We start from the raw sequence: 144,179 nt of genomic DNA on the forward strand, positions 1-144,179 counted from the left end.
CTGCTTCCTGGTCTTTGGTATGGGAGTCTCCAAAGTGTTGTGTGGCCTTAATAAATAAGATGGTAGGTAAATGGTGTTTGAGACTTTCAAAGTTGAAGTGAAAAATTCTAGGTATTCCTTTTGATTTGCCTTTGTCTGAATAGTAAAATACCATTTTTTTTTTTTTCAAGCAGTGAAAAGATTTCCTTTTCCCTGGGGCACAAATGTCCATTTCTAAGTGGAGGTACTGCAGGACCTGTGGAGGAATCTCTTTTTCTCACCTGAGCATAAGCAGCAGACCTGGAGGCAGCTTTCTCAATGCAGACCTGATCATGTGTCAGAGGGTGAGAGGCTTGAAGCCCTTTACCTTTCTCAGGCTTTGAGGTGAGTTTGTATAGGTGGAAAACCATTTCTTTCCATGTGCTTACACCACCTCCTCATCAAACCCCCTCTGAGCCTCTTGCTCCAGCTGTATTAAAGGGACCAGGAAGCCCCATGGGCTGGGTTCTGCCTTCCCTGGGAGATGGTGGTGGGACACACATATCTCACAAATCCACTCTGTGACTGTGGAGGTGAAATATGTGGGGCATGCAGTGCTGATCTGTCTGCTAAGGACTCTTTACTTTGAGCTGGTAATGGTCAGGAGACCTTGTTTTGACACTGACCTTGTTTAGGTGGAATGGAAAGTGCTCTGGGGTTTGATTATTTATTTTGTGGATTATACATAACATGAATGGGAAAGCAGTGAGGTCCCAGGAAAACCCTCTTTCATGATGAATAAAGCAAAATAGACAAAATTTGAGGTGCTCTGTTACTTTTTTTTTCCTTTCAGCTACCTAAGTATATCTGCATTTGAAAGGATTGTGCGATATGAAGGCAAACAATTAATTCTTCCTTTCAGAAATGGGGGGAGATACTTCTTTATTTATATAATTGGGGCCAGATTCATTCCTTTGATCATGAATTGCAGCTTGTCTGTTACCAGCATTATTTCATACTTCATCTTTTCTCATGTAGTTTCTTTTCCTTTTGATCTCACTCTGTTACTTCTGCCAGTTGCGCTATGTGAGAAGAATAAGCAAACTTAAGACCTGATTTTGCACCGGAAAAACACATCCCTCTAGCTGGTAAATTGCTCTTGTTGGATGCCTTGCAATTTTGACCAGGAAGCAAAAGCTTAGTGGCTGTCCTGGACAGTAAAATGAAGAGTTTGTCTGGCATCCATCTTGCACCATCTGTAGAGCATGACGCTTGCACGTGACTCCTTGTCGTGTAGTGCAAACCAGGCACAAAACCCTACAGTTTCCAAGCTCTCAGGAGCAAATCCCACAGAAGACTGGCAAACTCAGTGGCCTTTTTTTTCCATCAGGATCTCTGGAAGGCTGGAGGCTGCAGTGTAGATTTTCTTTTAACTTAGAGGTTAGGGCAAAAAGATTAAATATACTCTTTATGAAACCCCAGGGGCCAAGAAGCTACAGAGACTTCTCTTCCTCCAGGCTGCTGTGGCAGGTAAACCAAAATACACTGATGTTCCATTGTTTTCCTATTTTTTACATCTGTGGCTGTCTGCATTGCTGATTCAGATCCCATCTTTTAGCTGTAAAAATCTCCTTTTTAATTTTTTCCAATATAGATGAATTCCAGGACACAGAGATACAAAGCCTTCCCAGCTGTATATGTAAGTATACTGAACACATTGATTTTTAGAATTTTAAACCTCTTTTTTGCCTTCCCCTTTCTTTTAACCTGAAAACCACTGAAAATCCTGTCTGGAGAGGAGTTCTTTCCTTCCTACCAATTGTATTTTACCTCTGTTCGTGACATCAGTAATTGCATTCTAAAAAAGAGTCTTTGTTTTGGTCAGCTCATTGAAATGCAGCAGTTACCCTGTGTCTGCTGTGAACTTCTGTCCCCTGTCTGTGTCCCTTTGCTTCTACAGCTGTGTGATGCCCCATGGCTGCTGGTAATCCTGTGTGACAATATTTTGTAACAGAACACTGGGAAAACACTGACCGTCATTGCAGCTGCAGGTGACGCCAAGGAGGCACCAGACTGTGACCAAAGTGGTCCAAGGGCCCTTGAGGGAAGCCTTCAAGAAATTTTCTCACTGGCATTTGGCCCTTTTTTGTCTTCAAACTTCAGGTTAGGCTTAGCTTCCAAGCAACTTATTCCCAGCTTCATAGTTTTGCACCTTTGAGAAAAATTCTGTATAGCTTGCCCATTCTCGTATATGTTTCAGCTTCATGGCTGTCTCTTCTCTCTGTGATAGTGACTTTCAAGAGGCATCTCCCCTCCATAATGAGAATTGATGGACAGCACCAGGTCTGGGCAGCACAGTGGGGATATGAGGAGTGGAGAGCTGTTGGGAATAGTAGAGCAGGTTGGCAGAGACAGCATCAGCCACCTGCAAACACAAATGGGTTTTCTGAAAATAGCAGGGCATTTGAATTGAGGCTCCTCTTTAATGTGAATTTATACTTTAGACAAAACCAGTATGGGATGACATTTCCCAACCATTCCATTGATTATTTGGCTTGGCACAGATATTGTTTGGTGTCTGCTGGGGGAAATTTCCATCCCCTATGCTGAACATTTCCCTCCTGTTTGGTGAATGGCTGATAAACATGGATGGGTGGGTGGATTCTCTGCACCTGGGCAGAGGGATTAAGTGATGTGGAAAGATGGGATGTGGCAGGATTTCACTTCTTGAAAAGCGAGTCCTGGGTGGTGGCCGCTCAGTGATGCTTAGAAGCTGTTTAGTGAGACTACATAAAGAGCCAGTGTTAGATATGTAATATCTAATATATGTAGACTACTGTTCTCTTTTTTTCTGTATAAGCCTTGTGAACATCCTGAGTGAAAACACAACCAGTTCCTTGATGGTGAGGTGTCAGGCAGTGGGATTGTATCATCCCCAAAAAAACGGAGTAAGTTAGCCTCCCAGGTACAGAGCTGGGCAGTGGAAAATTATGTTCTGAAGAATCTCACAGGCTCTAAAGAACATCCCTGGGCAGTGTGTGCTGGACTGGGGGAGCATAGGAGTAGCTGCCCTTGGGAGATAGAGGCTTCTCCCTGGCTGGGGTTTGGTCTGTATGGGTCAGGGCAGTCTATTGGGCTGGCCTGGTCCAGTTGTGTGCCCTGGGTGTAGATTAGGTGACCCACCAAGATTCCTGCCATCACTGTGGCTCTGGAACTGCCTGCATTTACCCTTCAACTTGTCTGCTGCATGGGAAGTATTTCAGTCCAAGGCATTGGCTTTATCTGTTCTGATTTTCTTTCTGTACACTGGTGGAAAACTGTTTGTAAGAAGGGCTTTTTTTTTGTTTGTTTACTTTTTTGTTCTTGTATTTATTTCCCTTTGGAAGTGAAATGCTGTTTAAAGGTGATGTGCTGCTTTCCACAAGTACTATACTTGCATTAAATTTTGGAAAGTACAGGCAGAAGCGTGTTTGACTTTGAGCTGGATTTAATAAATTCCTTCATAGCCCTCATGAAATTATGCTATCTCAGCAAGTCCTGAGCTGACAACTCACTAATGCTCCAGGTAATCTGGGTATGCATAGTGGATGGACAGAGGGACTGAGCAGAGGGTTTTGTCTGTGGCCCTTTGGGTACACAAGCTTGTTGGGCTCTGTGTTACAGTGGAAGCAGAAGAAAGCAAGCAGGCCACAATGGGCACAAGAAATTCTCCTTTAATGCTGGTAGAGGAAAACCCATTCTTTTTTGGGAAATGTTTTAGAAGCTGCAGCTGATCTGTATTTTACTGTTATCATGAGGCAACAGTAATTGATATATCTTTAGCCTGCTGCCTTGCTTTTCTTTATATATGTAATTTAATCTTTAAGGAGCTTTAAGTATTGATGCAGTTACAGAGTTGAGAAAAGAAGGCAATAAAAGGAAGAAGAAAAAGACTAAGTGAAAATAAACCAAAGTAAGTGAAAAATGCAGTGGGTAGCAAATAGAGATTAACATTTCCTAATACTGTCAGCAATCTGGTATGAAAAGATGAAGAAGCTAATAAGGTGGCCATGATAATGAGTCTGCCTCAAATGGAAATCCTGGAGCCATCGGAAGCATGCTGGACAGCAGCAGACTGCAAGGCATGTCTGCATCTTTCCCAGGTTTTGGGAATCCCGTTGTTTGGGGGTGCTGCTTCCCACCCAAGTGATTCCAGTGTACTTCCATGCCACAGTAACCCCTTAGTGGATAGACATGATGGAACCATACCCTGTCAGCTCTGAAGACGTGGACAGTCTCAACCCCTTGCTTGCTTGCCCGCATCTCATTTCATGATTTGTTGTTTTAACTGTGCAAGTGAGCCACAGAAGGCTCTGTATGTTGCTGGGAAAAAAGCCTGATAAAATGAGACAGATGCTGTCAAAAATAATAAAGCAAGAAGTCTGTTCAATAGAATTTCCCTTGAAGAAAAGGCGTGTATCTCATGCAGCATATATTGAATTTTCTGTGGTTTATTGTGTTTATTTTGACCTGTGAAGCTGCTGGAGCCTCATCTGGGTGTGCGTGTTGCTATGAGGTCACATGTGCACCCAACACTGAAAAACAGCAGAAGCTGAATTTTTGAAGCAGTACCTCAACATCTGCACTCTGGCTTTTCAGAGGAGCCAGTTATTGAGTTTTCCATGCAAAGAAAAACAGTTGAGGAGTATTTGTTTGAACTCAAAGGACCCCAACTATTTTTTTTACATGCATGTGTTTTAGGAGAACAAGTCTAGTTCTTGCAGTCTGCTTCTTTGCAGAAAACCTGCCAAGACAAAATTGCTAGAAGATGTTGTGAGGAGTAGGCCAGTTGCAGGGGAGGGTGCTGCAGTGGAAATCCCACAGCTTCAGAGTAGGCTCAGATTTCTGGAAGTAAGAAAAGATGAACCATCAGCCTGGAATCCTTCCTGAGGATAAATTTCACAGCGCTTCAGAGGGTGCAGAAGAGCCTTGACAGATTTGGGAGCAGTGTCTTGAGGGAGTCTAGAAGATCATGAATACCCATTTTTTTAGTGGTCTTCTGATACTTGGCCAGACTTTGGCATTACTGAGAGGACATTCAGTGATTTAATCCATATGAAACCCTCAGGTTTTTGGATACACGTCAGATGTGTCTGATACGTTTCTGAATTGCTGCACTCTCAAGCAAAAGCAACAGCAACTATTAAAAGCAGCAAAGGGAGAAGTAGAAGTGGTATTGTAGCAGTGATCCAGGAATAGCACCAATATCTGAGCCTCTTCAACCTGGGTGTCTGTGAGAAAGGGCTTTTTTATGTTTGCTTTTTGGTTCTTGTATTTACTTCCCTTTAGAAGTGAAATGCTATTTAGAGGTGACTTGCTGCTTTCCACGTGCACTGTACCTTCATTGAAATTCAAACAATAACATGTCATTACTAGTTTTAACTATATTGTCATGTTATTTTGTTATTTTGTCCAAGACATTTACATTTTAAAGTCCTTTACTCTATTGTTGGGTTTTGGGTTTTTTTTTGTTTTTTTTTTTTGTTTTTTTTTTTTTTTTAATTGGATTTTTTGGTATAGTCTAAAACACATCTGTTATCACTTAGCCCTGGTACCTTTACCAGGCCATTTGGAGGTGCTTGGATATTGCAGTGCCCTGTCACATTTGGGAATGTTTCCCTACCATTTTTCAATTGTTCCTTAGGGCTGGTTGGTTTGGATTTGGCAAGGCTTGTGCTTTCACAGGAAAACACCACCAGGCCCTCAAAGTAAAGAGATTCATATTTTAGGGTTCCTCTTATAACTGTTTTTACACAGTAGGGGAATATTTCCACAGCTTCTATGAAGTTTGAATTTCCTGTTCCTTGTCAGCCTTTACACGTCTTTAGAACTGACCATCCTGAAGAATTTTGCTTGTAAGTTGATGTCGAAAAAAAAAACCCAATCTTTATCTAGAAAAAACACTAGTAAAAGTTTTGTGTGTGATAACATTTAAGACTGATCTTTTTACAGCTCCACAAAGGAAGGTGGTGGAAAGCACTCATTCATCCTGGTTCTTGCACTAGCTGCTGACATGAGGAACACCCAGCCTGAAAACTAGAGCTTCTTCAGCTCCAATTAAACTTCCCTTTTGCTGTAACAGACGCACATTTTCTGTGGATCACCAAAGACAAGGAGGTGAGTAGTATCTAAAGTTATATATCCTCTTTCAGTGCTGATCAGAGAACAGCTTGGTTTAATCTGAAAAATAGCTGAGATCTGGGGAGAGCTCCTGCTCCTCACACCAAGTTCAGTATTTGCAGAGACTGACTGTGTGCAAGAATCTATTTTATTTCCATTTTAAGCTCTAGAGGAAAATTTAATGTGCTGCATGCAGCCTGAAAGATTCGAGGCTTTTTTAAAAAAATCCATTTTGGAATGTGTCTTTCTGAAACATTTGTGATAGAACAAGGCTCAGTTTCATTTTCATGAGATTTTTTTACTTCCAATTTTGGTAGAATTGGAGCAGTATTTTTCTCTGAAAAAACTCAGTTAAAAAGTTTCATTCCCTTTTGTCCCTATGGGCTTGACCTTATCCCTACTACTCAGGCTGGCCAGCATTTCTGCACAGCCTTCATTTAACCTCTCACCACATCACAGACTTTCTCCACTATTCTGTGGTGCTCTTCTGGAAAGTTAACCTTGCCTCTGGTTGTTTTTTTTCCAAAGAGTTGGAAACGAGTCCTTCATAATCTCAGAAAGAAAAACATCCCAGGGCCTCTCAGAAAGAAAAACATCCCAGGTGGTTAATTAAACATGGAGCAACAATAAAGGTGCTTTAAAAAGCACAGTATTATTTTTTTGTTGTTGTTGTTGTTTGGTTTGGTTTGGTTTTTTGGGGTTTTTTTGTTTGTTTTTTGTTTTGTTTTTTTAAGGAAGGGTAATAGTCACAGTGTCAGCTGTGAAATGACAAAATGACGGCAACTTAGCCCTGAATAAAATTCCATATGATGACTAAGTAAATGGAAGGCTACAAGTAAAAAATAGTAAGCCAAATACACACAGGCTGTATTTGACAGTGAATCAAGGAATCCAGCAGGACTTGAAAGATACCTTAAAAACTGGCATGTTGAGGCCAGATCAAGGTATGCTCATTGGTGCAGTCTTGGTCAGCTGTTTCTCTCTGCTCTGGTTACAGATGTTCATGCTGAACTTCTCAGCTTTGAAAGGTGCAGTTCCATGATGTTTTATTTTTTGTTCTGTGGTGTTTTGGTGAAGAAATTCTTTAGCAAAACTGGCTACTAAGGGGGTCATAATCCATCAAAGATTCCCAAAGCACCGCCAGACCGATTCCTGAGGCCTTGCAGCAGGAGACTGCACACGATGTAAAGTGATGCAACAGATCCAGAGTCTTGCAAGACAGTGTCAAACCTGACTCCCCAGGGGAGGTATCTGGGTGTTCCCACCTGGCCCAAATGTATATTAATCCATGAACTCTATGTTTTTTTGGGGGACCCACACCACTAAGAAGACAAGATGGAGAGGATCAATGGGATGCTGTTGGGATCCACAGAATGGTGATATTTTCTGCTTAATCTGTCTCTGTCACTATCTCTCTCTCCCCCTACTCTTTTCTATTTCTCTCTCTCAGGCTTACTGTTAAATAAAATCCATACTATTGACTTTGGAATATAGTCTTATTTGCACTAATTCAGGCAGAGGGATCTCTAAAAATTTTAATAACTGGATCTTAACAGCTACATGAGGGCAAACAGTTGCCTAATTAACATCCTATGCAGGAGAACAGGAATTGGCTGGGGCAACATGGAGTGATTGAGCACATTGCAGTGAAGGTTGTGTTCTCCTGCAGAAGGTTTTAAGGGGTTTGCTGGTATGAGTTGAAACCATTGCAGCATTGGTAGCCCCAGTTTTCCCACTGGCAATATCTCCACACGTACCATGCAGGCAACCAGCAATTTTATACTCCCAGCTCTTAAACCTTTTAATCTCCTTGTCTTCTGAGCAATGCTATAAATTAGCAGAGTACTTTTTTTCACCCCATCTCAATTTTTTTTTTCCTTTAGAAAACAAATTCAATTGGCTTTATTCTTCCAGAGTGAAGGGCAATGTTGTGGGAATTGTGTTTGAATTGGAATGTTCCTTTTTTTGCTAATATGTTATTGCCAATATTTGTTTGTTTGTTTGCTGTGTGTTAATTTTTGGATAGAACAGAAAAATCCAGAGACAGCTGGATATACATTAATCTTAGCTAAAAGCTTTTCAGCAGATTAACCCTGGAGGGCAAAAAGGATGTGAACACAGCTGAAATAAATAATTGTTTTCTATTTCAAAGAATAAAGCTCTTTATTTTGGGGATTCACACTGAGAATAACAAAATTATCTCCTCCTGCTTTTTTTCAGACTTGCCTTTATAAGTGTCATGAGAGTAACTTACTCTATACCTCTATTTCTGTCAAATTGATGAAATATATTGCCCAAATCCCTCCTGTCCCTCTCCTGGACTACCATTGATAGCTCTGATTTCTTAGGGATTTTACCTGTTTATGGCAAATGCACTGGGAATTCATTAGACCTAAGACAATCAAGGAGTGTGGGACGTTTGTATAGTTTGGTGTTTGTGCCACACAATGTTCTTGCTGTGTCCTGTAGATTCCATCTATTACTGTTTGATCCTGGTGCGCAGCCAAAGCCCTCATAGAGGTATGAGGGGTAACTACTGAAAATCCAGCACCTAAAGAATGAGAAATAAAGAGTCAGAGTTTCATTTTTGAGGCAGAAACTGAAAACTTGAAGAGTAAAATGTGTAAAAAAACCTTTTCGTTTTGGACTCAAAACGGTCTTTTGCTCTCATGGTGTTGTGCCTATGTGCCAGTAGTTCCTCTGCCACAGAGGAGCTACTTTGGGCACAAATCCTTCGAGCATTTCACACTGCTGACTCTGGCACAGAAACTTGCAGCATGGCCAGGGCTAATAATAAGCAGAGCCCTGTGTGGGACAGGTGAACAACTTGCTTGAGTAAAATCCATGGGCAAAAGGGAGTTTGCAGCTTTGCCATGACTGCCCCATGCTCTCACCTCCCCCTCTCCTGGCACTTTGGACCTTTGCCAACTCTTTTGCCTTTGAACCACGTTGGACAGACCCCACTGTCCCTGTGCTGCTCAAAAACCACAGCAAAACAAAGCAAAACCCCAAGGACACCCCCAACTCTGAACTTCAAAGCAAACAACCTCCCTCCGCCCATTGCTTTGATCCAGAGTGTTTCCACCTCCTCTTTTATATATTTGTGACTTCTACATTTCAGACAGCCTCGTTGCAGAAGAGGCTGCTACAGCAATTCCAGCTGTCTAGAAAAGGCAGTTTTCACATGCCAGCTGAGGATTCCATGTTCCAGCTGCTGTGGTGCAAGCAAGGAGCAGTGTCCACAGTGACTGATGGATGCAGCACAGGAATGTCGCAGCTGGGCTTGGGGGATTTTGCCTGTGGAAAGGAAGCTGACACTCAAAAAGGACACATCAAATACAGAGATGACTTAATGACTCCTCTCAAAACTTCCTGATGTGGTGCAGGGGGGAGATTTGTATCCATAGTGTGTGGAAGAGAGGTCTGGACAAACATATTTAAATTACTGCAATATTTTTGTTTGTTTTTAAACCAGTGTCTGACTGCAAATCCATACGGACTCTGTCTTTGTCATCTTCATCAGAGCACTTGAAAACTTCATAAAGGTTTCCAGGTTGTTTCCTTGCAATGTCAGACTTGGACGTATGCATCTTTTTAGGGACCAGTTAGTTTCCTTCCCAGGGGCTAGAATGGGGCTGTGGTTTGGATCTGTGCTGCACACAGGGCTGATAACACAGAGGTGTTGTTGTTATTGCTGAGCAGGGATTGCACAGGGCCAAGGCCTTTCCTGCCCCTCCAAGGCCACACTGGGGAGGAGCTGGGGTGCCTGGGAGTTTGGGAGGGACACAGCCAGGACGGGTGACCCTGACTGACCCAAGGGATGCTCCAGACCCCGTGACATCATGCTCAGTATGTAAAGGGGGAAGAAGGAGGAAGGGCAGGGATATTTGGGGTGATGGTGTTTGTCTTCCCAAGTCACTATTCCACGGGGCAGGGCCCTGCTTTCCTGTAGGTGCTGAACACCTGCCTGCCCATGGGAAGCAGGGAATTAACCCCTTGTTTTGCTTTGGGTTTGTGTGTGGCTTTTACTTTCCCTATTAAACTGCCTTTATTTCCACCCACGAGTATCCTGGCTTTTATCCTTCCTATTCTCTCCCTGATCCCACTGGTGGGAGTGACTCTGTGGTGTTTGGTTGCTGTCTGGGGCTAGACCATAACAAGACCTGAGATGGTGAGAGCTGAACTGTGCAGCCCAAGGGCTCAGAGAAAGCTTCTGGCAGCCAAAAACCCACATGACCTCCAGTTGTGGTCTGGTGTTGAGGTCATAACGTGTCTGGCACATTCTCGATGAGAGATTGATTCCTCAGAATATATTACCAGGCAGATTTGGAGAGAGGATATTTTAGATAAAAGAAGAATTCCAAGATGAACATCCAGGAGTCTTCTGTAGCTTGTTTTCCAACCGTTTATTGAAACACAAAGGATAATGAAAAGAAATTAAACTTTTACTGCCTGTATGACATTGTATTTCCTGTTGAGCTAAATGTTTTGGGGAGAAATATTACAATTGAATTTTAGCACATTCTTTAGCATGTTTTGGTAGGGACTAACTGCTGCTGCTAACTGAGGCTGCATGTGCCTGAGCTCCCACTGCTTTCTGCTGGAGCTGCAGCCACAGAGACCAGCAGGGGAGGAAATCTTCCTCTGCTTGACAGACAGTTTATAAAAACTGGATAAGTCTCCACTGGTTTAGAAGTCTTCCCCATTGTTCCTCTATCACCATTATAAGAAATCACTTGAGCTCCTTGGGGAGGGGCATCTCAAGACATTCCTGTAATAACATAAGTTCACAGCAAAATTTTGGCTTTGGTTTCACCATAGGCATTTATTTCCTTTGTGTTTTTCAGTTTATGGGAAACAGGGAAGAAAAATTTAGACCATCCATTTTATTCTTTCCTGGGGTTTATTAATCACCAGACAGCAAGCAATACTTCCTGTAGAGTGTGGTTGTTATTGCTTTGTTCTTGCTTCTAATATAAATATTTTTGAGATGTCCTTCTAACTGAATATGTTTGCGTTAAATCAGCAGTTCTCTTCTGTTTATTAAAACCAAACTTTTCCTTATTGAGTATTGTTGCAGAATTAATTACCAGCCTGTTGCTGAGCTCCTTTCTTTTCCAACAAGAGAGGATTAAAGCAGCAGATGCTGGGAATACATCAGCCGCAGCAGTTTTCATAAAGCTTTCCTCAAGGACTTGAACTTACTGTTCTGTTATGTACGTGTCTTGACATGGAGATCAAATAAGACATTAGAAGAAACTCCTCGTATTTACACCCAAGAAGTCCCTACTAGGAGGACCTGAAGGGAAGACTGCAATTTTCTGCAGGCAGGGCAATTTTCTTGGTGTCCTCTCTTTGATACAGTCTGTGGTGAGAAATAGCCCCAACTTTTTGCTTCATACCCTGTTCTCTGAATGCCCTACAAGCTCCAGGTGTGATGGTGAACTGCTAAGACCTGGCTGCCACCAAATGTATCCCACTCAACCTCTCTGATCTGTACCTTGGAGCTACAAAGCACATGGAAACCCATGAGTAGTTCAGCTAAAACCAATGGCTTTGGGTATGCCAAGGTAGGTTTTCTTAATAAGAAACTTTTGGCTGAAATGGGAAGAAAAAAACACTAAAAAAATCCTGCAGTTGCTTTGGCAAAAGCTTCGTGTTTTTGCAGAGGTCCTCTGCCACCCAGTTTTATATTTTCCTGTTAGTTCTGAAGTTTTCTGTGTGTCTTCCAAGTAGCCATTTTGTAGTGTTCGTTTTCCTGTAGCACCACTGGAGGAATTAATGATGTAATTGGACAGGCTTGAAGGGGATGGCCAAGCCAGTGGCTCGAGATGGGACACAGCACAGAGGAGGAGAGAGTCTCTCAGCCAAGCAGGCTGAAACTTTCTGGGTCAGACCATTCTTCATGCTTGCAGACACATCCTTGGTATGTGCTCACATGCCCTGGGCAAGTGGCGGCTCCCTTTGATCGGGGGTGATCTCTGCGTGTTTGACTTAGTCTGGGAAAGGAGCCTGGCTGAGGTATGAGCCCTCTGCTTGGGTATGTGCAAACAGGGGGGCGGGGGTTCCCTCTGGCTCAGGGGCTCACAGTAACCAGGCACACAGCTTGGCCTTCTTCGGACCCCGCTGGTTTTACCCTACTCTGCTCCAAATTTATTTGCTGCTTGCCAGCTCCCCGAGGTTTGTCTCCTCAATTCACCTCAGCAGCAAAGCCAAAGCCCAACCCCGTGGTGCAAACTGGGTAGCACTAGGGCAGCAGTGTGGGTGTGAATCACAGATGAAAAGCTCACACTTAAAAGTGTTTTTAAAAACTGCTTCCTTCCCTTAGGGCATGCAGATGTTCCTGGCTCCCTGAAAAACAGAAGGAAGTGCCTCATTGCCTGGTGATGGAGTGAGGCAGAGAGTGATGGGGCTGGAAAACCACTCCTGCGACATGGGGAGACCTGGCAAAGGGAAGGGCAGTGTTTCAGGGATTGTGCCCACTAGGAGAGGATAGCAAAAGGGACCCTGGGTCAAACCTTGGGAAGTGGCCATGTAACAATCTGCCCATAGCATCAGGTTGCAAGTTTTACACAGTTCTGACAGAGTCTCTTTCAGGAACAAGACTTGGTCCAGAGCACGCTGGACCTCCAGTGTGGGCTGGTGTTGGAATTGCATTGGGAGCCTCTAGTCACTACACAGGTTTGGGCTGCAGCAGGCAGAGAAGGGCTCCAGCAGGCATTTTGCAGCTGGTTAGGAAAGAGCACAGTCCAGCCAAAATATTCTTTCTTTAAGTGTTGAGAAGAAGAAGTGAAACAGAAAACTGGATTTGCCCAAACTGTCCATTCCTGCCAGCAAGGAATGTGTGTCTCTGCAAAAGGCTGTTGGAAGCCTTAGTGCCTACAATCCTACAGCTGAGAAGAAAGAAAATTTCTTAATAGCAGTGGTTCTCCCATGGCCTGCTTTCCTGTTGTCTGAACACTGGAGATTGGGAGCAGAAGTTGAAAGTGTGTTCAAGTAGTCCAAGTATTCCTGTTTTATTTCTGTCCTCAATCAGTTCCACTGCTGGGCGCTTTTTCCAAACACTTGTGGTTCCCTTTTTGTCGGTGCAATGCTGAACGACCTGAGGCAGAGGAGCAGATCCCCAGCCAAAGGCAGCAGTCAGAGATGCCTTGGGTGAGCAGAGACCTCCCTGCACAGACTGGGAGGGACAATGCTTTAGAAGGTGAAGCTGTTGGTCCTTGCAGAGAAGTCTTTGCTTGCTGAGGGCCGTGTGTGGCTGCAGCTCTCCTCACAGACAGCAGTAGGCACAACACTCTCCCAAGATTTTTCCTGGGGAAGGCAGTGAGAAGCTTAGAGAAGAAGAGAAAACAAGTCTTATGTCTATTCACTGCTCCTGTTGTTTTGCAGATGTGGAATGTCTTATGGAGATTGTTTACTCAAAGTGATTTGTTAATTGGACACCTGTGAAGTTTGTTTTGATTCCTTGACCAATTGGGTCAAAGCTGTGTCCTGGCTGTCTCCAGACAGTCATGGGTTTTTCTTTTATATTCTTTACTATAGTATCTTTTTTGTATGTAATTTAGTATAGTAATAGTGTAATATAGTATAGCTTAATAAAGCAGCTGTTCAGCCCCCTGAAGCATGGAGTCAGAGCACATTATTCCCCGGCTGGGGGATCGCCTGTTTCTACTACAGGCCGTGAGGCATGGCTGGGTCTCAGGGAGGGTGGGAGCACCTCCAGTAGTGCAAAAGCATTGCCTGTCATGCTTAGAGTGCTCCTTGTTTATGGGCAGCGTGGGGAGAAGATGTGAAAGGAGAAATGATGAGTGCAGAGCACTAACAGAAGTCACATCCTGTGCCACTGAGCTACAGCCTAGAAGCTCCATAAAAATACAACTGGGGCTTAAGCAGTGCCTTTTATTTATGTGGCATTTCTGTGGGTATTATAAAAAAACCCCAAATTTGTGAGACACACGGTATTGCATGATTTCTTTCCTTAGGGTTTAGGGCTTTTAAGGTTTTTTATTAACTGGAGATGATTTCTTTAACAAAAATCCATGTAGCTAGCAAAGAAAAGAGGGAGAGGTTGTGAAATTACTTGAGCTCCTCTATCTGCATAATAATAGCAGATCCAGCACAAGGATGCTGTGTCTCCTTGCTAGATAAATTCCCAACTGGCTTTTTCTGGTGGCTGCTGAGAGCACAATCACTCAGGGAAATAGGAGGTGGACTGTGTGGTTAAAATGATAATGGACAGCAAACCCCAGCTATCACAAGCTCACTTCCTACTGTGCTCCCACCCACCCCAGCGGCATTTTGCAACATAAATTCTTCCAACAAAAGCCAGGAATGCTTGATGAAGGTGGCTTTGCAGGAACAGTTTGATACTGCATAGTAATAGTAGTAATGATGCAATATTCTTAATTCTCAGGATAGCAAATACTGGAGAGCAGAGGAGGTAGGCCTTATCCTGGGGAGCAAAAGCTTTGAGGTAAAATGGAACACAGCTTTTCAGATGTTTCAAAGGTTTCAACTGTTTTCAGTAGTTTCAACTGTTTACATACCTGAAAAAACAGCATTTTTAAGCAGCAACTATGAGGCAGTCAAAACAAACAAAACCCATGTAATTCCCAAAAATGCCTTAAATTAAATCTCTGTAGCTGGCTAAGGGGAGAGTATTCTCAAATGTTCCCTAGATCAAGCTTTTTTTAGTTTGTGTGTTGTCAACACCAAGGATTTAAACCTGATTTTCACTGCTAATTCTCATTACAGCAAAGCAGCAGCAGTAGCTACTCATACCTAATGTAGTGGTATGTTCCACCTCCCACCCCCCAAGTAACGTTTTTTCATTTTCCAAATTAAACTAATTGTTTGGAATAGCTTGGGTGAGTGACAGAGTTTTGTTTTCTTGGAAATAAAAATCAAATCTTAGCTCTCTTTTCTCTCCTTGTCCTTCTGTATGTGCGAACAACCAGCAAATCAATGAAGTCTCTGCTTTCTAGTAAGAATAAACAGTTTAAAGGAACTGGCTGTGATGCTCCTGTTTGTTTTGACTTGGTGATAATGGCAGTCTGCAAGTCAAAATCAGCATTTTAACATCTCCCATGGAAATTCCAGAGGTATTTATTTGCTCCTTGGTATATAAAAGCTGTTGCTGGTGAGCATAATGTGCTGAATATAACCCTTACTCAATTACTAGAAGCACATAATAAAAATTGTTGAAACTTGGTGAGGGAGCTATAACACACCCAATCCATTGATTTATGTCCTTTGTCTCATATTTAACTGTTTTCACAATTGCAGGTGCAGTTTGAGAAGGGGACTGGGTTGCAATTACATGTAATTTTACACATATATGTATTTTTAAAGCTGTTTTTTGTCCTCTCTCTTTCTACAATACCTTCCATAAATTTTAGCACAGTGGAGTGCAAATGTAGTCTCTTACAGTTGTAAAACCCCTAAGAATTACTGAAGTGTTGCTTTAATGAAAATGATCCTTTTCTACTATAGAGCTCATATGCTTTGTTATAGAAGCTCCAGAAATGCACTTTGGCACATGAAGTAAATGACATTACAAAGGATTTCTCATCCTTCCTTTAAAATTTGGCTATAAAATCTATTTTTGACGGTTTAGGTATATTTCCACAGCACAGTCTCTAGTCTGAGGCTAGTGATCTGATACTGAAAGGATAATTTCTAATGGGAAAAGGTACTGCTGTGTATAAATGCCAGGACTTCAGTCAGATACCAAGGATTTGGGATGGGCCAAGGAGGACAGCAAGTGCTGGACAGGAAAATAGCTGAGGAGAACTCAAGCTTGGGGGCAGCAGGACATAGGAAGAATTCTTTCTGTAAAAGGAAGCAATCTGTTCCAAGAGTTGATGTTGTCAAAAATACTCCCTTTTACTAATGGGAGAGTTGAAATTTCAGCCCAAAGCTCTCAGTATTTTGGGAACATTGGCAATGATGCCTCCTAAACAACAGGTGACAAAGAGACTTGAGAGAGTGTTTAAAAAAATCTAAAACTTCCTGGGGAAACTGTCCAAATCCTTCCGCCTGCAAGCAAAGAACAAATTAAATTTCTTTTCCCTGAGAGTTTTTGGTCCTGCCTTTTTGTACAAAGTAAACTAAACTGTGTTTGCCTCAGCAGAAGAGATGAGCCATGTGGGACAGAGTACTTTATGTGTCAAAGTCAAAATGTTTCTTTCTTTCTACTTGGTTGCAGTTTGGCCTTCTCAGCTTGCCTCGAGTAGCGGAAAGACTATTTCTTAGCAATCTCTCTTCAGTGTCCCACACTTCCCTCTTAAATACCTGGTATCAGCAGCTGCTGGAAATGTGAAGCAGACTAAATGGAATACGTATTGATTAATGCAATGGCCTTAATGGTTTTTTTTTTGTGGTGTGGTTTGGCTTCTTGGGGCCCCTTCCCCCCATCTCTAAGTCCATTCTTTGGGTTAAATACACTCTCTGCATTTTACCCTTGTACAGACTATGGGGTTCTGGTATCTGGGGATTTCCTGCAGAGGGAAAGGAAGCCACAAATTTTGAAGATATTGAAAAACTCAGAAGCTCAAATCTCTACAGCTATTCCAGACAGCCTTTGAAACACTAAAGCAAGTTTTATTACAGAGATTAGTTTACGTTACACTCATTTATTAAAACCTAAGGACATCTTTATAAAAACTACTGTATATAAAGACGAGAGCAGTGCAATAGCAGTGTAAAACACATTTTTGGTTTGCTTGGCAATCACTTTAGAAAGACAACATGATTCATAATATGAAGTTAGAGAATGCTGCAAAAAAATAGGACAGGATCAGACCAGAAACTAGATTAGCAAATCACTGGACCCTGGCATGTGTTGATTTCAAACACCAAGTGATATGGAAACAGTGTTATCATCAATGTATCAATAAAGAGAAATCACTGCAACCCTACAATTTCTAGTTAGCTTAATTAGCCTAAAATAGTCTGCTGACTATCAAAATAGACTATTGTACTGTATATATATTATTTTCTTAGTATTTTACTACTTTTGTAAAAGGAGGACTAGAAGAAATGCCTGTCTTACAGAAGAGAACTTTTGAAGCTGAGAAAAGGTGTTTCTTCCCAGCAGTGGTCGAGGTTTTGTTTTTGTTGCTTTACTTTTTATACACAGTCACAGGTGGTGGAATAGAACAGACTTTAAAAAATCATTTTGACATGTTAACTTTGCTGCTTCTTCAAGTGGGCAGTCCTCATACAGAAATTACAGCTGTAGTAAAACTACAAAAAATAGGTGTCTAAAATAGCTGCTACAATATGCTGAATTATACATTAAAAGGCCAGATTATTTTCAGTCTGTTTTTTGTAAAATCCATAACCAGGCATGAAAGATGGTTAAATTACAACACCAAGTCCTGTACAAGCTTTATAACTTAACTTTTTATGTCCTACATTATACACAGCAATTACTAAGAAGTTGGACACAGTTCTCAGTGAAACAGAAGAGAGGAAATTATTTGGGCAGGGGAAGGGGCTTCTGGAGCAGGAAGCTCCCTAACAGCCACTGAGATAGACAGCTGCCATTGTCACATGCGAGGTATAATGTATGCACTTTTTTAAGTGTTCATTTCAGAACCCTTATTTTTCCAAACATATCCGAATGGGCATAGAGAAAAATACAATAATTTTAGTCCAGATAATTTCTTTTAGAGAAGGGTTGCATTTGAACCAATATCTCTGCAGAAATAACTGAAAAATTCATTGCAGTTTATCTGGTCCACCATAGTTTTGATCAAGTAAATGCAGAGGGATATCAGAGCACAGCTACAGAGGTGGATGAGGTGTTCAGGTGGCTGTTTGTGTAGCCAGTGCTCTTTTCCAGTGTCCCAACAGCAAGGAAGAAGGGCTGATAGAAATGATGGTAGGGAAATATGTAGTGCACTATTTCCCTTTAATTTAAGGCCCAATTAGCATTAGTCTTATTCAGGATCTTTTATTCTGCTGAAGTAGAGAGACTATCAGGTGATTATAGCAACAGAATTGATGAAGAATTGTTCACCAGCTACAACATGGATTTATCCATAAATTAATTGGTAGGCAAAATCAGAATTTCAGCCAGAGAGTATCTACCTTATATTTACTGGCTCCGTATAGAGAATAAAAGAAAACAAACTAACAAAAAGCACATCCATTACAAGGTATACGTGTACTAGAAGTAAAGCATAAAACTGCTCATTAATAACGCACAATTCCCAAAGGGAAAAAAACCCTTACAAAATACAGTAAGTCACACAAACCAGTATCTAATACAAATTCCTCTATGAACATAAGCTTTTTCCAAAGCTCTCTGTGGCAGTCATCACCTCACAATGAAAGTAGGTGCTGGGAGAAGTAAAAGGACCAAGCAGTTACTGCAGAGTGCCAGACTGGTTACTGTGGATACTTTCTTGGGTGTCAGCAGGGATTATGGATCTTGGAACCAATAGGGAAGTGTGGAGGAGCATGATGTTGGCATGGATGGCATCACCTCCAGCCACTCAGTTTGCTTTTCTTTTCTTGGAGAGTTCCTAAGGTGTAACACAGGTGTAACACCCCAGGTGCACTGTGGCAGCTCCCTTAGGTCTCTCCAAGCTGGGGGGATGTGCAGGAGCTTCTGTGATGAGTGAGAGTGGGCCAGGCTTCAAGCTTTCCTTGGACAGGATGGAGTTTCATGCCTGCAGGGTAGCACTCCCACCTGTGAATTTGTTCTTTTAGGCAATGCCTGCCCCTACTCAGTGATACCTGGCATGTTTAGTTGCTGATTTACAGAGAAAAGGGGTATGTCCATGTTGGCATCCTACTCAGATTGGGCTTTATTTGAAGACTGGGCTTCCACTCCTGTGGTGTCCAGCCTTGTTGGGTCCTCCAACACTATTTATTCCTTCATGGTTTTAGTCGCATACCATCCTGAACTCCAGTAGCCATGAACTAACTCAAATCACTGAGAAGAGTGTCCCCATTGAGTTCAATAGAAAACTAAAATTAATTCAGCCAAAGGGGTACAAAAGGAGCACTTGATTATTCATTAACAAGTTGTTCCTCATGTTGTGGTTAAATGGTAAAATGTAAGGTTATTTTAAGGTTACTGAGATTTGCAGGACAAAATATTAGACATGAAGGATTAAACTGGCATTATCATGGCTTTGTGTTATGATTTCCAGATGAACTCCTCTGTTTGCTTGTCACTACCAGGTTCTCCATGCAAGTATCTTAAATAACTGAATTTCACAGGATTTGCTCATGTAATTGGTACTGTATGATTTTAAAATAACCCTGCCCTGTAGAAAGTTAAGTCAACCTACTGCAACCCAGTGATCAAGTGCTCCACATACCTCTGTGGCAAAGTCATTGCCTTTCTGGCTTACAAATGGATTCTGAGACTTGTGTGGGGTAAACTCTGCAGTCAGGCAGTGGCTGAGGGAATTTGACTATTGCCTTAGAAAGGAGGGGGACAATGGTATTATTGCTTTTGAAATATACAATTTGTTGGGTTTTTTTCTGTTTTGCTTTCAGCTTAAAGGAGTATGGGGGTAGAATGGTGTTACATCCTAATAAAGGATGCCCTCTTCAAGAACCTAAATTTAAGATGGGCTCGGATAGTCTTAGCAGAGTCATTGCCAGTGATCTAAAAATGTTCATTATGGTTGAAGTTAGCCTGCAGTCTGACTCAATGAAAGGGCTCTGCTTACCTTTGCAATGCATAGGACAATATGGTTAACAGTGATGTGGATTACCAGCATCTACCCTATTGTGACAAAATGTTCACCAGAGAACTTTGGAAAAACTCACATTCAGGATTCTGACACTTAGGCTGAGATTAGGCTCAAATGGCAATTGATGGATGGGGAGGCAAAGAAAAGTTATCTACCAAAGGTTTTTCTTGTGGTCATTTTCCACCTTTGTGTGGATTTGCCAGAGCAACATAATTTTCTTCCTACTGAGCATTTTCACAAATATGATGCTTCCTTTCAGAGATAACAGTGTCAGTCTAGAATTAAAATATTGCTTACAGACTACTTTCTCCTCGAGACTCTTTCTATATCATTTGCCTGTAGAAGTTGTTTGAATGGTGTCTGTCTTCAGGTGACTTGCTCAATCTTCCTCTTGTAGTCTTTCTCTCTCCTACTTATCCATAATTTTTTCAGCTCTTGAAATTTAGGTGATTTTCTTGAAAGCTGCTCCTTGAAGTCTGGTCTTACCTCTCCCATCTTGAGGCACATCAATATAATTTTCTGGAAGACATAAAGCACAAATGGTTTCCATCATGTTTCAGGAACACCCAACAAAAAAGTATTTCCTGTAAAGAAAAATTTATAGTATTCCCAGCTGCAGATTTAATTTCAGGAGGCAAGAAAGAAGAAGGAAAAGCATGAGGAAGAAAGAGGAGATGTTAAGAGGCTTCTACCTTCCTTTGTTAGTTCTGTTTGGTCTGGTATGACCTTGTGTGTGTATTGATGGCTGCATTCTCCTTCTCTTGTTTGATTCTGCATAGCCAGAGTGGGAGGCTAAGCTTGTTTCTCCCTGTTCATATTAAACTGGTCCTGGCTGCTTACTCTGATCCCTATTCCTTTCCTGTGATGAGAAAATGTACTTCTATTTCCCCACATATACGTGGGTAAATAATATATTTATGTGCTTTCCTTACAGAAGTGTTGTAAGTATTACTAAGCTTTTTGCTTGCAGCACTTTCTGGACATTACAGCTGCTTTAAATCTGCTACTTTAAATCTTGTGCAGAGTGTGCAGCTGGCTGTGGGGTCCATCCACAGACAACTATGGCAGGGTGCAGGGGGCTGGGCTGAAAGTCCAGCTAGGGTATGTTTTGAGGCAGACTAAGATCACTAATCATAGTAACAAATTAAAGAAATACATCTCTTTGCTCAAGCAGGTAACAAGTGCAAGATGCTGGACACTGCAGGGTTGGGTATGCAGCCACCAGAGCCATAGCACAACAGTGTTATCTTAATTCACATTGAGGCATTTTTCACAGTACTGTCATCCAGGGAGTAACTCCAGACAGAAATCTGAGATTTTCTTACAACTCTGAGGGTTTAAGCCTTCGCCCAAAACTCAGTCACATGAGACCTGCCAAGGTTTGACAGCTAATTCCTTTCTAATAATCAAATAGCCTACACAGCATTTTTCATGTTAGAAATACAAAAACAAAAAAAAAAATGTTTTGTTCTGTCACTTATCCTTTTTGATATAGGTAGAAATGCATATTAACATAACATGCAAACCTGCCTCTTGTAAGGTCTGCACACAGATAAAGTTTAAAATTAGTTGTTCATATCTAGGAGAGAGTCTCAGGAGACTTAGCTATAACTAATTAAAAAAAACACCTGGGGAGAAAGAAACTGCACACTATGAGTGCATATCATGGCTTGCAGGCACCTCTGTCCTTCCCAGCACCTTCAGTTGTTTCATCTCTTTTGTAGATCGCCACATGTGCTTCCCCTTCTGTGAAATGCTTTATTAATCTGCTATCTACATAATTTAAATCACTAGACTGTTTGACAGGATACAGTTTCTTTTACTTATCTATCTTTGTTTTTAAATAAATGTTTAGAGATGAAGGAGATAGAGCAGGCATTTGTGTGTCCCAGGACAGACTGTAATTTTAAACATGTCAGACCTATCAGCCAGTTATTCTTTTCCTCTACCTGAGTGTCCCCAAGTTGCTGCTTGGGGATATCACAGGTAGAGGAAATACACAATTTCAAAAAGAAACAATATCACAGGTCCTTCTTCAGGTTAAGGTAAAATCAAGAGTGTCACCAAAGTGAGAGTTACTGGAGTTCTTGGACCCAAAGACCATAGCAAAGTTCATGAATATTTGTCTGCAGCACAGAAGCAAAAATACCACTCCTGTGAGTAGCTCTGATTTCCTGCCAATTTTTCTCCTCTGTCTAAAGCCATGGGAGAATGAGTGGGAGGATGTGGACAGCAGAGCCAGACCCCACTCAGCTCTGGAAGCCTCTTACAGCAAGTAGGGAGTATTTACCCTGCATTTTCCAAGCTGGATGAGTCTGGGCCAAATCCACAGCTTCTCCATGAAACCAAACCCTGACAGCACAGTTGCTAAGCTAAAAGGTCCTCTTCCCTTACAATAAATGAAGTGGAGTGTGTGATTGATTCATTGATTGATTGATTGACTGGGGGCTGGACCAGTAAGGTTGAGAGGTACTGTTTCACATCATTTTGCAATAGCAGGATCCCATAAAAATACCTGCATTTTCCTAAGAGAGATGAATGCTAATTTCCATGTGCAAGAGTGTTATATTCCAGTCCCCCAACACAGTGTGCTTGGCAACAGAAACCCTGTGTTTGTCACTTTTGGTCACTTCTACAGGGTTTTAATGCACTTAGAGCTGAAGCCTGTGCTCTGGAGGTGGCTCAGGTTGCTCCTTTTCCCTGTCAGAGGTTATTATCACTGTACAGCACCCCAGACTGCTCAATGAAAAGCACCCAGGCAAGCCACATCAGCAGGGGAGACCTTCAGATCAGATATTGGGAAGAAATTCTTTACCATGAGGGTTGTGAGGCCCTGGCACAGGTTGCCCAGAGAAGCTGTAGCTTCCCCATCCCTGGAAGTGTCCAAGGCCAGGTTGGACAGGGCTTGGAGCAGCCTGGTCTAGTGGAAGGTGTCCCTGTCTGTGCAAGGGGTGGAACTGGATAAGCTCTAATGTCTCTTCCCACCCAAATCATTCTGTGATTCTGTGATTCTCATTGCTTGACAAGGCAGCAGACAACTAAAAGATTGCCTCCTCTTTGACAGCAGTAATTGCTTGGTAGCTCAGTTCTGCTGGAATGAAATGCCATCCGTTAGTAATGAAGGAATGATTCAGAGCCTCTGGAGGCAAGTTTTTCCAGAGATTTCTGCCATTTTTCTAACAAATGAAGTAAACAGTTGCCACATTCACCATTACAAGGCCTCTGGTTAAAAAGTGCCATGGATCACCACAGTCCCTTCAGGCCTCAGATATGCCCTGGATCCAAGACTTACATGAGTTGTGGCTCACACTTCACATGAAAGCAAACAGCCTCTGCAACTGTTCAGGTTTTACTCTGGCATAAAATGGCACTACACTGATCTGAGCAGGCCTGCTGTGGTATGCATCTGCCTTCCAGCATGCTCACTGTGACTGGGAGAAAAGCTTTTGCTGTCTCTGGCATAGGCAGAGCTGGGATGCCAGGCTAAAAAACAGCTTTCTGAAACAGGAAGCCCTTGGTGGCTACACCTATTGTTACAGGAAATAGGAATGTGCCCTCCTTGCCCAGAAATGGAAGGACAAGGGAGGACAAAGCATGATGCACAAGACTTTGTAAAAGCCTCACCAGATTGAAAGGGAGGACATGAGAAATTAATTGCAGGAAAAGCACTAAATTTCTAAATATATCTCAAACCAGAAAGAAATAGAAATAGAAATAGAATATAATCTAATCCCTCTGCCTGTGGATCTGCCAAAGAGCAGGGAAATAATTTTCATCATTTGGAATCTGTAGACTCCTATGGCTATATTATACAGAGCATGTAACATTATATCCAAAGTATATAGTGAAAGGTTCCTTGCATTACCAATACTAATTCTTGAAAGTTACAAAATTCCAGAGTGAATGCCGCTCGTTCAATCTCAATTTGGCCATCTTGTTCTCATGAAAGAAAGTGGAAAGTCTGAGACTTGACTTTTTAGGTGGGGCTCCTCATCCTTTTTTTGGGAGAACATCAAAATAGCTGAATGATTCAGGTTTTTCAATGCAGAGGAAACTTCAACAGAAAGAAAAATTTGCTTCAGGTTGGCTCAATACCAAAGAGATTGAATGTTCAGGAGTTTTAGAACTGACAAGGAACAACTCAGCATTAAGCAACAGTCCAGGGTGCTGCCATCTTGCCATAAAGGAGCATTGGATTTGCCTCTATTTTCATCCCCAGGCGGAATTACCTCACTTTTGATGGATCACAAATTCTCCTATGGTCTAGCTGTGAAATGCATCACAGCACCTGCATGAGGTTCAGATGGGAGGAGGACCTTAGGTGGTGGCAAATCAATTTTGTCACAGTCACTGCTAAAAATGACCGCCATCACTGACAGCCTCTGCTAATATTTCTAAATAATAGCTGGCTCAGGGAAGACAGACATCTGGTGCTGAAAAGTTTACACAAAAGTCAGGCACTGGATATGTTCAACTTGGAAAACAGCCTGAAATTTCAACTCAAGTGTTGTTCCTCTTGTAGCTGACAATTCTGCAAAAATGGAGAGAAATGTCAAAATATGTTTGAAAGCAAATACCTCAGGATGGTGTTAAGGTTTAAATGGAATAAATGTGCAATGCATGCGTGATTCACCGGAGTTAAACAATGTTGCTTTGCAGGTGGGAAGAAAGCATTTGGATTATTTAAATTTCCCTTTCATTATGCTTAGGGCAGTGTGTTTGCTCACGCTGCAAGGAGCTAACATCAGCACAGTGTCTGTGAGTTCAGACACAAGGTGTGAATGTCACCTGCCAGGCTGTTCTCCCTTCCACCTAGGAAATGCAGCTGGGGACCAGGCATGTGCTTACTTCCACTGCTCTTTCACAGCTGAATCGCTTGTCTGTGTAATGGGAGCTAATTATCACCTAAGGGCATCATGTGTAAAAAGGTGATTGCTGTCAGCTGTCTCAGACTTCCCAGCATTGACTGTTTACAATGGATTTCTAGAAAGACTTATTAGTAAAAAAAAAAACTTGTGAAGCAGTTTTAAAGAAGTTTCCATCTGAATAGTTTGATATGAGTGCATGTAAGTCTGCTTTTTAAATTGTTCACCACTATTATTATCGATGCCTTACTTGAAGGGATGGGACTACTGTCAGGCTAAAAACGATTTATTACTCAGATAAACATCAACCTCAAAGGCTGTGAGATTTTAGAGGCATAAGAAGTCGGCCATAGCTCAAGGTAGTCAAAAGCTTTTTCGTTACAAGGCAATATATAACATTCCAATCCAATAGAAAAGTTTATTTTGTTTTTGTAGCCTATCACCTGAACTTAATTCTGCTGCACTGCAAATACTTTTATCCAATAGGCTATTATTACATGTACACACATATATGTCTATGATAACATCTTAACTCAGCTTACTCTGTACAATTACATTGCTACACTATAAAGCCCTTCACCATCTTACCCAATACCATTTCTTACTTACTTAAGGTATATTCTTACTTACAACTAGAGAAACGGAAGTTTATAATTTTTCTGCTTAATGTCTATGTAATTTTTTTTACATCAATCCAAGCTTCTTCCAAGGCTGTAAATCAAACCCTTCAGTATTGGTGGAAGTTTCTAGCTTTCCATTTCCTAAAACCACATTTCTTAAGAATCTCACCTTTTATGGACCAGTCGACGCTTATGCAACTCCCATAAGGGCTCAGGGGATATAACCTGAACTGCACATAGCATCACATCACTTCTGTGAGCTGCTCCCTGGTTTTGGAGGAACTTTAGACCCTTTGGAAAGCTCTCGTGTTCCCAAGGGAGAGGCTGGCTTGGGCAGAGAGAGCTGCTGGCAGATGTCAGGCAGGTGCCTGCTGTCCTGCAGAGGAAGGCTGGTGGATCAGGGGAGGTATAGGGCTGCTCTCTGTGTCAGAGGGACAGACAAGGACTTGGCAGATTTGAACACCACTGCTGCTTATTTTCCAGATAAATCTGAAAACAATACTAAGACCTTCTAATTACCAATAGCTGTGTACCCCTCCACTGGAGTGCACTCATCCATGAGATTGGGATATCACATCAGTGGAGGGGCTTTCTTTGCCTCTTTAAATTACTTCTAAATTTGATTCCATGACTTTTTGCTGCTAATATTGAGTTCAGAGATGGTTTTCAAAGGAACACTTTACCTATATGATATGTTTGGGCTTCACACTGGTAGACTTACTGGTTTGCTCTTGAGTCTAGGGTAGTGCTGTGATCTGGAAGCCAGAGAGCTGGGAAACAAATTGCAACCAGTCAGGAACTGGTTTTGGTACAACACTATGGTCATGCTACCAAAGATCTGGCTGTCTTTTGGGAAGAGAGACTTAGGATCTGCTTGGATCCAAGGCCTGTCCTACAAATGGATGCAGGAGGAGATTTGGCACTTGCAGTGAGCCTGGAGAGCTGCAGCAGGCAAGGACTGGCCTCATCCAGCTCCTTCCCCTGAACTGCGGGTGCTAAAACAGCAGCTGGCTTAACTTCTGTCATTAATATGGCTGCCTGGCCAACAGAGCAAAGCTGGGAGGGAAAACCGGTTTCCTGTAGAGAGAGTCTCTGGAATATCTATAATTGTACAAATTAAATACATATTTTGTCCCATCAGCTGGGTTGGGTGGGAGAGGAATGAAACCACACAGGATACGATTTTCTCTATTTTTTTTACTAATGGCCATATTTTACCATACTCACTTGCAAAGAGCAGTGATTTGAAACCATTTGGGTTGCTAACGTAAATAAACATTACCTACTGTAAATAATGGTTTCTGACGTAATCCTATGCTCCTGAAAGTCAAGTATTTTTCAATTAGTAGCAGTGTTTTTCATTTGATAGTTCCTGAATTGGTTGATACTCCTGAACACTGTTCTGGAAAGTAAAAACATCCAGGAGAATTTCTGAGGTTTGTTTTTATTTTAAATGGAAATATGAAGCATTCAAAGTTTGATTTACAAGTTTTGAATGGAGGAACAGATGAAGGTTTGAGCACATAAACTGAAAGATGATCACTGAAAAGCTGTGGTTTTTCCTCACTGAAGAGCTGCAGTCTGACTTTTCATGATCTGAAATGTTTTCTTCCTCTTCTTAAGGTTATTTCAGAAAAATATTCAAAACACCCCAGGCCTTCCAAAATGTCTTAGAAGAGTAGATGGCCAATTACTAGTAAAACTGAAAATTAGTTTGGTTTACTAATTCTCCAGATATTAATGAAACTCTTGTGTCACTACCAGGCTGCCTGAAATAGATGTGTGGCTTGAGGCTGAAATTCATCTGGTTGATTGTTGATGAATTTTCATGCTAATATGTGGCAGTCCTTAAGCAGCTGATATGCCTGAACCAAAATTTCTTTGTATGATTCAAAAAAACCCACAACCCTGGTTTTGCTATGTAAACAGTTTGAACTGCTTTCAAGTTTTTTCAAGACCCCAAGGCATCACAATGCCAAGCTGAATGTGGGTATCATGTGAAGAACTCTAGACTTATTATTCCACTTGAGACTGTTCTCATTTTCACATCTTTTTCATGTAACTGGAGTGACCAAATAGCTTTAATTGCACTCCTATCATAGAGTAAGATATTTAAAAACAGAGGAACTATTGCTAGAGGCAAGAGAGTATTTTTGTCTGCTTCTTTAAGGTCCAAGTGTGTTGCTTTGGAAAGGAGACTTATTGCTGTGTGTAGTGTAATTTAATGGCATAGATACTCTAAGTGGGCTTACTCCCACCTAAATACAGACATCAGAATGCTAAAATGGTTAATTTCTAGAGAGTTACCTCAGGGTCCTTTATTGTCAACAGAAAACAACTCTGAAGAGCTACTCTACACCTGCAGAGCTACTCTATTCTTCCTCAGACGGGCTCCAAATGAAACTGATAGTGCAGGAACCTCAAAGTCCCAAGCCTAACTTAGGAAATGAGAAGCCCCACTGGCCCCAAAAATGGAATTACAAAAATGTGCAGCAGTAGTACAGATTTCTCTTAACATTATCTTCACTCTCACACTGCCACATGCAAATATACCAGTTTCTACGTAAATATATGAAACTCTGTTTTACAATCCAGTACCACTAAGTGGAAGGGTTTCTGTAGTCTCCATGTTCTGGTTAGAAAACTTCCCTCAAGTTTATTCATGACCAGATTTGATGAGCACATATAACAGACCCCTAACATCCTAAAAGATTCTGATGAAAAACCCAAGGCCTGTAGGTATTTCCTCAAACACAGCTACCTCTGGAAAAGGAAGCAGATTCTTATCCTACATCTGCATATGCAGTCCTAGATTTTTTTCCCCCTATCTCACAAACTCAGTTCCAGGAAAGGTGAATCCCTGAGGCTCATGACATGCCAAGAGGTGCAGCATGTTCCTGTGGGTGGGGTAATAGATGAGCACTCTCTGGAGCAGGGCTTGATCCTCAATTTGTTCTTGGTAGTGCTGTAAAAGCTCTTAAAAAAACTGTGAACTTGAACTATTTCTGCATCAATGGTAAGGACTGAGCTATCTCTGATTCCAGCTCTTCCCAATTTCCCAAAAGCTGATGTCACCAGCTTTCAAAATCTGTTCCTAGAGAGTGGCTCTGACATCCCTCAGACACTCAAATATTCTCCGTGTGTGCTGAGCTCTTATACAGCAGTGCCAAACCATTCCTCTTAGATGCAGGAGAGCACAGTGGAAATACAGGAGGCTTTACAAGAGCGTGCCCTTCTGTGTTAAAATTCAGGTAGATGATAGGAGAAAAAAGCCTCTTTTCGTGCTGACTGACAATCTGAATTTAACGGATCCTCTAGAAAGTGAGGTTTAAAAAAAAAAACAAAAACAGAAAAACTTGGCATGTGATTTATAATGTAGCTCATTAGGACACTGCCTTTCCCCACTTACATAGTCTCCTAATGCACTGAAAATATTGACAGGGATTTTTAAAAACCTACAAGCACCAAAACTTTGGTTCAACAGTATTGCTTGATTCAGAAAGAAGAGCATTAATAGAGCAATCTGGTAATTTTTAATTTTTAATATCTGTTTATTTATAAACGAAGGACAATTTAAAAGGCTGTCTGTGCAAGCTATACTCAGTATAGCTCACAGTATCTTTACCTATGGGGATGGTCAATTCTAAGTGTTGTAACAGGTTTTTGCAAGTTACAGGTGAGGGTAAATGCAGCTCAGTTATACAGGACAATGTGGTTTGTACCTTGGCATTAATTGAACAGAAACTTTAGTGACTAGAGGAAAAATGTGGCCAGATGTAAGGAAGGCATGTGTTTATTTATGTATCTATTTATCTGGCCTGCAATTCCTCTATATAATCATTGACATTTTTTATATAGGTACAGCTTTGTTTCTGTGTAAAATTAAAGAATAATCTACTGAGCTAAACAACAGCTCAGGCCAGCCTACATCAGGTGAATATCCTGCTCTTTTTGCCCTAATGTCTTGGCATCAGCAAAATTCAATCTCTTAAAATTGCTGCCTAGCATGTCTTGATGTCCAACAGAGGCTAAAACCCAACCACTTGCATGGAAATTGAACTGCTGAAACATGCTGCAAGGAAAAAGGCGTCAGCCAAACATTAGACTGGAATGTTCTGGTACCATTTGCAGAGCTTTGAGGAGCTGACTTCTTCGAAGACCACAGAAGTCAAGAAAACTGAAAGCCACTGAGATTTCAGGGGACTTATGTTAGAAGCAGGACAAGAGTTTGTCTCAGATTGAAAGAATGTGGCAGTGTTGGTTTACAAAGCAGATCAAATTGAGTATATTACTTGAACTGGATCCCAGCTGGATCACTAAGAAATACTCCAGGCTCTCATTCCCCTGCTAGGAGGGTGAGTGCTGCATAGAAAGCGGGCAGAACAGTGGAGGAGGAGGAAGGTGCCCAATTCCTGTGCTGGCCTCCAACAACCAGGGAGCCCCTCTGGGTGCTGGAACTGCTCCTCAGCCTCTGCACTTCATTTGGCTCAGGAAGCTACCTCCCCTTTCTTATTTCCATTTCCCTCTCCTGAGCATGAGCAATCTTCTGAGACAAGATGCATGTGCTGCTTCCCTCTGCCTTGCCAGAGGTTCAAATTGCTCCAGCTGCACAACCATCTATTTAGGAGGGAGGAATCTGTTTCAGCACTCAAGTTTTGAGCACCAAACCTGTGATTTAGCCCAGAGCTGCGTATTTAGTCCAAGTTAAATTAGCTTTTTTAGTTACCTCTGTACAATATAGGAGATTCTGTCATTTCTGGAAATAAAATACATATTAATGACATGTGAGAAATTTTTTTTAAATAGTCATTACTTTTACCAAGAGCTTTATTTTCTGCTCTCACTTTTCAGTATGAAGAGGGCTAGCCTTCTGAGTCAGAGCTCAAGAGAAAACATGGAGTAATTACTGTGTTGAGAGCTTTCATTGTAGGATGAAAACAGTCATGTTTCCTGCAACTGTTCTTTCTATGTATGTTTTTCTTTTCTTTTCACAACTGAATTTGTGTGGCTTTTCTAGCAGCAGGAAAACTTAAACTATTTATTTTAAAATAAGTTTCTGAAGATACTTCTATAAACAACACAGAACTGCTTTTTAACCTTAACAAAAGTATCAACAGCTAAAATCAATAGGAGTAATAGAGCCTTTGAAATTTAATATGGTTCCTGTTTGGCTTCCTGTTGTAGATCCAGTCAATGTTTACTTGCACATAATCATCCAAGCAATAAATAACTTTTAAGTTCATTTCTTTGCAGCTGGGAGCAGAAGGGCAACACCCACAACACCATCATTTGTTACAGCACTACACACTGGAAGCAATGTTAGAAAGGCAATTTTATGCAGAAATGCTTCTTCCCTCTTTCCTCTCCACCTTTCCCATGTAAAAAAGTGATAGGAGAAATTGAGGTGTGCTGTGATGTGGAAAGAGAAGAGGCCAAGGACCCTGGGCAATTTTAGCAGAGTACAAAAGGCAAGAAAACAATTTTTCTTCTGTGGTTATCTGAGCTGTATGGCTGGTTTTACACAGAAACATGTTTTGACGCCAGTGCTGGAACTGTGACTGGTTTATTATTTTTAAATTGTCTCACAGCTGCATCTAGATATGGGTGTGCTGGGGCATCGAATGTCCTTTGCCTGCAACAGGAACTTTGGGTATGGCTCAGTGGCAGTGTATGATCCCTGCAGAGCAGCCTTTCTTGAGCCACAGAGAAAGAAAAACAGTGCTTGGTTGGTGTCACAGAACTGAGGAATTACACTTGGTATGGCATGGTTTGAATGATAATTTACAACGTGTGGAAATTTTTTGTTGCATACCATTATGACTGCCAGTTGGTGGGTTATTCTTATTTTGTTCTAGGTTACTTTTCATTATTTGCCCCCCCTTTTTCTTTTTTTTTTTTTTTTTGCATCTGTATGCACATTTCATATTGTGGATCTATTATATGCTCTTTTTTTTATGACAGAAATTTAAGCTTCTTAGAGGTGCCCAGTGATAACTGCAGCTATCACGTGAGCACCTTAACATTAGAGGAGAAGCAGAAAGGCTGTAAGAATTCAGGATGATTAATTCCACAACAGCTTTTACATGCACACACTGTAACAGAGCCCATTGCTGGATGCTCTCTTGTCCGCTATAATCTCACAGCGCTTCCACACAAAAAGTTGGAAGCCTGTTACATACAAAAATAATTTTCACCTCTTCAGTGCTGCTACCAGCACTGGCTCTCTGAGCCCACAGAACCTGAGAGATGAGGACTGGGCAGGTGGTGCTGGGATGAGGCTTTGCCCAGAGATTCCCATTCTCTGGAGTGATTATGCAATCACTGCACAGTTCCACTGGCATCAGCAGCTATTATGCAGCAGCTGTATAATCAGGCATTTATTGGAAGAGGTAGGGAAGGAAGAAGGCCACATGTTTGTCCCCTGCAGTCCTGAATGGCAGAGGGTGATATAACTGGAGAAAAGCATCTTGTGAGTTTTGATGTGCAGCTGTTGGTTTGTGTTTTCTGACTGCTCAGTGAGCATGATCAGCTTGCCATGCTGGGATAATGTGATGCTTGCACCATGACAACCCTCTGCAGCTGCAGGCTGGGGCAGAGGGGCTGGAAAGCTGGGAAAGGCCCTGGGGGTGCTGGGGACAGCAGCTGGACAGGAGCCAGGTGTGCCCAGGGGGGCAGGAGGCCAATGGCACCTGGGCTGTGCCAGCCATGGTGTAGCAGCAGGGCCAGGGCAGTGACTGTCCCCTGGGCTGGCACTGCTGGGGCCACAACTTGAATCTTGTGTCCGGTTCTGGGCCCTCATAAGACAGACTTTGAGGGGCTGGAGCAGCAGGAGGGGTTGAGGGAGCTGGGGGGTACTCAGCCTGGAGTAAAAGAGGCTCGGGGGGACCTTGTTGCTCTTTATCTGTATCTGGAAAGAGACTGAAACCAGGTCAGGGTCGATTTCTCCTCCCAGATAATAAGCAATAGGGTAAGAGGAAGCAGCCTCAAATGGCACCAGGGGAGGTTAAGGTTGGATATTAGGAGAAATTTCTTCACTGAAAGAGCTGCCAAGCACTGGCAGAGGGTACCCAGGGCATCCCTGGAGGGATTTCAAAGCTGTGTGGATGTGGCACTTGGGGACATGGGTTGACAGTGCTAGTGGAATGATTGGACTCCATGACGTTAAGAGTTTGTTCCAGCCTAATGATTCTAAGAAAACTGATGTTGATGTAAATCTTCTGGGACTGCAGCCTAACCTGTTCCCCAGATAAATCACATTTTTGAAGATTTTTGTTCTCTTAGGGTCCTCAGTTTGGCCAGCTGTGCAGACCTAGCTTCCCATTCTTCCCACTGTTGCTTATGTTCCACCAGCTCCCTTGCCAATTTTAAAATCACAAGTAATGGGTGTTCTGCTGCATCTCAAGACATTTCCTTGATCAACTGCCAACTTTAAAAAAAAAGCACATTTGGAGGAGATAAATCCCACTGGCAAATTTCAGCTGGATAAACGACTTCTGTAAACTCATCTTCCAGCATAATGTCAAAAAAATTAATCAAGCCAGGCTTCCAAGCAATTTCATCCATCTTAAGATAGGTGGAATGAATAACCCCCTAGAAATGCCTCTTTCAATGTGTTAGTGAGGATAACTATTAGATACAGGATTTTTAGATAGCTAAATTGACTAAGTTTAATCCTGTTCTTTATCACCAGTAAGGATTTGTATAATTAGATCTTCCAGGTATTGGATATTTTTCTGTCTTTGTACAGTCCTCTATTATCTGAAATCTCTGGGCCATCAAGAATTTACAGACCAAGCTCAAATTGCCTTTTAATGTTCTTTTAGCCTTGAGCTTCTTTAACTCCACAGTGTGACAAACTTTCCAGAAGTCCAGTAAGTTCTGCAGCTCTCCCTGAATGCTTTCTCATCTGTCACAAGGATTTTTCCTGCTGCAGCTCTAGGGAAGGTGGTGTTTCCCTCTAGCAATCTCACACTACTCGTGAGACAACAGTTGCTTACTTCTAATTGGTATCTCCTCTCCATGAACTCCAGAATTCCAAATTTGCTTGTTTAGCCATCATCCCACAATACTCTCAAAAATGCATCCCCAATTTTGTCTTCTTTTTGTTGTTCGTACAAACACTGGAGCTCTTTTTAATTGGGATGCCTATTTTTGTTATCCTGTAAGAGATTTCAGTGAATATTTAAAAAAATAAATTGAGTCAACTGTCATTCCATCATGTAATTTTCTTTAAAATGCCTTAAAATGCAAATCAGGCTGATGTTCTTCTGGCTGCTGTTAACTTCAGCAGCATGAGAGAAGTTTGGGAGGTTTTTGGTGAGTGAAAGGCTGATGTCTGGCTGCCTTCCATTCCAGTCACAGTATCTTCAGAATGTTTTTAGTGAAGCTGTGCTGGGGATGAGCAGGTAACAGGTGCTGGCTTCAGCAGCTCCCTGTGACTCACCACTTTCCAAAGACTGTGAATGCAACTGAAAATTACTTTGCCTCCATCCTCTGTGTGAGTGACCAAAATCTGTAACAGTAATCAACACAGAATATACCTAGTGGCTGTTTAATTAATTTACTGTAATTCCTTATGAAGCTCCCTGCAGTTCCTTTTCCATGTGACAGCCAGCAGTGATTTCCAGCAGACAGGAGGCAGCCTGTGTGGTGTGTGCTCAGCAGAGCTCAGCTCAGAGATATGATCAGGTCATTAATACACACAATTCCTGTAACTAGGACAACTCCTTTGTGCATAAACTCCTCCCTGGTGTACCAGAGCACCAGTTCTTCAGGAAGGAAAATTGTGGGTGGAGCTTGCTCCCTTCCAGATTTAAGTCCCACAGTCACTTTTCTGCTGTGAGCTGCTGTGCAAACACCTTTCCATCTCTGCCTTTAACATTTACTGTCAATAGCTCTGTTTCCCAAGTCATTCCACCTCCAAGATTCTCTGGAGCCTAAGTAAAGGCTCCCACTATACAGAAACACCAGGAAACAGATATTGGAAAGTGAAGTGAGGTAGCTTATCTCCACACATAACCACCTTCTACACACCTTTTTTGCATTCCTGTATATTATGATGGGTGCCAAGTTCCAACCAATTATTCCTCTGCTGCTGCTCTGTGCAGGCTACATAGTGTTGTGCTGATTAAACTCATCTCCAAGTTGTTTGAAGCAATGTGTCTCACTTGTTCTGTTTTGGGATCATGTTGTCACCTGAGGTGGGACTAATATTAGCAGCATTTCTAATTGCTTTCCAGTGACATGTCATATTCCTGCCATTTCATGTCTTAAGCTGGTTTTATCTCCACAGCATTGCAAATTTCCAAGAAACTTTCTATGTGGATTTCAAACACTCCTCAGGGGTATGTTTTTTTCCTGCAGTGAATTGTAGGTGTCTGTGCATATTTATTTATGACAGTGTTGATCATGTAACTTTCCCAAAAGCTTTTAAGTGCCTGAAAATTGTTTGCTGATTGACATCAGTGTTCTCTCATGTCTCAATGAAGAGTATAATGACACAGACTTCAGTGCTTCTTGATCTATTTTGCTTTTGAGACCTAAACAGCCAAGATATGTCTGATACCTTGCTAATAATGAAAATCTGTGTCTAATTTCTGGTTCTTTTCTTTTAAGTTCTTTTTTTGAACTGTTCAGTGAAACATAATTACAAAAACAAGGTCATACAGACAAGTTTTAGCACTTCTCTGATGAAATGACTACTGCGGTTGTTTTCATTATGATCTCATCAGGGGACAGGGACAATAAAAGTAATGATATGGTAGATTCCTGACCTCAGCTCTCACTGAAAATAATTGTCTGACATTGTTACCATTTACAGTCCCGCCTTCAGCATTGTAAGTTTCTGATTATTCCATTAATGTCTGATATCCCATAATATGCCATTGTTTCACACAGAAATTTTAGCTTACTTAAAAGATCTTCTGCTACCCCATAGAACGATTATTTATTATATATAGGAAAATAATAAATAGGTCAGCACAAGATCTTCAGTACTCCTTGAGTTTAGGGAGTTACTTGTTTTTTGACATTCAAAATATACTTTGGGAGTTCCTTTTCCAAGGTGAAAGCAGTGGCATCTTACTTCAGAGACTCTTACCTTGTTTGTTCTTCCTTCTCACTTCTGTTAAAAGGACCAAGTGTATACATAGATAGTTGTTCTGGAGGTATTTTAAGTAGTTTCTGCAGCATAAACTACTGAAGATGGGCAATATCCCATCTATATTTTTTTTTCTGTTTTATTTTTGAAATGTGTTTTTTTTTCAGTTCAGAACAATGAATTAGACTAAATCTCCTACTTAGAAATCCTGTTGCCCCTTTGCATAAAGTAAGGATTGTCTGTTTAAATCATTAACTCCAGCTTCTCAACATCTCCCCTTTTATTCTTTCTATCCCTCGAAAGATCTTTGGCTGATGTTAAAGTTTCTCTGTTGTATTTCAGAACCCAAGTGAGGATGTTATTTTATTTTTCTGTGCATATTTAAAATGTGTAAAACATTACTCAATTACTGTTGAGCATCTAGCACCTAAGAGGATGCTAGGGGTAGGACTTCTGTAACTATCAAAATATTTATAGAGTCTTTTAAAGTTTACTGGTTCCTATTGTGACAGAGGAGATGGAATTGGTTGATACAGTTTGGGATGTCAAACTCCTTCCTGTGTGATGCTACAGTGTTGTGACATTACACAGTAAAACTGTGGGCTTGAATGGAGTGTTCTGATTTCACATAAATTTTATGCTGCTATCTGCTACTTCAGTAGTGTCATTCCATAACTGTATCATGGGGATGAGGTAATGATCGCACTGCAAAAAATTCTATCCAGAAAAAGATGAGAAATAGATGATGAAATTTAAATATGGAAGATTTTCAGCTCTGGTTTCCAATAATTTTACTAGATGTCATTTCTCAGTATGAAGAGTTCATTCAGCAATAGTACTCAGATAACCTTTTAATCACTCACTTTTGAGTGAGTTACTAATTACTATTTTCTCACACTTCATTATCATATTTAAGTTAAACTGCTTCAAATGTACAGTCCCTTTAAAAGAAAGATTTTCTTGAAGCTGATAAATGCAACAATCCCAACTCAATGAAAAGGCTGAGAAACAGATGTAACAGGGAATATCAATAAGCCCACATGTCACCAATTTGAAGTTAAGGATGTAGAGAAATCAGGATGGGGTCTATAATTTACAGAGCCAGAGGAAAAGGAGAATATGGAATGAAATTAACAATGTGTACTACATATGTATCAACAAAAGATGCAGTTTGTGCATATCTAGGTACACAAAGACTTAGATTGAACTGGACAAAAACCTTGCACATTGGCTTAACTTCACATGCTAACAGTGACTTTCTGAACACAAGGAAGAAAGGAAGCAGGCACTCAGTAACTTGAATTATTTAAATGGAAATGATAAAATGAAAATCTCCCAATTTTCACATGTTGTATCGAGGCAAGCAAATAAGACCTGGAGCACTGCAGATTTTGAGGTGTATGGTTCCAAGCCCACTGTGTCTTTGTGCTGTTGGCTTCCTGCCCTGATGTGCTGGTTTGGGTTGGGGTAGAGCTAATTTCTATTTTAGCAGTTATGCAGTTCTCAGCAAGCAAGGTAAGAATATTTAGAAGAAAATACATTCAGCATTATCTGTTATTCTAACCCAATATATTCCAAACACATTGGCGGCCCACAGATAATGGCAGATGTAGCCTTACACACTTACCTAATCTTTGTAACCAAACAGATTTTCTAGGTGATGTCAATTCCCAGAGAGTTCTTTCAAAAAAGCACAATATAAGTTTTAAATTTTTTTTTCATCATTTAAAAAAACCCAAATTACTCATGCTCTGACTTGCCAAATTTAGTCTAACATAAAAGTTTACGTAGGGGCTCTAAATAAAAAACTATGCTTGGTCCTATGATGCAAAATTCTGCATCTTTAAAACAGCATCATCCTATTGCTGTTCAGTGAAGTAATTCTGCAAATGCGAGGCTGAGATCTTATTTACCTAAAATCGAAGGAGCCAGCTTTTTTCCCTTGTTACTGTAAATAATTATATCAAGAGCAGCCTCTGCACTAACTCCTCTCACCACAATGGCTCATGATTTTGGTGGACTGTGTGCACAGTGATCTACTGCAGCACCAATATCTCATCACACAGGCAAGATTGTAGCTCCTACAAGTCACTGAAGGAAGCACTGCAGTGATAGCCTACATCCTGTTTCAAAATCTGCTATCAAAGCAAATTCTTTCACAAGATCTTTTTAGCCACTAGGAAAATATTCATGCGGTTTTGTATAGTTGCTGAGGACATGCTCAGTTACCTGCTGGCTCCCAAACTCTGCCAGTATTTTTATAGGCTTTATTCTCTCTGGTGCTTTGGTAGTCATCTGAAGAGGTGTCAAGTAGCAGGTGAATAGCAGCAGGCTAGAAACTATTCTATTTGTTGTCCGAAAGACAAAGTGCCCCAGAGGAATTCACAGCAAAAGCAGATTCCAGCATTTAATAAGGGAAAGTAAAATAGACTTGCCTTTGCCTAATCCATTCCAGCTGTGTGAAGGAAATAACAGGGGCTAACCCTGCTGGGCTGCTTCTTTCCTGATTCTAGCCAAGCAGCAGGTTTCTGAAACTGAGAGTCACGGAGCACGTGTGTGATCACAGGCAGTGCCTCTGCCTGCTGTTGTGCAGAAAGGCAAAGAACACAGAAGCAAATGTTGGACTTCAGGACAGTATTTATTCCCTGTAATTTGCATCCTTGATGGAGGTGAGGAGGAGTTTAACATCAGCAGAGCAAGGCTGAGGGATCAGGTCTTCCTCTCACATCCAGAACAAAACACAGCCACAGAGGACCTGGAGGAATTCTGCCAGGCTGCCCTGGCCCACGCTTCTTAATGTGATCTTCCTCTTTAGTCTGTTTTAATTATTATTAATTAACAATATTCCCACAGTTGTGAGACCAAGTTGTTTCAGCAGTCAGGATTTCGATTCCCCAACTGGCAATATTCCATTTTATTGCCTCCCTGGCTTTTACTTTGCTGAGCAGTAAAAATAATTTGCCTGCTGCTTGCTGCAGTTCCATTTGCAGGTGTAAAAGCTTGCTCAGGTAACCAGACTGCAGGTTCTCCCTCGGGCCAGGGAATGTGGAGGGCCCAGCTCATGCTCTGAAGGATCACCACAAGAGAAGGCACGGCTGTATGAGCTGTGTGAGCTCAGTCACTGCGGGCTGTGCCGGCGCTGGGGTTGCAGAAGGTGCATCCACCATGACCTTCCGCCCACACAGGCCTTGGGCAGCCCTCAGGTGGTTTTCATACTAAAGAAGAAATCAGCATTAGTTAGGCTGCAAAATCCACACACTACAGGATGAAGCAAATCCATTTAGTCCGAATGGGGTTGGATGCTCCTGAGATCAATGATTTTCCTTCCTATCCTGGCATGACACTGCAAGAGCAGCCAGAAGCTTGCCTAATGGATTCCAGACCTCTTTACTTATAATAATATTATGGCTATACATGGTTCTCTTTGTCTCAAGTAAACAATGAAGTGATCCACTGTGACAAATGTTTAAACATCATAGGGATGGTTCTACCCAGTCTATATTATAACTTGCTTGATTTTTCCTTCTGACATACCCAATTCATTGCCAATTCATAGCACTTAAACTAGGGCAAGGAAAGAAATGCTGAAATAAAAACCAATTACATAATTTTTTTGAGCCAGGAAGATCCAAAAACTACTTTACAAGCTGTAGGTTAATCCTGACATCCTTCTTGGGACAGTTCCTTACACTGTCAGTTCTCTGCAGTACTGGGATTTGCATGTCATCATGTAGTGTCTTCTAGAATGGGCATATTTTTAGCTGTGCTCAGATGAATGTAGTACAGGAAGTTAACAACTTGAACAACATCTGTCATCACAAAAACTTGAAAACTTGTTTGGAAATGTTTTTAACTGTATTTAAGTTTTTTATGCCTGGGGGTATATCCATACCTGTCAGGATTCAAAGATCTATTCTGATCTATTCTGCATCTTTAAAATGCTCATCTGTACACAGGAACCATTCTTACGGTAGGATATCACACACACATATATATATATATACACACACACACACACACAGTGTGTTTGTGAAGTGCTAAATAAAAACACTTGTTTTCCCTGCAGACAGAAGAGCTGGGATAAGTTTAGGACACATTAAAATGGCAACATAAACTGAAAAGTTGATTTTTTTAGACTGGAAACCTGGTGTGTTACCAAAGCAGGTGTCATAATCTAGAATAATGGAAATTCAGGTAGAAAATGTACAACAGGTCTTTTAATAGACTCAGTGATTTTAAAAATGGGGATGGAAATTATAAATCCAGTAAGTGTTCACTTCTTCACTGATAGTATGGTTACATTTTGAGAAGACAGTACTGAGGTCATTCATCAAATATAGACTGCAGCAGAAAATCAGACTCTGAAACTAAGCTTAACTTCTGTAGGTCAAAATTATCATATTTTCATCTATATAACCTGCAGATTATCTAAAAGAGAAATAAATAGCCAGGCAACCCACTCCCCACTGTTTTAGCAATTGCTATAGTACACAAATCTGTCATTTTCTGAGGGAGCTGTTTACTCAAAGTCCTCTTTTGCATGCTAAACATCTTGCCTGTGATCACCAGTGCCTATTGCTATTTTTTCTGTATCCAACTCACACTGAATCATCTGTGCTCTTGGTTCAGAGGCTCTAAGTTCCAAAAGCTGCAGGTTACAAGAATGAAAATATAGAAGCTAGTGTAGTGTTTTACATGCTGAAATACAGGGGATAAATAGGGTTTTGATAAGGAAGCATCTACTTATTTCTTCCACTGAGCAAGGAAAGGACTAGGGGAAAAGAACAATTTTGTGGAAGCGCAATTTTGAGGGGAGCACAAACAGCTCACTGGGGAAGAAGTGAGTGTTACTGGAGTGGCTTATCAATGCTCATCTCCTGCCAACACAGGACAAGGAGCATATGGGATGTGCTCACCTGATCCTAACATACACGGCCTGCTTAACGCTTTGGGAAAAGCAAAGAAACAGAACAGGAGTCAGTCATGAGAGGTGACCAGGAATCAAGCCTTCAAGAATATTGAATAGTTTCAATTTATAATGTTAGAGCAAACTAATAGTACATCAATTAGCAGATGCAGTCATTTTTGTACATGGACACACACATGTTAAGCCAGGATACCATTACTGTACTACAAATGTAGTTCTTAAATTATGTGGCAATTTTAACTGGAGACTGGAAAATCAATGTGCAAAAAAGCTGGAAGAATTAGAGCAAGGAAAAAGGAAAGAGGAAGTGAAAAGGAGAAGGCTCACAACAAAGCACAAGGAATTCTCTCAAGCAGCCTCAGCCTCTTCTGTTTGAGCAAGTGCTGCTGGAATGGTCCTTCAGTCTGATCTGCACTGGATACATCCAAGACTGGCGCCAGTGCCAAGCAACCTCCTCTATCACTGAATTAACCATCACTTCTTTCCCTATTGCAACAAATCTTTAGCTCTATGTGCTCTCTATTTACACTTGAAGGGCAATTGATGAAAGCAAAGGACCATTACTGTTACCATCCCATCTGCAACCCAGCGATACCCAAAGGTTTCAGACTGACATCAGTGCTGAGGCTTCATGTGCTCCACAGCTCCGGGAACTGCTGTCATCTTTTTCACCCTGCACATTCTTAGATCACTTAATTTCGCCAAAACTCAACACTCAGCCTTCTGGAACTCTTCTAAAACACAGTGGTGACTCGGTACTCACTCTGCATCCTTCCAAGTACTAATGCTTTCTTGGTAAGAAGAAAAGTCCCTGCCTTTCTTGACACCTTTTTCAGAGAAATGTTTTACTCAGCTCTCTCCCTTTGCTTTCATCTTCCTTGCAAAAAAAGTCCATAATAATTCAACGTCATTTTGTATGTGGCTGTGTTTAATTTTTTCTATTTATACTGCAAGCTCTGCTTGCTCCCTTAGATCTGCCTCCCTTTTGGTCTGAGGGGTTTTGTTGGAGGTTTTGTCTTCCTTTCACAGCATTTAACCTTACAGTAGCCTACTTGTGTCACTCTGTCAAATGAGATCAAGCAAAGCTTTTTTGGCTGTGCATATAAAAAACTAACCTGGTTTTAATGTTGTTTCTGTGTCTCATGCCACAAATAGAGAGGATTTGTGACATCTCACATGGAAGCTATCCCAACGTCACTATAAATAAAGTCTTTTAAAACCAGAGCAACAGATACACATAGCAATTAGTCTTTGAGACCAGAACTACTTTTATAGTTGATGCAGATTTGTAGTTTGTTTGCATGACATAGTAGTAAAACTGTTCAGCACAGAAAGATGGCAGCACCTGTTTCTCCAAGAAAAGGATTAAAAGATGACTTAATATATTTCAGAGTAAGACATTACTCCTAAGCAGTAATTCAATAAGACAGGTCACGATGTAAATAATTATGCGCTAGAAGTGGTGCTGTTCAGCCTGAATTCACAGGCACTTCCAAACACAGGGGACTATTCACACTTCAAAACAGCAAAAGAATATATCTCAGTATGGCTTTGCTTACTTACCAGGCAGATGTACTCTGAAAAGACACCAGGGGTGGGCTTAAAGCATCTCCTTTTAAGGTGTGTACTGTCTGTGATGTTCGAGGCTGGGGCTGAGTTTGAGGCTGTGTCTCTGGCTGAGGCTGTGTCTGTCTTGGGTCCTGAGCTGGATTAATCCATCGACTCTGGCCCGGTGTCATCCACTTTCCATGGATTCCCCAGCGGGCCAGGTAAAATTTGCAAATATCATAGTTCATTGAAGAGTAATATAAAAGGTCCAGTATCAGTAAGATCACCACAAAAAAGCCATAGATCCACACTCCCAACAGTGCACTGTAGTTGCTGTGAAAGGAAGAAAAGGGACAACAACTATCTCTCAGTAGTGGTCACTGCGTTAGTTCATCAAGGTTGTTTGTTTCATTAATTATTTATAGACGTCTGAAACAAAATATTGTTCCAAAGCGTGTGTCTTTAAAATTAAGCTATTTTTTCAATATGAATACTGCTATAAGCATGGTTTTTAGAAACTAAATCTGGCTGTCTTAAAAAACTTTTTGTCCTTCTCATCTGTCCATAGGCTTTCCAGAATGGCTGCTAAAGAGACCTCTTAATATGGCTAGCAATAAATTTTAGGAAGGAAGAACATTGGCAAAATAATGTTAGACAATGCACTTCACAGGAAGGAAAATATGTACAACACTGAGATGTATATATTGGTATATTTATAATGTGTATATATAGATAAAGGCCATGGCAATTATATGGTGCAGAGAGCTGTAAATCTGTAACAGATGACTAATGGTATTAAAAGAAAGGAGGGAAAAACAGGAGGAAAAAGTGTAAGGGGTCAAAAATGTGGAGATCAAAAAGGGGAAGAAGTGCTAATGCCCTGCTGGAGATGAAGTATTATTAAAAGAAAAATGACTGTCAGGTGTAAATGCAGTTTGGATTGGAAACTGTGTGAGTGGGGAGAATGAGATCAAAACGGAGATGGAAAGAAATGTATAAAAATGAGATTGTTAAGTAGAAAGAAAAAGAAAGGCTGATCTAGACCCATGAGCGAATGTGGAAGTACATATACTGGAGACTATAAAACCAAGAGGAAGTTGAAGGGATGTTAGTAAAAAATGTCATTAGGAAGGCAGTCTCAGATTTATATCCAAATTATATCCAAGTCATAGGTGGGCAGCCCACATCTGCATGGAGCTGAACGCAAAGCTGAACACACACTCAACTGTGCTCTCCTTTCACAGCCAGTCAGAAAAACTTGGCGGAAATCATATTTTTTTAGGACATTGGTCAAAATGGAAGAGCTTCAAGAATTAAAAAAAGGATGAGAAGACATGCAAAGCAGGTATTTTGGTATTTTAAAAACATGTCCTCCAGCCTTTCTAGATCAAAATATTTCAAGTCTCTGCTTTGAACTTTCATTTCTATTTAAACTATTGTATGACTCTTCCATTTTATACTTTTAAAAAATCAGGATTTGAAACAAGAAATCAGAATTTTACTGTCTGTGTTGCTGTCTGTCAGCACTTCAAGAGAGTGATTCTTCCTTTCAGGGAATGATTTTTCCACTACACAGCTATAATGCCCTTAGATTAAATGAAGTTCCATTTTAAATAACTAAGTAACAAAAGGAAGGTCCAAGCTGTTAATGGCTCACTTCCTGTATAACTTTAGGACTACACAAGCCTAGAATTAAAATTAAAAAAAAAAGAAAGAAATCAGAACATTTCCAGAAGGATTAGAAGTAGGCAAATTTTAATGTTCTGAAAACCCTTAACTCCAGAGTCTTTAACTCTGCTAAACTTACACATGCAAGCCTAACTTCACACAACAGAGGGTAGATCTTAGTAATGCACTAAAATCTGCAGTTCAGGCCCTTAAGAGTAAAACAGGACCTGGTTAATCCAGGCTTCTCACCAGTGCTGTTCTTGACTTCCAGTAGATTTAGTCCTACTGGGGGTAAATTCTTCTATTTTCTGTTAACATAAATAAAATGCAAGCAAAAGCTGGAAAAGTCAGGAAGAAATGCATTTGGATAAATCCCATTCTTGCTCATCATTACTTCCAATAGGACCCATTTTGCTTACAGATGAGCTGTATTTGACCCACACTTAGAAAACATATTTGTTTTGGCAACAATGTGAGAAGCAAAAACATTCCTTCTAGTTAACTCAAAAGATTTTTTTTTTTTTTGTATTTTGGGTATTTAATTTTATCCACCAAAATTTTGACTAGTGAAAATTAGAGCTATTTTGAGTGTTTCAATTTAAAGCAGTACTTTAACAATCATGCCAATATGTAAGCTATTCATCTGCTCCTCCTAAAAAACATCTGTTTCTCACAAGTACAAAAAATGAAAGGCTGCTTTATATTAATTAACAGGCAATGGGACAACAGCACTATCAAGAGCCTTGTGAAAAATCACAAGTAAAAATAGTAAGTAGTATGTTTAGTATGCAGAAGGATATTCCATACATTGATACCTTCTGTTTCTCCAACTATTAAGGTGGAAGAAAATGGCAGTTTTTCTGATGGCTACTAATAAAAATGAAAACTGACCTGCAAATCAAGATGTCCTCATTAGAAAATAAACAATCTTATTTACAGGGATTAACAGTAAGGCCAGAAACACAGAAGAGAACTCAGAATCCAAAAACTTCTAGGACTTGCTCTCATTTCACTGACCTGAATGATTTAATTGTCAGTTTATTCTTGCAATCTGGTTTTCCTGGTCTTTCTTTTAATTTTTACTAAAACTGAAGTGTGAACAGATTCTAAATGTGCTGAGATTGAAATTATAGAGTTTGTTCCATTACAGGGTGTATGAAGTTGCATCCATCTCATTCATTCACTTTTTGAGACAGATAACAAGCTGGTTATGACTAGCCTATATCTTTTTAGTAGATTTTCTTGAGTTTTATGTGCAGAACAGAAACAAAAAATAACTCATTTGGGAATTCAGGTTTGAAAAAGCCAACAAATCTGAACAATTGCAGGCTGAATTCTACAGCTGCAGAGTTTAAATGTGGGCAGATGGTCATGGAAATAGTTCTCTCCTGTTCTACTGAAAAGGCGCAGTTCCTTGGATTAGTAACAATAAGGGCTGCCCCTAGGAAATGCAAGGTTACAGCTTTGGTGCTGAGGAAGCCAGTGCAGTTTTTGCATCTACACTTTAAATGAGATTTCACCCCATTTTTCTTTTATAATTATCTCCAGGCCTTTGTCCAATCCTGGGTTTTCCAGAGGAATCTGTTCCTGCCGTACATGAAAGGTCTTCCCTGCCAAATTACATATTTTTGCAACAGCTGGTAGTGGGATTGATGATTTCTTTTTTCTTTCTTGTAAAGATGACTCTCTGAGTGCTATTTAAGCAAATACCATTTCTGCAGGGGACACTCAGTACCTGGAGAAAGATGGTGCTGATCTGTTCTCACAGTGCTTTGGGTGCCAGTGTTGGAATGAGGTGTGCAAAAGCGATTCCACACTGACAAAACAAACTAAGAGATAAGCAAAACCATGGATACACTACAGACTGCCAGACTATTGCTGCAGTAGCAGATTAAGGACCTCTATCATAGTGGTACAACTGATAATCTACCAAAATATGCACAACAAAAACCTGACTATGAAAACTAGACAAACTAGGTTCAAGTGAATACTATTTTTAAGAATAGCTGAACAATTTTTTAGATGGTTTTAAGGGAAAATACTTTGGATTAAAGAGCTTTTCCTGTCTGTTAGACATAATTTTTATTTCTATATTTAATACTAAATGAGTTATTTACTATATTTAATACTAAATAAGTTTAGTAATTCTATATTTAATACTAAATGAATTATTCAAAAATATTATAGACCGATTAATTTGCATGATTGCAAAGATCAATACTCCCATATTTTCCTTTTATAAAAAACATATAAATATCGTGTTACAGTAATGGAAAAATGTAAATAAATGTGGCTATAGTTGCATTGTGGGACTGGTGAAGACAAATGTGCCTTTTGAGCTAGCTGTGCCACATCAAAGAAGTCTCAAGTCACTTCATTAACGTTTTCCCTCAACTGTATTATAAAACAAGAAATTTGTTTTGGTGATCACAAGAATGGCTAAGGGGGAAAATAAACCAAATAATAATATTGAAATAAATCAAGCAATAATGTTGAATCACTCTTCCCTGAAAACTATATTCCATTTTTTTAAAGTTCATTGCCTTTCCCATATCTTAAATTATTCTCCCTTGCCACAGTCCAATAGGTTTCATTAGATTTTTTTCAGTGGTGTGTGAAATTAGATCTAAACAAAGAGCTGACTTTGTCACTGTAAACTGAAGCCTGGAAGCATTAGAATCCAAATTATTGTGTACAATAGATAAAGTCAGAGTATTACTTAAGAAGCTTTTTGCAATGTTTTTAATGTAGGCACATATGGTTTTCTTCTTTCTGCTCCTTCTAAAAATACCAGGGAGCTTTCTACCAAAATCACTGAGCTCAGGGTGAGGAGATCTCTCCTGTCTGTCTTACTCCATGGATGGAGTTTTACATGGGAAGCAGCATTTCTTCATTTTCCTGCTCCTGAGAGATTAATCAGAAGTGATGTTTGAGGAACAAGGCAACACCAGTTCCATTCCTGCACTTATCTACACTACAGCTCCAGAGGCTTTTTACTGTATCCAGTAGGATGTCACATACCTTTGCAAAAGTTCACACACAGTTGATGCCCCTAGGAAGTCCTGGACTGGATGGTAAATAGTCTGCAGGTGGTTCTCAACTACAAGTCTTACCAACAAAAACTACACGGGTACCTCTTTCTCCATCACAATTGAACAAGTTGACTTTTAAAAAATAGTTCTATATGAAAACTAATATAATGCTTTTGCTCTAAATATTTTTATCAAAATAAATGCTGTAGTTCACAGAATACCAAACTAATTTTTTTTTCCAAACTGCTTGCATACACAACAGCCCTGTGATGTGAAGACCCCTGGATTTATTTTTCCGGGAGTGTGTGCACATGCGCAGATGTGAGCAGGCAAACAACACTGGAGGCAGAGAAATGCTCTGCGTCCCAGGGAATCTTTTGCAATCAGCCTGGACCTGTTCCTCTGCCTTGGAAAGGCTGGTTGCCCTCTACATTCCAGGTTGCTGGTGAAAGAAGGGCAGAAGAGCCTTCCCTGAGTAAGCTCTGGCCATGACTACACAGAGGAGCTGCTGAGACACTGGGAAAAGCCTGAAGCATTGGCTTAGTGCTTGTCAGAACTGCCTTTGATGGTAACATCCCGACCTCTGTGAGACAGGGTGGTCAGCAGTGCTGATGCAGGGTTTGCAGAACAACACAGCAGGAATAAAACAAATTTGCTGTATGCAGGACAAAGACCTGGAAAAGCATGGGGGCAACAGCCTCATGAGCCCATTCTTGAGGCTCATTTTACCACTCTAAGTGTGCAGCAGATTCTAGCTCTGTCTGTGACTGCCTGCAGAGCCCTTCTGTTCTGAGAGTCTCGTGAGGACCTCTCTGATATCCAGGGCTGCTGAGGGAGCAGGGCCACCCCAGTACACAGAGGGGCAGCACACCCTGGTTTTTTAGCATATGTAGAGCACACACTGTGTATGAGCACTGGGGCTATAAACCCCACCTAGTTGCCTGGAACTATTTATGTTGCCAGATTTGGGGAGCTCCAGGTGAAAGCTGCTGGATTGTCTGGGCTGCACAAAAGGTGGAGAAAGTGGATGGTCTTTAAAAGGCTTGGTATTACAGTATCTTCCCAGCATTCTGTGTAATCTGTTCTCATGATCCCAGATGCACTACAAAGCCAAGGCAAGAAAATTTCACCTGAAGGATGTAACTGCACATAAAGTAATACAACAGTATAGATCCACATTGATTTAAAGATATCTTATATGGGTAGAGTCTATTTTTGTCTGTCTTTGCAGGTGATTGACACATTAACAACCAGTAAATTTAGAGAATGCAACTTTATGTCTATGCAAGACTGAAATTTCTCTGGGCAGCTCTGTGTGAGGAGTGGGTGTTGAGGAAGGCAATGCTTTGCTGACTCCTCAAGCTGAGCACAGCTGCACACAATGAATTAGACCAGCCAGCATCTCCTAACAGCCCTCCACCTGCTCCCATTGGGGTGAATACAACAGACCAATTGACTGGCACCACAGAAAACACCAAAATCCTCTTGTGAACAACAATCCATACACTGGGATTCCACCTGTCTTTAATCTGCTCCTTCCTTGTCCTGCAGAGGCTGAATACCAGAATAAAATGGCAGAGAAAGCAGATTGATCAGAATTCGATCTTTGGGATTACACCAAGGGAAATCACAGCTGATCAGTGTGGCCAGAATGTCAACACTAAATAGCAAACTGACCACAAGGGAAGATTTTGTTCCTGTAAATAGATATTCAGTAACAAAGATCTATTTGCTACTTCCTACTTCTTTATAAATAAAAACTTACAGACATTCATTCTGGGGGACAGCAGAACATGGAAGTACCCCAGGTAACAGGCAAGGAGACCACACAATGTTGCTCTAAAAGCAAATACATTCCGTTCCCCAAGGCTAGTGATTTGTTACAAGAGATCAAGATTCAAAAACATCAGGGATTCCAAAAAGGGCATTTGGGTTGATACGGAAAATGTCAGCTCACTTCCCCTCTCACCTATGAACAGCTTTGGGGTTTATTTTTACCGATGCACATTTAAACATAGTTTGGATCAAATTAGGGTCAGGGAAAAGACTTTTCAAACTTTTATATGTAACTTTTTATTTGTCACATTTATATGGAACTTTTACTCTCCTTGCAATGTTTATAGCCCATGTCAAAGCAAAGAAAGCAAAGCTGAAATATTCTTTCTTTTAGGAGCTCTGCAACAACAAAAAACCTTTCAGTAATGGTTTTCTGTATATGCAATTATTCTAATTGCTTCCATCATTAAGTGCACCTCAGACTCTGTTATTAGACCAGGAACAGTTTGGTGAGGAGTACTTTAGAACTCATTTACTTACTTATGCATATATCCATCTGCATTCCCTGTTAAGTTCATCTGCATAACAGTCTGAAATTCTGTCTCATTGCAGCAATATTTAAACACTGTGTTGTTATGGTGACAGCAAAAGATGTAAGATTTATTGTCAGAAAGACGGGGGCAGTGAAAACCAAAGTGGTAGCGACCTTTGTAGTCCGTGTATGGCTCGCAGACCCGAAAATGTGCGGACAACACTGGAAAACAAAAACAACATTGGCTTTGTCAGTCACTTCTGTTATCTCCATCTTATCAACTCTCATTTTTCAAGGCTAAACAACTGTTGCTTGATTTCTGAAAAACATCAGTAATAAAGAACTTTCAATGTTTTAACATTTAGTACTTAAAGGTAACAATGTTCAGACTTCTGTTGTATTTTGAGTTTTGTTGCTTCTATGTTTGATTACCATTGTTTGTTTTAAGGGAAGGGAGTAATACCCTCTATGTTAAGAGGCACAAAAGTATTTAGGGAAATTTTTTCATACTACTGTTCTAGTTATAGTGATATCCATAACCCACAACAATGTTCATGCTTGATACTCCTGGGACGACTTAATAAAAACAAAACATCTGTGTAGAAACTGCAATGAAAGTTTGATGGCACTTGGTTTACTGTTGCTGATTTCTTCTTCTCTAAAGGTCAGTCTTTGATAAGGAAAAGTCTATAAGAAACAGTCATTACAAACAGTATAACAAATCTGAGCAACTTTGAATTTGCAAACAGACAGAACTAATAAAATCCAGGTGTTCCTGGGAGTTCTTACATTTCTTCTTTAACAAGTTCTCATGTAAAGTGTTTATTACAGCTCTGAGAATATTTTTCTTTTTTGCAGTCCTGTATCACACTGATTTCACCATCACTTTTACTGGGGTAAAAAAAGAAGCTGTCCACTGATACCCTTTTCTCATCTTGGTTTCCCTGAGTTTCTGAGTTTTTCAGTTGTGCAGAGGGACAGGGTAGAAATCCCTTCCAAAATGGTTGTAAGCAAACATATGCAGGTTCCTGAAAGACTTTTATATTGTATTTGCAGGGAATGCCCCAACAAAGGCAGGGATGATAAATCTGAATCTATGTTCTCAGAAGGCTAATTTATTACTTTATGATACTATCTTATATTAAAGAATACTATACTATACTAAAGAATACAGAATGGATACTTACCCAAGGCTAAAAAGATAATAATGGAAACTTGTGACTTTTTCCAGAGTCTCAACACAGCTTGGCCCTGATTAGCCAATGTGTCAAAACAACTCACACCAGAATCCAATGAAAAAATCACCTGTGGGTAAACAATCCCCAAGCACATTCCACATGAGCACAACACAGGAGAAGCAAATGAGATAAGAATTGCTTTCCTTTCCTTAGAGGTGTCTCATCTTCCCAGGAGAAAAATCCTGGGCGAAGGAATTTTTTCAGAGAATGTGAATGCCACACTTTTAGGAGTCAATGTTTGTTTCCACATTCACAGTTTGTGTTATGGTAGGCCTTACAAGATCATTTAAGAGTACATGTATGCAGACATCCCAAAGGACTTAAGCTCTAAGGAATGTGAAATGTGGAAGCTGAGTCTGAATCCTCTCAGCAGTGAAATGTTTGTTCTTTGGAGAACTGAGGCTCAGCAATGATGTGGGCAGCTGCAGTTCATAACGTTACACCAATTAATAAATGATCTATTTACCTTGGACTGACTGAATTAACTCTTGTAATTTGGTGCATGAGTTTTCTGTCAGTTCACCAGTACAAGAGGTTATACATAATGACTTGCATGGATTTAGCTGAATGGCACTACCCCTCTGCACAGAGCCCCTCTTGATCTGAAATTGCATCTGTGCACCTTGCCTGTCTGATCCTCATTTTTTTTCTACTTTGCCTAAAAAAAAAAAAAATAGCCTATTCCTAATGCTTTCGTTTGTCAATTTTATAAAATATATTAATTTTAAGACAAATTTTAGGGATTGTGACAGTGGAGATCACTTTATTTATGTGTAGAGAGGGGGAGCCTAGAACAAAAACCAGAGTACTAGGCTGATGACAAGGTAATCTTGTACTGCAGTCTGAGTCAAGAAAGCCCACTCCAAAGATTTATGTATGCACACATATACCTGGCATCATTACTTGCATGAAAGATGAAATCATTTTTGTAGATTAATTCAGCCAGGAACTGAAAGTGCTGGAAGAAAGTAATTTCTAAAGGAATACAGATATTGAGAAAACTAATTACCTACCTGTTCTTGCTCTACCTCAGAAAAAAATATGTGTTCCAAATGTGAGGATGCTATCATCAGTAAAGAAACTTTCTTTAGACTTAGGTTTTCAATACCTCTGAAACTCTTGTAACAAATCTGCATGTTCAAATTCTGTCACAAAATCCACACAGCATGTAATTGCATGGGAATGAGTTTGTTTGAACAAGTACTTTGCTGCACACCCCTCCTTAATTAACATAGCAGAAATAAAAGTGTGCCAGGATAATTTTGTGAAAAACCTCAATGTTTGCAGCTGGAAGGGACCTCTGGAGGTCATCTCATGCAAATCCACTGCTCAGGCAGGGCCACCTGGTACCCAGAACCGTGTCCAAATGGCTTTTGAGTATCGCCAAGGATAGAGACTCCACATCCTCCACAAGCAACTTGTGGCATTGCTCAGTCTCCCTCACAGAGAAAAAGCATTTCTTGACATTTGGAGGGAGCCTCTGGATCAGTTTGTGCCCATGGCCTCTGGTCTCATCCCTACCACTCAGGGGTTCAACCTGCTCGTCACTGCCAAGAGTTTGGTTTAACTGCACATCTGGAAGTGTCCCCTGATCCCTACATGGCTCCTTTGCACATTTTAAAAAGACAAGAATCCCCAAACTTCTCTGAGAATGAAAACCAAGGAAAGTATGATTATAGAAGGAAGAGAGAAATAAGACAACATTTATGATGCTGTCTAAGAGGAGGGATGTCTGCAAAGAAACAGTCCTAAGCAAATCCTTAAAATAGCAAAATGTGTCAGTGATTAAATAAAGGCATGATGTGATGACTGAATGCCATTCTGAGCTGGGCAGTCAGTGTGGGGTGGGTTACCCCTGCTGGGCAGCTGAACACCACACAGTGGCTTGCTCACTTCCCCCCCGCAGTGGGATGGGCCAGGGAATCAGGAAGCAAAGAGAAAATTCATGGGTTGAGATAAACACTGTATAACAAATAAGAAAAAACCCCACAACACTATCAACAACAAAAAACAAAGCAATCACTTACTACCAGCAGACTCATGTCCAGCCAGTCTCTGAGCAATTTTTCAGTAAACTCCCACCCCAATTTCATTGCTGAGCATCCATCCCATGGAATAGAAACCACCTTGGTCAGTCTAGGTCAGCAGTGCCAGCCTGTCACTGGCCACAGCTCTGTGATACCACCACTGCTTTGGTCACCAGCCTAAAACACAGCCTTGACCCCACCCCAGCCAGACCTACCACACAGAGAAAACACTTCCTCAATTTATTATAATTTGTGTAATTTCAGTTGCTGTCTATTCTTCTCTGTGGATACAATGAACGAAGAGAGACAATAAACAAAGTGGGATTTATTTTCTTCCAAGTTTTTTTTTGTTTGTTTTTTTTCTGAAAATAACTTCACTTAAACCTTCAGGTTTAAAGGACCTTATTTCTATAGAAATACTTCAGATAAAGGCATTGTACATAAAAAGGCCTTAAATTGTCTGTTGCAAAGATGCGGCTGTGTCTGGAGTTGTGAGTGCAAATTCTCAGGCTATTTTTGAAAACAGTTGCCACAGATGCTTCTCTCTCTGTTCCAACTGATTTCAAGAGGATAGTCTATCATGCTTCATCATCACAAGACTTACCTACTTTACCTTAAAAAATACACAGCCAGCAAATGTCAAACTGTTACTTCTCTATCTAGTCACAGCTAGAGATCTGCCTAATGTATATTTTTAATTCAGATACTAAATTTTTAAAGCCCCAAGAGTCTTTCGATGGCTGGTGTTTATCAGCGTTCCATATGGAACCATAGAAATATTCATATGTATATATTTAACACATGTTAACTTGCTGTGTGGATGTTCATTTCCTACTTCAAAGAAAAAATGCTGTAATGTGCAAATAATCTGATGATTTTTGCTTGTTAATATAAGTCTTGCTGTCAGCACTGATTTTATAAATGTGTTTCCATCCTTTAAATGAAAAGGTTTAGATTTGCAAAGCTAATCTAAGAGTTAGTGGTCAGAAAGTCATCCTTCCAGCATGACTGCATGGTGCTCCTCCCTTTATTATGCATTCCTTGTGTGCCCAGTAAAACCAGTGAGTGTTCATCACCCCTGAAACATCACTGTGATCCTGCTGGCACTGAAATACAGTAACTCAAGTTTCAGTGTTCTCAACCCAGAAACTGATTACTGAGATTGTTAATCTTAGTATACCAAAGACCTGGAAGTGAAGCAATATCTTACAGATGGAAGTCTGTAAATCTAGGGCACTCAAAGGGAATCTTGCCATTAGAGTTTCATTTCAGCTCAGGTTAAAAATGAGGTTTATACTCCAGTGAGAGTAGTATTCTTTCTCCCCCACACCCCCTATCATTCACTGCATAAAACCAGTAGTTTTCCTTTATGGAAACTGATCTGTCTTGGACAAAAAAAATTACACTGGCTGGCTGAAAAATAATAATAAATTTCCCCCTGTAAAATGTATTGTAAGTTACCAATGACCTAAAACCCTTCCTGCAGATCACAGTGGCAAAATTCCACAAGGGAGGAGCAGTTTGGCTGTCATGAAAGACTTGTGATGATTTCAAATTAGGCCTGGACTCTACATGCTAATATAGGACATGAGATAATAAAACACCAATAATCCAAGGAGCAACAAAATTATAAGAAACACAATTACAAAGCCAATAGTTATCAAGGATAATAGATAAATTATGTAAGAAGTAAAAGCTGTGTGTAATTGGTTTCAAATAAAAACATTGCACTTCACAAGCAGTACTTCTAAGAGAGGGGGAAAAAAAAAAGTCTGGGTTTGAGGGAACAAGGGTTTGAGGGAATACACCAGCGGCTGAATACAGGTATTTGCATAGTGCATTGCACAGTGCAATCACAGTGTCCCACTCAACTCCAACACAGGAATTTGTATCAACTTGAGGAAATGGGTGGGAGGAGTGGCATCTCAGGACAGCTCTAGCAGAAGTCCCCTATAAAGAGTGGCAAAGGTGTACATTTTCATATGTACTAAAAATTGACAGAAGAGCCTGGAGCAGCTGGAACAGTTTTGTGATGTTTGATCCCTGTTGGATCACTTCATTGAAGACTTCTCGATAACCAAGTGCATTGCTACACCAGGGAGGTAGATTTTTGAAATTTCTTTAGGCTAGAGGAAGACAAAGAAGCAGCTCCAGGCCCTGTGCCTGATCCCAGTCCATCGGAGGAGGAGGACAGTTCCACACTTAGGAAGTTCCATACATGGGGATTCCAGGGGAAGGGCTCTAAAGGAAAACAATGATTTAAGATGAGCAGAGGAGTGCTCTAATTGATAATATTCTAACACTGTTAGCAAAACAGGCTGTGTCAGAGCTAAATAATAAACTATCATTAGCAAGAATCAACTTGAACACTGCAAACAAGCAAGGAGACTGTGGGCAACAAAACACATGCCTGAACTGACTGGTGAGGATATGAGTATTAATATTTTATGAATGTTAAAGACACAGACTCAGTAGTAACAATTTTGACTGGAGCACAAGGATAGTTTAGGAAACATGGTGCCTGGTAAAATTTTAACTCTGGTGGTTGGGGATGTGATGTACTACAAGAGAATAAGAAGCAGTGATTGAAAAACATCTTTTTGTATAAAAAACTGCCTCAAGAGTGGAGGACAAAAGATACTGAACTAAAAACATGTAAGGGCAAATCTATTTGGACTGACAACCTTTGAAAATTTTATTTTAAATATTCACTCACAATTACAAAAAAACCCTAATGCCATGAATGACTTCTGATGAACAAATACAAACAATAATCAGAGCACTCCACTAATTCTCAGTCTAACAGTACATTTCTACACAAACCCTTTCTGTGTGCTAATTGCAAACATCTAGAGCAGAACTACCAAGCATCAGGAGAAACATCTCTGGTCCAGTCAATTCTTCAGATTCAGGAAAATTACACAGATTCCAAGTTCAATCCTTCAGGTACTTCACATTCTCTGGTGTGCACACAGAAAAACACACACCTGGAACCTGACTTGCTCTGCTTCCAGTGGATGGTTATTTAGCAAAATGGATGTGTTTTATGGTGGTATAGAAATTATTCTTTTCTTTTAGGTGAGCTGAAAAAGTAGCATATCCAAAGAAATAAAGCTACTATTTCAACTTTTCAGTCTGCTTTGTTCTTACAGTGAATTTTCAATTCCATTTCAAATTCCAGTTTCCAGTTCTTAAATACAAAGAGGCTTCATTTATGTTGGACCTAGATGATCCTGAGGGTCCCTTCCAGCCCTAACCATTCTATGATTCTATGACTGATTTATTAGACAATTAACAATCATTTAGTCTTGTTTATTTTGTAGAAACCCTGTATTAAATTGCAATTAATTTTTTGCTGTGGCACACATCGGTAAAAGATAAATTATAAGTTACCTGCTGACAAGAGTAATGAAACCAGAACCATCAGCACATTCAAGGACTGTTGACCACAACTTGTCATCGTTGGCTTTCATTGGTCCATTAGAGAATTATCTGTTGGAGAAAATGCAACATCATGATTAAATGTCTATTTCATCTCCTTTCATTGTTCAAATGTTCACTTCCCCACAAAGCTTTGGTGAAATGACATGGCTTCACACAGTAGGGAAAAAAAAAATCAATCTTTTTCTGGATTTTTTTTCACTTTTTTAAAGGGAAATAAATTCTTCTTTCTATGATTAAAATTCCTTTCTCATTTCACCATGGAGATATACAGCTGTTTACATACTTTTCATTAACCCAGAGTAGAGATGAATCATATGAAGTTTTTACTGAATATTCATATGTCCCCTGTAATTTACATCCAGCAGAACTCTGTTTTACTGTCACAAGAACAGGCTGTTGTTGTTGCTATATGTGTAAGGGCCAGAAAGGAATAAACAATAGAAAATAAGCTGACTGCTTTGAAAGTCAATCTGTTTTACCCCATTAGAGGGTGCAGTCACTCAGAAAGTGGGTCAGCAACTGAGATGGTTGGAAACATTTCAAAAAATGTCTTTTCATTAGCATCAGAGCCTTTCATGGGATTATTATTTATTGTTTTCCTAGGACGGGGAGTGAGAAGTGATGCAGTTTGATCTGACTGGCAGCCCTCCTAGGTGTTTCCCAGACAGGGTGAGTCCAAACTCCTTCTCTCTTCACCTTGATTCAACAACAGCAGCTGCAGCAGGGACTGTCCCGGGTGTCACCACCAAGAGGACTGGTGGCACCTGTCATTGCCATCACTGATAAATCCAACTAACTCTGGGTCTCAGAGGTTTCCAGCATCCTGGACTCACACTGGCATCAGGGCACAACAGTAGAGGTCAATTCTGCCTTTGTGCATGAACCCTGTGTGCACTGGGGCCACAGACAGGATGGCCCAGGGGGTGCTGCAGCAACCTGGTGTAGGGAATCCAACTCCTGTGCTGCTAAAATTGTTCTCAGGTGTTTACACTGGAGCAGATTGGGGAAAAAAGAAACGGAATTGCAATTTCTGTAAAAATTACACTGCTCCCAACACCTCAAGAGACACATTTTGCCAAATGCCTATAAAATGAGCTGTATGTGAATATGCTGTATCCTATAAATACTACATGGTTTACTAGTTGGTGTCTGCTCCAACCTACTGAATCAAATGAAAATCTCCAAACAATTGCACCTGCACGTAACAAAAGGGGGAGGGGGTGAAAATTAACACACCACTAGCAACTGAATTCTGAGTAACAGATGTGGGCACCAGAGGGGAAACATTGTGCTACCTACAAAGTGTTGAGAGGCAAAAGATTCCTCACTAACACAAAATGCTGTGTGTGGCACAAGCAGATTCACCAAGAGCTATCTTGGTGGATATCTATGGATCACGAATCTAAAAATTGGCGTAACTTCTTGTGGTGGTTTCAGTTCAAAACTGGGCAGAAACACCATTGTAGACCTTGAAACACAAGTCCTTTAGAAACATAATACCCCTAAAAAGATTAAATCAAACAACAGAACTCATTTCAAAAACAACCTTATCAACACCTGGGCTAGGGAACATGACATTAAATACGTATACTATATCCCCTATCACACACCAACTACAAACAAAATAAAGAAGTACATTAGACTATTAAAAACCACCTTAAAAACATTAAGTAAAAAACATTTCAAAAATTAGAAACAACATCTAACAAAAACCGCCTAATTCATTAACACCCATGACTCTACCAACCAAATAAACCCTACCCAATCTAAACATCTACATACAATAAACAGAATCAAAAACCCAGCAGTACATATCAAAGGCTTATTAAGGAAAACAGTTTAAATCAATTCTACCTGGAATACAGACAAACCCATTCATAGGGTTGTCTTTACTCAGGGACCAAATTATACATAGTAGATAATACAGAAAAATAAAACAACACAATTTATACCTCAAGAAGATCTGATTATTAAGTAAAAACTATATAAAAATATCACTATTTACTAAATATTACTACCATTATCTGCCTATAACTATATATTTCATGTATAATATATCTACACTTCTGTACAAGAAATCACACCAGTTTACACTGTTTGCTGCAAGCATGATTAACACCCAAACCACTGTATTTCTAGCTTTAAAATAAGCCAGTTCCTCCAGAGGAAAACAATTTGAAGCTTTAACACTGTAAAAAGAAAATAAAAGTGCAATAAACTAGGAATGTTAAGTAAGAGTATTTCTCATGAATACTAAAAAATGCCTCCCTTCTTTTCCAGAGGGAATATCATATTAATTAGAAAACTAAGCAGACTTAAAGTTGGAATTGTTTTTTAAAAAAAGAATAATAATGAATACAAGCCAGAGGTTGAGAATGTAGGCGTTTAATCATGAAAAACAGCTACAAAGAACAAACTATTGCCAGTATTGATAGGAATAAAAGAAATTTGATATTTTCCTGAGTAAACCAAAGCTGCAGGAATGCTGGTAGTGATGCATTAATAAGGGAAATCTTGGCCTTCTTAACAGCTAATTAAAAAGAGATCAATAAGCACTCCTGTTGTGTGTCTGGGATGACAAAGATGTTTGGTATAGCTGAGCCTATTAAATATTTCCATATCAAGAATAATTCAGGATGACATTAATGAGTTGATACTAAGGTTTGCAATTTGATATTTGCATTTCTATGTAATTTGTACCTAGTTATTTCAGCAGAGCTGGCTGGGGGACACATACATAATTTTTTCAGTTTGTTGGAAAGCAATGGCAAGTTTCAGAGGACCTGTAGAAATGTAAGAAGATTTTTAGAAGTAAATGAGATAATTCAGGTAACCAAAAGCTTGTGAGTGTGATGTCGATCCAGACAAAATTAATGGCATGGTTAACATGCATTCCAATTAACAATTAATTAGGGAGATAAATATAAGTAACATGATCACTATGTGATTTTGACAAAGTTAATTTTATTTCTCTCAGGACTCTTGACTAAAGTAGCTTAAAGATAGTTATAATGTAGGAGACACCTGTAAAATATCATGCAACTTGAGCAGGCAGTAAGAATGATGAAAACAGGCTTCTTATCAGTTGTGGAACAATAACTCAGTCTGGAAATCAGATGCATGTCTTGGAAAGTACAATCCTGTTAGTAACTGAGTACAGCCTCAATGCTAATTTCTTAAACAGCACTGCAGGTATAAATCTAAAAGCTTTTCAGGGAGGGAAAATTTATTCAATTATATCCAACAGAATGGGCAACAATGAAATTGGCATTTTAATCCAACTCATGCAATGGTTGTATTTTATAGAGTATCGGCTGGGAGGATCAGAGTGGGGGACTAGATAGAGATGCATATCAAGAGCCAGTAGAGTGACAGAATCTGTGTCAGTGAATACATACATCTAGGTATATTTTTGTGGTGGTAGTGAAATGCTCCAATTTTATAACTTAATAAGCAATAATTTTATCGCTTCAGTGATCACTACACAGAACAAGACCACTTTTGGAATTTCTTACTATTTGAATTTCTTGCATGCTGCTGTCCGGCTAAAGCCATCGTATTTCAGCAGTACCACAATGACATCTCTGAGGTATTAGAGATCCACTCAGCCACTGGAAGAGATGTGCAGGACAACAGGTGATGTGCTATAAGGAAGAGCTTAAGTCATACACAGTATTTCCTGATGTCCGGCCACAGAATAGGGAGGGCACAAACATGGTAATTAGCAGTGGTCTAGATAAATAAATTATTATTTATTATCGTTATTAATTAAAGACTGATGGCATTTTAAAGCAAGAGCATTACATCTGAAGGATGGAGGAAAGGAAGATTTAGTTGTAGTCTCTTTTTTTTGGTTTTTTGAGTAGAATTTGAGGGTCTGGAGGCTGTGTGATTATGTTTTCCTTTTGGTTCAGCAAATCAGCAATTAGAAGGGTGGTCTAATGCATCACTTTTCATTTTTAATGCACCATTCCAAGCTTATTTGTGGTCACTGTGGAGGTAAGGATGATGCCCATCTTTTTCCTACTCCTTTAAGATTCATGCCCTCACACCACCTTCTCCCTTCTGCTGGCAATCACAAGTATCTCCGCAGCTGCCCCAGAAAGCAGACTAAAGAAATGTCTGAAGAATCACATTTTTAGAGATTTTTTTCACTGTTTGTCCACATCTTATCCTTGTTCCCCTCTCTCACTAATTTTTACTATTATTATTATTATGCAAGCAGCTGCATGGCAGTTAGTTGCAGGTGGGGGTTAAAGCATGACACAGATCTAATCTGGAACAGAAGAAATGGTCCTCACTCATGATTTTTGCTATCTTCTCATGAATAAAGATTCTGTCGAGAATCTTGTTTTCCCTCGCAGAAAATGCAGCCATGCACGGTCCAAAGACAGCACCACCCAAAGGAAAGGTACTGTAATGTTATGATCAAGGGGACTATAGAAATGCATGAGCTCATTCTGCCAGATTTTACTCTTCTGTGACATTTTAGCTCTCCCTCTGTTCCTACCTACACTGCTTTGGTTATCCTCATAGTTTTATCTAGCTGTCTTTTCTTGAAGGGAATCAGTGAATCACTGCAAAGAAAAGCTGCCAAGAGAAACAACCATTTCATGAGGGAAGATTCTGATCAAGGAATTATTTTCCCCTGACTTTGAAGGAAAGTTATGTTTAGAAGAGATGTCTGAAAAACAATGCACATTTTGCATTTTTTTGGTTATTAGGAAGAACAAAAGGAGCTAGAGCAAGAGAATTTATTAAACACATCAGCACTGCCTCACAAGCTTTCTCTCTGCCTAGAACAGAAAATAGGGCAATTCAGGAGATCATTTAATTCCTTTTTCCTGCCATAGGATTAAGACCATCTAAACCATTCTTAGCAGAAGTTCACAGGATTCCCACCACCAGTGGTTTTCTAACCTTCTCAGTCAATTCCCTAGAGAGTTTCTCTACCCTAGAAAGGTTTCCCTATACCAAATTTGCAGCCCCTTTGCTTTGCTTTAAGCCCTATCTCTTGTGGAGCTGGAAAATTATTTACCTACAGACACACTGGTTTCACCTCTTTGCATCAATCTTTTAGTTAATACATACAAGAAATGCTATCATATCTTCACTCAGCCTTTTCTTAGGCTAACAGCTTACACCGCTCGCAATCTTTCTTTTAAAAACATCCTTGTTATACCTTCTATGCCCCCTCTTTGATCTGCCCCATCCTTTATAGCAAGGTTGTGCAAGTAACTTCAGCATAATTTTGTATTCAGTGGTTTTGTATTTTCTTAGTGCCCTGAAAGTCCTAACAAACATCCCAAGAGCTGCCAGTTCTTCCAGGAGAAATAAAAACACAGCATTACCAAAGTGCAGAGAGCCATGGAGCTTCTGCTAATTCTCAGTTACTGCAAGGGCACACAGGTAAATCCCTCTGAAATGAAGGGAGGCACATCTGCACTCAGACAAAACCACATGGGTAAAAATGCATCAGGACTACATGAGAGACAATGCTGGTGCACTGTGGCAGCAGTAAGGGGATGAGTAACACGACCAGAGCCTGACAGTGGTTGAGAAAGCTGTTTAAAATTAGAAGGAAAAGAAAAGGCTGTGATCCAAACCTAACTCCTAGTCTGGTTCTGTTCACTTCTTACATTAAAGAGGGCTTAAAAATGCATCCAGTATGTGCTCATAAATGCCATTGCAATGAAATTACAGGCTTATTACAAAGGATGCAATATAAGTGGCATGAAAGATTTCTGATTATTAAGAAAACATGTGGTTTCACACTGCAGCAACCTCAACAAAATGTTTATGACAAACAGATACTAGGTTTCAATTGACAGTTGCCTTACTTGAAACAACCTATGAAAAGGAGCTGCTGGTAGAAAGCCTTCTGGATTGTGATGCAGCACTAACATTACTCAGTGCCTCTTCCCTAAAAACATCTCACTACACATATGCTGGAAGTTAAGCACATGTGAGTCTCTACCCAGCTGCAGATAAAGCCTTTGCAGTCAGAGCTTTAGTACTGCTAAAGGTGAGCAAATGTATATTACTCTACCTAGGCCACAAAATTCTTTCTCTTTATTTTATGAATTTTATAATTGAAAATATAGACTGCTGTGTTTTATTCCACCCTCCCATGTTTATTATTTCCCACAGCTGTTCTCCAAACAGTTATGAAGAGACAACATTCATGAATCCTAAAAAATAAAGCTCTGAAGTACAGCCTGAAGGCCAACTTGTGAACTTCAAGCTGTTATTAACAGGATGGGGCCGTGAAACCTGCACGTGCCACAAGTGTCATCTGTCAAAGCCATTAATTCCTCTCCTTTTACCTTTCTTTTTCCCCTTTTCACTAACACATTTAGTTGGTCATTGGGAACTGCCCCACAGCCACATCATAAACATCCAAGTTGGAATGGGGTTTTAGCAGTTCCCCACAGTAGAGTCTGATACAGAAGTTAAAAGGTCCCTTTATTACAAGAGTATTAATTTTAGAGAGTCAGTGGTGCATTCAGACCTTATAATCACAAAATTTAACTGATGAGAAAGTTCCACAACAGAGCACAAACTCTCTATTCACAACCAAATTCTAAACTGTCTCTATAGCAGATGTAAAGATATTAAAGCTAATACCATAATGTGGCTGTAGTGCAAATAAGTGATTCATTACATACTTGCATGTGGTAGAATAAATATTTAATTTCCTAGATTTATTTCTGATAAAGGTCAGAAAATCTTAGACTGTTGTCTGTTCTACAACTGGCCTTACACTGTATACATTATACCTCATTTTGGGGAAAAATACCTAAATTACTTTTTGGAGACAGTCAACTTTGTAAAAATAACAGCTGCAGTTGTGATGATTTACTGATAACTAACTTCAGTTAGTGGCAATTTTCTCACTTGTCATTAAGCAAGATTCATTCTGCAGCCAAGAGCTGCAACCTTCCCTAATGCTCTGAAGCCACTGAGAAATAAAATATTTGGATTTTCTCATTTGCATGTATTTTATTAGCCTGAGCATAGGCAGCTGATAAAGGTTTGCTGTAGTCATCCAGAACCCTTATTTTTAGTGAAATAACTCATTTCAGATGTACACCTGGACTACTGAGTCAGCTGATCTACAATCTTGGGAGCTCAACTGAGTGCTTTGCTAATAAATTCGTAAATCTCCCAGGGTGAGACAATCAAACTATGCATGAAACAAAGCAATCTGAGAAAGCTGAATTTTCACCCTGAAATTATCAGGAGGAAGGAATGATAAGGAAGTACACACAGTTGTGTAATAATATTCTAAGAGAGTTTAAGAAAGGGATAGGATAAAATTTTTAATGATTACAAATCTCTAATCTCCACTGTTAATCAAGTTTCAGTTTTTAAAGAAATACAAGGCTCTTCTCTAGGGAAACTTCTGCTTGGGCTTTTTGAGTTACTTTCAGTACAGAACCAAAGCAAATGTGCTTTAATTTAAAATATGACCATGTTTTAAATTAATAATACAATTTCTACTAGTTTATGTGAAACAGTTTGTCCAAGTAATTCTAAGGATATTACTAAGAAATAAAATGAGTTTTTATAGTAAGATTAGAGGTTTTATAACAGCCAGGTTTTATAAAACTCCCACATCTAATCCCTCATTCTGCTTTAGAGTATAGCTCTAAAACTTGTGCATGTGTATACATGCAAAAATGGCAGTAAACCTGGCTTGTGTATTTTTAATATCCATTTGAGAAAAAAGTAATATATCAGCAGTTTATCTAGTGAAAAATGTGAGCACATTTTTGGTTTCCCCAATATGCTTTCAGCTGTATATACACAGAAAGCAAAAAGTACCTACAGTCTCTCTGGGAACATATTTTGACACATTTTCCTTTCAAAATGGCCTCTTCTGAAAAATAAACCTTCCAGTGCAAAGTCTGGGACATCTAAATTTTAATTCAATTCTCACATTCTTCAACATTAATTATCAACATCTGTATTTAATCAGATGGGTTTCTAACCTTCTGTCACTCTGGGTCTGTAGAAATTTTCAAATGTTATTTTGTTCAAAAGTGAAAAAATAGGAGCAGCAAGTTAAACAAAAATTGAAGTCAACTCAGAAAAGCATTAATTTGTTCATAGCAAATACAAAGGAAATCAAAATTCTCATAAAGACTTTTTTCTCTTTCCATCAGCTTTAGAAAGAATGTTTCCTTTTACAAATACAAATTGTTACTCCATTCCTTTACAATCTAATTAAACATTTCAAAATGCAAAAAACCCCACCTTTTTTCCCCCTAATGAGGATCATTTAATCATACCAACACAAAATGTAGCTTATCTGAACTAGTTGGATCTGAACTACAAGTATTTTGACAGCATTATTCCAACTTTCCTAAGGATAACACCTCAATGTTCAAAAGGCAGGTCTTTTTTTTTTTTTTTTTTTTTTTAAAAGCCTGATACTAGTCCTTTAAGAAGAAAATAACTCTGAATTCCTGCAAACATTTTGGTCAAAGCTTCCTCACCCTGTTGTTAAAGAAAATGATGAAAAACATCCACTGGAGTAAACTGAGAAATCAGAGAATCAAGATGAAAGGGACCCACAAGCATCAGCAAGTTCAAAAGAATTTGCCTCTCCTCTTAAAACATCTGCAAATGTTTCACATACTGAAATGTTTCTCAGTAACATCACAAATGAAGGTTGTTCCTAAAGCAGGAAAAAGGAAACTGTGTGGGAGCCTTAACCAAGGACTGTAGGAAAGAAAAAAAAAATGCACAATAGAAGGCGGCAGAAACTTCCTTTTCACCTGTTCTTTTGCCTCATTCTGACTGAACAACCAGCCTCACACTGCAGGAGAAAATGCCATTTTTCACTGCTGCATACATAAATAACTTAAAAAGCTGGTTTTAAGGGCAGTACATGGCTGTACTACTGCAACCGTCCTAGCTCACAGCTATTCTAATTAAAACCCCTGAATTTTCAACCCCAAGAACACTGGATTGTTAACAAAAGCCTAATTTTGAAAGTAAGAAGGCACAGAAACCAAGGAAAATGCTAGTGAATCCTTTGTCCTCTCCTCTTAAGCAGAAATACCTGCAGGACAAAAGAAAGAACAATTTTTAGTAGTCAGAACAGCAGGTGTGGAGGTTGCCAAGCAGAAGCAGATAAAGCATGCAGAGCAACAGAAAAGTGGCTTTCAACAATTTATCCTTTTCTTCTTTTTTTAAGCATGCAATTTTTGGAACTGAAAAACCAGGTAAAACAAAGCTCTGCTGCTGGTGGTGACATCACATGGCCCCAAGCTTTGTTTCACACCCTCTGTTTTACAAGATGTTAAAACTGCTTATTTTATGCCTAGCTTGGGGTGTCTGCAAATTTTATGCTGTGCACAGAGGTGGGTGCAAGAGGAACTGCATCCAAAGGCTTGTACAGAATTCCAGAGAAATTCAGATTCTTGGTCTCCCATGGATCAAGCATCAAATACGCCTCTCCTCACTGAGCCCAGTGCAGCTGAGCACAATGGAATGTACCAGAAGCATCAGCTGCAGAAGGGAGCCACGTTGTCTAATATTTATCTCAGTGGGTAGGTTTACATCCCTCACATAGAACATAATCCAGGGTGTTCCAGATACTACAATCAACACCACATTTTGGCTACAAACAGCCCCATCCCTAAAAATGGCCTCCATCTGAAACATTTCCCATTAATAGGTGCACAACTACAGCAACACACAGAGAACAGTTTGCCAGAACTTTCTGAAATGGTTCTTCTGAAAGTGAAAAGTGCCATGCATTTTCCACTTTCCTTAGAGACCAAGAGAACCACTCAAATCCAAATATTTGGTAAGTAAGGATAAAAGTACAGCATTCAACCCAGCAAAGCTATTTGCCAGCAAGTAATACTGCAGTCATGCAGTCTGTTCCTTCTCACAGATATTTTGGAGTCCAAACAAATGAAAAAAAAAAAGAAAAGTGGAGGGGGGCAGCACAATTTCTAGTTTACAGAAAGGATGATGATGCTCAGAGCACTCACAGTCATAAAGGAGGGATACAACAGACTTGAGGACTGTACATCAAGTTTGTAGACCTAATGCTTATACTGGAAACACTGATTTAAAAAGCCATGTGGAAAACAATCAGGGTAGGAAAATAGAACTTCACCTATGAGAATACAAAGTCACTTGATGTTTAAAAGATTTTCATTAAGTTTATGTACAGAAGAGAGCATGGCTTAGGAATTCTCCTGCACTCAATTTAGTAATGGTCAACTCTCAAGTCATGTGCAGTGATGGCTTCTGGACTGATAAAACTGAGATGTGGTGGTCACAGGTAGAATACAACTTTCTGACCGGAACCAGATGCTAGCCACTGCATCTTTGAGATGCACTTACGAAGTCTCTGACCCAAAGAACTGAAATTTTAATTAAGCCTCTGTATAATTAAATACACACCTCAACTTAATGAGAGATTGTGATGAAAGGATCCAGAGATACCAAGATCACTTTAAACCATCCTTGCTGATAACAAGTGTAGGTATCTTTGAAGGATCACACCTAATCTCCACATTCAGATAGTGAAAAACAGCTCAAAGTTAGGCAAAGATGCAAAATAAGAATATAGAGTTTTAAATAACAAGAAGTATTTTAAAAATCAGATGCTTTGTTTCTGGAAATTTTAGCTGAACAAATGCTTTTCCTCTGCAATAATACTACATTACATGCATTACCTCATAAAAGTTGACATTAAAAAGCCCTTACTCATAAAGGGAACAGTTTCTCACATTCTCCTAATGACCCATTCTTTAGGGTATTTTAGCAACATGAAATTAGTTACATTTGGTAAGCAGCAATTTTATAACAATATAACACAGATAGTTTTAGCTATTTCCCTTAAATAGGAGACACAGAAAGCTGATCATAAAACATATTTAAAAAAAACCAAAACAACAACAACAACAACAACAAAAGTTGGAATTGCAGCCTCCAAGGCAGGGAGGACCAACATGCTTGCAAATTTTATGAGCAGAATGTTATTTTAATGCTGGTATCTCAAGGCATTTTCAAAGTCTGTTCCCAAACTGTTATGCCTATGGTAGCAATACTTCTTGTCTAATAAAAATCTCATCCTTTTGGCAGCTGCCACAGATGCTCATTCTGCAATCATTTTCTTTTCACCAACCATAAGGCCTTTGATGTCCACTTTGTAATATACTTATCAGTATGGATGGAGTCACATAGCCCAGACAATCCATTTTGTGTCTTGGCACAATAAACTACATCCAAAATATATTGAATGGTGGAATCCTTAGACCTTCAATATAACTGAACTGAATCTAATGACGTCTGTGAAGAGCAGAGAGGCTTTTACACTTAAAATTAATCCATTTCAGTTACAGGTAACAAACCAGAATTTCCCACATAAAGAGGTCTGATATGGAGAAAAGATTGAGAACTGACTTCCTTATTTTACTTGGAATGACAACTCACAGAGACATCTATGAACAAATCTGGGGGAAAGACAGCTATCATTTCAAGAAGCAAATTATAGAAATATTTAATTTCTAGCCCATATAAATGAGACAGAAACTGAATGACAGCATAATGGGAAACAGAGTTGTCCAAGTAAGGGAATGGCAGCCAGATAACCTGATTCTATTCCTTCTCATCTTCTACTTCTTTCAGCTGCTTAAATCATTATTTATTCCCTCCAGCAAAACTGCTAAATAGAAATTATCAGATCTGAAAACCCCTTTCTGTTTTTGAATTTTTTTCTGAATTATTATTTTACTAAAAATCAAAGTCAGCAGTCCATTCCTCAGCTTCCTTGGTAATCAACTGTCTTCTACACTACTAAACATATTGCTCTGGTTTGTGGCATTTCAGCAAAGGTTATATGTCACTCTCTTTTCTCATTGTCCTATTTTTTTTTCCTCTTCAAACAAATCCTTATATTGGGTAAACTATTTATCCAAGAATCCTCATGTTTTAATATCTGGGCTTCAACATCAGTTAAAAGGGTAGGCACAGACTACAGCATGGTTTTGTAAAATTTCTATCATGTAATCACCATATAGGATTACTGTCCTTTTTCAGGAACTGTAACACTGGCAAAAGAGGCTTTTCCAAGGGCTCCTGAGGAGTCAGTGCCTCAGCTGCTGGAGCTACCGTAGATCCTAAGTGTAATCTCAAGTCAAACAAACTTCTGGATACATACTAAGTTTGTCTTAGATATAAAATTCTTCTATAGTCCCCTAACGAGGCAAAAAATGTTATGAAAGAAAAATTGATTCCTGAAAAATCTTCATGCAATTATCATAGCAATAAATTATTTCATTGCTTATATAAATGTCTGCTTTTCTCCAGGGCTCTTATCAGCATGGACATCTTTTACTTCAATGACTTCTACTGATCAGCTGTAAATAAATAGTAAATGCTACTGGACCAGATTAACATTCTCTTATTCTTGCTTTACAAAAGGGCTGATTCGCCCTCACTGTATCACTACTTTTGCATCCCACTTCCCAAAAAAGTCTCATTTCTCAGTATCCTCCCTCTTTGGGACAAGTTCTGTGTCACGTGTCCTGTGAGAAATATGGGAGAAACTCAATAGTCTTTGATAAGGAAAGCAAGCTTGGATCATAATCCTTATTTCAAAGAAGCACTTAGATTAAGCACATCAATTAATTTGAAGAAGTAAGGAAATATTTTACATTAGACTGATATTTACACATAGTTAAAAAATAGTATTTTCTTTGAGAAGGAACATCACACTAGGTCAGAAACCTTATCAACTGGAAACACACCCAGTGAGTAAGGAATTCAATTAAAAGGAGGCCTTGTTCTTAACCTGATATATTTCTAGCTAGGAAATCTCACACGATGCTTCTCTGACATACTCTCTTTTCCCCCTTAGCTGCTGTCTTTATCTCAATTGTGTACTGAAAATGCCAAACCATAGGGCAAACCTGTAATTTCATCATTCTTGTAAGCTCTAAGCATAGCAGCTTCTGAAGGCCATTTTGAACAATGAATTTCCAAATCAACTAATGCAATTAATCATCTTCCTTGTATGACAAGGTAATTAACAGTAATTGGGAAGGCCGTTCTAAATTACAGAAGTATCTCAGTCTAAGAAGAAAATTCACCTTGAAGCACAGCACTGATTAAAAAAAGAATTCAAGGAAAATCACACTTAGGGAAGCACTTCTCAGTTAATCAGGCCTTTAGTTTGAAACTGCAACATTGTGGGCACCAACTTCAATGCCACCTCTCCCAGGTGGGAGACTCATAACCAGGCTTAGCATCTGCACTGTGCCTGCCTTCCAAACTCCTTTCTTGTCAAAAAGGGGTTCTTCAAATGAAGAGGGATGTAAAATGTGCTTAGAGAGGAGGGCAAGATTCATGTGGAGAAGTGGTAACTTTCCTCAGGGAAGTCAAGAGGTGGCAACCAGAGCTGAAACATCACAGTGTGCTAAGAATCCCTGCTGCATATTAAAGAGTGAGTGCATTTGTTTCTCTAGCATGACAACACCTGGAATCTTCAAACAGATTGTCCTGGTTTGAAAAGGAATTGAGTTTTTTTTGAGATGTTGTGGTCAAACCAATAGGTGCTCAGATTTGAATATTGGCACCTGGTGTGGCCACTGAGGACATGGATATGCCTCTGAGAACACAGGGAGTTAAAAGCAGAGAACTCCCAGGGGGAAGCTCTCTTGGGTTCTCTTGGTGAAAGAGGTCAGAGCTCCCCTGCCGGTCTGCAGGCTGGGCGGGGGAGAGGAGGCCATGTGGCCGGGTGAGGATGGAAGGGTGGAGGAACGTTGGGAACGTTGGAGAGTCATCGGGCAGCAGCCACGCCCCCCCCCGCCCCGCCCCGCCCCGCAGGAGAGAGAGAGAGAGAGACGCCACAGGCAGAGCTTGAGATTTTTAACCCTTTTCTTGAATGATGGAAACCTTACAAATGAGGATCCTCCTGGAGTTGAATGAGAAGAGAGATAAAGATGAGATAAGAGGAAATGGGCCACAAGAGAAGTTGAGAAGAATCTTAGGTGGGAGGGATGATGGAATGGCCTTTGGCTGGACTTTTCTTTATAGCCAAGGACAGAACCATTTTTCCTGTGACACAGAGACTGGATTTAGGGGGAGGCAATGGCTTGGAGCCAAGAGAGTGCAGTGATGTTATGTGAAGGAGTGCGTGAACAGAGACAACGGGTGAGGAGGGTGGTGGTGCCCTCCGTCCTCAGGGAAGAAGAAGAAGATCTCTGTTCTTGAGACCCCTTGGCCCCAGGGGGTGAATTTGAGGGGGACTGGTGTCCCAAAAGTGAGAGACTGTGCTTTTTTTTTTTGGAACTGGGCAAAACATCCTTAAAAGGGGAACCCTAGAAGCAGCTCTGGTCCATGCGCAGTGGTGAGAGCACTGGGCATGGAAGGAAGATGTCACCGTGGCAAATGATCTCTGGGCAGTGCCTTGTGTGACATGGAAACACAAGAGGTCTCAACTGTGTTTCCAGGGGAAGCCTATGGCACAAGAGGGACTCCTCTCTCCTTGATGAACTGAGAATTGATTATCTAAGGGATGGTGATGGACTGAGAGTTGATGATCTGAGAGGTATTGGAAATTTGGTGGGGGGAGGAGGAATGTTTTTGGAAGGTTTTCATTCTGAGTTCTGTGTGTGTTTCTTTTTACATATAGTTGTAGGTTAATAAAGTTTTTCTTCTTTATTCCTAAGCTGGAGCCTGCTTTGCTCTATTCCTGGTCACATCTCACAGCAGACACCACGGAGCATATATTTTCATGGGGTCACTGGCATTGCACCAGCGTCAAACCGTGACACAGATGAAGCCAGCCATTAAGAAATCCAGAAGGCATTGTTTCTTAAAGCAAGCAGAAAGGAAAATTGGCTAGGAATGAAGACAAATAATACAATTAAAGGTGACTTGGTTGATGCTGCTGGGCAGGGCTGGCATAGCATCCAACATTTCCCCAGCCATGGACTGGGGGTGTGCAAGGTCCCACTAGGGGACACAGCCAGGCCAGTGACCCAAACTGACCAAAGGGATACTCCAGACCATGTGACATTGATTCAGACAAAACCTAAGAAAAGGAGGAGGAAGGGGGAGCATTGATTACTTACTATGTTTGCCTTCCAGAGCCACACTGGAACCCTGCTTCCCTTGGATGTTGCTTGCTGATGGGAAGTAGAGAATAAAATGTTTGGACGTTTTTCTTTGCTTGTGCAAATCCAATCTTGGCTTTTGCTTTAATAAACTGCTTTATCTCATCCTCCTTGTTTTCCATCACATTTTCTCTACTCTGTCCAACTGAGGAGTGATAGAGCAGCTTGGTGAGCATCCACCATACAGATACGGGGTTTGCCTGGCAAAGTTCTGGTGGTGGAGGGAGGGCTACAGGGGTGGCTTCTGTGAGAAGCTCCCAGAAGCATCCCCCATGTCCAGCAGAGCCAATGCCAGCCCAGGCTCCAGGACAGACCTGCCACTGGTGAAGGTCAAGCCTAGCAGAGAAGGTGGTGACACCTAGGGAATAATGGATTTAAGAACAAAAAAAAAAGTTCATGCACAGCTGTAACTGGGTACAGAGAAGAGTGGGGTGAGATGTGATGAACTGCCCTTAACCCCCTTTCCCACCTCCCTGTGCTGCTGGGAGGGGAGGAGTGAGAGAATCAGGATTAATCCTGGGAAGGGGGGAGTGGTGGGGGGGGGAGGGGGGGGGCAGGCGTTTTCAATATTGGTTTTACTTCTCATTATCTTGTTCTTTGTTAATAAATTCAATGCATTTCCCCAAGTGGAATCTCGTTTTCCCATGATAGTGATGGGGGAGGGATCTCTCCCTGCCCCTACCTGACCTCTAGAACCTTTCCTCTCCTCTGTCCAGCTAAGAGAGGCAGTGATAGAGAGGCTTTGATGGGTGCCTGGCATCCAGACAGGTAAAAGCGACCACACAACTGATAGCAGTATATTGACTTTTGAAGGTCTCTGACTGGCTGCTAAATGCCTGAAATACAAGACAAAGAGATCCCCTTAAGACAACTGTGGGGATATCAGCCCAATGAACTAGAAACAAGTAGCTTCAATTGAACCGTCTGAATTGCACCTATGTAAGGCAGTCAGTTCAGGAGAATATCCATATAAAGGACAAACAAAGCATCTGCGACCAAAACAGTAATTTTAAAAATTCACGGCAGTCCTATTGGTCTGACCACACACAGACATCTTCAAACTTTCTGTGGGAAAGAGAGATCAGTATGTTTTTGAAAGCAAATATTGCTATTAAAAAGGGAGATCTTCCACAGGAGAGGTTTCAGAGTGTACCAGTGCTTGAACGTGGTGCCTGCCTCAGCTAACCTGAGTAAAGTGGTTATTTTGTTGCTTGTCTTAGAGATGGAAGGGAACAAGAGCCAACTGAGTTCAGCTTTTCTGCAACCAGGAGCACATCAGTGGCTCTCTGAGGCTACTCAAACGGAGCACCATCAGGAATACTTCAGTGTAAAGTTCCATTTTGGTCTCACAACCAGCATCTAGATTATCCAGCTTTTCTCCAGTCGGGAAAGCAATAGCATTGTATTTCAATTTGCTTTTGTATTTGGAACATGAAAAGCATTCTGGAGAGGTTTGTTGTGCCCAAAGGGGAAGAAATAATCACAAACATTAAGTATTTATATTGCACTATATGTATTAATGTCACCTATTTTCACCACTAAAAACCAGACTAAAGCTTTTTTTGCTTTTAATAAAATTTGTTATTGAAAATAAAAACTCTTTGTACATTCTGTGTAGTTCATATCGTTCTACCATGCAAACATATGGCTTAGATTGCTCATTCACATGAAGATAAATATGTTTATTCTCCCACTGACTCAGTGCAATGAGAAACTTAATTTACTCAAAAGTTACCAATAACATAACTAAAAAAAGAGTATTTAAATCCTTCAGAGCCTTCTTACTGGGAAAAGGTAATCCAATAATTAAAGAGAGCAGCTTTTCATCAGGAAAATCAGCAGTTTTACGACAAAAAATAGCTACTGAGGTAAACATTAGTATTTTATTCATTGTTACAAAGGTGATTCAATTTGAACATGTGCATACAGGTAATTTCCATATATTTAAGCCCAGTCTGCAGACAGCACCCAATAGCCTGGAGTGGTACTTTATTTTTCAGCCATGCACTGGCTAAAAATTCTATCCAGCTGCTTAGCACTCCAAAAGCAACCAACAATTTGGGTCTAAAGTGTGCTAATCAGTGTAATAGATTTTTTTAAATAACCACCAGAGTGCTGACATGCCACTGCGTGCACATCCTCCTCCCCTGGACAAGCACAGCTCTGGCACAGGACTGCAATCCCTGAGCATCAATGCAATCCCCTCTGTTCTTTGCAGAGTAAGAGCCAGAAAAAAAAAAAATCAAAGATCCTTCTTCTCTTAATGGACTTGGACCTCTTTGATGTCTCACTCTTCTAAGGTGAAGCTTTTTAAATATAAAAATTACTCTGTCAATAATTTCAAACAATATGACTTGTGCTTAAACACAAGTTTCACTTCAGGAGAACAAGTGATGTGAAAGTGATTTCCTTCATTACTAGAAGACTTCTGTAGTGTTTCCAGATAATGTATTTTCAGGTATTCATCTTAAGCAACAAGAATTGTTCTTGAATATTCTTTTTTCTTGGAAGTGTTTCTGAAGGGTTTTAAAAACTGTCAGGTAAATTCAGAGTGCCTTAATAAAAAGATTCCTTGTGTACAGCAGCTTGACTTTCACCCTTTGGATTTTGCAAAGTTATCACTGTCCTTTTGGTCAAGCCAGAAGGATTCTATATTGGACAAAGGTAGAATACTTCATGGGAGCAACACTTGGGAACAGAAACTGATTCCAAAGATTTTGAAATATTGCTGGGTTTAACTGAATTACAGAAAACTTGCCTTTTGAAAGTTTCTTCCTCCACTGTACTTCCCACTAAAATAGAAATGGGATTTTAGACTTTTCTGCTTTACCTGTCCTCAGTTGTTTGGGGAAAACTGATTGAAAAGGATTCGATACATGTGATAAATGTGACGCAATACATAGGATTTGATATCTGTGACATGTATCACATGACACATATAACATCATATCATATGACATGTGATCCATGACATCTTATGGCAATATGATTACAAAAATCATATTATACAATCATTCATGGCAAATACAATAGGTGACACATATACAATATATGTGATAAATATGAAACATTACTATTAATGGCATATATATTATATATATGAGATATGATATAACAGGTTTGGGTTTGGTTTTTTTTGAGAAATTCTCATAAGAACAGATAAAGCTCACTTGTTTTCTGGATTTTTTGTGTATTTGAAGAAGGGGCAGGTTTAGAAAAAATAGATGAGTCACAATCTTGTGCAGTCCTGAACAATCAGGAAAGCAATGATTTTCATTACCACAATACCCACTTCATGTTCAGTGAAAACTTTAAATATTGTATATATTCTCCATTTAAAAACTGTATTTTCTGCAATCTGCCTGGATTAAGCTACATTGTCTCAAGACATTAAATGCAACAAATCTCATTTTCAAACCTACTACAATATGTTTTAAAAGCTAATCCAAAAGCCCTTTTACTGCCTTTCAGTAAAAATCCCTTATTAACTATGCTGAATCACGGCACACTATATAAATGGAAGCCAGACTCTAATAAAAGATGAGATATTAATAAAAATGAGGAGTGGGAAGATGGATCAACAACTGAGAAAGCCGCTTAGCAACGATAAGGGTGCAGAAATGAAAAGGATGATGCACACAGGAAGCAAATTTATGCAAAACACAGGCTGGAGTACAATTGAACAAGTATCTGCCTTTGAGTAATAAAAAAGCTTTTCTTTCACATGTTTAGGAAAACATATTTAGTTAAAAAACATTAGCACTTACTACTGGTAACTGAACTACCAGGTATGGGGCAGGTATTTTTGTACACTGTCACAGTTAAAAAGAGTCTTCTGCCCTAAATGCACTTTGAAATTAAAACGAGTCATACAGAATGAAAATCCAAAGCCTGTTACAATTATATGAAGACTCAATGTAACTAAGGAAGAATGTAACTGAAAACAGGAGGAAGGGTGGTATTTTTATGATGATTTCCATAGCAATCATCATATAATACTTCATAATTGAGAAAAGTTTTAAGTCACTTTACAAATGCCTTGAAAAGAATTCCTTGAGCACTTGGAACAGTGACAGTTTTGCTGCCCAGAGTCTCAGATCCAAACAACTGATGTCTGCTTTGTTTTAGCCCACATCTGTTCAATTGGTACCATACAACGGGCATCCTCGTGTGATTTTTACCAAAATATCCCCTCTGCCCAGTCTCTCATCTCCAGAGAATCCAAAGGTTAAACGACCATGACCAATCAACTGCAACAAGTTACAGATTTTAAGAAACTTAAAATAAAGAAACAAACTATTAATATATTTAATGAATTACTAGTTAAACAATGCTGCACATACCTGTGAAGGGCCTTATTTGAAATGTCGGCCTTGCTACTGTTAGGCAGCAGTGAATACACAAGGCTCAAGTATTCTGGCACTAGAGCTCTGCTGTCTCATTTTCTTTTCTTCTCCAAGATCAACTTCATCAAAAGGGTGGGCTGAGTATTGATCCAATAATTGACACGAATAAGAGAGGTATGGTGGGAACAAGACTTCTGGATAAGCTCACAGTATCTAAATCAGGAGCTGCCTACTGGCCCTTGCTGATGGATTGGTCACATGTGATCACTCTTGTTTCCCATCTCTAGGCACAGCCCTGTGAAGGGCCCAGCTCTGGGGGACAGACTGCTGTGCCCCATGCTTCACTTCTAAAATCAAGCACAGAATGGTATTCTAAGAAGAGAAACAAAGCTAACCAAACCACACCTAAATTACACCAGGACTAGGAATCTGCTGTCCACTAAAGGCCTCTTGTAGAAAAGGGGTGAGTTAAGGGTCCCTAAGCAAAACCCCCCAGGCAGATATTCAGACATTCCTGGGACACCTCTCACCTATCTTTAGAAACTTCCTACAGCACACAGATGTGTATCTATACTTAGTTCAGTGGAGAGGGGCTTTCCACATGCAAATCAATATGAACATCTTCATTTGGAAGCCAATAAGGTGCTGCTTACTCCACGGTGAAGAGAACTCTATTGTGCATGAATACACCAAGTCCTAAGAGTCACATCTTATGTACCAGCACTGGGCACCAGCAAATGGTGAGACAGCTTTAGGAAACCTTATTTCTGGCAGCAGTTGATTGTCTTTTAGCCAAATGTGACAGAGAGGGCCGACTATGGGTTGGCCCTCTCTGTCACATTATTAGAAATAAATAAGAAATAGAAATAGAAATAAGATTCTATATAATAATTATATATGAACTATAATAATTTCATCATTAGAAATAAATAAGGAATACTGCACTGACAAGACACCAGGGAAACACAGGAAGACCACTGGAAGATGCACCTGTAGTATATGGCAGAGATAATTCATGCTATTTATGTATAAAATGTTGTAAAATCCAAGCTATGTCTTTGACCACCTGGCTGGGAGCAGAGTCTCATGTTTATTCAATTAGTTCCCCGGACAACGCTAAGATAATATCAAGTCTGTTAACGTATGAATGGAACCTTCCTGGGCCATGATTGCTGAATTCCCTGGAATGTCAGAACCACTCAGGAGGGACCTGCACCTGGGAGATCGCATCTACCACACTCAAGCACCGGTGCCACTCTGCTACATGCGAATACAGGCTCTTCCAAAGTGTTCAGACAACCATCGAGACACCTGGATTCACTTTTGTCTATCCCTGCACATGTATGGCCCCAGTTCTGCATGTGAAGGGACACAAAGGAACATTCAGTCATTTCTGCCTCAGGCAGAATAAACTGTATATAAACTCGCTGCATGAAGCAGTCGGGGTGAACCACTGGGGAGATGTTGACACTTTGTCGGTCGGATCCAGGTTCACCCAGTGCCGGGGTTGAGGCTGCCTTGGCTGTGGTGGCTTTTTTCCAAAATTCTATTTTGTTAACGATCTAATAAATAATTGCTAAATTTTCTTATAAATTTGGTTTCCGATTTGATGATTTATAACACAGCCTTGAACTTTCTTGAGGAAATGAGGATGTGCCAAGTGAAGAAAACCCAACTATACACAGTGGACAGCAACTATGCAAGCTGCAAAGAACCCAGACTCTTACAAGCAAAAAATATCTGATGCTGAAAGTTGCCGGTGGACCTCTGGCAAAGGAGAGCACAACTTCCTGCCATGTGAAGGATAGATGCAGGGACTACAAGAAGATTACTTCACTTAATAAGAGCACGTAAGAACCAGAGCTTGCATAACACATCACTGAGAACCATGTCAGTAGGAGAATTAATTCAAAAGTATTCTGCTTCAGAGTTAAGTACAAGGTTTTAGGAGAAGATAAGCAAGACTATCAGTCTGAAATTAAACAGGCTGCTTATTACATTTGTTTTTGGCATACCCAAGTCAGCATAGTTAGCCAAATAATGACCTCCAAACTTAAAGAAAAAGCACTTCACAGAAAGAAGTTAAACTGAGGTGCAAGAGCTCTTTGCTTTTGCCACAGCAGAATATAGAATAAAATGCTTCAGTAAATGAACTGAGAAAGGTGCAGGACATAATGGAGGAGGAATTACCCATCACTGAGATTAACTGGTTGCTCATTAGCCAGGCCATTCCTGCATATATCAAATTGCTACCCCAGGGTCCATGGACAATATTAACATGGTAAAAGAACAGATCTCAAAAATTCAAGCACTCAACAGTCTGTGCCTTAAGACACAGAGCAGAGGTTTTTCTCTCATACAGCTGTTGGAATAACCTGTACAAGCAGAGCATGAATGCCCCAACAGCACAAAAGAAGGTAGAACTTAGATACTGACTGAACTGAACCAATCAAATACATAAAAAGAGAATGAGAGGGAAAAACCTGGAGAGATAAATGACTCCATATATTCCCTGTATCTTAAGACAGCACAAGGTTATGTATAAAGCTGTTGGAAACTCAGAATACCTTTATGGTACCCATTAAAGAAATGTATTCTGTAGATTACTTTCCCAGCAAAGAAGGCAAATAAAGGAAAAGCATGGATATTTTGGTGATATAAAAGGTTAATGCTAGTAAAGCTTAAGTCTTAACCTAAAAGAAATAGCATGACTACACATGAGTCTGAACAGCTCTAGAAGGAACTAGAATCCACAGAGTAAAGGAAAAAAAGGTAAATTCCGTAAAAATAAAAACAACATAAATACCACATTTGCAAATGGAGGCACCTTAGACTGTTCAGGCGACCACAAATATGCTACAACAAAGGGCTATTGCAAAAACAACTCAATTTCCTGCAATATCCGATCTGAGTTGCTGTTCGTTGTTTATAATGTTCAGTTATTGCTGTCTCCTTGAGACAAACTCACATGAGGACTATTATCTAGATAGCAGTTTTCATAAGTACTTTGGCTAAGCGTACTCTGTGACTCCACAACAAACCAAATTCTTTTGCAACACCACTAACTGCAACTTGCTTTCCCAAAGATGTGCTGATTACCTTGGGTAGAGGACAGGTCAAGACACTAGGAGGGAAAATCCCTCAACATCTGGTGGCTCATTGAAAACAAGGCTAGTTTCCACATGGATAAAACTTATACTTTATAGGGGAAGGAAGATTTGACAACCTCAGGGGATTTTCTTCTTGTTTGGTGAGGAGACACATCTTAAGAATCCTTTATATGAGGAACTGCATCCCTGAGAACACATAGTTTTAAAGCAATCTGAATAAACACTGGGAATCTGATCATGTTGCAGGTCTCTTCTCTCACCACCAGAGAGTCCAATTCCTATTGGTAACCAAAACACTGCACAGGGAGCAAAACCAAGAGCCATTTCTGTCACAGAAACTTTAAATCTGTACAAGAAACACAGCACAATGCCATAGTGGAAAAGAGCTTTAGTGCTGTCACCTGAGAAAAGCCAAATATCTACAGAACTCTGATGATCAGAGTGCATGCAGGTATCAATGTCTCTGCTCTCAGTGGATCATGTACTACTGCCCTCATCCAGCCATCAAGATGTTGTGTCTAAGTTAAGGGACTTCCAGTGAAGACCAACCTCTATCTCTTTTTTTTTGTGATTCCAGGTCTCTTTTCCTCTCCCACTGCTGCCCTTGATGCTAAAAACTAGTAAAGCAGGGCTTCCACATTCCCATTGTTACTCTGTCAAGCTTTGCCCATTCAGTCCTTCAAAGACTCTGTGCCAGAAGGCAAAGAACTGCACAGGCTTAACAGAATTTCTTGACCAAATTTATTTCAGAGAATTTAGGAGTTCCAATTCCTCAAAACTACGACAAATCCCAAGACACAATTTCCTTACACTGAGCTGACTCCCTCCTCAAAGCATCCACAGCTTGGAAACACTTCCTTGCCTTCAACCAGAAATCATTCTATCAGGATCCTTCACTCACTGAGGAACTGGGGGGTCAAAATGGTAAATGAAATTTATGCTGGTAAATGCAAAGTAATGCAGGGAGGAAATCCCTTTCTCTCAGCACTGGGCAGGCTACTGCATCTTAGAGAGACAGGAAAGCTATAATGAAATTATGCACATCAGTTCTATGCAGATAGTGATTTAGTACCCAGTAGCAGATAGAATTTCAGAAGCTGATGAGAAAAAAAAAAAGGGGAAGAAAGAAAATCTCATTATAACATGGTATGATTTTTCTACATCTCCATCTAGAACTGGAAAGGGATCAGGAATGACAAGGATAGTAAGAGCTGTAAAATGTTTTCTGTATGCAAAGCATTTGAACAGACTAGGAAGATTCAGCTGGGAAGGAATTTGATAAAAGTCTACAAAAATTTACAAGAAGCGCTGACAAACTGAATAGACAGCAATCCTGCATCACTTCTCATAATACAAGAGTTATCAGACACCACTTTGAAAAACAAGAAAAGGAGGTGGTTTTCCCACACAGCATGCAGTTTAATTGTTCTCTTTATGACAAAAGCTTGCTTATCTTTCAAGAACAATTCAGCAAATTCTATGGATAAAAACTCCCACAAACAGCTATTAAACACCAAACTGACTCTGCCGCCAGACAGAATGTACCTGTGAGGCAGCCAGCCAGAAGCTGAGAGGGTATATCTGGAGAAATACAATTTCCCTATACTTAGATAATAAAATACCTAGCCCAGGCAATAGTAACAAGCTAGAAAGATGCTTAACCTGATCCAAACATTCACTCTTACACCCTTCTCCTGTGTCATGAGCCCAATCCAAGAGTCACACCAGTCATTAAATTGTTTCTAGGAAAGCAGCTATTCCCTTTTGTCACAATGAAACAGAAATGAGATCTCACTTTTCTTTTTAAGGAACCTAATATTGTACAGATATTTATGCCTTACTGCATCCTGCTGGTTACTTCTGTTTTGATAGCCTTACTTTCTGTTGTAGTGTGCTTTATATGGTGCAGAACAATGACGGGCGTGTGTTCTGGTGACCTTCAGCTTTGACCAAAGGCTGCACATCACACCACTAAAAAAAACAGACCATGCAGAAGAATTTATTTTTAAAATTTTAAGTGTCACTTTACTACTTCTGTCTTAAAGCAATATGTTCTCCAGACATTATTTCATCCTTCTGATGGGCCAGAACTGGTCCTATCTAGTCATATCATTACATTTGCAGAGATCATTCACTCTCGTGACAGAACAAACTTCAGGTTTAGGTGCTGGTTTATGTATGTTAAGGCCTTTCTGTTTAGCCTTGTTGGAAATTCTGGTTCCCATTCACAGGGGAAGGAAGGCCAGAGAAACTGCCATCCCAATTAATTCCCATTGCATCCCTTGTCATTTGAAAAAAATTAAAAAATTCAGGCTCTGAATTTTTGAATTGTTGCTATGAATAGTTGCTGGAACACTGGATGTGTTTGTTTTTGGTGTATCATTACATTTGTCAGCAGTAGCAAGCAGTAGAACACAGAGCTCGCTTCACTGGGTCTGCTTTGCTACTCATAGATAGAAAACTCAGTTTTGGTTACATCCTTCTTTCTGCTACCCCAGATGAATAAAACCATCATTCTGATGGATTGCACTCAGCTTGGATACAGAAACAACATGTGAGATAATTCCACCTTACAACCCAAGAGGTATTTGTCACAAAATACTCTTTGCACTTACTGAAAGAGGATTTTAAAAATTGTGATTCTATCATAAACAGAGCCATTATGGGCCTAACAACTGAAGATACCAAGTTCCTTGGGGACCATATCTTAGCTTTGTTTTCAAGAAAAGAACATAGGTGATCTACTCCCTTCAACAAAGATTTGGGGATTTTTTAGTGGTTTCCTAAACTCTTCAAACTTTAAGTCTCTGGCTGTTTAATCATGGAAAATGCTCTTGTGTAAGAGGATAGGATTTTTGAGGGCTTGCAATGATGATGGCTCTGGAAACAAACTGATCATATCTGTGCTCAGCATCTCAATTCACAGGAAAAAACACGTTCTTGTGGAGGGCCCCTCTGTGCCAGATACAAATTATCCATAAGGGCCATGCAACTAACAGACATTTTTTGTTGTTTTGGCAGCTGAATTGGAAGAAAATTAGAAAAGAAATTAATGTTTAAATGGGCTAAACATTTGTTTCGTTTTGATGCTTGAAACTAAAACATCAGAACAGTTACTTCATACCAGGCAGAAAGGAAAAGGAAAGGAAAAAGCAAAGGAAACAGGAAAATTATTTTCCAAGTTCTGATCAGCACTGCCTGAAACAAAACCATTGCTACTGGTCACTTCCCATGGAAGACACAAGGAGGAAGAAGACTGCAACAAATAGTTTTGATATAGAAGCCTGGCTCATTTTGGAAGTTTGTTGGCAGCTGCTGGGCAGCCAGCCCATGGCATCAGTAATCAATCCCAGCCTTGGTAACTAAAGCAAATTACAAGATTTCCACTTGCCTGCTTAAGCCCATCTGAAAAAGGATACAGGGCTGACAACACAGAACAGGGAAGGTAGAGCAAATTTAGAAACTAATGAGAAATCTTAGCTTTGATGGTGAGTGATCACATTACAGTTTTATTTACATGATTTATTTTATACAGGGTTTTAATTGTTGAAATATGCAGGAGGTAGTAAAAACATTGCTTGCCTTCTGTGCCTAATTATCAAAAAGACAGTAATATAAACACATCCTCCTTAAGTAAAGTGTTGACTTCCTTGAGAATATTGCTTCTCTTTTATCTTTCCTTGAAAAGCAACTGGTACCAAGAGCTGGGGCTTTCTATGACACAGGCACAGTACAGGGTGCTCCTGAAAACCATGGTGGGAGCTCTGGCTTGAGGCTTTAAGGTTGCTCTATAATAACCATTGATTTAAGACTACTGGATTAAATTTTAGTCATCAAAAGAGAAAAATAATGCCTTAAATGTTTCAAACTGTGAAGTCTTGTGAACATGCTTATTCTGTATGTAATTTCCATCACTGCAGTAAATTTGGAGCAATGTTATTAATATTCAACACAAAGGAATAAATTGCATTATTAATAGTTCTCAGTCACTTGAACTCATGTTCATGCTACTGAAAATTTCCCACTGCAGTCCAAACTCAGAAGGTTTAGGGAGAAGCTAGGTGGAGTTAGGGAATAGTAATCAAGGTTAAAAACTGAACCAAAATTTGCTATAGGCATTAACCTGCTTGCAGTTCTCATAACAGAGAGCAGACCAATAGAGAAGCACAAAATGAACACATGTAATGCAAATTAATTTTAAGAAGAGCTATGTGTGCATGTACATCCATACTAACTTCTCTCTTCTCCAATAGATTCTAGAAAAGAGAAAAAAAAAAAAAAAAAAAAAGCAGCAAACTTCAGATTCTGGCCTTAGGGCTTAAATGAGTAATGATGGATAGAACTTTCCCTGCTATTAACATGTCACTATGAGAAAGAAGAGACTGTCTAACAAAGACTGAATTAATGGACTCCATGACACAGAAGTGTGGAAATCTAATCACAGAAAAAGGGAGTGGATGGGGCTGGCAGGGACCTCTGGAGATCATCCAGCCCAACCCCCCTGCTCAAGGATCACCTGGAGCAAGTTCCACAGGATTGCATCCAGGTGGGTTTGGAATTTCTCCAGAAAGGGAGACTGCACAGCCTCTCTGTGAAGCTAGTACCAGTGCTCTGTCACCCTCACAGACACACAAGCTCTTGACTCCTTCCTCACCCACTCCTTGGCAGAGCTCAACACATTCCAGTCACTTTCTCCCATTAACAGCAGCTCCACCACCTTGCCTTGCTGCCCTGGCTTTCCTAGAAGGAATGTAGCCATCCATGACTCTATTTCCACCATCTCTCTGTGGCTGCAATGAGATCATGGCCCACTGATAAAGAGCAGAAAGGTAACAGTAGTACCACTGCTGCCAATTTCTTTCCTCATTAATTTCTCATTGCTATATTTAGTTTACTGCCCACGAGAGCATCCCAATTCCAGCAGAGTGGACTCAGCAAGGGTTTACTTTCACAATAGCAGCCCTCAGGCACATGGGGCTTGACCCTGCTCCCATTCAAATAAACAGGAATTTGGCCTGGACTTGCAATATGGACTTGCAAAAGTAGGATACCTGTCTTGAAAACAGTTATTTCCTATTAAAGAAAACCCTGTTCAGTAACTCTTCACTTGAGCCCTTCTACTCTAAAATAAAGGTGAATTGTTGCAAGACAAGCTCATAATTTATCAACATAGTTCTGTGTATGACGGTCCTAAATAGCAATTATCACCATCAATATACAATATGAGCTGGTTTCTTATGTAAAATTTGTTTCTGAGGTCAACAAACCCTCTGGAATTTCAAGGAGCTGCATTTGACCCACGCTAGCTGGAAGATGAACAGTGAAAAGAAGGAAGGGAAATGGGAAGAAGCGTGACAGGGCCTGATCTCTGCAGCAGAGGTGAGCACAGTGATTTGTGCATCCTGATGATCTTCCAGCAGAAGAACTACTTGTCAAAAAACACAGGGTAGAAGCAGAACAGCACCAAGGCCATGGGACCCTTTCCATTCACCACCTGCCCTGAAGGGGCTGTGGGACAGGATGTGGCTCCATGCCACTGCCCTGGCCAATGTCCCTGCACTACAGCAATCCCTCTGCCAGCCCCTTACACGATTTCCCACAAGAATTCACAGATTTGCCCAAACAGGGATGAGAGGGGCTGCAGCACAAAGTAATAATTAACAAATCTCCAATGTGTGTCTATAGAATCCCCTTACAGAGCTGGCTCCAGTGATTGTTCACTTCCTGGCTGGAGCCCAGGTTTCTAAATCCCTGCCAATAGTATTTCTAAAAATGAATTTCCAGCAATATCTCAATCAACAAAATGTTGCCCCATCACAACACTTCACAGCAGAATCACAATGAATTACTCTTAAACACCACACAATCAAAAAGGGTAATGAGCATTAAACTGAACTTGCCTCTGAGAAGTGGTTTCAGTACTCAGAGCAGCCACTCACTGATTTCTGTCGTGACTTCTGCAATCCAGCCCAAGAAGCCAAATACTGAACCAGTGTTTTATTCAGGTCAGGGTTCCTTTACCACTAAGGGGAATTTAACTGACAATATGAATGTTAAAAGAATTAATGTCTTGTTTTCATGACAAAATAGAAATGAAACCCATCTTGTGAAGATGTTCAGTTTCCATTCATTTCCATTCACACACACTTGACAACTCCCTGCTTTGGGGTAAAATGTTCTTTAGGACTATGAAATTTTGGGCTGCAGCTTTCAAGTAAACCAGTCAAACAGGTTTGTGTTCAAGCTCTGCATTTTGGGATATTTGTACCTTTAGAAATAGAAATGTTTTGTATCTTGAGGATAGGAAGCTTGGTCTATTATCTTGGCAACTTTCTGTCTAGTGATATGCAATGGTCATACTGAAACAAGACATGAACAAAGAACCCTAATTTAACTCTGGAGTTTAATGCATATTGAACACTTACATTTGCCATTCAAGAAAAAGTGTCTGAAGTGGATGCAATTTCCTTGGAAAAGTTAATCTCTCTAGACTTCTGTCTATATTTTCAAATGTTAAAAGAGTAATTACCTGAAAAGTGACATAAGGGGAAAGTACATATGCTACATGCTTTACAAGACAAAGCTTTTTAAATTTTAATAAGTATACTAACTATTGGGCAGTAAGTAAAGAAGAATTTAACAAATTTTGGTGCTGTTAAGACACCATGGGGAAAGATGCATTTCGCCAAATGTTCACCACAAAAACAAACCAGTCCAAGATGGGAGATAACCAGAGAAAATTATACTCTGACTACCACAAGCTGAAAATTGTGTGAAAAAGCAGCCCGGAGGCTCTCATGTATGGGAATGCAACATAAATGGCAAAAGTACTAATCTATATCTTCCCACCACTTCCTTGCACATGGCGGCTCTATTTGGAAGAACAGTGCCTTTCTAGTAGCAAAATTAATGGAAGACATGGACTTGGGAAAGAAAGGAATCACAGATATCTGTGAGTTACATATGGTAATCCTTACCTCCAACAGCCTTTAGGTGATTCATTTGAACCCCTCTTAAAGAAAAAGCCTGTAACTGGAAAGGATTCATTGTTGTGAAACAGCAACACGGGAATGTCAGTAAAATGAAGGCTGGAACATCTCCACCTTAAAAAAAAACCCCATCCAAATAAAGAAGAAGTAAAAAAAATTTAGTTAGGAACCAGTCTGGCTAGAGTACGACAACTCAGAGCAGCAGAATTGCATTCCAAAGTTTTCCTTAGTAACTTCCAAGAGTCTCCCACGTCACCGTGGAGGAGAGAGGGCATTTTGCTTCTTCAGGTAAATTGAAATCCCACTGCCTTTTCTGCTTGATATAGCAAATCCTTTGTGCAGCAGCTACTACATCACACCTCACTGCTCACTCCTGATATCACCTAAGGGGCTCAAATGGCATCCATTAGAATAAATAAGATTTTATCAGTAACCTGCTGAAGCCTCAGTTGTTTCTCTGGGCAGGATGAGAGTGGATAATCCTTAATAGTGCTGCCAGGAATGCCCTGAGATTTGCTGCTTGCAGTGCTTGGTCTGCAGACCTGTTCCTGCTAAGAGCTCTGAAGTGAAGCTCAGAACAATGCTTCACGTTCTGTGTTATATGAGCCTGGTTCTTTATTAGGAAGTTTCTTTCTAGCTACTGAAGTATGTTTAGGAATACATCTTGTTCCTATGGAAATCTGTGAGACTTCTGCCCTTGCCTCCAAATAGAGCAGGAACAGACTCCCTGTCTGCAACATGAGACATCTTGGCATAAAGTGAGAAAATTGGGAGGGCCTGCTAAGCTTCACTGGTGTGGAAAGGTCAGCCTACAAATCAAGGGACTCCCACAAGAGAAGCAGGAGGGCTGCGGCACATGCAGACGGGAGGCCTCTCCCTGCCTTAACCCTCAGAGAAAATCCCAATTTCAGTCCCTGGCTTCTTCCCCCTGCCAGCCCGTCCTGGCAGCTGAAAAGGCAGAGCAGCAGCAGCATCTCATGGCTGAGGTGCTGCTGAACCCATCACTCTGAGCAATACAGGTATGGGAGAGACTTGAATTTCAAAGTAATTTGAGCTGACATCTCTATTTTACAAGTAGAAAATACACCAAGGTCCAAAACTTCCAAAATGACTTGGGAGTTTAAGCATGTGAATAATCAGGCATCTCAGAGATGGGGGAGAGGCATCCCTCCAGAATGCATTTTTTAAAACACAGATTTCTTTGGGTTGTTTCAAACTTGGGCCTTAAAAGCCTAAGTAATTTTGAAATTATTATACATGGTTCATTAAAAATATGGTGAGTAAGTGAAAGGCTGGAAAGGAGCTTTTTTACATCTCCACATTTAAAAAGGTTCATTTTTTAAAAGAATAAAATGACAGAAACAGGAGAGTTTTACATTACCACTGGTATGTAAAAATACAGCCTTTGTTTTATCTTAAGTTTGGCCATTAAATTCTGATGAAAGGCAGAATTTAGTCTACCCTATATAAGAGATATCACTTTAAAAGTCAGGTTTTCATCTGCAAACCTTTCATACTAAACAATCCTGCCTCAATCTAAAAGACTGGTTTATCTGAAGTATTGATTATTAGGGTGATTCTGAAATGAAGACCAAACTAAAAACCCTATAGCTAAATCAAGTACACCACCATTTGAAGTTTAAACACTTTACAGCAGCTTACAAAGAATATAACTGAGCTCCTAACTGGGATTACAGAAACATCTCTCATACCTTCCTAACACCATTACTCGCTCCTGTCAAATGAGGTTGTGCATTTTATAAGCTCAAAAAGTATACCTAGAAACTCACCTGCCCAATCCTCTCCTAAAAACAGAAAAAAAATCCAAAAACCAAACACACATACACACAAAAAAAAAATCACTCTGGATATTTAGTGCTGGTTTCTGCCCTTCGCAAGCCCCTTGCTGCCAATACGCCTGTTTTAAATTCATAATGGCTTTATTTTTCCATCCAGAAAACCAGTACATCCAACCTGACAGCAAACAGGAAAAGCAGTGATTTGTTTTCAGGTCTTTGGAGTACAGATCTGTGAACTTTTTCTCTGAAATCTGTTTCCTTCAGATATATTCAGCAAAATGAATGTTAAGGAACTAGCACTGGAAGTAATTCCTCACAACATCTTCACACTGATCTCACTGGTGTACAGATGCCAGTGACCAAGGCCTGAGACAGGCAAAATGTCGACTACCATTAGTTATTGTGCTGCACTAACATTTTGCTGCTTCCCCAGAGATCTCTCTGGGCACAATATATGCACATAGCACAACTCTACAATCCAAATAAGCAACCCTGAATGATGATGATTAATGGGGTAGGGAAAAGTTATAATAGAGGGGTAAAGTGACTTGGCCAGAGTGGATCAGTTACCAAGAAAGGAGCTCAACTGCCTCCTCTAAATAACAGTCCAGTACTTATTTATCCCAGGTATGGGACTTCCAACACCAGAGAAACAAAGAATATTAAGTCTATTTCCACATGACAGCAAAGTTTGAGCAATAGGCTGGTTGAGCAATTTGCAGTATCTTGAATATGAACACCATAAGAAGCATTTTTGTTTATAACAGTGTACATTATATCCAAGTTACTTTGATATAATGTTGAGTAAAACACAATGCATACCAATATCATTATCCATATTTATAGACTTAGCCTTCATATCTATTTACTTTTTTCCCACTCCCTGAAACAAAATCCCTTTATCAGTGACAGCTTTACATACTCAGATGCCTTCTCACAACCTCAAGTGATTATTGTTCTGAAAATATCTATAAAAGTAATAAGGACTTGTTAAAAATTATCTTTCTTGCTGCCTGTTATCAGTCTTAAAATTAAGATTTTTTTCCTCCCTCCTCATGGCACTTAGAGTCTGAAAAATGAACTGGAATATCTTTTGCTCTTACTACTACCAATAATAAAAGGCTGAGCTTCAGAGATGTAAAGCACACAGTAAAACCTAAATCACTTTTCCTCTACTTGTATTGACTGTGCACTAAGTAGTAAAAATGTAATTATTCAGCATGGAAATTTAAGTCAATGACATCCAAAGGAGACAAGATGACAACTAAGATTTTTGTTCTTTTCTTTCTTTCTATTCATGAGATTGTCATTAGTTACTTTACTGATAACTAGGAGTTGGTGATGGCCCTCCACTCACAAGAAATATTTTCAGAGAGGTATCTCACTACTAAGTTGCTAAAAAACAGAATACAAAAGCCAAGGGGTATTTCAGTAAAAATACCTTTAGGGTATTTCAGTAAAAGTTTGAAACTTTTTTCAAAAAGTGGTTTGCCTACTCTAATGTATTTGGAAGGAGGCAGATGTTTTAGCACTTTGCTGGACTGAGCTGAGGATAGACTCTTTCTCACAACATGATAGAGACAGTTATTTTATAACAGTTTATTCACTGAGGAGTGTTTCAAGACAGGAGAAAGAATGTATGCTTCATACAGAAGTTCCCCTACTATTATAACTTCCTACTCCTGTAATCTGAAACAGTCACAACTGAATGTCTCTCGGGCAGTATTTCAGAACTGAGTATTCTAAAACACTCCTTACACACTCCCAATGCTTCTCAAAATAACATTATATTAAACTGTCTCTTGCAAAACTATGAAAATTTGCAGGAGAGTTTCAGATGTTTAACCTAACATATAGTTAAGTTAAAAGTGTGTGTTTGCTCATTCTCTCTAAAAAAAAGATTTTAAGTCCCTTCTCAGGTTGCAATGCTAAGGCAAGTGATCAAGACTGTCATTCAGTTTCACAGCATTTTCTTTCCTTACTCTTGCATCTTCTCACTGGAGGTACACTCTGTAACAGTGGATATTCCTACAAATTTCAAAATACTAAAGACCTTCGTTTTTACCTGATTCTGAAGATGTTAACCCAGGAAAGCATTTTAAAACATGGCATTAGAACCACTGTTTTCAGCTGGATGGTAACAGTTCACATCTTTTGAAGAGCAGGGGGACCGTGATATGTTAAATAAAGACTGGAGTTAAAAAGGAGGATTTTTACCTCTACCATTAGGGAAAAGGAACATATGTTATATGTTCGCTCCTTGTAACTGAGGACAATACACTCATATACTCGGTTTTAACACTACTCCATCTTAGATAAAGTGCTTTAGTTGATTAGCTCGGAGCACAAGTGCAAGTGAACGACATTTCCTTTTGCTGAGCAGAGTGGGGTAGGAAGAAGTTAAAGAGACCTGTCAAGGTCACACCACAGCACGATGACAAAAGTTACAGAAGAAGTCACCCAGCTCAGCTGTAGCAGAGACTGCAACATGAAGCTCCTCAAAGGGTTCTGTTCTGCCAAATGACACACAAGCAGAAAGATAAGTAACATCAACAGTTTTTAGCACTAATATGTCTCAGGAGTACTTTGAACACGAGACAAGTCAGACCACGGCTCAGTTTGAGCTTTACAGCTGAACGAGGTAATGCAGCAGAACAAATACTAAGAAACCTTGTATAACTCTCACACTTGCTCAATCACATCCACGTATCGTTAATTAAGTTTGGGGAAATTGTGGAGCGTTGGAGAAAAAGCAAAGAGGAGCCACAGGAACACTCAGGGTTTATTTGCTTGTTTCTGTCCGCGGTGACAAAACACGGTACTAGTACGAATACGAAAAGAGAGAAAATCGGGCAAATAGATAACCCCGAAGGCTCCGAGGGGTCCCGTTGTCATGGAAACAAGTCGCCGCTAATGAGCTTTCCACGGCATGAGTGATTAATACCCGAGCCCTGTAAATAAATATTGACGGCGAACGTAGCCAGACACGCAGGCAGCCGCTGTGGATCGGGGCGAGGAGCAGCGCAGCGCGCACACGCCGCGGCTCCCTGCGCACAAAGGGGACCGCACAAAGTTTCCCGAGCGCTGCTGCCACCGCGCTGCGCGGGGGAGCGACGGCGGCCACCGCGCAGCACAACGCGGGCCGGGCCGGGCCGAGCCGGGCGCTCTGCCCCGCTCCTGCAGCCGGGCACGGTGCTCGCCGATCTCCGGAGGCGCCCGGAACGGCGCAGCCCGCGACGCCACCCGCCCGGCCCTGCACAGACAGACACACAGACACGCCAGCCCTCACCTTGCGCTAAGTCGCTGCCCGCGCACAGCCACTTTTCCCGATAGTTGCGCGGCGAATCCACAAAGGAGAGCGAGGCTCCGGCGTGTGGCCGGGGACGGTAGCGCTGGCACCTCCGACCTCGAGGAGCAGAGCACGGTGCTTCAGCCGGCGAGCGGGGGGACGAGGCACCGATGCACAGAAGCTGCTGCCACCTCCTTCCCCGGCTCCCCCATCCCCTCCTGTCCCCGCCCGCTTCTCCACCTTCTCTCTTCTTCCCCCCACCCCCCGCTCGAACCAGCTGCTCTCACTCCACCTGGGGCGGCTCTCCAGGTGCCTCCCTGCTCCCACACGCGTCCCCTACTGCAGCTGGAGCTCCGGGGCGGCTGCTCCGCCTCTCGCCGCGTTGGCTCCGCTGTCCCGCAGGGAAACTTCCCCAGCCCCCGGCGCTCCTGTCCTGTACGGAGCGGGCTCCTCGCCGCAGGCGGGGACATCGCAGCGCGGAGCCCTGTCCCGGCTCGGGGACAGGCAGAGCTGCCCGGAGGTGACCACTCACCTCAGCAAAGCCCGGCGGTACCCTCCCGGGATGGGGGTGGACGCGGCGCTGGCGGCATCACCAATGGAGCTGAAACCTGGCGGGGGCGCGGGGCGCTCCCCCTGCCCTTTCCCTGTCCTGCTCCTCCTGCGGGGGCTTCCCGGGGAGGGACGGGATGCGCCGCCCGGGCGCTGCCGGCACTGCTGGGGCTCCTCTGCGGTGCCGCCGCCCTCCCTCCTGAGCTGGGGAGAGGATGGATGAGGGAGGGGGCGCTGGCAGGGCGGGTGCGGCCGGAGCGGAGCCGTGCGGTGCCGCTCTGCGGTGCACAAGGATCGGCTTGCCCCGGGCAGACTGGGCTCTGTCACCAGCGAGCGGGCGCATGGGCCAGGAGGCGACAGTGCGGCAGCTTCCCCAGGGCTCCCAGCCAGCCGCTGGTCCCTGCCCGGCTCAGACCGCTCCCCTCTTCTTCCCCCTTCCCGTACGCCGCCCTCCTCTCCCAGTCATTACGAGGGCACCGGGGATTAAGTGTACGTTCAATTTTAAGAGCATTATATTAATAAATAGCGATTCGGTGATTTTAAATTACTCTGCGAGCATCCATCCGGCAGCCTGTTAAGAAGCAATCCCCTCCAGGCACGGTTTAATCGGAGGGATCAGAGCGCGGGCGCCGCGTCCTCCGGTGCCTCCAGCGGGGCTTGCCCAGGGAGCTGCGGCCGAACGCCCACCTGCTGCGGCGTTCCTTAGGAAAATTCCTTACGGGAGAGCCCTGCCCGGCCCGGGAAGGAGGTGCTGCCGGCGGGAGGGACGGAAGGAGCACCGGGAGAACCCCGGCCTCCGCCTGGGAACGGCCCTTGAGTTTGTCCCACGTCTCACTAGAGACTAAACTAGGCAGGGGTTGGCGGTGCAGCCGGAGTTTAGACGCTGCAGAAAGTGCACATCCTTAGAGCAGTGGAAATCTGGCTTTTATACTGCGTGACGCCAGCGGACACACGGAGAGGCAGCGCGGTGTGAGCCCTCCTGGCTTCTCAGAGCGATTCTCGAGCTCACCTGCGCACCCGGCGGCCCCTCGCTGCTGCAACAGCAGCACCGCGGCTCCAAGACAAAGACTAAAGCAGCTCCGAGAGGGGAAGAGGAGGATAGACACAGATTTGAGGGCTCAGCCCTCAGAAGATGGCTAAAGCCTCTCTTTCTCCCCCTCCTTCCTTTTTCATCACACCTCCAGAGCCCAACAGGTGGTTGTGACCTCTGAGAAGTTCTAAGCTAATCTAGGTAATGTCTATAAATGACCTCTCGCATGAATTCACATTATAAGAAAAAAAAGATTTTTCATTTACATTTTAATGCATAAATCATGCAAAGTAGGGAGCTCCAGACACTGTTGCAAGAGTGATGACTCATGCCCACCACATGTACATTATTTATTGTCTGAGGATGGGACCGTGTTTAAATTAGGCTGCTTGATAACCTAATCTGAATGTTCTGAACTGCTTCCCTATAATTATGTTCTGGAGAAAGTAAAGCATCATTTCTTAACCCTAGTCTCTCTCCCTGACACATTTTAGTTCAGAGACTTGTATAGAACTACATGTTTTGAATTTCCTAGCAGGTGCAGTGCTCTTTCTGCACAGGCACTGCACGTGGAAAGGAACAACCACAAACGTACTTCTCAGATCAGGAAGGAATGTAAACTATGGCTTTCTGCACATTAGCAGATAAAAACTGTTAAGTTCAACAATTTCAAACAGAAATGAAGATACCCTGCCAGCTTCTCATACTGGGATGTCTCATTACCCGGCTGTGTTAAACTAGGCTTCACCATCCCATTGGGACTAATTCTCTTCCAGACACCAAAACCAACCTCCTTATGGCTAGGTGGGCTGCTGTTATTTTTTCATAAAATAATTACAGAGCAAATAAATGGTGGACCATCAGTTCATCTGTTTGTTTCCTTCTTACAGTCCTGTACAATTGCTGATTCCTCCATTTTACTAAACCTTGAGAGTACAAGGCCAAAAAACTGTTCTGTTCCCTGTTCTTCATTTGTTTTTCCTCTTTCTTTTCAAGCAGATGGTATCAAGGAAGCTCTTCCCACACATACACAAAGATTCAACGCCATTCCTGTGACGAACTCAGGCTTCAACTACTCCTTTTGTTCCGTTCTTCTCTTTCTGTGAGAGTGACACACCCTCACCCTCACCCATTTCATAGTTGTGAGTGACCAAGGGAAAAGCCATGGCCAGAGTCTCCTCTAAATATGAAATTAACAATTCTGTGGTATTCATGCCTATTTTGTGAGGAGCAGACGTTTTCCAGTGGATAAACGTGTGAGGAGAAAGATCAGGATGGAGGGCGTTTATTTTTGCTCGATATTTTGGAGGAAAGAGAGAAATGCTGGACTTTTAATGGTTTGAGCTTTCAACTGGCTGTTGGTCAGATCCCAAACCCACAGGGCTGCAACACAGCAAACAGTAATAGGGAAATGCAAATTAGGACAAGAAATTAAAATTGAATCCTGATCAATGATTCTGTCATCCCATGCTAGTGCCAGATGCAGCAACCAAATGCTTGTGTCCCAACAGCCTCATCATCATCTGCTTGATGTTGTGTGGCTCTTTTTTGCAGTAAATATAAAATAAAACCAATCTTATATTTTAGTGAGTTGGTAGACACTTTCTATTTTCTAAAATATCTACAAGTCTTCCCGCTCTAACACTCCTGTCTCATCAAATAAAAACTGTTTAAAATCACAACTTCTGCTATGGTGTAAACTTCAAGTACCTGTCTCAGTGTGGAGGGTGACACCAAACAGAAGATGGGTGATTTAGCTATCATTCTTGCCCAAACCTGTGCTGGAATTGGTGTTAGGATTCAATGCCACTAAGTGTGGCACTGTTCCCAATCAGGCCTGTACTGCTTCAAGATTTCAAAGTTAAAGCTCTATATAAAAATACAAAAGATGGTTAGAATCCAAGAAGTGATCATTTGCTTAATGTGGTATAAAGAAACCTTAAATTGTAACCTCATTTGGGCTTTATTTGGGACAATACCACAGTAAATAGTAAAGTAATGAAAAATAGGATAAAGCTGTTATTCAAAGAATCTTTTTTTCTCTCTTCTGAAGTTACAGAAAGGCACTACTTTAAAGTTCACAACATCTGAGCAGTTCATTTTCTATTTTAGCCCTTATAGACCAGCTCTCCTGGCTCACATAAGCTAACTTTGCTCCCAGGGAACGTCCCACTGACTGCAGCAAGGACAAGTTCACATCCCAGGCTTTACAGTACAGATTCTGTGCTGAAACAAGTGTGTCAGGGGCAAAATGCTGCAATGACCTGCAGGCATGAGTTATACATGAAGATAAGCATGTGTCTAAGCCCTTGTGAGTCTGACCCCAAATTTCTTAGCTATTCATCATTGAAGATGAAAAACCAAAAGCCCTATTGTTTCATCCTGGGAATTGAATGCAGTTTCATCCTCTGTATGAGGATGAAAAACTTCATGTTTAAAGTTTTTCCTTGGCAACATCAGGAAATCTTGATAATGCATTATATGCACAGAAGTGCAGCATGTCAGTATCAGATTCATTTTTGAAAAGGATAAATCATCTTCTGGCATTCTTAATAGTGTTATTTGGACTATTATGACATGAAATGCACAGTTTCCATGCAGTGTTGGGAAATACTATGAGTAAGACAGTGTTTCAAATATTGTTTCAGTCATCTTTCATAACTCATCTTTAAAGATCACCTAGGGGGAACCTGCATGGGTTTTCTTTTGTGAGGGACTTGCATGCAGACAAGGTACATTAGGTCCTTCCAGATGAGAAGTGTTGGCATCTGGAGTGAATTAACAATCAAAGTGCTGACTGCAAAAAGGGCAGTCCAAACTCAGGTGGTTTGGACATGCCCCTGGCTACCACATGGTCATTGATGATTGCCAAAGATGTTTTTTCAAATCTAAATGTCAAAGAAATTACTCAGGGACAGGGCTTACTTTGCTGTCCAGGCTGTATATGTGCATAAATATATGTATGTTTCATTTTCAGGAAAAAAATTGTATTTCAAAAGTGGATCAGAACCAAGAACCCTGGCATAAGCATTCTTGAAGCTGTGAATTTGGAAAGACCTACCTACAACATAAACACTTGGATATTGTTTCAATTAGCTGAGGTTTCCAAAAAGAAAAAAAGAAGGAAAATAACAGACGCACAACAATAATTAATTATAATAGTGTAAGGACATTTGTCTGTGTGATTTGTGTACACATATAGGTACATATACATAAATATACATTTTCAAGCCCACATTCAGGGAAGTAGAGTGAGTCACAACATACACAGTGCAGATGCCACTCCATGCCATCTGATGGTAAGGACTCGTACGGGTAGGTCCACCCCAGAACACACACAAATGTGTGGGATTGGCATTAATCCTCTTATCCCAGAGGGAAGGATGTTCATTCCTCCTCCCACAGAGCAGCCCACCGTGAATTCACTAAGCCCTTTCCTCCACTTGATTCCTAAGCAAGCCAGGCTGTAGCACCTTTCTCCCCCTCATATGCACTCCAGGCAGCGGCTGCTCAGAAGAGCAAGAGGGGAAGGGAGCTGCTTTTGTGTCAGCAAATCAAAAATACTGCTTGCTTCTCGGTGTAGACAGTGGGTTCTGCTACAGCAGCTGACATTTAAAACACATTCACACTTGTCACAGAAATAATACACAGTGTGTGGATTGTCCCTCCCTAGCACAGCAAGGCCATCACTCTCCCATGTCTCCTTTAGATGCTTTTTGCTCTTTCCCTGTGTCTGATTGCTGAGGAGAAAATGTGTGACTGCTCCCAAAAGGTTACCAGGCCTGTGCTGTTAGGCTGTGCTACCATGCACTTGTAAAGAGAGAGGGGAGAGCTAGAGTGGCCTTCCAGTCTGACATTAAAAGCAAAGGTGCCTTCACAGTTCTCTGCAAAAAGCCCTTGTGAGGGCTTCTGAGAACCATCCTTCTGAGTCATTCTGCACCCAGCAGAGGAGTTTTCAGTTCCAAAAGAGTCTAAGTTGGATGGGACTGGATAATTTTGTGTTGGAAAGGAAAGGGAAGTTCTGGGAAGGGAAGGGGAAAAGAAGGAAGGAAGGAAGGAAGGAAGGAAGGAAGGAAGGAAGGAAGGAAGGAAGGAAGGAAGGAAGGAAGGAAGGAAGGAAGGAAGGAAGGAAGGAAGGAAGGAAGGAAGGAAGGAAGGAAGGAAGGAAGGAAGGAAGGAAGGAAGAAGGAAGGAAGGAAAGTAGATCTTCATGGCAACGGTGTCCAGCCAAAGCCTCCAGTTATGAAAGTAAGAGATGCAGCTCAATGCAGTGTTTGGACTTGGATGCGGAATCCTTAATAAGAGAAAAATGTGGTGGAAGAACAATTGCAATGTAAGTAGATTTATGCAAACCAAATGGGAAGTGTGAAGAGAAAAAAGAGCAAATTCTGGGACAAGTTTTATATTCTCCACAATTTACAGTTTAAATTATTGTAAAAATACATATCAGCTAATAGTTTTTCCACAAGTTCTATTTTGTCACTGTTCACTTTCTGTCAGGGATTATTACACAGGGTTGGATTGTTGAACAGTGGCTACATTTCATTCCAAATATGGCTGCACTTCAGGGGAGGGATTGCTGAATTATGTCAATTTTTGAAGGAGTCTGAGATCCTCAACATGGAAAAAACTATGCAGATGTGTAATGACTGTATTTTACTGGAAGATATTAACCAAAGCAGGGAGGAGAGCCAGCAGGGTGGGCTTTCATGTACTTACAGTACAAGGTTCTTGGGAATCTTTTTTTTTCCCCTTCCTGGATCTTTGACAAGTGGAGCATGTTTTGGTTTAGCTATCCCCAACATAAACACAAAAATATCTGGTCTCCCAGATGTGCTGCAGAACATATTGTTTGTCAAGTATTTTAAGGTTCTACAAATGAGCAGGAATTTGTATTGTTGTGTTTTGCTTGCTAGAAACCAGCAGGAACTTTTCCACGGCCAACTCTATCACCACTGGCTCACATTGGGGGGTTTTTGCAGGGTGGTACATGAGAGACACAGGGAGCTGACTCATGTTCATGTTTGTCAGCATAAATGACCTTTCCAGGACAGATTGGTTGGAAGTTTGCTAGGAATATTGGTTAGCTTTGGGTTCTCTGGTCTCTTTGAGTCCTCTTAGAGGATATTTAAGGATCTGGTGCAATGAGGGAGGAAGGCTGCTCTTCAATGAGTCAGAAAAGCTTTTATTTTGATGGGTGCATGAAATGAGATTTCTCTCTAATCTTCTGTGTAATTCATTGGCGTAATCTCTTTGTAGGCACATAGTATTAATCCTTGTTATTAGAGAGAGGACCTCAAACATGGAAAGTTTCAAAACATGCCACTGTATGGAAAAGGCCAAGATGCTGGATCTCCCTACTCTTTGTACTATAATTAAGATTTTCATTGTTTATGCCTTAGCAGTTCACTGGAAATAGTCCTTGAAGTAAGTGTGCACAGAAAAAAAAAGGAAAAAGGAATAAAAGTGAGAGAAAGTATTTGAATTGAGAAACATGTAGTAATTGAGTATCATTGAGCCATACCAGCAAAGGGATTTTTCTCCTGTGTGGGAATGAACAGCAGAAGTTCAGTGAAAGGGGTTTTAATGCCAGTGGAATCCAGAAATTTAAGCATAGTTTGAAGAGTTGTTTATGATTTCCTTTATATTCAACTCCATGGGTTCTGTCAGTGCAGAACAGACACACAAGAGAAAATAACCTATAAAGCCACAATGTAAATAGGTTTCTCTTGCACAATATTCTGTGGCCACAGGTTTTAGATTGCCATCCTTGGGCTAGGATTTGCAGAGTAAATGTGCCTTTATTGTTGTATGGGCATGGCTTATAATCAAAATCTTCTCTATATTAATAAGTGAGTACATCCAGAGCAGTATTTCATCCTCCTGCTTAGGATTTCTTCCTGATGGACTGGAAAAGGAAATTTTTAACTCCACTGGAAGATTTTTCTCCTGCCTGAAATGGGAGCTGGGACAGCCACTTCCCCCATGATGGCATGTTCCTCCCTCACTGTACCGTGGTATCCTCCCTTCTACACTTGTGTATTTTCTTCTTTGCAAAACCGACACACCAACCACAGGCAGATTGGAGGACACAAATTTACATGTCCTGCTAAACCATCTCTGTCCATACCCATTAAGTTATTTAAGCATCAGAGTAACACTGCTCCATATCCTTGAGGGTCTGGGTCAGAATGTATTAGAAAATGTTATCTTTACTTTGAAGTCCAGCTTCAATACAACTCTGCTTGCTTCCTGCTCCTCCTTCTCTTCCTGTTTATTTATACCAGAAACCTTTTTGTTAGTGAAACAGAAATAGGTTACTTGGTATCTCACTCCCTTAACCACGAATTTTTGGGCCACTCTTTATCCTGGGAACAATACTATCTTTTTAGAGGTGGCACACCTATGTTAAGACACCGCAAATCACTGACAGAAAATGAAGGGATTGTACTTCTAAAATGAAGGTATTTTTCTGTTCAACAGAAACCTAATAGGGTGTTGTGGTTCTGCTAAATAATGGTTGCAAACCTATGGTGTTCTGTGAGCTGGTGAAATTCCTTTTCAAGATTAAATACATTTAATAATATCACTGTCTGCAAGTAGTAGCCGCCAGCCATTTGATGTCATAATATTAAACTTGCAATTCCATAATCTTCATAAAAGTGGAAGACTGTTCTGCATGCTGCTTCTTGGGGAAATTTTGCTTTCTCTTAGATAAAGTATTTTTTTTTCCTTTTCAACAAATAACACACATGGAATTTTAAGGGATGAAACAGAAACCAGTGGTTCATGGAATCACAGGATCATTTAAGTTGGAAAAGACCTCAAGATCATTGGGTCCAACTTTGAGCCATCACCCCCTTGTGATATTTCCTGGATCCTTGGTGTTTAATTTGTTTGCCCAGGAAATGTGCCCAGGAAAGCTGAGACCCTTTGTGCCTGACGAATCCCATCCCATTTTGGGGACCTTTTCCCTGAACAGTCCTGCTGGATTAGAGGGTGCTTGAACGGACTTATTCAGGGACACACACCAACAGCATCCCCTTCAGCAGATGCTGTGGATGCAGTTTGTAGCTGTGGGAATCATAATGGAAGAGCTTTTGAGTATTCCAGCCACATTCCATCCAGGAAGCAGAAGCTGTATTTTGTACCCTACAATTTCTGTACTGTTACAGGCTGTGTGAGGATGTGAATAGAGCTTCTCAGCTTCCTCTGATTTTACCTCCTGCCATCTTTTCACACCTCATCAAGGAGCCCAGAGCACTGAGTGCCATGTCCAGTCGTTCCTTGAACACTTCCAGGGATGGGGACCCAAACACCTCCCTGGGCAGCCCCTCCCACTGCTTGACAATCTTCTCTCTTTTCAGTGAAGAAATTTCTCCTTAAGTCCAACCTGAACATGCCCTTCCACAATTTGAGGCCATGTCCTCTTGTCCTGTCCTAGTTAGAAGGATCTCAGGGCTCCTGGGTAATGTATGTGCATAATTAGAGGGCTGAAAGTCTTTTATGCCAATCATGGTGACAGTGATCATGGTTGCCTCTTACCCAAATGCTTGGTGGCATGTACATGTCAGGGCTTCCAAATGCTGTTGCACAGACTCTCACACTGAAGCCCTTTCAGGGCAGCCAGGGTATGCTACCAGCCTTACTGGTCACTCCCGCAGGAATTCTGGACATTCTCTTGGGACTAAAACATTTGCAAAGGAAAGAAATTAAAAGAAGTCACGAGTACTTTCACAGCTATTTCTCAGTTTTGAAAATAATGCTCAAGAATATTGTCCTCTCCCCCTTTCTCATATGTCAGGGCCTTGTCCCAGCCTCCTGAGGATCAGAAATTAAAGTGTGAGGAATTGCAGAGAGTCCAGGTAGAACATAATATTAATATTATTGACTACTACTACTACTACTACTACTACTACTACTACTACTACTACTACTACTACTACTACTACTACCACCACCACCACCACCACCACCACCACTTATTGTTATTATTAACATCATCATTATTATTATTTTTGTCTTTATTTTACACAGTTCCAATAATTTTTCCGACTCCTGTATTTTTCTAGTACTCCTGTGTTTAAAAGGATATTGTTTAATCAGAAGCTGTCACCACTTCCATTATAATAGGAATATTTGCTCTACAAAGCTATGTAAATAAAGCACACTCGCCTTCTAATCTAGTGTTTCCACATCCCCTTTATTTGCCATATTCTTAAGAATCTTGTAAGAGCTGTTTAAACTGCCTCTAGTCTCCTCTGCAGAAGAACCACATTTGGCTGGATTTCTGCTGCAGTGGAAGCCAGCCTGGCCACCTTCTCATAGGCTCTTTGTTTGGAGACAAGAACTGTATCTACCTGTTCATTTTTGCTTCACAATGGTAGGTTAAAAAAATAACCACACATAATTTTTTTGCTTTTTCCTTCACAGCCAAGAATTTAGGGGATGTGGCATGACAGTGCATAGACATTCTAACTTTCCCAAAGTTTGAATGGAGAGGGCAGAGCTGCTAATACAGTCTGACATGCAGACTGGCTTAGGAATGCCTGCTGTGGTTGGAATCAACCAGTGAAGGGCCTGAATTTGTTCAAGTGGCAATTAAGAAAAGTTTTAATAGCAGATTCTAAGAAACCTGCACATGACCAGACTCCACATATCCAATTGTTGCTGCCTTTTCAGCACATGCAGTCAGGGCAAATCTTGCAGTCTTCACACAGAGAAAATTCCCACTAGAATTAACAGGAATTTGTGTGAACAAGGATTGAATAAGTGCTGACTCACAGCCCAGCCCGACAAGTCTTTTCTCATGACAGCATCCAATTAAAATTAATGAAGTAACTTGTTCAAGGATCACCCAGGGAAATGATGGGAGAGGCAAGGGTAGAACACAGATTATATGAGTCACTGCCAAGTTCCCTAATGTTAAAAAGTCAAAATACTTAGAGGACAGAAATGCTGAAGAATAGTGAGAAATGAGAACCATTAGTTGAAGTGGCTTCCAGGCAATCTGTCCGGGGTGATCAATTTACATATTTATCCCTACCAAGATATAAACCCTGCAATATTTCTTACCTCTCTCCCATCTAATTGGGTATTATGGTCAAAATGTGAGAGTATCTTATTTTTTGTAAAGGAAAATAATTATGTTTTAAAATCTCCAGTGGACTTCATCTCTATTTTCCTCAACTACCCAAATTGCAGCTCACTCTTGACTTTTCAGAGCAGCCCAGACATTTCAAATGCAGCTGGCTGTGCCTGATTTTGCCCCCTACCCAGCTCAAACCAGAAAATTATATTCTGCCTGTGACCACCCCTCCTCCTTTCTCTAGCTTACCCTCTTCACTGGAAGAAGCTGAAGGGAGGTAACATCCCTTTGCAGGCTGGCCGAGAAAGCAGCTCTTAAATAAATTTATCTTCACCTGTGATGTTAGATTTGCATTAGGGGAAGGGGAAGGGTGTAAGGATTTGGCCTGCTACTTATAAAATAAAGAAGTTTGCTCGCTCGTGTTGCAAGTGCCACATGGGAGTCAGTAGAATCAGGAAGAGTTTCAGAAATCTAATTTGCTTTTCATTGTGTATGCTGTTTGATTACCTTGTACCGTTCTTTCTGTTTGCAATAAAAGCAGTGACTTCCCAGTCATTTTCATTTTAGGTCTCTCTCTGGCATTCACACACCAATATAACATTTGAATTGCAAATACTGGAAGAATTTATTAAAGATAGTCACTTCTTCTGGATTTTATGTGTATATGTGTCTATATCTTCCTAATGTTTTCAGTTGCTGTGAGAGCTTATTCTGTTTTTCAGGTGCCTTTTAACTAGCTCTGTGTCCATGAGTGTGGAAGAAAGGACAGAGCAGTACATTTAAAGTACTTCCCTGGAAAACTATTCATTCACAGTTTTTGAAAGAAACATCTGAATATTGTGCAAGAGCTCCAGAGTGTTCTCAAAGACAGTTCCCCTTGACTGGGCATTCAAAGCAAGCTTGTCTGAGACCCATGCAATTTAAATTATTAAATGAATTCAAGAGGAAGATCCTAAAATGAAATTGCATCCTCTCCTATTTTTCCAGGTGCCTGCTCTTCTCCCAGCATACCTTACTCAAAATGCCCGCTGTGGTCCATTACACTCCAAAAAGAACAAGAAAAAGTGTCTGGAAGAAAAGTATAAACCATATCAACACAAATTGACAAACCCCATCCAAGTCCCTGAACCCTAGAATGCAATATCCTTTCTCCAGCATCCAGCTGCTCATGGCAATGGTACAAAAGGAACAACAACAAATAACCCTCCCCAATAAGCAGAGAACAAATTCACACATGCCGCTGAAAAAGATGAAAAATGGGTAAGTCCCACATGGGAAAAACAGTTTTCCCAAGCTTCTTCCAGGGAGAGTGTAAAGCATTTTCCCATTGGTGCAAGCACTGTTAACCTTTCTGGAAAAGGAGCAAAGGCCACATTGGGATTTCAGTCTCTTGAGCTGAAGTTGCAGAACCCTGGATGGCTGTACAGGTGCTAAAGATGGTAAAGGTACCCTTAATCATTTTGAAACCTCATATTACAGAAATAAGACCTAACAGTCTTAGCTTTCTGCTCAGCTTTATGACCAGCATTTCAAAACAACCTGATACCAGCATAAATAACTGGAATAATGTCCTTGAATTATTTTCCACTTCTGCGTTTTCCCTTTACTCCTTTGACAAAAAAGGAGGTTCCAGCTACTTTTTTTCCTTAAGTTAGCAGATAGAATATTGGTACCTTATGCTTGGTGAGCTCTAAACTTAAAATGGAAGGCATCAAGAAACCAGATTTTGTCTTAGTATGTCTAGATCTGTGTGTCTGAGTGACATAACATGACCAAAGCTGCAGCCTAAAGTGAGCAGATTATGCTGTTGTCATAAAGTCAATGCATGCAGCACATGCCACATTGCCACTTTGATTGCATCTTGATGTATTTAGGGGATGTGGCATGACAGTGCATAGATCATGAAGCCAAACCAAATGTCAGGTTCCTCCATTTCCTGACAAGTGGTATTTGAGCAGTAGGATTCTCCCATTCTCCCACTCCCTCACTGCATTTGTAATCTGAAATCAGTGTTTTGATTTCAGACTAAATTATGATAGATTTTTTAATTTTGAGGTTTCTGTATTGAATTTAGTCATTAGTAGGATTTTTTATGTTCTTTGTCTTCCCTAAATGATGTTCCTGTTTTCCTTTCATGATGTTTTCTTAACTACATTTTCAATGCTACCAGAAAGAAGGAGGTTTCTATCCCTTATTACAGAATTTATTTTTAAGGTTCATTTCTTTCCTTTTTATAGAAGATACACATACAAAGCTGTTTCAGAGCAGCACCAGTTGAAATACTATTTGAGTTTGGAAAGATCCAATTACTAATGTGGAAACAGCAGGAAGACCTAGAGGCTACAAAATCATTACTTTTTACAAGTCATACTCATAGTTCAGTGAGTCTGGTGTTTATCTCTAGGAGAGACTTACACCATGTGCTTCATCTAGAGGCAAATCTTATTACTGATCTCATTCCTTTTGCTCTTAGCAGTAGCTTAAATTGGCATTACAATGAACACTCAGATGGGAATTCAACAAAAAGACATGGTTAGTGCTGGACCTTTCATTCTCTGAAGAATGTCCATGATGTTCATGCTAAATTCAAGTTTGTAGTTCTCTTGGACTACCCATGACAAAAAGCTGCTACGGTGTCCAAGTCCTTCCTTCATCAGGAAAAGAATAGTTGCTTTTCCAAAATGTCAAACCTAGTACAGACTAGATGAAAAGTACTTGCAGGCAAACATAAACCTCAGTGGCAGTCAAAACAGAGAGATGTGGGTTTTTTTGAGACCACAAGGTGGGCAGGCAGTATTTCAAATAACTCCATTTTCATTGTCCCCCATTGCACTGCTCAGCGAGGAGAGAGAGGGACAATGGTAGGCTGGGTTGGTGATGCTCTAGTGTGCATGGAGTGACCTCCCTTCCACTTACAGAGGCAAAATAACCTCATTCCCTTTCATTTATGTAAGATGGAGGTGCACAGTTGCTCAGACTCTGTCAGCAAGAGGATGGTTTATGCCGAGAGAGCATCTTTGGTGTGTCATTGTCACAGCACAGGGGGACGTTACCTTGAGGCACACAAAATGAGGCCTTTGTGCCTGCCCAGGAAATCAGACACCAGAAAGGTGTCCTCAGAGAATTATCTCTCTGGCCTTCCTCCCTTCTCTACAACCTTCCTTCAGTTTCTGCTGACCAGCATTCAGTCTGGTCTCCTCCCAGAGGATCAGTACATTGAAATGTGTGGGATCTGTTTGGCAGTAGAAATGGTTCACTTCTGGGCAAAAGTGAACCAAGTCTGCTAATTTTGCTTCTATGACCTGAAACACCAGGCACTGTCAAAAATAATTAATGACTCAGAAAGTGAAGTACTAAATAAAATAGGAACATGAAAATATCCTGGTATTACCACATTCTCTTTTATAAGAAACACGACACCATGATAAATGATAGTCCGATCCATCTTTGACACAAAAGAAAAAAAGAAAGTTGAAAGCCTTCACTGAGTCAGAAATGTAGACAGTAACACAGCTCCTTATACTCCTTGAGACACCCTGGTTTTTATTTGAGAAAATTTACTCTGTTCTTGACATTTGCTCTTATATTCATGGCAATAAAGCTCTGAAAATCTGGAGAGACAGTTTCTTAGTAGTTTGGCTCATGAAAAAACACCATGGACATCCAGCCAGCTGTACAGTCAAACCAAGAAAAAAATGCCAAATTTATTGCTAATTGCCTGTTCTAAGCCAGATGAGCTCAATATCTGCTACCTCACATTTTCACTGAGCTAAACTCAACTTCTTATTTTTTTTCAGTAGCACAGGTTGTAAGTGGAATAAATCAGAATTATTGAATGTTTTAGTTGACCAGAAGAGAAGTGCTCTCTTTAATTCTTTAATCGCCTCTATTAAAAAAAAAAATGTTGGCAACTTCACACTGATTTTGAAGGCAAAAGTTGAAAAATCTTGTTTGAATTGAGCATTTTTATATTTATAATATCATTTCCATTTTTAAACCATCAGCCATATCAATGAATAATTCTGACTGTCCAACAAATGTGACTGTCCAACAAATGCATATTTTTGGTAAATAATTAGTAAAATTTATGAGTCTGATTCACTCCACTCTAGATATTGTTTGTCACAATTTTCTAAGATCATTCTTTGTTTAGAAATATGGCTGACTTTTATCTGTTTGTAAAGCCCTGGTGCATATCTAACCTTGAATTATATAAGCAATTGATGAATAGTCACTAATATTTCCAGAATTGCTGCTACAGTACATCCCCACTGATATGAGGCTCCCACTGGAATAATTTTTGGCACATAAAGCTAATCTCCCTGTTTAGGATCCCTCATAATAGGAGTGTTTTAAAAAGATGAGAGTAAAAGAAGGAAACACCAAAACCTGCTTTGTGAGAAGTTTAGTGCTGAAAAAAAAGGCAGAACAAATTATTTTCTTACATTTTGCAAGAAATATGTAAAGATCAGAAACTGAACCAGCACCTCCCAAAGGCCTCTGCAGTGCCTTTCTAACAGGACAATCCTTCCTGGCAAGGAAAGACAAACCACTCTTGTTATTCCATCCTTTCCCATCTCCCAGGGTGGGGAAGCTGCTGAGCTAAGGATCACCCCTGTCCCCATGGGTGCTGATTTTGGAGGCTGCTGCAGGACAGGGAAGAGCAGCCCAAATGAAACAGCATGTTGAGGAAAGAGTTCATGATTTAGGCACTGCTGGTACCTCCCTGGAGTGCTTAAATTGCAGCTGAAATCAGGAGTGTATAGCAATGACACATCATTATTTTTATAAATAATGACAGGCTCAGAGGCATATGAGGATCTGTGTTATAATATTGTGATGAAAGGGTCTGTATTCATATTCTCATAAATAAAGAAATATCTTTGGAAGGCATTTATCATAATATCATAATAAGTTCTTTTTTTTTTTTTCTTTCCTATTTGGAATGTTATGTTCTTTGGGAGATTTCAAGTATTGATGCACAATAAAAATTCCAGGAAGAAAGTCACAAAGGGAAAAAAAAAAATTTTCAAAAAGAGGAATTACATGGAAATATGAGAGAAAGATAGTTAATTTCTCTTCTAGCTGTCATGCAAATAGAATGGATATCATTGTTTTTAAGAATACTTATTTGATAAAAGTAATCCAGCTCTTTATGAGGAAAGAAAAAGTGAGAGATCATGAGGAAAAAAGAAAGGGAAGGAGATTTAGCTAAACTCTTACCTTTCATTTTAATCAACAAGAAAATAATCTGGTGAGATAATGGTCTTTGAATTGCAGATCCAAGAACTCTGCCCCCCTCCCTCCAAAATGTATCTGAAATGTCTGCAAAGACTGTGTATAAATAAGCTTTAACTACAACATGTTTCTCTCTTTCTTAAGCAAGCTTTTACTCTCTCTACTTTTACTCTCTATTTATGGTCTTTGGTTGATGATAATGAGCTGAGCCATATCACATATAGAGTGACACAGAGAAAGTGTGTGAAAAGCTGTTTCAAGGAGACACATACTGCTCTTTTAGGCAGCATCTCATGCCTTATGCAGCAACTTGCTCATGCACCTCACTAACATAACCAGACCTGAAGTATGAGACCCATTTCAGTCACCAAGAGACTTTTCCCAGTGAGAAGCAGGAGTCTGGTCTGGTTAATTAATATTTGACGCTACTGATCAATTTTGCTTCCAGTATTTTCAATGCTTTGTGCTAAGTTTTGTACTCATTGAGTATTACAGTGGCAGTGGAACCTTAGGAAATGGGAAACCCCCTTCCCTTCCCTTCCCTTCCCTTCCCTTCCCTTCCCTTCCCTTCCCTTCCCTTCCCTTCCCTTCCCTTCCCTTCCCTTCCCTTCCCTTCCCTTCCCTTCCCTTCCCTTCCCTTCCCTTCCCTTCCCTTCCCTTCCCTTCCCTTCCCTTCCCTTCCCTTCCCTTCCCTTCCCTTCCCTTCCCTCCCCTCCCCTCCCCTCCCCTCCCCTCCCCTCCCCTCCTCTCCCCAGAATTTCCCTTCCCCAAAGACTGGTTTCTTTTCCATGGAATTTTTCTCAGCTGTTTACTACAGAGCACAAAGGTTTCTAAAGAAGAGAACAAAGTTGGGTCAGAGAGGAGCTTCAGCCAGGGTCTTTCAGCCAGGATCTGAAAGAGATTTTCAAGATCCTTCCAGCTTCTAGTAAAATCCCTGATTTTGTTCATTCTAAAACATAAATGTGTGACCACCAGTTTTTGTAGGAAGACCTGTGCTAATTGGTGTTTTGTGACCATCTCAAGAGAAAGGGACAATAACTGCTGAAGAAACAGGGATGAGCCTCAGTGTGGACATTTGAGAATGCTCAGACAGGAATGTTCTCATCTGTGAAATGATAATACTTGAACCTTCCAGACAAAGGAAGCATGAAAGCCTCACTCAGAGAAATCCCTTTTGGATAAACCCTCTCTGAAAACATGAAGTATATATGAATCATCCCTTCATCAAATGAAAGCTGAACTGTAAAATCTTGAGAGACGACATTTAACTCTCACACTGTTTGTATGGATACTGCCAAAACTGAAGACTCAAAACTGCTCTTGCTCATCTAATGAAATTCTTTAGGAGAAAACTAAAAATCATAGCAATGTTTTGTAGAGTTTTGCTGCCTGTGGTAGAATAATTTTGTAAGTTCTTTCATGCTTCCAGAAGGAAAGCTGGGGTAACCATAGCAGTACTCTGTATTACAAATAAGAATTGTTAAGTGCTCATTTTTAGGAATCCCATTCCACTAGATTTCTTACAGAAAACCTCATTTATGCATCTGGTTTTTTTTTCCCTAGGAAAATGTAAAATTAAGTCATCATGACAACATTTCATTGTGTGCAAAATTAGCTCAATTACTAAATCAGACAAGAATTCCAATATAGACAGATATAACAATAGTTTGGCAAATAAAATCCTGATGGCTCCTTCTTCCCCTACTTACATAATGAAGATCGGCCACACGTTGTGGCAGGTCCTGCATTGTTGGCTGTAGAGTGCAAAATTGTGGATTTTAAGGGGAATTAAATATCTCCATTCTGCCTTGTTAATCTTGATCTGTTTAAACCCTGATAATGTTCCTTGTATATGAAAAGTATCTGGAAATGGAGGATCCCAAGCATCTATGCTTTATTTTTTATTTATCATATAGTTTGATTTTATACTCATGTGACAACAGCTGTGCCATGGTTTATATGGATTAGAAATTGGAGTTAGAGCTGATAACTTTCAGGACAAATGAGAATAATAAATCTCTGAAAGGACAGAATGTATGAGGGTAGTAAATTCTGTTTGTACCTAACTTGAGGCCCTGACAATTTAAACACCTAGCTAATGTTCTTAAATTAGAAACAAGGTCAGGTTAGGTTTCCCATATAGTTAATTCATGTTTCCTGAGAGAGGTGCAGACCACCTTAGAAATGAATCACCCACTGGAGGTGATTCACTGACTGCAAGGACACCCTCCAAGTGACCTCGATCCAGGTATACATTCTTCAGCCAGGTACTTGAAGTTAGTTTAAAGGGATCCAGGACTCTCTAGGTAGAGAGATAAGTTTAGATTAGAGAGGAAAAACAGGCAAGATGAAATGGGAAGTCATGCTGTGTTTAAAGAACCCAAGCACACTTGGTGTTTGAAGTTTTGATAAGAAGAAAAACCAAACACCTCAAAGAAGACCTTCGGTCCCTCATTCTTTGTGTCCCATTTTGGCCTCTGACCTTCTATTCTAGAAAAGAACCCAAGCCAAAAATAAACCCCCCACCCTCCTGGTCTGGTTAGGGTGGTTACTTGCTCAGGAATGTAAGAATACCTCTCCTGGGTCAGACCAAAGGTCTTCAACAACAGCCAGAATTACTTCCCTGTGGGGGAGCACAAGTTCGGAAAATTCTGCAATATTCTCCTGATGTCTGACAGTCTGTGGCTCATGAGCATCCTTTGTAGTTAACAACCTGCAACTGTATTTCTCTTACATTCATCTTCCAAATGCCCTCTTTAAACTATGTCCATTCTTGTCACCCACCCTTTCCTGGGCTGAGGAACTGCACTGTTGAGCTGCACATTTACCCTTCCCTTTGCTTCTTCTTATTTTGTGGTGTTTTCTGTCCCTGATCCTTCTGCCATCATCACCAGGAAGCCTTTATGGTCCTTTCCTCCTTTGAAATCTCTGAAGGGTGCAGAGGTAACTCTTTGGGGCAAACTCCAGAGTGACTGAAAGATTTTGGGATTGGTGCCACCTTTTACTCTCTTTCCAGGCTCAAGAGGACACAAGCCTGACTTGGAGGAGCTGCTAAAACACAAAAGGCTCATAAACACCAGTACCAGGGAAGAATGACATGGAAGGGAGAACACTGACAATAGATTAAGGGCAAGATCTTTGTAGGCAGCTGAAAATTTAAATTTATTTTTGATTTGTTAAATACAACATACGGGAGAACTTCAAAAGAGATCGTTCTGCAACTGCCAGAGTTCCTGAGAGGGCAGACAAAGGCAGCCTCTCAAACTACACCTCTCCCCACTGCCTGAGGAAGTTTTTACCTGATTTGATAAAAATGGAAATAATTTTGGTGAGTTACTGTCTTCTAAACCAAGAGTGAACTGTAAACCTCCAGAACTGATTGGAACATTTTTCAAATTCCCCTTAAAAAAAAAGAGAACACAGTTAGTTTGTGTTAAAAAAAGAAATTATGTTAGGGAACACAGTGTATTAAGACAATTATTTTCAAAAATTTAGGCCCAAGACAAGCAAGAAAACAGCTCAGATTTTTTAGGAGATATACTAAGCAGGAAAGACTATGTTTCTCAAAGAACTTTTGAGCCCAGCTGCAGTTCCAACTCAGTTACACCGTGCATCCTTTTCAGAAACCAGAAAAAAAAAGCTTTAATATTTCTACTGGTTTGTTTGTTTCTTTGTTTGTTTCCCACCAAGCTCCTTTTAGTTGTTTCTAGTTGCCTACACTAGTATATAAAAGCTTAACCAGTGGTCGTGACTAACACACCTAAAAACCTACCCCCCTCCAAGCACACACTATATTATCTCCTGGAATATGTATAGCAAGTTGGGATGTGAAATCGTCCAGCAGGAGAGAAAAGGCAAATTCCTCAGGGTTTTTCTTGAGGGAATGAGATTGTGGCCAGAAGGATGCACTGAAATCGTGTTAGTGGGTTTCAGGTTCCTTCAGCCCTGACAGGGAGTTAATGACATGTTGGCAGGCACACCTAACCGGGCAGATCAATAGAGATAATTTGTTTGCAGATAGTGCACTCTTATCTCCACACTAAAGTGCACCAAATAGATGGCTTTCCTACAGGGAAGCACTCACTTTGCTTTAGAAGAGGAGTGCCTGCATAAAACCCTGCTGTCTCACCTTGTCTGCTTCCTCAGAGTCCACAGGGGCTGCTGAATCCATGTTCTGGGCTCATCAAAACAAGCTGTTCTTGCAGAATGGCACCAGGTGATGCATGAATAACCTGAGTGATGCACTGATGAGGGAGCTGAAAGGAAATAAAGATAAAAAAGGCTGCTGAGCTATGGGATACTGTGATTTCCACCCATCTACAATTTTTCTTTTTCTTTACCTTATTAACTTTTATTGCAGTCTCAGATGCTCCCATTTTGCTCCTGTCTATCCCCTCTTTTTCACAGGCCCAGTCCCTTCCCCTGTTTTCCCACTTCCTTTCACCTAGAATCTGAGATTCTCTGTCCCCTATTTTGTAGTCAGAGCTCCTCAAAAACCCTCAGACTTTGAGTATAAAAACACAGCACAAGACAGGAGTCTTAGTATGAAAGTTCACTATTCATGGAAATAGGCTTGTTTAAATTCAGTTTTTTCTCTGTGCCTTTCTGATGGGAAAGGAAATAATCTCTACATGTGAAGTGTCTTAGTGAGGATACAAAACTCCCACAGTTTCAAATGCCTGTCTCTGTTAAAAGCACTTATTTATTTATTTACCAAATGCACGTTACTGCATTTGGTAAACTTATTTAAGAAATAATAGGCCTTTCTAGTGTTTTCCCTTTTTAATTGACTTTTTTAATATCTGTACCTTAAATCACATGCATGGCTATTGTGATTGCTTTAGTGCTTTGATTCCTTTCTGGCCACATCTGACCCCAAAGCCATATACCAGCTAAAACGACAACTGTGCTGGAATCATGTTGCAAGACATACAGGTAAGTAATACCTGGAAGTCCATATATCCTGTCCTTGTAGATTATCTGTCCTTTTCCCATTTTTTGGGTTCTGTACTTGTACAGATTTCCTTCTGCTTTGCTGTGCCTTGTTAACTTTCTCTGTCTCTTGTTTTGCCATGACTGTTTCCTGTGATTGAGCATCTGTAACCCTCTGAATGAAAACACATGCAAGAAACAGACACTGGGGATTTTACATTTCTGCTAGAGACATACTTCAAAAATTTTACTGAGGAAAAATAACTTGCCAATGAAAACTAAACAAGCATTATTCCCCCCAATCCTTTCAACATATAACACAGAAACTACCAGATATATCCTAGTAAAAAGTTAAATTATCATAGAAAAATTTTAGGAGTCCTTCAGAAATAAAAGAAAATTACTCTTCTATCTAGCATTGCAGGCTCTATTTCCAGATATGTAGCAAGCTCTGGCTAATAGCAATATGATTTCAAAAAGTACATTCATGTCAGGCTCAATTCCTCCTTTATGGACAGGCATTATTTCTGGGAATTAGCTGGAAAAGCAGACATTTCTCATCTGATTATGGCTAAAAGACCTGATTAAACAGCCCTTTTGGGTAGAACAGTAGCCCTCTATAATAAGACATGGTAAATTATGAACATCATCCAACGATTTCTGAGGAAATGGAAGAATTTTTTTTCAATTCTCAGAACACAAGGACCTGCTGGATAGAAGCTCACTGCCATGGAGGGGCTACTTATTGAGAAATTGCCAGGAGCTGTGGTAGCGCGGCACAGGCACTTTCATCATCAGATGAGAAGGCAGTTAAGAATTTGAAAGCAGGGGAAGCCTGGAGGACATTTCCTGTCATAGGAATCCACATAGCATTCCTTAAACTTCTTTTCATAAGAGGTGCTTGGATTTATTTTTGAAGAGTGAGGCTGAGGAAGGCCCTGGGTGGAGGAGGGATGCTGTGCTGTGACTTCAGACTGGGATCTCTTCTCAGCAGTGCTGGCAGGCATCTGGTTAGAAACTGATATAGACACCTGTTGCCGCCGCTTGGGGCGTGGCGTCCCAGGTCGAGGACGGCTCGGAGGCAGCACCTTTGCCACACGGACCAAGCACACGCACACACCAATGTGGTGGATGGTGAAATGGCGTTTATTAACGGCTGAACGGGGTAATTTATAACAGGGGGTAACGGTAAGGGAACGGTAAAAGGGGAGGGGTTCCGCCTGAGCGTAACATCGCGATATCTTCCCACAGACACCATGAATCTGCAAATGCTTTTGAGCTTCATTTTGCTTCCAAGTCCAATAGGATTTGTTCAAAACATCCACAACCTTTGGAACTTATTTGCACCACTGCATGCAATCCGGTAATCAATGTGGCTTCCACAGGGAAAAGGGAGTTTATCCTCTACCATCGACAAACTTCAGTGTTTCAGCCTGTGCTTAATTCCAGCATTCAGGTCCTGTACTCTCTCACCAATTTCTCTCATCATGAGCTAAAGAGTCTCTGACACTTTCATTATCTTCAGAGCCATTATGCCATCATCACATTATTCTTTTTGATTTGCTGCTGAAGCACAAACTTTGAGAATTCCCCTAGACAGCAGGCATTTCAGTCACCCAATGGGGGATGAATTAATGTATATACTATACCCCAGGACATGTATATCCAGCTCTACAAATCAGAAATTCAGTCTTATTGTCACTTCAGTCCCAAAACGAGTCAATATTTGAGTCTGAAATTAATGGGGAAACACGTGAATTGTTGGAAATCTTCCAGCAGTCATGCGATGGAGAATCTCTGTCAAAGGAATTTCCACAGGGAAATGAATGTAATTAAGGACCAAGGTAATAAACTGCCAAGAAATTTTAACAAGTTAGAGAAGCCTTATTTAAACCCTGAGGTCTCCCAGTGAGGTGACCAGGGAGTGTCATCTGCCTTTGAGCTGCTGCAGAAGGAATTTTAAGTAGAAAAATTAATTTTCGGCATAAATACCTCTATATTTTCTGTTGCCTCTCCACATACACCATCCTCCCATATTAAAAATAAGTTATTAGCATTTGTAGAGGTCTCCTCTGCAGTTCTGGTTAGCACCCTGTCTCTTGTTCAAAGAAATCCAAATTATTACAGGAAAAGTGGAATGTGTTCTCCTTTCCCCAGGGCTAAACACTGCTCTGAATTTCTGCCTTTACTCTTGCAGCAATAATTAAAATGAAGAAATTAGATCAGATACCCCTGGACAGTCACAGGGCCCAGAAGGCCCTACAACAGTTTGCTAATGAAGAAAGAGCCTGAGGCTCTTTATGGAAGGAGGTCACCCCATGAAAGGGTCCTGGTAGCAGAGCATTCTGTAATAAGAGGTGTTTTTGTGGCTCCCTGATGGCTTTGCACAAAAATATAAATATCAGTTTTATCAGACACACTATGAAGTTTGAGCTGGCAGAGTCCTTTTTCTCCAGTGCCTGAGAGTGCCATAATAAAGGAAATAGGGCAGTGGTTAAGTGTTGCCTGGGACTGTCCAGCAGTCAGGCAGCTGAAGGAGCAGAGAGGCACAAGAATAAAAATGGTCTTTAGGAGAAAAATATCTGTGAACAAATCCCATTTGCTTGGTTTATTTGCTGAACTGTTGTGGGAAGATATCGCGATGTTACGCTCAAGATATCGCGATGTTACGCTCAGGCAGAACCCCTCCCCTTTTACCGTTCCCTTACCGTTACCCCCTGTTATAAATTACCCCGTTCAGCCGTTAATAAACGCCACTTCACCATCCACCACATTGGTGTGTGCGTGTGCTTGGCCCGTGTGGCAATGGTGCTGCCACCGAGCTGTCCTCGACCTGGGACACCACGCCCCAAGCGGCGGCAACAAGTGGTGCCAAGAACCCGGGAACGATCCGGGAAGCGGGAATCACCTGGGTGAGTGAACGGCAGCCGGAGCAGTGGGACTGTCTCTGGTGGGGAGGACGCTCCCAGAGGACCGACAAAGGGGGAAAGTCTCGCGCTGAGAATCAGCAAAGGAGGAAGGCTCGCGCCTAGGACCGATGAAGGAAGAAGGCTCGTGCTTAGGACCAACGAAGGAGGAAGTCTCATGCCGGGAATTGGCAAAGGAGGAAGTCTCGCGCCGTGGCCAGCAAAGGAGGAGGTCTCGCGTCGCGAATCGGCAAAAGAGGAAGTCTCACACCAGAGGCTGGCGAAGGAGGAGGTCTCGCATCGAAAACCAGCAAAGGAGAGGATAGAGTCCCTTGCCAAGGTCATTTTTAAAATTCATAGACAGTGGAGCATAGATTGTGAGCCGGGAGACTTTATCCTTGTGGTGTCGAGACTCCTGCGCATTGGGGTAATTGGGCAGACGGAGGATATTCTCCAACCGGAAGTGTGGGATGATTGTACTGGGGCCCTAGCGGAGGAGGCTATGTCCTCAGGCTTGGGGTGAAATCTAAAATTGTGGGGCAGAGTCATGCAGGCTCTGGAAAAAGTTCAGCAGGAGCGGGAAAAGTGGAAGGCCACCCAGGACTGTTTGCGGGTGGGGCCCCGGCAGAGTGCGGACGATCGTGGGTCCGCTGAGCGTGGGGATTTACAGCCGCAGGAATGTTCTTCACGGCTCCCAAGCCCAGGCACCCCCGTTGCAGGGAAAAAGTGGTCATTTTGGGACGGGCTGCTAGAGGAAGCACGAGGTGCAGTCGTTAGCTTGGAGGTGCAGAGCGCGATCGTTAGCTCGGAGGCACAGAGTGTGGCGATTAGTTTGGAGGCATGGAGTGCAGCCATCAACTTAGAGGCACGGAGCACCGCCATTGACTCGGAGGAGCGGAGCGCCGCCGTTAACTCGGAGGCGTGGGGCGCTGCTATTGACTCGGAGTCTGAGGGAGCCAGGGCAGGGCCTCCGCCTTACGCACCGCAGGGTGACGAGCCTCAGAAGGGGGGGTCACCATGGTGGCCTGCGGCTGGCATGGCCGGCGGGGCCGGTGGGACGGCGTGCCGGGGGGTTGAGCCGCTGGGCTCCCAACTGGCCACGGCCAACATCCACTGCCTCCAGCGGCCGCACCTACACAAGGCTGGCGGGCAGCCTGGGCGGCGCGGGGCAGCTGGACCCTTCCGTGGGCTGGTGGCGAGCAGAGCCAGGCAGCATGGTACCGAGGTCGGGGCGATGCATTGCACCGGAGAGAAGAGCCGTGCGGGGCGGCGAGAGTCCTGCACTGCTGCCCTCCGCAGCAGCGGCGGCCGGGCCGTGCTGGGGGTGCTGACGGAGAACAGGCAGCAGCAGCAGCAGCCTGGCGGCCAGGGTGCTGCTGTTATCAAGCGCTTCTCTGGCTTTGAAAACACCATCACTTCATCTAGAAAAGATGAAGTGCCCAACTGCATCATCAGTGCTGCATCAAAGCAAGGTTTTGTTATCTACATAGATGATTCAGAAGAGAAAGAAAACTACAGCTGCCAAGTGTCTGAAGAGCTGGAATTAAGCCACTGTGAACTGGATACCAGTGCAATGACATCCAGTATTCATCGGCTGCTGGATCTGAGTTCAGGCTCTCCTATGGTAGTGGAAGATGTTGTAACTCTGGCTGTGGGAGAGTATGCAGAAGACATTCATCAGTACCTCCGAGGGGCAGAAGTAAGATTTAGGCCCAAGCCCTACTACATGAAGAAGCAGCCTGATATCACAACAGGAATGCGTGCTATCCTGGTAGACTGGCTGGCAGAAGTAGGGGAAGACTATAAACTTCGGACAGAGACTTTGTACGTGGCAGTGAACTTCCTGGACAGGCTTCTTTCCTGCATGTCTGCTCTCAGAGGGAAGTTACAGCTTGTGGGAACAGCAGCAATTCTTCTGGCTGCGAAGTATGAAGAGATCTACCCACCAGATGTGGATGAATTTGTCTATGTAACAGATGATACCTACACAAAGAAGCAGCTGCTAAGAATGGAACACTTGCTTCTCAAAGTGCTGGGTTTTGACCTAATAGCCCCAACCATCAACCAGTTCCTCCTTCAGTATATTCAGAGACGTGGAATCTGTACGAGCACAGAGAACTTTGCAAGGTATCTTGCAGAGCTGAGTCCCCTTTAAGTTGATCCTCTTCTGAAGTACCTTCCTTCAAAATTGCTGCAGTAGCCTACTGTTTAGCAAACTATACAGTGAACAGATCTTTCTGGCCAGCAGAACACCTTAATATCGTGACACTGGGCCACCCGGGCACTAGAGGAAGGCCCACAAGTCATGATTAAAAATGAGTTAGGAGAATGGGAAACGGGTTGGAGGCTGGTAAGCACAGGGTGAGGGTACGCAGCCGTCGAGAAAAATAAGTCAATAAAACCGGACCTTCAGGGCAAAAACCAATGAAATTTGTGAAGTTTGTTTTGCAGGACTGAATCCTCAGATGCCCCCGTGGCCTGTATCTTCCTAAAGGCTGTGACGAATCATCAAGCGGCCCAATGGCAGACCATACTGGGGTCGTGAAAAACTCAGTGACCGAACTAAAGGAGAAGCCGGCGCAGAGATCAGTTTAAGTGGTATCCATCAAGTAGAGTTCGAACTCTGGCCAGGTTCTGGCTCTACTTGAATGGAATGCCAATCAACCCAGAGTTTTTTCTGCGTCAAAAGGTTCAAAGGGCGTTTTGGAGAAACATGAATCCGGACATGAGTTCTCCACATCTCTCTTGTTTTAAGGTCAGCTGTCGCAGACTCTGGGAGGGTAATTCGGTGCTGTGATAAATGTATGATTTCAAATCGTCAACTGTGTTAACAATTATCAGCCAAAAAACTGAGGAGGTCCTGTGAAGATATCCAAAGTCATGGTTGAGTCAGCCCCCACGACTGATCGCCTTATATTTTAAATAAGTTTGTGGGTTTTTTAGAAAAACCAGTTAGAGATAGTTAGCTTTTCGTTTGTTAAACATTTACAGTTACAAGTTTGTTGCGGTTGTGTTACATTGTTCAAGTTCGGTGCATTTTGCCAGTTACATGTTTCCCACTTGTCAGTTTTAACCTTAGCATTTTCTATGTTTTTAGCTGGTCGTAAAAGGCGGGGGAGGGGAAATGTGGGAAGATATTGCCATGTTACGCTCAAGATATCGCGATGTTACGCTCAGGCGGAACCCCTCCCCTTTTACCGTTCCCTTACCGTTACCCCCTGTTATAAATTACCCCGTTCAGCCGTTAATAAACGCCATTTCACCATCCACCACATTGGTGTGTGCGTGTGCTTGGTCCATGTGGCAAAGGTGCTGCCTCTGAGCCGTCCTCAACCCGAGACGCCATGCCCCAAGCGGCGGCAACAAACTGTATTACATCAGGTCATGGTGACTCTGGATTTTAAGAGCTGCAGGGATCACGCTTGTGTGAAGAGGATGATTTTACCAGAAACAGAGAAATAAGCCTGAGCCCAGAATAGGAAAATGGGGTGTTTGTCTGGGGAAGGAACAGGACAGAAGGAGCAGCTTTCCACCCTAGAGAGTAATGGGACAAATTCAAACCCACTTGGAGCGTGCAGCTCCCTACAATTGTTTAAGAACTGCTGAAGCTGAGGAAGGAATTTGAGCCCTTAATTTTCCCCTCTGCCCTCAGTCACTCCTTTTCCTATTATGCACATCTCATCTTACTTTATAACTGGAACACTCACTGTAATTGTGTTATGTCTATGCTGCATTGTCTGGCCTCATATTGTCTGCAGCTCTGACAAGCTTTAAAATTGCCTAATTGCAAAGTTCTAGCTGAGATCCTGGGAATCATGCAGCATTTGGGAACGTGGGGGGGAAAAAAAATTGGTACTTCTTATTTGTCTCTCTGAAACAATTTAAAAGGCTTCCCCAAATATGCTGGAATAGAAGTTCTTCAAAGAGAATGGGATAAACCTTGTTTATCAGTAAAAAACCCCCAAGTGTATGATTTTACACTGCCATAGCACAGGAATTCTTTGCTTCTGCTGAAAGTGATGGGAACAGCAGCATAAAAAAGCAAGGGCTGGGTATGGAGCAGACAGGGGAGCTCAGCTCAGATTCAGGAGGAGAAACTACCAGGAGGGAGCTGGATTTGCAGGAACAAGAGGAAGAATACACTGAAAAGCAAAAGGAAAAGACAAGGAAAAGATGTATGTGCCTGGAAGCAGTGGAGACTAAAGACAATAGTAGGAACTGAGAAGCTGCTAGCTTGAAAATAGGGTCATGGGAGACAGGAGTTTTTGGGAAGACAATGCTCTGGAAAATGTGGGACTGGATGAAGTCTGGGAGTGTGGCAGCCAGGACCATGCAGAGGATGACACACAAAGCTCCTGTGTAAAAATAGATGGGTTTGGGGAACAGAAATAGAATTGATGCTTTGCATGGAAGATTAAGTCAGGCCAAAATGTAGTTATGGAATTCATAAAAGATTTTGCCAACCCAACGGGTTATAAATCTGAGGCTGAAAAATAAGTCTTTCTACATACTCAAAAGTTTATTGTCAAATTAACCATGGAAACAGTTTCTGGAGCAGGAGTTCCTAAGTCTGCTGCTCAGTAAAGCCTCTCAACTATCTGAATTTTTTGTGGGTCACCATCTGAATAAAAAACATACTTTATCTGAAAATTAAATTATTTCCTAGACTATTTAGCATTACCTCATGGACCAATAGCTTGAAAATCAAACCATTTTTAGAGACATTTTTAGAGGGCACAAGACTGAAAGAAAAGGTGGCAGCAGGAGCTTGGCAGGAACTTCCTTATCTTGGGAGTTCTGACAGATGTCCCTTTGGTCTGTAAATTCTGTCTTCTTTGTGTCCATTTTCACTGGACCTTCTTCTTCCCAAGCTTTGTTAGCCTTTGCATGGGGTGGGATCATTGAAGCATGTCCAGCCCTAAACGTTAACAAGGCGGTTCTACCCACAAATGATTTATTTTTTTAAAACCTGGGCATCACTTGCAGCTTGCTGGCACTCTCTGTGTTTCACCAATTAAATCTCCACTCTTGTTGATTAGGCTTGAAAGTCTCAAAAAACAAAGAACATCCTTTCTTAAGATAATTTTACATGTTCAGCACTGTTAGAGGAAAGTTAAGATCTGGAACAAGACACATAGGGAAGGAAGATGAAAAGAGGACAATATTTTGATTTGAGAGACTGAGCTGATAGGAAAATATATGTACAAAAGACAGGGAATAAGAGATGAGGAAGGCTGAGTCTAGGTGAGTAACAGGCAGAAAAACATCAAAAATAAGAGAGGGCTGTCTCCAGAGGATATAGTGGCCTGAATCTCCATGCTGATGCCAACAAACAAGACATTGTGAACTTCCATGTTTGGTAATGAAACATGTCAAATCTGGTTATTTATTCTCCTGGTCGCATTCCTTCAGTATATGGATAGTTTATTGAAGATAACTGTACCAGTACAGGTTGAAAGTACTTGCAGAGAATCCAAGGTGGTTTTCTAAATTTTCCCCCTTAAAAATCTCCACACATTTGGATGTTTGGAGTAGTGTTATACTGAGAACATTGTGCTCACACTGTGCTGGGAACAACAGCCCTGAGAGGGCCCTGCCTGGCAGAGAGGTTTGCCCTTAGTACATATTCAGTGGGTTTTCTTTCCATATGTGTTCTTTTATTGAAGTTCCCTGTGACAGCAGCTCTCTGGCCACAGAGAGCAATGCACAACTTCCCCAGGCACTGTCCTGGGGAAGGCTGTGAGAAGATCAGAGAAAAGAATGATAAACAATTCTTATCTTCACTTGCTGCACCTGTTGTTGTGAACATGTGGAATGTGTTATGGAGATTTGCTCCACCAAAGGGTGGTTTCTGAATTGGCCAGTGGTGATGGTGCTTAGATTGAAGGACCAATTGGGTCCACCTGTATCGTGACTGTCTGTAAGGGCAATGGGTTTCTTAATAAATGTAGTCTAATAAAGTGATTGATCAACCTTTGGAGAATCATGGAGTTAATGCTAATTATTACCCAGCTGGGGGCCTGCAGCGACAGTTCCTTTCAGTGCCTACAGAAAACCAGAAAACTCAGAACAACAAAGAAGAGTCCACTACAGGCAAATAATTCCTTCTATACCATAGAAAATATTCATTAGGCTCTGGCACTGGGAAATCTGGTATTGCTCTGCAGTGTAGGTAGGAAATAATGAGCATGTACAAAATTAATGCTGTTAGATGTATACATTATTCCAGGTCAAATGAGTGTGAAAGGCTACACCACTACTATTTTCTCATGATCCTACTGAATTTCTGAGTGCTGTGCAGGACATGTGATGGGGATGAGCACAACACAAACAGAAGTGTGACTGTAGCTGGAGTTGTCTTTGCCTATTGGCCAGGGGAAGTCTGCAGGGAGCAGCAATAGCTTTTATCAGAATAACAGCTGTATTTTGGGGGAAATAAAAGTCTAGACAAAGCCATAGAGACCCATTTGGTATTTTATGTATATGTTTGTCATGGCTGTAGATATTTGATTTTCAGATAAGACATTAGGAATTGGGGTTGTTCAAGTCTGAACTTTTTCTTTCTTGATGCTCTTTAAAGGTACTCACTAAAACTAGTGACCTGGAGAAGAAATGCCATAAATTCTGGAAATATTGGTTCACTAAGCAATAGATACATGTACAAGGATGATTATTCTTTACACAGTTTCCAGAAGTACAAAAAGTGGGAGCTTTAATTAGAACTAATGTTTTTTAATGAGGAACAAACTGAAGATCACTGTCATTAGAAGCCATAAATTCATGGCAGCATCAATTTCCTAGATACAAAGGAAGCCCTACCAGAACATCCTGGCTAAACAACACATGGACAATTTTTCTGACTGAATTTAAAGTTTTCCTTGCTTGTATCCGTAAATCAAACTGAAAGCCCAGGCTATTTCATTAAGAACGTAACTGCTGATGTGAGGAGCTCGTGCAGCTACTGACAGCACAAAAACATTGGGTGAAATCCTGTTTGGATTAAGTTAATCAGCTTACTTTACAACAAAAAAAAATCCCAGCCATTTGGGAAGATAAATGCATGGGTTAAATCTCACTGAGGGAGAAACATGGCTTCATGCAAAAAAATCTTCATAGTCAAAATTACAAGACCAAGAATTCAGGTTGATGTTCAGCACTTCAGTTCTCCTTGCTATTCAATACCTTTGCCAGAGGAGTTCTAGTTCCATATAAATTAACATAATATAGGTTTTGCCTGCAAAGGAAAATTGCAGGGGTTTCGGGTGGATTTTTTCTTTTAGATCAGTTTCATTAAACATCAAGCAAATCCATGTATGGACACAGTTAAATTGATTTACAACTGGCTTATGTTGATCTAGCTTAATTCAATAAATGGAGTTTTATATGGCAGCTGTACATTGATTTAAGTGCATCTGCACAAGACTGAACTTGTTCATTTAAACTGACTGAAAATAAGACTTCAGTTAAGCCACTTTTGCAACACTTTAAATAGCAGGTTAGCTTTTACTAAGTAAATACTCACAGAAGAAGCTGACAGCCACTTTTCAGAAAACAGGAGATTCAAATAAATTTGAGTTCAGTTTTGAGGAACAGACATGAGGCTTTCTGTTTGTACAAAACCACCAAGGTTTGACTCAGGTCAAGGTTTGACTCAGGTGCTGACCTGAAATTTTTTTTTTGACTCATGATTTTACTATAAAACTGACCCTACATTTAAAGGTGTTTAATAAATTTAATCTTCCATGAATCCTCTCTTTTTTTTTTTTATTGATTAAATTTTTACATATACTTTCAACATTCTCCCATTGCCACCATGGCTGTTGCTCATAGTTAGAAAAGATATATTAAGTATTCCAGTGGTATTGATCATCTGAACCTGTGAAGGACTCATAAAACCCACAAGTGCTGATCACCAGGATGCTTTCTTACAGTGCACAGAAGAGAAAAAAAAAAGAGATTTTGCTAAGACACTGAATCACTTCCCTTATAGGGATGTTCAAGTCATGCTTCAAGGTCCAGTGTTTCCAGAGGGACCAGGATTTCACCCTGAACCTTCTCTGTGCTTAGTTTAATGTTCAGTGTGCCATCAGTGACAAATTTTATTTGTTTGGTGAAAGCAGAACCATGGTGACAATGATTTCTCTGTTTATTAGCTTTAATAATAGAAAGTTGTCATCACCTCCCTGTCACAAACAGTGAAGAAAAGGCCACCAATCTGCCGTCATTTTATGGGTGAAAATGGTCTTCATTTTGATGGTGTTCTTCACAATTCCATTTGGGACTTTAGACATGAGGGGTAGGGGGCTTTATCTGGGAATCCGGAATGTTCATGTTCTTAGGTAATATTGGACTCCTTTTGGTGGTAATTTTAAGGTGTCATATCATCTAATTTTTCTTATTTAAAAAAACAAACCCAAAACATTTTAATGTAAAGTATGTCAGGAGGAAAAACATTTTTATAGCCTCAGAGATAAGTCATCTTTCATAGTCATGATTAAGTGATACGTGAAAAGGGGCTGACCTTTGAGGCAAAGCAATTTCCACTTACAAAAGGGAAATTTTAACAAGGTGCTCTAGTGAGGCCCCTTCCAGCATCTTTGTGGAGAAGGCTCCTCATGTCATTACCAGTCCCCCAAGGTAAACCACTTGTGCACTCAAGAGGCTGATGCAGAACAGTTTTTAGCTGCCAGCCATGGCACAGTGCTATTGCTGCCCCTTATTGATCTTGGATGACCTCAGGGGTGCTCAGACTCTACATCCAAAAAGAAAAAGAACAACTGTCTGCTCAACAGAAAAAAGTCTGTGAACAGTGAAGTGCTGCATGGAGTCTGCCTAATACAGATAAGAAACTAAATGCTAGATGAGAAGGTTACAGTGAAAGAAACACTGACAAAAAGAGAGGGAAAGCAAAACTAACAAGAGCAGGGTATGTCAGATTTTTTTCAATCTTCTATGGAGTATAATTATGTAAGACTATCAAACCCCAAAATAATAAAATGTAAATCCTGATTCAACTGACGTTGAGGATAAAACTCCCACTAACCTAAACAAAACTGGAATTTCTCTCACAGTGTACTTGTCACTGTGCAATGTGCTGGTCACTATTATACTCTGCTGTAATCATCAATAAAATTTGATTGAGCCTGGGATTATTTTGCTGCTATCCCTCTTACTTTCACTGGTTTCCAGAGGTGTGGTCCAACTTCCCAGAGCAGCACACATATTTAATCTCTTTCAGACTAAGGCAGCACAGATATGCTTGAAAATCAAAAGACATGAAAAATTCTGGCTTAACATTATAAAATATATTCCAGAATTTAGCTGAGAATAGTTTCAGGATGTGGCTGACTATAAACACAATAAAACCAAACAAAATAAAAGGGTAACTTTAGGGTAGCCATTTCCATCTGTGGCCTACAAACTGCTATAGCACTACCAAATATTTCTTAAAGCGTAGAAAAGGCAAAGAAATAAAGCAATCATATTGCTAGTCAATGAAATTCAGTCTGCCAACACCTGCAGTGACCATAAGAGTTTTTGAGACTCCAAAAATTCAAAGAAATTGAAAAATCAAATGTGTTAAAACAGTGATATTGCTAAACTTGATAACAAGGTGTCATAAGTGAACGTAGAAAATGAGAGTAATAAATATTTATGCAAAATACTACTTATAACAAAACCAAAGAAAGAGTGACAAGCCATTTTGACAAGGGTCTAGGATTTGGATGAAAACATATTCATTCAAGATACCTTCCTCAGGCTGAAATCCACATACTTTTGATAGCTGGAAATGTGCACAAGAATGGATTCTTTGGAGTTACTAAGACTGGCTGCTAAGGCTGCTTCCTTAAGGAAAAGAAGCTATTTTAATCATAGCTTTTGAGTGCTTTTTTACCTTATCTTTTTTCCAGTAGCTTCTGAGGGGTCCAAGTGCAGCCAAACTTGACCAATAATTAGGTTCCTACAAGATTTTTAAGCACAGTGAGGAAAAAAGAACAAGAGAGTATGACTGTCTTGGTGAGGGAGAGAAGCTGCAGTGTGACTTTTACTTAGCTTGGTGACAGAGAATTGACACAGAAAGTAAATCCACTAAGTGCCATTGTCTTCAGTCAGACCTCAAAACCACTGCAGGACACTAAGCCATAAAAATGTTTTTATTACCTCTGGCAGCCCTAGAATTATTTGTTCTGAGAATAGATAAAACAATGGATTCCATTACTGATTAGGAATTTTGCTGCTGTCTCAAAAGTATTCAGGGCTTGAACCTTTCACACAGAGGGCAAACTCCGCAGGGCACACGCTACATTAAGAGCAGATGATGCGGCCCAGAATTCTTGATCTGTAAACAGGCTGGGATGACAAGAGTACACAGATTTGTGTTTTTAATGATTGTAAGGCTTGTTGATTTACCCAAAGATTGCAAGTTCCCCAATAGCTTTGGCTTTGATTGGGACGCCAGGCTGAAAACATCTGTGATAATATTGGAAAATCTCAGGCTCAGTTCTGGGAAGCATAACTGCAGTGACTGAATAGGTGTTCACCCTGCTTCAGCCTCATAGGATGTCAAGATATATGTTCACTTACTACAATAATACCTTAAAATCATAAAGGCAATCAGCTCATCTCAAGTAGGAGTGATCGGTTTAAACATCTGAAATGATTGGCTGTTAACAGAATAAACTGGTCTTACTATAGAAATTTTAGACTGGAATAATTTTTAATCAGCTGGAGTTAAATTACAAAAATGAAATTACTAATTATTTTTGTTAAGTGAGCTGGATTGGACTGTGGGATCTGAGGGGGTGAGCTAAGTTTTCTGAGCATTTCCCTGCTGACTGCAGAATCATCTGCTGAGCCAGAGGCATCCTTTGGCAGCAGGAGTGCCTGGTGGCAGAGCTGATGCTGGGGCCCAGTATTGTTGCTTAGCAACTTCACAGGGATAGCTCTGACAATTAACTCTCTTGTGTGTTGGGTGTGTGCTGGGAACAGGGAAAAACACGGCAATCAGCTATCCAGAAGAGAACCCAGGAAAGCTGTATGTGCCCATCTGCAGCAGGACTCCAGCCAAAGAAGCCCTTGTGCCGTAGCTGTTTCTTAAGCAGCAGCTTTTTTGGATGTCCTCATTCTTTCTACAAAAAATATAGCATAATTTCCAAGAGGATTAATCAATACCAAAATGTACACATGTGTTAGAGAACAAGAATACCTGCATGGGCATTGCTTCAAAAAATGACTGTTTCCATTTGTGTTCACACTTTAATTTGAAATTACTTTCAAGTGTGGAAAACCCTCATTTAATTTGAGCCATTGGCCCAACCACAAAACCATTTCATTTTGCTCACCACATATTATTTTGCTCTTCATCTGAAACCACACTAAGCTGTGCCTTAGTCTGAGTCAAGGTGTCCCAAGACACTGATAAAGAATGAAGATAACAATGAGTTCTCATCTTCAGGATGGTACAAGGTTGCTCTAGAGCTGAGCCACAGTCATGGTCCTCTTCCTGGCTTCCTCCTCTGCCTTCTCAGGGAAAACCACCTGTGTCCCAGTCTGTTGAAAAAGACCCCAAAACAGTCACTGATCTTCTATAAGCAAGAAAACCAGCATTTCCTGTATGCTTTACATTATGGTCTCTTAAAGATGCTGAAAGCCAGCATTTTTCAGGAAAATTGCAGCAAAGGGAAACTTGCAAGTAAATTTACATTTTTTTAGTTTTACGAAGAAAAATCTCTGAAGGACAACCTTTCTTCCGGCAATAATTAAAAGAAGCTACTGTTCCCTTTCAATCAGGATGCAACAGTTTTAATACACTTTACACATGAACTATTCTAATACAGTTTACATATTAACCTGAAAAAAACCCAACCAGCTTGTTTTGTAGTCAAAAATAGTTTTTCTGCAATTCAAAATTCAGTCATTTACAATGTTACAGAGCTCTTGTCTTCCGACTTTCCAATCAGCTCTTGCACAGGAATGATGCCTTATTATTGCAACTGCTTCTTTTGTCTGTGGAGTCATGTCATTAGAAAATGATTTCTTGGTGGAAAAATTGCCCTAATGACAATGAATATAATTTTGAAAATTATTTCATTGTATGAAGGATTTGACACAGTTTATACACTGACTGATTTTTAACATGGCAGTGATTTATGATCTACCAAAGAAAACACCCAGCAAATGAAAATGCTCTGTGAAGCCTGTGCATTTACATAATGAGTTTACATTTAATGAATATGCATAAGCACAGCCTGTTTCACAGGCTGAGCTGTGCCCACATATGTCAGCTGTCATGGCACTCCAGACATGCCATTTCCATGCCATCTATCCAGGGGTTCCATGGCTCCCAGGCCACAAACACTGCTGGAAAACAGCACAAAGCAGCACGGCCCAGCACCCCAGGAACACACCAGGAAGTCCTTTTACTTTGGGGTTTAGTAAGTACAGCAGCACCACTGCTGTCTTTATCATGTATAGGCAGAGAGAGAGAGAGGGAGAGAGGAGAAAATATACAGCCCTAAAATACAGTTGATCTGATTATTGGTATCAGGAAAGAACAATCTGACAGAGCACCTATGAGAGGTGAGGTATAAGCTGGAAATATCCTGCCTGTCTGGAGATTTCCACTACCAGCACCATGGTGAGAGAATTCCCACAGCCTTCATTTCCTGACTTCTGTACTGGTAATTTCCTTGGTAAACATAACTGGGGTTTTCTTCATCATCTTTGACAGCAAGATTTTGTCCTCTATCAGAAATACACTGGCCAAAAATGTGCAATCTCTCTTGTGGAATTTTCAGCTATTGAGGAAGAGTTGAGTGCCAAGAAGAAGATCCCTCTGTGAATGCACTCAGAATATCCACTTTCAGTTTCCAGGCTGTGGCATCAAAGACCCAAACTCCCACTAGTGTTGAGCTGCAGATATTAGACCCAAGCTATGTTGAACAAGGTTTATTCTGAAGTTAGTTTTTCAAGCTGTTATTAATGTTCTTGTTTTCTAAAGTATTACTTGAAACAGATATGAAAACCTATGTCAATGACACATATATATCCTCCCACTCACACACTGTCTATCGGGGTATGTTGTCTGGCTGAAAATTGAGTTAATTCCCAGGCTGAAGGCTGAAGGAAGTTCATAAAACTTTCAACAAAACTGGGCTGGCTTTTATGGGCATCAAGCCACGTTACAGCTTGGGAATGAGATCAAGGCAAGCCCAGTTTCACTGGAAATGCTGTACATTCTTCTGTGTCTTGCTTAGAATTTACTAATTTCTTCAACTTCTACATTAAATATAAGGTGAGAACTTGTTTGAATTCAGTAGAAGAGCAACACACCCATGAGATAGTCCCAAATTCCTCATAGCCCAATGGACACTGGGGATCCAACTGAGATTTTATCTCAGGCTGTTGATGTCAATAAAAATACCAGATATCTTTAAGAGTTTTCTTCAACTCTGCTGGTCAGAGTAGGAGGTGTGGTAATTGAGTTGTTACTAAGATGGAAAACTGTAGACCTCTTCTCAAGCATTGATGGAATAAGGAGCTGAAAACCTGTTTTCTTTAAATGTATTTGGTAGAAGGGAGAAAAAGTATGTTTTTCAGGGATTATACAACACCACATGGAACGGCAGGAAAGAAACCCAGGCACATGCCATTTAAAATCTCTTGTGAAATGAGTGTTTCAGTCACTCTGAGATCATAGTGCAGACCAGGCAGGAGGGGGATGCACCACCACAAAACCTTACAAAGGATCATGCTAAAGGGAAAGAGCAAACTCTTTTTCTAGGTTTCTCAAACAGTAAAAATACTCAGGACTGCAGTTAGGACAAATGCAAAATATTTACTCTCCCAGCAAATAATGCCCTTTGGGTGTGAAATGCAGTGCATTAGTAAGAGAAGGAAGAGCTCCTACTGTCTCTGCTTGAGCATAATGTCACTCCTCCATGAAAGAGTTTGGTTTGCACAGCGATCAGTTTGGCAGGCTTCTCACACAGAAAACCCTGCTGTAGTGCCTGCAGGAGAGAATCTTTTTTATTGCTTTCAATAGCTACCAGGCCCAATTCCTGCAAAATAAATTCAGGAATCAATAGAGTCAGAGTGAAGCAGCTTTCGCCTCTGACTGCATCTTGCTGTGTGTCAGGTGCTCTCAAACTGTGGTGTACAATCCATTTCCAAGTGCTGTGCCTGTTTGATGTTGCAGCTGTGGCAGATGCAATTGAACAGCACAAAGTGAAAAGCATGAAGTGCTCAGGCAGCTTGGTGAGGCTGCACATTCCTGCAAGAGGTGTCCTGGAAACAGCAAGGTGTGCGGAGAATCAGGGCTGGGGTGGCTCTCAGCTCCATGTTATGCCCAAACACAGACCTCAGGGTGAAAAGGTATCCTCTGCTCATCTTGTACAGCTGCTGACACTGCTGGCAGTGGTACCTGTCACTGCCAGGGATGAAAAAATCCCGTAAAAGAAAGTTTGGTCAGGATTACTTCTGACCACAGATACAAAATGGAGGCAGCAGGGAAAAGTGGAAAATTAATGGCAAGTCTTAATGAATTTCTACTAAGCACCCTTCATTTCATACATTACACATTAATGCAGTGTTTAAAATTTTATTTCTTTAAGTCAGTAATAAAAAAATTAAATTATGCATTATTAATAAAGTAGCTTGCAGAGAGGTTTCCAAAAAAGGTGAACAGTTTCCAGAGGAGATATGAAGAGTTGAGATGGTGATGCTAAATAAGGAGGAAAGTATTTGGGACCCTTTCGAAAGTCTTCTTTTGGACACTCAGGATCTATTGCTGAGATGAGAGCTGTCAAAGCTGGTGAGAGAATAAAACTGGGCATAAAGTTGGCTTTGCTGTGCAGAAATGGTCAATGATCACCCCCAGTGTGTGTTGGGCAGAGACATGGCTTATCTGGTAGCTTTTAAGTGAAAGAGCATTCTCTGGGATTCATCAATGTAAAGACAATTCAACCTCATGAAAACCACACAAAGCACAAGTTGCTATTACAGTCATGGAGACCTGTAATAGTTCCACCAGAACAAAACTGCTAAAACAGCTCTAAACCTCTGGTCACATTATCCAAAACAAATCCAAAGAAATTTATGTTACTGCACATCACCTGGGCACCATGTTAATTCACAGCCCTTTTTTACCTGTGCTGAGAGCCTAATTTCTTTAAGCTGATTTTCCTTCTTGGATGGATTAAAAAGTTCACAAATGCAGATGCAAATAGAAGCTTGCAAAGCTGTGGTAAGTGCAATTCATAAAGCAATATCCCACTTTTCTTACCTGTCAGGGCTGGGGTGAGGTGCCAACGGTGCCAAAGAAAGAAGATTGCTTTTGCAGCTCTTCTAGGGTAGGGCCTTGCAGTGAGGTATACACCAAGTCAAACAAAGTCAAACCTCCTGCTTCACTGCAGTAATAAACAATTGCTGAATGAAAACAGAAAAGAGATTTAGCCAGGATCTTGAGAAAGATTATTTTAATATGGAACAGAGTACTGTTAAAGCAATTAAATAACTTGTAAAATACCCCAAAATTCAGCAGGATTTCAGCATCTGTAGCTTGGCAAATCTATCAATACTACTTTTTTTGCCATGCCCAAATACTCCTTTCCTCCCCCAGAACTGTGTTCACTCTGCCTACCACAGAAAAGTTTATTCTGGATTGCGGCTGCTCAAGTCCCTTCAAACCCTGCCACACACACTGAACTCTGCTCCAGCTCAGAGGTGGCTTTTCTTGAGCAGGAATGGAGGAGAATAGAAGTGCGTGGCAGAGGTTTGGGAGAAAAGGAAAGCTTGTCTGTAAATCATGACATGGGAAGTATAAAAATTATTTCAAAGTGGCAAACCCAGAATCCAACTTACCCAGTGTCAAAATCCTGAAAAAAGGCATTATATAGTTTGAATGCAACAAAAATATACCTTGATTTTGTGCTAGAAAGGCCTTAACTCGCTTATTAGTCTTAGAAGCTTCTGACACTGAACTGGATTTCCTTTAGTCTATGGGACACACATGCTCTCATATGAGCTACATAATGGAAAATATTTGTGGATATTTTTCAGTATATATTGTGTGAAACTTCAAATTTTTTCCCTCTGATTATTGGGTATTTGGGTGAGATAACAAGAGATAACATCAGGATCTGCATATAGGACATTCATTCCAGCTGAGTCTTTAGAGATTCCCAAATATAGGAGTCAGAAAGGATGCCTTCCTTCCTTCCTTCCTTCCTTCCTTCCTTCCTTCCTTCCTTCCTTCCTTCCTTCCTTCCTTCCTTCCTTCCTTCCTTCCTTCCTTCCTTCCTTCCTTCCTTCCTTCCTTCCTTCCTTCCTTCCTTCCTTCCTTCCTTCCTTCCTTCCTTCCTTCCTTCCTTCCTCTATTTTTAGCAGAGGCATCTTGCTGAGGGTTAATTAATAATCCAACCTAGGTAAATCAGATATTTCCAAAGAGGTGACAAGAGAGGTGATCTCCCTGCAGGTGGATTTGGTACCCATGTTCAATTCATACAGAGACACAGGTTCTACAGGTGATCTGAGATTACCAGCATCCTTCTGATTAAATTTCAAAAGCTTTGAAAGGCTACTGCTGCTTAAAAGATTCACTTCCAAACCCTGGATGTTTGCTCTACTTAACTGTCTCCTCTATCATACATTTTTAGGGAATTACACTACTAATGAGGTGATTAATATTGAGCCATTTCGCTATAAATGGATTGGATGTTCTGCTACTATCTTGAATTAATGCATTTGGCAAGCACATCTCTGCCCTTGTCCTTCTTTTCAAAAGGAATTTAGAATGACAGAAATAAAATGTCTTCAAGGTAAACCTGTCAGGTAGGACTGGATGCCTTTTATAAGAAGGGAAACTAAGCACACTTTCCAGAAAACACATGAATTGGACAAAGCTACAGGGTTTTTCTGTTTTCTTGCTTTCCCCCCACTTTCCAGTAACTTCAGCAGTTGCTTTAATTCTCAGAGCTCAGTAAAAGGGCAAAGTCTCACACGTTTTGGGCTTATCAAATCCAGTGAGTTTGATTTTTGAAGGTATTGGCTGTTGGCCACTGCTCCAGCTGAGACCCCAGTGACCTGGTGACACTTCTGGATGTGTTCCCACCTCTCAGCCTGCCACTGCACATGCAGCAGAATTCTATCTGAACCAAATCAGTCTGAACCAAATTCCTCTTTTGCTTTCTGTAAAGTGGTTAGGGAATTGGGCAGCAATGAAATGTGGGAAAGAAAAGACTTATGGAATCATCTAGCCCTTTGCCACAGAGCCAGTGAAAGGCAGTCTCCAGCATTCTGCTCGGCCTGGAGGCATCTGGAATGGGATCCTGCATTACGTGAGGGAGCAGATGGAGATGCTGAAGGGATAAAACCTGATTCTTCCAAGGAAGAAACTCACCCTCTGAGGGGAGATCAGGGACAGGATGTTTGCCATGACTCACCTTTTGATAATGATTCAAAAGCAGCGTTTGGGGAGTTGTTATGGGCTGTGTTATTGGCCACATAAATCAACAAGGGTTCCTAGAAGAGCTGAGGCCCTGACCTATTGCAGCAGGCATTACACTGCCTGAACAGGGGCACAGGAGTTAAGGGAAATTACTTCTAGCTCTTGCTTAGCTTTGAAGTAAACTGTGACAGGAAAGAAGGAAAAAAAAAAAGTGAGAAAAGAAAAAAAGATTGATTTTACTTTTGGCAAATATTTGGCCACCAGGATATACTCACCTGTCATTTGTCTTGCCTTGAGAATTGGCTTTTGCAGAATGAAACAAACAAGCACTGCTACACTGTGTGGCATTTTGCAGCGACACATAAGCCTCACTGAGGATAAAAGACATTTATAGAGCAATTCATATGACTTTAAAATTATCCACCTTTGCTTTCTCATTGTTTAATCTACTAGTTTGCATTTGTTGTTTGAAATGTACTCAGAGAGGTTGTGCTGCTGATAGCTATGTGGAAAGCCTGCTGTGTGATAAGACTCATTATTTGTGTGCATTCTAGCATCCCCTCTGGAGGACAGGTTTTCACATGGACAATTAAAAGCAGAGTGTCTTCCTCCCCTATTCCTTCGGAGGTGCAGAGAATGGCTGCACCCACACAGATTCCCGAAAAGATGCACACAATTCCCCAGAAGAACCATATACGCGACAGTGCAATCTTCCACTGCATGGGGTAGGCTGGAAATAGAAAATATAAACTGCTCTGATTATACTCACCTTGCTCCTGTTCCCTTGAGGGCTCACTGCCAATTGCCAAAGGTTGGCATAATGCTGCAGCATCAAATAAAGCTGCTATGTGGACAGACAAAATTCAGAGACATGTAGGCAGCCCACTCACACCTAACCCCTTGACAGCTCATCCTTCACATTTCCTGCCACCCACTCACACACAACACTCCCTGCCTTGCCAGCACAAACATGGTGAGACAGGGAATTGGGCTTTAGTTGCCAGAAGTCTTATCCTGTGGTACTTTCTGGGAGAGAACAGCTTCACAACCAACACTTGTGAAGCACAGTGAGGATTTGGTCAGCACAAAGAGATAAAAATTCCTGTATTCTGTTGGAATAATTCAATTATTGGTGTTTTTTCATCTAAAGTTCATTATTCTTTAGGAAGAGTGAATATAGAAAATTAATGTCTGTATTCTCATCTTCACCCTCCCATGTCTTGCCTTGCTTCAGTAGCACAAAACAAATAAATGGATAATTTGATTTCCTAGTTGACAACATGCAAAAGAAAACTCCAGGAATAGAGAGTTATTTATGCCTGAATGTAGGGCTTGCATTCATATTTATGTAGTTGGATAAGCATTCTGACTATCAGGGTTATTATCACATCAAGATTTTTAAAGGCAACTGATCCAAATAGCTTCTACAGGGATGTCAGTTCCAGCTCTCCACTCTTCTCCTGGGGTCCAGGAAGCCTTCAGCAAGAAGATGAAGTACACCTCTGTGTAAGCTAAATCCTGAGAAATTTAGTTTGACACCAAAGCAGTATGTTTTACTGACAGCCACAGATTCACAAAGAAAAATTACTATTTTCACATGAGTTGTAGGCTTATCTCCAGCTTCTGAAGTGCATTAAAACTCTGTGCAAATATGGGAACATGTTGACAATCAGAGCCTCATGACCATACCCCCCAATTCTATTGTTATATCGCTCACACTTGTTCTTCGAGGTTCCAAAGAGAAGACCTTGAGTCCTGGAGTGAGAACTAGCTCAGGTTTACAGTCAGGAGTTGTGGAACCTGCACATTGTCCCTGCTGCCAGGTAGGTTTCTTGTGAGAGTCTGTGGTGACCTCCACCCTCTGTGGAGAGTTGAAAACACGACCCAGAAATGCCACACTGAAGATGGAAACAAGGGTTTTTGGCTTCCACTAGCCCCTTTCAGGAAAGACACAACAGTTGTTTTAGTTAAATAGGGACAGATTTTTTAATATAGATATTTTTTCATATATATATATATATATATATATATATATATATATATATATATACAACAAAGTATATTTTTATATACTTTTGGTAAATATATAAATAGCTCTAACACTTTAAGAGCAATTTAGGTTTTTTCGTTAGGGCGTGAGGGCCTTCTATCTCAGGGCACAGATGTGATTGCTGCAAGGACAGGGACGAAGGGAATGTCCTTCAGGGAATGTCTTGGTCTTCCTTGGAAGCATCAGACAGCACCAGTGCCAGAGATGAGACACCTGACTAAGTGGGCCAGGGGCTTGATGAGAAGCAACAAAGCTGGGATCAGAAATGTACCTGAAGATTTCTCCTAGGCAATCAGTGAAAGGATGAGAGGACAGGGCCTCAAGTTGTACCAGGGGAGGCTCAGGTTGGACATCAGGAAGAATTTCCTCATGTAAAGGGTGGTCAGTCATTGGAATGGGCTGCCCAGGGAGGTGTTGGAGTCCCCATCCCTGAAGGTGTCCAAGGAATGACTGGAGGTGGCACTCAGTGCTCTGGGCTGGGTGACAAGGTGAGGATTGGTCACAGGCTGGACTCAATGACCTGCAAGGTCTTCTCCAGCCTCAGTGATTCTGTGCTTATGTGAGAATTTTGTTTTCCGGCAATGTTAGATGGATTACACCCTATGGAAACACCAGTGCCAACAAGGGGTTCAAAAACTAGACAAGACTTTGAACACAAAATTTAGAGGTGGAACGCACAGGCTTTAAAGTTGGACATAACTGAGTAAAAATGTGAGTGAACAGACTTCTGTGTGCTGGGCTGGATATGTTAATTGTGTAGACAATGAAATAAAAGGCAGTTGGTACCTGAGCAATGACATTAGGAAGGAGGGACATGTTGAGCTGGGTAAGGCTGTCCAGGGAGGGGCAGGGAGGCAGAGGGACCACCAGTAGCAACTCATGGCCCTCCCGTGCCAGGCTTCAGCACTGCTTCCTTTCCTGTGCTGAGACGCTGTGGATGCTGGAGATCGAAGGATTAAAGCGTGTGACATTTTCACAGCGTGAGCTTCAAGACAGCAGGCTCTGGAATCTCCAAGTGTCCAAACAGTTTTCCTTGTGCTCTCATCCATTCCCTGCTAAGTAAGAGCAGCAGGGGGAAGAAACTGCCTCCGTACGTGAAACCAGAATAGCAGAGCACCTGCTGGGGCAGGAACTGTACTTGTGAGGTACATAAATGAGGTGACAACAGGAGGACCTTGCAGCTAGTCCTGCAGCACAAGCTCTGCTAACACAACTAACACAGCTCTCCACCAATGAGCTTCACCAACTGAAACCTGGCTATTACAGAAGGATGCAATATGGGTTGTGCCCAAGGGGTACAGAATGCTGGAAAACTGGCACTTATCTCAGGGAGAACCAATAAAAAAAATGAACACAACAATTTCAGAGTATCCAGAAGGCCTAGGAGACTTGCAGGTGTCCATCTATAGGAGCTATAAACAGTGTCCAAACCTGTGCAGACCAGCCTGTCCCAGCTTTTCCCAGCCAAGGTCCAGTAATGTACATCAGCACCTCCCTGGAGTTCCTCTTCATAGCTGCTGGAATTAGAAAATGAGGGCCAGAGAGGATGAGAGGCCTCACCCAGCTCTGAATCAGGAGCAGTCATTAACAAAATACTTTTTCAGGGCTGATTCAGCTCCCACCCCATGGAGCTAGATTAATCTTTGCCTGATCCTTTATCCTGTCAAAAATGTGCTCTAAGATATGCTCACTCCGAGCAGGAGGCTGGCCTCCTGAATTTCAGTCCCCCTGAATTTCTCCATGACACTGTCAAACACCCTGTTTTGAAATCTAGTAATGACATTGCAAAGTTACTTCCTCCAGTAAAAAGTGTGTTCCTGATTTTTGCTGTGTTTTTCCCCCTGAAGAAAACATGTCTTCTCCTAGGTTCAGGGCAATGAAAAGCTTTTATATCTAGAAGTCAGATTTTTTTAATATACTGTAAACACTTTGCCTCCACAGGGAATTAATGTCATTTTGGTGGGATTACTGAAGGAAATAATACTTATCCAGTGGAAGTCAGCATGGTTTTGACTATAAGTTTCAAAATGACTAAATGAAAAAATCAAGTGATGGATCATATCAACAAGATACATATCAAAAAATACTACAAGATTTTAATTGCCAGAAGTAATTTTTGGTTCCAGTCAACTTTCTTCCTGTCTTCTTTCTTTGCAAAAATTTTTCTGAATGTGAACTGGTATATTTATAATGAAAAGTATCATTAGTCCTTTTCTAGGACACTCTTTAATTAAACTAAATGTAGCCATAAAGTTCTCTGATAGATAAGCTAATAGAGCACTGCAGCAACTGTTAACAAGATCTGTTAACTCCTTGGGAGAATCAGCATGTCCTTTAAACCCTTCAAGGACAGTAATATGTATGTGGTCCCAATTGAAAGTGAGGCAAGAGTGATATAAAAGTATATGTTGCAACACCTGCCCATGCACTTAAAGGTCAATAAATTTCAGGTGTGGCTTTTGAAAGCATAATGCTGATGAACAAATTTGTTTTGTTACTGTTTAAATAGTGCTGAAATTATTTTTGTTTCTATCAGTAGATTCCTGATTTGAGTTAAATGTCTGATTTAGATCACAGGAGATGCTAATTGTTTGCCTTTGGGAAAAGGTGAACATGATTGACCAAACATTTTTTCTCTTGGGAATACACCCAGATATGGTGGTGGAGCAGAGGGAGTGGGTGAACTCACAGCTCTCAGGCTGTTATTAAAGCCTTGTCTGCTCAGCCAATGTTTCCTGTTGAACATTATAATTACACTGTTGTCATTGTATGGAATGATGCAGTATGTACACAAAATAGCCTGCACACAGCCTATTCATGCAGTCACAAGCACAGCATGAAAATGACAAAAGAAAAAAAAAAGAAAGCAAAAAATAGGAAGAGAGAGTAAAAAAGGAAAAAAAAAAAAACGAAGGGGAAAAGGAAGGGGAGAGGCACAATGAGGATTACAGAAGTATGTGACTGCTGTCAGTGTGTTTCTGAGCAGGTAAGAGTGAAGGCAGGTGTGGTTCAGGAGGATCAGTCCTGTCACTTGGCTGGACAGGGAAATACATTCCCTCCCTTGTACCACAGTCTGCTCCTGCCACACTAAGCCACTGCAATTCCAGCAGTATTTTAAGCCTCCAGCCTCATTTGTCACAGCATAGTTTCATCCAGACCAGTCCTGAACTGACAAATTCTGTCATTGGGGTGAATTTGGGTAGGAAGCTTCTAACCCAGTAGGCAGAACAGGCAAAAAGATTCAACACTGAGAGAACATCAAATTCTCCATCTTTTGAAAAGATGCCAGCTGACTATGCAGCATTTCTTCCTCCAACACTGAAGAGTTTCACTTGGTGGCTGCCACTGCCATACATGGATGAACTCTTTTAATTCAGAATGGTCAGAATCTGACATTCCAGACAACATGGGAGAAGATGGGAATGCTGTAAAGTCAAGCAGAGAAATGCATGGGGAAGCTTACACAAGTGCTTAGGACATTTGCCAGCAGATATGATGGATCTGTGTGGATGGGTGTAGGAACAGAGAGTGGACTGTGTGGTGCTTAGCTTGAAAAAGACTCAATAAACTCATGACTGTACCAACTTTTTTTTTTTTAACATTCAGATTGTTTCACTTATCTGGGCTACCGAACAGGTACATATAAATGTACATATAAACAGAAAGGACAGTAGTAAGCTTTGTCTACAGGAAAAACAAGGAAAAGGTGGAATACCTGGATATAAATGAGATGAGCCTGTACAATAATTTGTGTAGATGTGCTCTGCTATGCTGATAGATAAATGGGAGGCTTCAGCCTACTGACAGTTACTGCTATTATAAAAGATACCACCTCCAAGGTAGCCTTCCTTTCATTTGGAAATTTGGAAATTCAGCTGCGATCCCTCCCTTCTTGGGCAAAGTGGGATGAAGTGAAGAGGGAGTGTTGTGTGTGCAACAAGTAATTTATTTGTAGCACTTCACTGTTTGCTGGCATAAATTTATTCTGGGATGGGACTGCTAGTTGAACAAGCTGAAATACCTCTCTGGAGTGCATGGATCAAGTGTATCACCCTTGATTTATAGTCCGCAGGGCCAGCACTTGCATTGCCCATGTATCCCAGGAGTCATATCTGGCCACACCTGCACAGAGTAGGCACAAAGCACCCCAGTCCCACAGATGTGTCTGGATAGGAGGTAAGAGAGCTTTGAGAAATCACATCTCTAAAATTCTTTAAACAATGACGTGGCTTTTATTTTTTTCCCTGAAAAGGGTAATGTGTAAGGATGAAGTACAGGTGTGTCAGAGACATTTAAGGAAGAGGATGTGAGAAAGAGGAGCTGGAACAAAACGAGGATGAGGGATGGAAGAACAGAATGGCTGTGGACTGCTGTGGCTGGCCAGTTCAAAACTAGAAAGTCTGGAGCCCTCTGGCAATTCTCTTTGGGGGACTTTCCCTTCTCTGGGTCTATATGGTCAGGAAAACCTCCCCACATCTTCCCCCAAAGGAACCTTCATAGGGGGGCCATAATGGATCAAAAGGACACCTTTGCCACCACCACTGTGACCAAAGAAGGGGATTCTGCTGGCCTCAGAGGCATCATCTTTGGTTTGGGAGTACCAAACTGTGTGTGATGAGTCAAACCCTTTAGGTGCTAATTGTCTAATGCTAATTGTTCTTCCCAGACTTTGGACACAACATGACTCCTGCAGATACCTTACTGGAGAACATTTCACACCATACATATGACAGATTTGAATTGCCTTCTCATAAAAATAAAACAGTTTATGTACAGTAGGGTTCAATTGTTTTGACTGAATGTCTCCTCATTAATTTGAATTTTGAGAAATCATGCTTAGACACATTCCATTCCTGGCTTTAAACAGCCTTTGCAACACTTTAGATAGAAATTACAGTGAAACAGTCCTCACTTGTTGTGTCATTGTCATTAAAAATAACAATGCCAACTTATGAATGCACTAAATGGCTACAATGAGAGATATGTACATTTACAAAACATTTTTGTAGCTGTCTGATAGTTCAAGATCCTAAAACACTTGAGAATCTCTGGGAAATAAAATTTAATTCAGTTTCTTGGCACGTGCAATTAGTTGGTTGCCTTAGCTACTCTTCAGATGAATCTGTTATATACAAATTAAGCTAAAGCCAACACATTGGTGTTGAGTTGCTGGTTAAAAAGGAGATGGAGAGGCCTGCACATGTATGGTTTAAGCAGGACAAAAAATTCCAATAATCGTACTTACTTAGTTCGTGTTAGTGAGAGCTTTGTAATTGTACTTAATACATTCAGCAGTATGAAGACTTCACTCTGTAGTGGTATTTGCATTCCGGGATATCAGCTTTTTTTCTTTTTTAATGATCTCTTACAAATGGATTTTAAATGCAAGATATATTGAACACATCTGTTTGGGCAGATTCAGGGATGCCAATTCACCCCATCCAAAACAGTTTGAAGCTTATTGTGGAGAGCCTGTTTCAAAGATGATGTTAAAAGAATGGGAAATTGGGCTTTTAAAATTCAATCTACTATTGAAATCATCCAGATACAGAAAGTTCAACCCAATGAAGTTCTTGGATTGCCCTCAAACCACGTGCCTGAGCGCCAGCTGCCACCCCAGGAGATTTCCTGCCATTATGATGTTCCAGGCAGCCTAGGGCATCACAAAAGCCCCAGGGGATTGGGATGACACACAACTTTTTCCCTTTTTAGACATATCTGTAGCTTTACATATTTTGATTTATAACTGCATAGCTTCTAACTTTTTGTCACTTTAGCATAGCAGGTGCACTTTCTCACATGTTATGCTATCTTCTGGAATTCTGTTTAGTCTTGTTTTTTATCCAGTAAGAACACTTTATTTTCCATCATAAATCATAGACATAATAAAATGTAGGGCTAAAATGGGGGGGGGGGGGGGGGGGCTGCAGTGAAACATTACCTAAATTACTCCAGAAATGACCTAACCAACTGCTCTTCTAACTGGACAATATTTGCCAGATATGCTAATTAATTATCAATGTAAAAACTGGACAAATTTGAGACTGTCCTCAGAAGTGTAGGCGACTCTCCCCAGTTTAATGCTGGTCCTGTGCTCTCAACTTCAACATGTGCATGGCTTGGCTGCTCTGCTGGAGGACAAGTGTGAGCTGCATTTCTCTCCTGACTCACACCCCTGAAATCTGCAGGTCCTTGCCCACACTGCTGGCAGTGCCTGTGCTCTCAGCTGGCTTCAGTTATGCAGAAAGACTTGTCTGTAACTGAGAATGAGGCTCACATTTCTGCTGATAATATGATAAAAGATGTACAGTTTATATGTGGGCCTTTGTACCACTTCAGTTATCACAATTTATAAACTATATATAATATATATTAATAAATATGTGTGCAAGGGTAGATAAAACAGCAGGAAAATATTAGGGCTTCAACTGACACTACTTATTTAGGTACACTTAGCAATTTTATCAATATAAATACATTCATTTTAAAACACTGAGTAAATTTATTGAATTATATGGTAGGAAAATAAAGATATTTTAAATGACACAAAAATGACAAATAATTGTGGTCTAAAAAAAGACAGGGTTCAAATGAGTCTGAATGGCAGAATTCTTACATTAGATCATGACTTTTCCCAAAGTCACCTCTCAGAATATAATTGCACTTTAAGTACTATTCAACCAACTTATGTTTTACAGTTGTAAAATGCCTCTTATTTTTTGTGAGTTTTTTGTTGTTGTTTGGTTGGTTGGTTGGTTTTTTATTGCACAACATTTTGTCCCTTCCAGCTTACATTTCTCCTTGACAGGCTGAACTTAACTCAAAAAACCCCAGATGTTTTTGTTTTTCTGTGGGAATCTTAGCAGTAATGTGTGCTTGTTTTTTAAGCTCTGCCCCTGACCATTACTGGTTAAAGAAATCAGGAAAATGTTGATGAGACCAAAGCTCCTTTTCAAAACTACTGTTTGCAGTCAAGAGGTAATTAACTCCCTCTATGGATTCAGAGCTCCTGGGTAGAGGGTGGGAAATTAAGTTATTAGCAAGGCTGTTAATGCAAATTTCTAATTTACCAACATTGCTTGCTAAGAAGGACTGCATACTATTAAAGACCTGAAAAATATTTTGCCTATAAATTTGAAATAATGTTCATTTAGTTTTGGTTTTAATGGCTCCTTACTTCTTAGCCTTGCTATGAATATGCAAATAGGAAAGCAAGCTTATATAAGCAGCGACCATGATTTGTACTACCAGGAACACTTTCCAGTAGAAACAATGGAATTTTTTATAATTTAGAATTTTAGAAAAAAAATAAGGTAAGTGGAGGTAAGGAAAGGAAGCCACCAGGAACAGGATATATTTTAGTGTTTTGAATATGTAGGGTTGAATATTCTGAAGTGATGATAAACAGAATAAAAGATTTTTAAGAAACCGCCCTGGAAGTTTCTCTGTCAGCTTAGGGTTCTCCAGATGAATCTCTTTGCTGATAGATAGAGGTCTGTTCAGAAACAACTGGAATTCAGGGTTAGGGTTTTGGTTAGGGTCAGGGTTAGGGTTAGGGTTACAGTTAGGGTTAGGGTTGCGGTTAGGGTTGGGTTTAAGGTTTTGGTTAGGGTTAGGGTTAGGTTTAGGGTTAGGCTTTGTGTTAAGGTTAGGGTTACAGTTAGGGTCAGGTTAGGGGTAGGGTTAGGGTTAGGGTTAGGTTTATAGTTAGGGTTTGGGTTAGGTTTAGGGTTCTGGTTAGGGTTAGGTTTAGGGTTAGGGTTAGGGTTAGGGTTTGGGTTAGGTTTAGAGTCTTGGGTTAGGGTTTAAGGTTCAGGTTAGTGTTAGGGTTAGGGTTAGGTTCAGATTATGGTTAAGGTTAGGGTTTAGTTTTAGGTTTATGGGTAGGGCTCCGTCTAGGGTTAGGGTTAGGGCTAGGTTTTAGTTTTAGGTTTAGGGTTAGGTTTAGGTTTATGTTTCTGTTTAGGGTTAGTGTTAGGGTTAGGCTTTCCCTTAAATTTAGGGTTACAGTTAGGGTTAGGGTTAGGGTCTGCGTTAGGTTTAGGGTTAGCGTTAGCCTTAGCGTTTGGGTTAGTGGTAGGGTTTAGGGTTAGGGTTAGTGTTCAGCTTAGCGTTTGGGTTAGGTCTACGTTTATTTTTTGCATTAGAGGTAGAGTTAGTGTTCTGGTTCGCCTTAGGGTTAGGTTTGGTTAGTGTTATGTTAAATGTTCCTATTTTTGTGTCGTCCTAGACCTTGTTTACTGACCCTGAGCCTCTAGAACACCATTTTTTTGAGTCTCTGAATTCTTTGGGATGTTAAGGTCTTGCAGACATATATAGGGCATTATTAAATTTTGTTGCAGAAATTAGTGCCACTCATTGTGTTGGGATACTTTTTTTCCTATTATTCTTGATGGTTTTACACTGCAATGGTAAATTGCTTTAACAAATCTCTGATAACTGGGACTGAAAAAGCATTTCTTCTACTTTTCTAAACCATTTTCAATATGAAACAAAAAACTGTAGAAAAACAAGAAATTTTAAGAATTACACAGTTGTAGTGGTTCTGAACACTAGACTGACACAGCCCTTAGCACATTGAGGAGTAAAATACTTCCTGGATTTAGGGTAACTCTGAATGAGCTCATTTGAGAAAGCTAAAGGTGAAATCATTGTTCCTTTTTGGTATCAAGACCATCGTTGCTGTGCTGGGATCCTGTGGGAGGCTCACTGCATGTTAGAGTGTCTCCATTTAATGAAACTCTGCAGGGTGTTGGTCATATTGAGATGTAATCTCAGGCCCAAGGTCCTGACTCAGAGCACATTAATGTCAGTGGAAAGGCTCCCGTCAGCTCTAAGGGGTTTAGGCTGGGCCATTAATGATTTGAAAATCATGAAAAAATCTTCCTGAACTTATTGCAGAATTTCCAAGTCATGGGACAGACAGATTTTTGCTCTTTAAAACAATAAGGTGGCTTTTCATTGAAAATAAATCCTTCATTCTGCTAAAAATGTCTCAACACTATCCAATTTCCTTTATTCTGAATATCTACTGATATAAGAAAAATATGGAGGAGTAATATATCTACAAGAAATAGAAAGCAGTTATAAATTTTAATGTGTCGAAACAGAATGCAAGACATCTACACCACTTAAAATAGCTTTTTCACTGAAGTACCACATTAAAAAAAAGTGGCCAAGTAAATAACCCAAAGAAAAAGATGGACTGATCCTCTCACATGCATGTGTCTTCTCACTCTTATCACGTTCTTTTTACCCTTTCCCTTGTCTGGTGCATCCCAGACTTTATCCTCTATTCTCCCTTCCCAAAGCATTGTGTTTCCTTCCCATAATATGTGAAAAACAATTTTATCCATGTGCCCTGAGTCTCTCGAGAGGGAAGGGAGATCACCTGGAGCACAGACACGCCCTTGGGAAGAGAAGCCACCAGGAGAGGAGCAGGTGACCAGGAGCACCTCGGCGGGGAGATGTTTTCCCAGGGATCCTTGGGGGTGGCAATGTAGGATTTGCTGTGGCTAAGGAGCCCCAGAAGGCAGGGCTGGATGGAAGCACCTGGACTGCAGAACCCAGGAGGAGGATGCTTGATCACAATATGGGGTTTGTTTAATCTCCTGCAGTTTGAATTTTCTACCTTTTTAAAGTTCTTTTGTTAATGGTCTCAGAGCTTTAGCTGGTTTGAGTTATCATAACTTGTCCTAAAAATTTTTTCTGAAGTCATATACAACAAATGAATAATTTATTACATACTTTTGCCAAGAATGACCCACAAAAGATTTTACATTTGTACATTTCTCCCTCCTTTCCCTTACCCTTTTTTAAGTGTAGAAAATAGAGGTGGGGAAGGAAGAAAATTTTAAAAAGCAAAGCACAGAAAGCCAGACAGAGAAAAATAATTTTTGTCACTTGTGTAGGAAAATGAAAAATGGTTACAAGGTTCCATTGAATGACACTGAATGCTTCAGTTATAATGCAGTTGCCATTTATCAAAAGCTCTGGCTTGGGAACGTTTTTTTGATGTATGAACTGGAAAAGATATTCATTTAAATAATATGCAAATTTCTAAGCAATGACAACAGAAGAGTGAGAAAAAATTTAGAATTTGAAATCCATCATTTTGCTGAGTGTCATTTACTCAGCTGGTAGCTCACCTGTGATTCTGGCCAGTGACCATTAGTGCCTTGCTTTTACAGATTCTTTGGTGATAAGAGACCTGAGCTGCTGCTCTGAAGAAGCAAACATGATCCCCAGGGGGGTGACACTGCAGTTATTGATTGCTTCCAGTTACTGCCAGGCTGGACTGATCAGAAACAGGGTGTGGAAAATTGCTTGCTGTGCTGAGCTGGCTAGAGAGGGAATGGGTAGAAATCACTGCTCCTCTGGAAAGAAAACAATGATTTATTTGGTGAAGTATTGGCTTATTTTGCTGACACCAAGCACCTCAGGGACTGCAGGCAGGGGGAGAAAGCATTAATCATCAGGACAATGAGGTGCAGGTGTTTGCAGCTCTTGTGTACACGAAGCCAGAAGTTTTGGCCAGGTACTGATTGGAGAAAACAGTCAGTTGTAGTTCTTGGCCTCCTGTCTTTTGCTTTAACTGAGCTTCATGACAAAAGAAAAAAAAATTAAAAATTAAAAAAAAGAAATTCA

General features: G+C 40.9%; 1 protein-coding gene and 1 pseudogene across 4 annotated transcripts; one reads left to right on the top strand and one right to left on the bottom strand.

Moving 5' to 3' along the window:
- Nucleotides 1–16,698: 16,698 nt before the first annotated feature.
- On the bottom strand, nt 16,699–91,491 carry SHISAL1 (shisa like 1). Of its 4 annotated transcripts, XM_077178413.1 has the most exons (7): nt 90,826–91,490; nt 90,294–90,410; nt 55,561–55,659; nt 48,911–49,124; nt 41,910–42,227; nt 37,855–38,634; nt 16,699–20,354 (listed from the first exon to the last, which is right to left on the bottom strand). In XM_077178413.1, the coding sequence occupies exons 3-6, from the start codon at nt 55,625–55,627 to the stop codon at nt 38,619–38,621; spliced, it is 615 nt and encodes a 204-aa protein (XP_077034528.1). In that variant the 5' UTR covers nt 55,628–55,659; nt 90,294–90,410; nt 90,826–91,490; the 3' UTR covers nt 16,699–20,354; nt 37,855–38,618. The 4 variants fall into 4 exon arrangements, with proteins under 4 accessions (XP_077034528.1, XP_077034529.1, XP_077034527.1 ...); XM_077178414.1 differs by lacking the exon at nt 90,294–90,410 and having other exon boundaries at nt 90,826–91,491; XM_077178412.1 differs by lacking the exon at nt 90,826–91,490 and having other exon boundaries at nt 90,294–90,512.
- A 23,779-nt stretch (nt 91,492–115,270) lies between these two features.
- On the top strand, nt 115,271–116,349 carry LOC129119930 (cyclin-A1 pseudogene; annotated as a pseudogene).
- Nucleotides 116,350–144,179: the final 27,830 nt, after the last annotated feature.

Source organism: Agelaius phoeniceus, chromosome 5, assembly GCF_051311805.1.
Source record: "Agelaius phoeniceus isolate bAgePho1 chromosome 5, bAgePho1.hap1, whole genome shotgun sequence".
NCBI classification, from domain to species: Eukaryota; Metazoa; Chordata; class Aves; order Passeriformes; family Icteridae; genus Agelaius; species Agelaius phoeniceus.

Excerpts from the sequence above, each read along its gene's own strand:
- SHISAL1 (XM_077178414.1), bottom strand. The coding sequence starts at position 55,627 with ATGACAAGTTGTGGTCAACAGTCCTTGAATGTGCTGATGGTTCTGGTT. Across the intron at positions 49,125-55,560 it reads TTCATTACTCTTGTCAGCAG|TGTTGTCCGCACATTTTCGG; the intron begins GTAACTTATAAT and ends TTTGTTTTCCAG. Across the intron at positions 42,228-48,910 it reads GCAGATGGATATATGCATAA|CAACTACAGTGCACTGTTGG; the intron begins GTAAGTAAATGA and ends TTCCTTTCACAG.